The 143,600-nt window shown below is 43.0% G+C and overlaps 6 protein-coding genes across 12 annotated transcripts; all 6 read right to left on the minus strand.

The window, feature by feature from the left end:
* Positions 1-2,447: 2,447 nt before the first annotated feature.
* LOC106586061 (collagen alpha-3(VI) chain) lies at positions 2,448-50,620 on the minus strand. Of its 4 annotated transcripts, XM_045707911.1 has the most exons (54): positions 50,098-50,620; positions 49,365-49,961; positions 48,644-49,255; positions 47,737-48,336; positions 47,004-47,600; positions 46,283-46,894; positions 45,376-45,975; positions 44,643-45,239; positions 43,922-44,533; positions 43,015-43,614; positions 42,282-42,878; positions 41,561-42,172; positions 40,654-41,253; positions 39,921-40,517; positions 39,200-39,811; positions 38,281-38,892; positions 37,362-37,973; positions 36,443-37,054; positions 35,524-36,135; positions 34,607-35,218; positions 33,698-34,309; positions 33,123-33,457; positions 32,874-32,952; positions 32,620-32,765; positions 31,542-31,634; positions 31,316-31,369; positions 30,858-30,929; positions 30,703-30,729; positions 29,718-29,762; positions 29,366-29,419; positions 29,177-29,239; positions 28,845-28,910; positions 28,560-28,613; positions 23,348-23,383; positions 22,628-22,690; positions 22,238-22,300; positions 19,776-19,838; positions 19,323-19,385; positions 15,337-15,387; positions 15,042-15,077; positions 14,632-14,694; positions 14,261-14,323; positions 9,881-9,913; positions 9,725-9,761; positions 8,980-9,485; positions 8,584-8,692; positions 7,557-8,258; positions 7,198-7,306; positions 7,008-7,060; positions 6,544-6,810; positions 6,133-6,216; positions 4,173-4,358; positions 3,547-3,663; positions 2,448-3,234 (listed from the first exon to the last, which is right to left on the minus strand). In XM_045707911.1, the coding sequence occupies exons 1-54, from the start codon at positions 50,618-50,620 to the stop codon at positions 3,194-3,196; spliced, it is 16,473 nt and encodes a 5,490-aa protein (XP_045563867.1). In that variant the 3' UTR covers positions 2,448-3,193. The 4 variants fall into 4 exon arrangements, with proteins under 4 accessions (XP_045563867.1, XP_045563868.1, XP_045563869.1 ...); XM_045707912.1 differs by lacking the exon at positions 3,547-3,663; XM_045707913.1 differs by lacking the exons at positions 34,607-35,218; positions 35,524-36,135; positions 36,443-37,054.
* Positions 50,317-62,422, minus strand: LOC106599385 (collagen alpha-3(VI) chain). Of its 2 annotated transcripts, none has more exons than XM_045707919.1 (10): positions 57,179-57,778; positions 56,446-57,042; positions 55,726-56,336; positions 54,819-55,418; positions 54,086-54,682; positions 53,365-53,976; positions 52,458-53,057; positions 51,725-52,321; positions 51,005-51,615; positions 50,317-50,697 (listed from the first exon to the last, which is right to left on the minus strand). In XM_045707919.1, the coding sequence occupies exons 3-9, from the start codon at positions 55,784-55,786 to the stop codon at positions 51,062-51,064; spliced, it is 3,621 nt and encodes a 1,206-aa protein (XP_045563875.1). In that variant the 5' UTR covers positions 55,787-56,336; positions 56,446-57,042; positions 57,179-57,778; the 3' UTR covers positions 50,317-50,697; positions 51,005-51,061. The 2 variants fall into 2 exon arrangements, with proteins under 2 accessions (XP_045563875.1, XP_045563876.1); XM_045707920.1 differs by lacking the exons at positions 50,317-50,697; positions 51,005-51,615; positions 51,725-52,321; ... (1 more) ...; positions 53,365-53,976; positions 54,086-54,682 and adding exons at positions 58,086-58,696; positions 58,806-59,402; positions 59,539-60,138; ... (1 more) ...; positions 61,167-61,763; positions 61,900-62,422 and having other exon boundaries at positions 55,164-55,418.
* LOC123730559 (collagen alpha-3(VI) chain-like) lies at positions 62,119-69,504 on the minus strand. The gene is made up of 10 exons (XM_045707915.1): positions 68,982-69,504; positions 68,249-68,845; positions 67,528-68,139; positions 66,621-67,220; positions 65,888-66,484; positions 65,167-65,778; positions 64,260-64,859; positions 63,527-64,123; positions 62,807-63,417; positions 62,119-62,499 (listed from the first exon to the last, which is right to left on the minus strand). Exons 1-9 carry the CDS (start codon positions 69,502-69,504, stop codon positions 62,864-62,866), a joined length of 5,292 nt encoding a protein of 1,763 aa, XP_045563871.1. The 3' UTR covers positions 62,119-62,499; positions 62,807-62,863.
* Positions 69,201-75,305, minus strand: LOC123730560 (collagen alpha-3(VI) chain-like). Its single transcript, XM_045707917.1, has 8 exons — positions 74,602-75,305; positions 73,695-74,294; positions 72,962-73,558; positions 72,241-72,852; positions 71,334-71,933; positions 70,601-71,197; positions 69,889-70,499; positions 69,201-69,581 (listed from the first exon to the last, which is right to left on the minus strand). Exons 1-7 carry the CDS (start codon positions 75,134-75,136, stop codon positions 69,946-69,948), a joined length of 4,095 nt encoding a protein of 1,364 aa, XP_045563873.1. The 5' UTR covers positions 75,137-75,305; the 3' UTR covers positions 69,201-69,581; positions 69,889-69,945.
* Positions 75,300-79,975, minus strand: LOC123730553 (collagen alpha-3(VI) chain). Its single transcript, XM_045707887.1, has 6 exons — positions 79,324-79,975; positions 78,417-79,016; positions 77,684-78,280; positions 76,963-77,574; positions 76,056-76,655; positions 75,300-75,919 (listed from the first exon to the last, which is right to left on the minus strand). Exons 1-6 carry the CDS (start codon positions 79,856-79,858, stop codon positions 75,300-75,302), a joined length of 3,564 nt encoding a protein of 1,187 aa, XP_045563843.1. The 5' UTR covers positions 79,859-79,975.
* A 163-nt stretch (positions 79,976-80,138) lies between these two features.
* LOC106586070 (collagen alpha-3(VI) chain) lies at positions 80,139-120,720 on the minus strand. 3 transcript variants are annotated; one of them, XR_006762028.1, is made up of 14 exons: positions 120,448-120,720; positions 104,139-104,252; positions 99,350-99,946; positions 92,652-93,245; positions 91,705-92,340; positions 90,947-91,537; positions 90,211-90,852; positions 86,910-88,330; positions 86,171-86,773; positions 85,369-85,953; positions 82,774-84,137; positions 81,685-82,296; positions 80,778-81,377; positions 80,139-80,641 (listed from the first exon to the last, which is right to left on the minus strand). XR_006762028.1 is itself a non-coding variant. In XM_045707918.1 (7 exons), exons 2-7 carry the CDS (start codon positions 104,224-104,226, stop codon positions 90,134-90,136), a joined length of 3,225 nt encoding a protein of 1,074 aa, XP_045563874.1. In that variant the 5' UTR covers positions 104,227-104,252; positions 120,448-120,720; the 3' UTR covers positions 88,081-90,133. The 3 variants fall into 3 exon arrangements, 1 of the variants encoding a protein (XP_045563874.1); XR_006762029.1 differs by lacking the exon at positions 99,350-99,946; XM_045707918.1 differs by lacking the exons at positions 80,139-80,641; positions 80,778-81,377; positions 81,685-82,296; ... (1 more) ...; positions 85,369-85,953; positions 86,171-86,773 and having other exon boundaries at positions 88,081-90,852.
* Positions 120,721-143,600: the final 22,880 nt, after the last annotated feature.

Here is a 143,600-nt window from a genome sequence, read left to right on the forward strand (position 1 = left end):
GGCATAGTGACAAGGAGAGGGACGTTTTCTTTGGCCCACGCTGAATGCACAGCAGTACAACGCTTAGTCACTCATCATGCCCAACGGAAACTCTGACATGGTTGGTGCCAGTCTGGCGTGGCCCTCGTTTCTGTTCTACATGGACGGCTGACAACTCTCTGAGGACAAACCACAACTCTTGGAGAACCATGGAGGAGCTAGCTAGCTTGGGCTCAGCTGTGGCAGCACAGGAAAATATGTTGGGGAAAACAACACAAAACAATGCATCTGTCACTGTGAAATCCACACGCTGCTCATCAAGTTCACGTAACTGCACTGGGAGTCTGTGCATGTGTTTGTCAAGCTGTGTGAGCCTCTCTTGGATGAGCTATAAGAGGCAACACTTGGAACACATGCTGGTTATTTATCACAGCTTAAACTATTGATCAGTGGACATTAAATGTGTTATTCAGGATGGGGATGCTTTTACAAACAAAGAGAATGCAGAGCAAGCACAAAAAGCTTGCGTGAGCAAACCCAACTGGAAAACAGAAGGAGGCTTGTATCCAGTATGTCTGTATGTGCCAGAGTGCATAATGGTTTGTGTGTGTGTGTGTGTGTTTGATTCCATGCCATTAGACACACAGCTGTTGAGAACAGTTTAACAGTTTTTGATTTGCTTTACAAAACTAACCTGAACATTCTGAAGAATAAAATAACGGTACGCCACACTCCTCATATAAACAGCTCCATTCATTAGTGCACACTGTAGCAAAATGTTTTGCAAACAGACAAATTCACATTAGTCTCTCCCAGTTTCAGCCCATTTGATTCCTTTTGGTCCCTAGTGAGTACACCCCATGTCTCACTTCTAATTGAGAGCAGCTAATTTGAGTGGAGACTGTTCACTAGTGAATGCATGCTAAGCGAATGGTTACATAAAGTCACCAAGCACGTATTTTAATAAGTGCTTTGTGACAAGTAAGCCTCTGCACACTTCGCATGGGATATCTCAACACTCCCTCATCAGCAAATAGATCACAGCCATGAGGTCATTTTCCTTGAGGTACTGTACAATAGTCCCACACGGCCAACAGGGCTTACTCAGAAAGTGTACACTATTACATGTTTATAAGCTTATCCAGATTACATGTATAAGTATAACAATTACAGTACTATAATTCTACTGTTTGATAACGTACTTAGTCTAAACACAATTTTTTTTATATAAAACATGGGCAGTCCTGAAAGATCCAATCAAAAAACAACTTCTCCTTCCAGTAATCATTTGATCAATTCTTCTCACAGAAAGTTCAGTCAATATGTTGTGACACTGTTGCTTGTTGAGTTACCATAGTGATCAACATTAAAAAGAGGTTAGGGAGTTGGATGCCTTTCCCCTCATTCCCTGATCCAAATGTCTCATTTGCGACAGGGCTTAATTGTTTTGCGTTTTTAAGGAGGATTTTTGTGAAGGGAACAGTCATATCTTGGCCATCAAAACAACTGCAGAGGTAGAACATCTGGAGTTATTGTGCTGAGTTAGGGGGGTCACTGGACCCCTTCTCTAACACTACTGAGCCCAAACTCATAAATCACCTTTCCTCCTCCACAGTCCCCAGAACAGTTTGAGCTCCTTGGACTTGACCCGTTTCTACACAGGCAGCCAGCATGAAAGTGCAGTCTTAGTGTTACAAAGATTTTTATTTATTTTTATTTAACCCTTATTTTACCAAGTAAGTCGACTGAGAACACATTCTCATTTACAGAGGGTCCCTGCAAACTATTTGGCCAGCGTTATCTCTGCCTGTGACAGGCAAGGTTCAGTGTCTCTCATCCATTTAGCCTCAGAAGAATAAAGTATGGTCTACTGTACCAGTCATACTTAGCTAGACCAGTCAAGACAGGTTGATGTTGTGATAAAAATGTATAATAGACCACAGAGAAATACTTTCGCTTGTCACAATTAACAAGAATTTGATCACTTAGATGAGTGCAGCAACTTAATGAGCACAGTATAAAGCCAATCATACCATGGCAATTATATCTTCAACAGTGGAACATAATACTTAAATGGTGCCTAGTAGGTCTATTTCACCTAGAGTATATCATCTGGATTTCTATAGTGGTTAGGTGATCAAATCCTTGCCTCAAATGACTTCTGTTTGACAGTAAGTGCTTTGCTTTGGCCTTTTCCCACTCCTCTCATGAATTATATAAAAACTATCCTATGTTGCGTCAGTATCGCACACACACACGCACACACTCACACAGAAGCACGCACGCACACACACTCACACACACACACAGGATCTCTCACTCTGTTAGGTCTTTGTTTTTTTGCTTTTGTCCTCTCTCTTTTTTGGTCAGTCTAACATTTCACAGTCTCCAGGGACCAGTGAGTACTGTTAAAGAGCTTTGCTCTCAAACTGAGTCATGTAGCAAAAAGAAGAAATCCAATGCTCAAGTTTATTAGAAAGTCTAATAAATGTTTATTTCCCCCGTTCCCAGATGAAACACAAAGTTAAGTAAAACAAAACAAAAAAACACTAACAACTTGATAAGTACATTCCATATTCAAAAACTGGAACTTGTGTGTTTGAGGCAGTGGTTCCAGAAGTGCATTTACATTACATGATGAATTCCTTTCCATGCTGAGAAATTGGTTTAAATGTTATTATATACACACTGCTAGATTGGACTTGTGTAAACATCTGCATGGTGATGAAAGTCTGTATTGGGGGATATAGAGAAGTAATATAAAAGTATGATGACTCTTTCAAAGTCATTGTGGACCTGTGAGTGTATGTGCATGTGCGTATGTAAATAAGGATTTATTGATAATCTATGTCCCAAGATATTCATACACATTACTTAATAAAATTATGAGTTTAACTTTTTAATGAAAAACATATTCTGTAACTGTTCCGGAAATGTTACATTACAAACACTGGATGTACTCCGCAACTCAACCAGAGAGAAAAATAAAATAAAAACACTATATAGCACCAGTAGGAAAAATCATGCAGCAAATTGATTTGCTTTCTTTCTTTTTGTGATATAGACTACTTCAATACTTATTTTGATCAAATGCTGTTTGTGGAATCCAGTGCAGCCACCTCTCCTTTGGTATAGCTTCTCGTTGGCCATTTTTGTTGATTTTCCTCAGAATCTCCTCGGTAGAGGTATATGTTGAGAATGAATCAATGTCCTCCTACGTTTTTATTGCGGCAATGACTCCTTGGTTGACAGGTGCTGTCGGTGAAAAGCAGGAAAGAAGACAGACATGATTTTTAAACAAAAACAATTCTACCTGCATTTCATTTATCTTGTTCTGAGGGCAGGTCCGCCTCAACGGCAGAAACACGTGTTTGGTTATGGTTAGGCATGAAATGTGACAAGTAATCCCAATTGGCTAAGGTTAGGGTTAGGGGTTGGGTTAAGTTTAGAAAATAAATGTTATTGGTGAAGGTTAGGTGTTGTGGTAAGATTCCAAAGAGCAACTTTGAATATGAAAACTCATATACAAAGTAACTTTGATACGCCCCCGTTCTACCACCAACCTACCACCTAGGGAGCCTTTTCTTCTCTTTCCTTTTATTCTCACTCGTCGCTGTGAGCGCCGCCCGCTGTTTGCACGGCTTTCATCCAACCAATCCCATGCCTTCTGCCCTCGAGGCAGAGCTGCCCTCAGGACAAGATTGAAGGAAAACTCCACTGAGCATTTATTTACACATACACAATATTTGCAATAACATGTCTGTCCCCGAGAAATACATTTTAGACGATGGATTGACAGATGGAACATCTACCTCTGATAAGGTGTGTACTACTGTACATTATCCTCTGTTTACCCACCCATATGGAAGCAAAACCGTTTATGTTCCACTGTTGGCAACCTGTCATGCTTAGTTAAGTCCCAATAAACGTATCTGACTAAAAGCAGATGGGTAACAACGGAACAGCTAGATTGATATATAAATATACAGACCAATGATTAAATAGATGGACATATCGACAAATAGACGGACTGGCAAACAGGCAGACACCGGTGACTAGATATAATGCTTGTACAAATAGACAGACTAGATGGATGAATGGACAGATAGATGGTCAGGCACTGGCATAACAGATAGACATACAGACACAAACACACACACACAGAAACAGATATGATGACTAGTGAGACCCACCTGCTTTTCCACAGGCCTTCTCACACTCCTCGTGAGTTTCGAAGCGATTCTGGTTGCCGCCACAGCCTCCGTACCAGAAGCGTGTGCAGTTCTTGCTAAGGGGGTCGTAGTGCCACTTGAGAACAAACTTTGCGCAGGTGCCTTCCTCTTTGGGGAACTGACAAATTTCCACTCCTGTCAAGGCCGCTGTGAGGGAGGAGAGCATAGGCAGGTCAATGAATGTGTGACACACGGGAATCAACTGCATCAGTTGATCCAATAGGAAATAAATTGCAACATAATAGAGATGAATATGGTGAATATGATCGACAACTTGAGAGAAGGCACTCCCTACCACAAGCCATTCCTTCTTCAAACTCAAGATCTTGGATATAGTTTACAGTACTATAGATCATAATATGAACTCTTTGCCAGACACAAAGGGGCTCATTGTTTGTAGAGTGAACACAGAGGAAATTAACCTGCTACAGTGTAGATTTAGTATCAGAGTTTTCCACAGCACTGGGCAAGAGGACTGAATTGAAATCATGCTTGAATTGAGAGGGTTTCCTGCCTGAAACCTAGACATGTTGCTTGAGGAGGAAGTGACTTCAATGTCAGCTGTCTCACAAAGCATTTGGATGACGTATTGAACAGCATTATATGTGACGCAGGTTTTTTCCACCGTAGCCTGACAATAGGCAACACTTTCTATGAAGCGCATATGTATAATGCATTATACATGTACTCATAATGCACTAAGATAGAGTAATAATGCATTATAATCACAGTTATAGACACACAATGACTGATAATTATGTATATCAGTACTCCTAATATATTATAAGTATAACCATAATCACTTATAATGTACAGCAACATAGGGCTTCATATATGTAACACACTTTTCCCTCCAGGATCGTACAGCATTATGAGCAGCACATCAATATTTCTGCATTGTAAACGCATCAGCTAAATTCCATATATTATTTTATATATACTGTAGGATTTAAGCGAGATTTGGTCTCATACAAATTTTGTCATGGGGTAGTGAGTAACTTTTGTGTTTAAAAGCATGTTTTTTGCAATTCTACACATTTTGCCATGACTTATGCCATCTTCATATGATATCTCTATATGAGTGACACAAAATCAATGTGGGCCCCCTGGAGCAATCAAAGGTGACTTTATAGTGGCTTATAAGCAGAGCAGAGCCATTCACCAGCTTTTCAAGGTTAATCATGTCAAAATATGTTCGTAACTCAACAAATATGATGTGTCGATTAGTAACTATAGTCATTTACTGCCGTCACAGCTGGTACATACTTCCAAAAAAAGTCTAAATAAGAAGTTACATGCAACTGAAACATTCCTCAGGTAGATTTATTTTTCCTTGAGGCCCCCATTATTAACCAGATAAGGAGCATTTTGTGCTAAAAAGTTAGATGGGCCAACTGGGCTAAAAATTTACCAGCCCATTTAGCATGATGGCCAGTCGGCCCCTTCTGAATATAGATTAAAAAGGCACATTTTTTAAAGGCCCACTTTTTAAAGGCCCAAAACATGGTTTGAATCATGCCAACCCTCGCTCACACATGCCAACCCTCGCCACACGTTTGTTCTACTGTCCTTTTGGGGACCAAACAATTGATTTTCCCTAAACCCTAGCCCCAAACCCCTAATCCTAAACCTAATCCCTAAACCCTAACCCTAATTCTAACCCTAAACCTAAAATAGCCTTTTTTCCTTGTGGGGACCAGCGAAATGTCCCTACTTGTCCGAATTTTCCTTGTTTTACTATCCTTGTGAGGACTTCAGTCCCTACAAGGATAGTAAAACCAAACACACACACACACACACACACACACACACACACACACACACACACACACACACACACACACACACACACACACACACACACACACACACACACACACACACACACACACACACACACACACACACAGGTGTCACTCACCAATCTCTGGTTTGTCCAGTGGTGTAGTGGCCATGATACCTGTCACCTCCATGGGGGCAGTGACCTTATGCTCTGCTGCTGCTTCTGTCCAATCAGATATTACATAATAATGGTCAGTGGATTCAGTTATACAGATATTGATGGATGTTGTGTGGCTAGTCTGCCACCAGGTGGCATGTTTTGTTTTGCTTTGCACACAAAAAACATTCCAATAAAATATATGAAAGAAAGAAAGATGGTTTTCCGAAACAAACCGATATAGGCCTACTGTACAGTATACACATTTCTATCAATTGCTCAGGCAAAACTGTCATTAACGATGATTTTCAGGTTGACATCACCATTGCTGGGGGAAAACGGGTAAAACCTAAGCAGACCAGACAATCGTTGTGGTGTGTATCATGGACTTACTGGTAGTAATAGTGCCTTTGTGGGTGGCCGCAACGTGGCCTTGGGCGGTGTGTGTGGTCACCACGACGTGGTAGGTCTGGGCGCTCTCCAGGCCACCAACAGTGAGCTCCGTGCCCGTCACATTTCTCCTCAACACCAGTGTGTTGTCACGCAGGCGCGTCACCACCACCTTAAAGTAGGCCATGTGCTTGGGGTCCGGGCTGGCCCAGCGCAGGGTCAGGCTGCTGGAAGTAACATTGGCTACGTGCAACTCGTCTGAGTCTTGGTCTAGGGATAAAACATATTGACACACACACAGACATAAAACACATACACACATAACATACACACATACAGGCATAAAAAAAACACACAGATAAAAACATACACATTCACAAATGATTAGTCTTTGAACCACCACGGGAGACAAAACATGACTGGTATTGATTTATTGAACTGGTGGTAAACCCTGCTATTTCATGTACCGTTGTGCTTTCTTGGATGGACTGCCTGGTGTTTTTCGTGTTTTTGATGTTTCCTACGCAGAGTGGATTATTGACACATGTTATATAGGATTCTACCAATACATAAAGTTATCTATATAGCGATTTACATGACAAACATGATAAACAATTTAGTAACTATACACGTGATAAACATGATCTGAATACTCACGCTTGGCTGTGGTGTGACTTGGGGAAGGGGAACTTGGGGAATGGCTGGTCACTCTGGTACCAGTGACAGTTTTTGGAGACTTCAGGGGACATGTAGAAAACGTTCTCAACTGCAGACACAAGAGGAAAAGGACAATGTTCACATACAGTATCAACCTGACAAAAAGGCCATTAAAGGTGTTTGTAAGTGGTTTCCACAATTAAAACCAGAACGACAATCAATGTGTCCACAAGTATGTGCATTCAATCTAATTATTGAATTTGCTTTGTCTATGAAAAACCTGTTTTCAGTGAATACAAGATTAACATAAATCAAACAGATACTCAATAGACAGCAACAGTGTAAAATAATGCACTCACTGCTGAGATACTTGGGCAGCAGTCGGCCAAAGTTCTGAATGTGCTTGTCGTAGAAGTGCGTGGTGCTGGTCAGCCTCTTGAAGAAGACGTCGGACGGCTCGCTGGCCATGCGCGTCAGCACGCGGGTGTCCCCAGCACCCAGCTTCTCGCCCACACCCAAGATGACCAAGAAATAGCCCTTACACTTGGCCTCGGTGGCCACAGCAACCAGCCGCTCCTCATCCTGCTCCACGGGGCCTGTCACAAACAACATCAGAACCTTGAGGTCTCGCTGGTGGGGTGCTTTCTCAAACACCTGCTCCACTGTGTGCTCGATGGCCACTGCCAGCGCCCGCCCACCCTCCAGTTGGGGCGTCTTCTCAAGCAGGAAGTTGCGGATGTCCTGGGCCGAGCGGTGGTCAGTTAGGCCCACATCCACAAGGATGGGTGAGCCGCTGCTGTTGCGCAGGAACTCATAGGGTGCATGCTGGATTACGGCCACACGGGCGTGGTGGATGGATGCCATGGGGTCCGACGAGACTTCCAAATGCTCTACGATGTGTGCAACGTAGCGTTTCATCTCAGTGAAGACGGTGAGGTGGGTGGTCTCGGAGCTGTCCATGACAAAGGCCATGTCAATGTCCGCATCGGTGGTGGAGGCCCTCCTGTCTCTTGACTGCTGAGGGGGAACATAGTCACACATTTGGTCCGGGGCGCAGGAGTCTGGAGAACAAAGGAACACATAAATGGGCTCAGGCATTTTGGCTTGTTATGGTTTTCATTATGTCCCACTGGATTTGTTTAGAAAGCAATTTTCTGCAACTGTCAATGGCAGGCAATGTGCATCCAATTAGCTTACAATAGAATTACTATGATCAGAAGGAAAGTGTGGGAAAATCAGTAACACCATTAAAAATAAATAGTGTTCCATAAAAAATTTAGAAAACAAGAATGCACAATGTATTGGTTGTTGCATAGGAATTCAAATAACAGTTCATTGCAGAATTTGTTTGAAGTTAGTCTCTAAGGATATGAGAAAAGCTCTTACCCAGGCAGATGTGGCAGTTCATGACCTTTTGGATAGCTGAGTTGTACTGTGCACTTCCGGGATTGGGCAGCACAATCACCTGACCCAGTGCTGACCCAGTGCTGTTCATCTGACACAAAGAGAGGAGGTAACAACATGTCAAAAACATGTTCAGGTCAGCTGACAAGACATCTCTGTAAATTCATTTTTAAGTGTTGTATACTACTTTCAGGTACCAGAACAATAACTACATTTCAATATCTATACTACCACATTGCATGCAGAATACATTGCCTCATTCTACAGTATGCTGGTGCAGACATTAGAGCAGAGCCAAAATTATAAACCTGCTCTGTGTTCTGGTGACAGAGCCTATTTTTCTGCCTCTTGTCTGCTCCTTTACCTGCTTTACATTACCTTCAGAGCTCTGGTGAGCTGGCCATCCTCTTTGTTGGTCAGGAACACTGAGGCGATGCCGGAGTCATAGAGGCGTAGGGCGGCTGCGCTTACTGCCCGCTGATCCTTCACTGGCCCATTAACAAAGAAGATGGCCACCTTCCTCATGAGGAAGCCGCTGCGCACCCTCTTGAAGGTGTTCTGCGCCAAGACGTTCATGGCTGTCTCCAGGCTACGCTGTTTGCGTGTCTGTAATGCCTGGAGGCCCTCCACACGCTGCACGAGTGCGCGCCGCTTCAGCCCGTCTGCAAAGCGGATTTCGGTGGTAACTTCATTGTTGTAGAGGGTGAGGGCCACTCGGGCGCCGCGCGGGCAGTTGCTCTCGGCGATGGTGATGTTGCCAACCAGGCGGAGCACGGCGTCACGCATGTTGTTGAAGGCAGGCCTACCCACGCCATCGGAGGTGTCCAGGGCGAAGGCCAGCTCGGTAGGGTAGAGTGGGCACTCCTGCTGACCATAGCAGCAAGCTAAGAATAAAACGAAAAAGAAAACAGGTTTTGGGGCATTAATACTCCTATGTCAAGTGTATGAGTGCCAGAGCAGGAGAGGGAGGTGGGTTATGCAGTGTGCATCTAAGGTGGTTTTACACGACATAAAATTGGAGGGTGACATTAAAGTGGGGGGTCCTGGCCGCCCTTTTCGGCACCAATGAATCAGTTAAATAAGGTATATTACATGCTAATCAGTGTAAGCATTTTATACTTACGACAGTTGTCTCTGATTTTCTTTACCAAGTCACATTGCTGAGGAGAAAAGGAACAATTTAAAACTGATGTTAAGACATATACATATTCCACACATGTAAACTTTGGTCAAATTTTTCCTATACAAAATGTTTTCTGTCTGATAAATGGACTCCCACCACAACGCCAGGTCCTCTCGGTCCTTTCTGGCCCTGTGGGAAGAAAAACAGCAGAGTTGAACAACAGACGGACACAGCTGGAAGGAGACAAAGCAATAGGCTACACTCTCAGGCCTGGCACCTCTCTAGACAACAACACCATTATTTGTGTCAATTACATAAATAATGAACAGATTATATTGACGTTATAAACAATACATATTCTACTTGGCAAACCTCCAAAGACTGTAAATGTTACAGAAGTATATTTATGGTTATTTATAATGTGACATGCTGTACAGTGCATTCAGAAAGTATTCAGTTCGCTTCCCCTTTTCCACATTTGTTACGTTACAGCCTTATTCTAAAATGGATTAAATGAAAAAAAATCCTCATCAATCTAAGCAAAATACCCCATAATGACAAAGCAAAAACAGGTTTTCAGAAATTCTTGCAAATGTATTAAATACAGAAATACTTTATTTACATAAGTATTCAGACCCTATGCTATGAGAATTCAAATTGAGCTCAGGTGCATCCTGTTTCCATTGATCATCCTTGAGATGTTTCTACAACTTAATTGGAGTCCACCTGTGGTAAATTAAATTGATTGGACATGATTTGGAAATGCACACACCTGTCTATATAAGGTCCCACACCTCCGAGACAGGACTGTGTTGAGGCACAGATCTGGAGAAGTGTAACAAAACATTCTTGCAGCAATGAAGGCCCCCAAGAACATAGTGGCCTCCATCATTCTTAAATGGAAGAAGTTTATAACCACCAAGACTCTTCCTAGAGCTGGCCACCCGGCCAAACTGAGCAATCGAGCTTAGAAGGGTTTTGGTCAGAGAGGTGACTAAGAACCCGATGGTCTCTCTGACAAAGCTCCAGAGTTCCTCTGTGGAGATGGGAGAACCTTCCAGAAAGACAACCATCTCTGCAGCACTCCACCAATCAGGCCTTTATGGTAGAGTGGCCAGAAGGAAACCACTCTTCAGAAAAAGGCACATGACAGCCCACTTGGAGTTGCCAAAGGCACCTAAAGGATTCTCAGACCATGAAAAACTAGATTCTCTCGTCTGATGAAACCAAGATTGAATACTTTGGCCTGAATGCCAAGCGTAAATGTCACGTCTGGAGGAAACCTGGCACCACCCCTATGGTGAAGCATGGTGGTGGCAGCATCATGATGTGGGGATGTTTTTCAGAGGCAGGGACTGGGAGACTAGTCAGGATTGAGGGAAAGATGAATGTGGCAAAGTACAGAGAGATCCTTGATGAAAACCTGCTCCAGAGCGCTCAGGACCTCAGACTGGGGTGAAGGTTCACCTTCCAACAGGACAACAACCCTAAGTGCACAGCCAAGAGCACCAAACACAGCAGTGGCTTTGGGTAACCCGCCTCTACCATCAGTCCTTTTAGCCAACGTGCAATCATTGGATAATAAACTGTATGAGCTCCAATCAAGACTATCCAACCAACGGGAAATTAAAAACTATAATATCTCATGTTTCACCGAGTCGTGGCTGAACAACGACATGGACAGCATACAGATGGCTGGATTTTCCGTGCATCGGCAAGATAGAAGAGCTGTCTCCAGTAAGACAAGGGGTGGTGGTCTGTGTCTATTTGTCAATAACAGCTGGTGCACGAAATCTAATACAAATGAAGTCTTGAGGTTTTGCGTGAGTATCTCACAATAAGTTGAAGACCACACTATTTACCAAGAGAGTTTCATCTATATTTTTTGTAGCTTTCTATTTACCACCACAAACCGATGCTGGCACTAAGACTGCACTCAACAAGCTATATAAGGCCATAAGCAAACAAGAAAATGCTCATCCAGAGGCGGCGCTCCTAGTGGCCGGGGACTTTAATGCAGGGAAAAACTTAATCCATTTTACCTCATTTCCACCAGCATTTTAAATGTGCAACCAGAGGGGAAAACAACTCTAGAGCACCTTTACTCCACACACAGAGACGCATACAAAGCTCTCCCTCGCCCTCCATTTGGCAAATCTGACTGTAACTCTATCCTCCTGATTCCTGCTTAGAAGCGAAAACTAAAGCAGGAAGTACCAGCGACTCGTCAATACGGAAGATGTAAGATGACGCAGATGCTAAGCTACAGGACTGTTTTGCTAGCACAGACTGAATATGTTCCGGGACTCTTCAGATGGCATTGAGGAGTACACCACATCAGTCACTGGCTTCATAAATAAGTGCATCGATGACATCGTCCCTACAGTGACTGTACGTAAATACCCCAACCAGAAACCATTGATTAGAGTCATCATCCGTACTGAGCTAAAGGGTAGAGCTGCCGCTTTCAAGGAGCAGAATTCTAACCCGGATGCTTATAAGAAACCCCGCTATGCTCTCTGACTAACCATCAAACAAGCAAAGTGTCAATACAGGACTAAGATTGAATCCTAGTGCACCGGCTCCGATACTCGTCAGAGGTGGTAGGGATGCAAATGATTACGGACTACAAAGGGAAGAACAGCCATGAGCTGCCCAGTGACACGAGCCTACCAGACGAGCTAAATGACTTCTGTGCGCGCTTCAAGGCAAACAACACACAAGCATACATGAAAGCACCAGGTGTTTCAGACGACTGTGTGATCACGCCCTCCGTAGTTGATGTGAGTAAGACCTTTAAACAGGTCAACATTCACAAGGCCGGAGGGCCAGACGGATTACCAGGACGTGTACTCCGAGCACCAACTGGAAAGTGTCTTCATTGATATTTTCAACCTGTTCCTGAGTCTGTAATACCAACATGTTTCAAGCAGACCACCATTGTCCCTGTGCCCAAGAACACCAAGTTAACCTGCCTAAATGACTACCAACCCGTATCACTCACGTCTGTAGTCATGAAGTGCTTTGAAAGGCTGGTCATGGCTCACATCAACACCATTATCCCTGAAACCATAGACCCACTCCAATTTGCATACCGACCAAACAGATCCATAGATGACGCATTCTCTATTGCACTCAACACTGCCCTTTCCCTCCTGGACAAAAGGAACACCTACGTGAGAATGCTATTCATTGACTACAGCTCAGCGTTCAACACCATAGTGCCCTCAAAGCTCATCACTAAACTAAGGACCCTGGGACTAAAGTCCTCCCTCTGCAAATTAATCCTGAACTTCCTGACGGGCCGCCCCCAGGTGGTAAGGGTAGATAACAACACATCTCACGCTGATCCTCAACACGGGGGATCCCCAGGGATGCGTGCTCAGTCCCCTCATGTACTTCCTGTTCACCCATGACTGCATGGCCAAGCAGGACTCCAACACCATCATCAAGTTTGCAGACGACACAACAGTGGTAGGCTTGATCACCGACAACGATAAGACAGGCTATAGGGACAACCTCTCCCTCAAAGTGATCAAGACTAAGTAGATGATCGTGGACTACAAGAAAAGGTGGGCCATGCATGCCCCTCATTCTCATTGACAAGGCTGAGCCACAAGACTCCTGAACAGCTAACCAAATGGCTACCCAGACTATTTGCAATGACCCCCCCAACCCATTTTTACACTGTTGCTACTCTCTGTTTATTATATATGCATAGTCACTTTACATCTACCTACATGTACATATTACCTCAATTACCTCGACTAACCTGTGTCATCGCACATTACTTCAGTTTATTTATTAAATACTTTCTTAACACTTTTCTTAAAACTGCATTGTTGGTTAAGGGCTTGTAAGTAAGCATTTCACTTTAAGGTCTACATCTGTTGTATTCGGCGCATGTGACAAATACAATTTGATTTGATTCGATTTTGACAAGTCTCTGAATGTCCTTGAGTGGCCCAGCCAGAGCCTGGACTTGAACCCCCTCGAACATCTCTAGAGAGACCTGAAAATAGCTGCGCAGCGACACTCCCCATCCAACCTGACAGAGCTTGAAAGAATCTGCAGAGAATGGGAGAAACTCCCCAAACACAGGTTTGCCAAGCTTGTAGCATCATACCCAAAGAAGACTCAAGGCTGTAATCGCTGCCAAAGGGGATTCAACAAAGTACTGAGTAAAGGGTCGTAATACTTATGTTTTTTTTATTTTTTTTTAATTATTTTTTTAAATTATTTTTTAAATTATTTTACTAGACTACTAACTAGTCTTAGACTATTAGTCATGACTATGAATGAATCTTTATGCAGTTATGGACTATTGTACAGAGCAAAGGAGAGAATAAGTTTATAAAGGGTCTCTCCGGGTTGTGAACACATGGGGCTGGTTTCCTGGACCAAGATTAAGCCTAGTATTGGACTAAAAGGCATTCTAAATGGAGAATGTCGATTGAACATGCCTTTCAGTCCAGGACCAGGATTAATCTGGGTACGGGAAAGGGATCTATGATGTACAGTTAAGTCAGTGCTTACATAAGGCCCGGGGTATCCAACCTCTCCCTTCTGACCTGGAGTACCAATTTCTCCTGAAACACCCTATAAGAGCAATACAACAGCATAAAAAGTTAGATTTACAACATCATTGTGTATGATTACATTCCAAACATACACATAATTGACCCATACTGTACACATATGGTACACTCTACCCTGATATTTTTACATTCACATCTTGGTCATTTAACAGACTTTCTTATCCAGAGCAACTTACAGTCTGTGCAGTCAACTGAGGTAGGTAAAACAAACACTTATCAGTGGTTGTTTTAGTTATAATAGCAGTTAAGAAACTCCCAGAGCACACAGCACTCCTAATCCCAGTCTCCCACCCCAGCTAAAACATTCACCCTCTGGCCACGGTTTCCTATGGGTCCTGGTCCGCCATTGGTTCCGCCATCACCTGCCGCTCCCTGTATGGTGACAGAAACATCAGTGTGGGAACTGTCACAGGGAACAATAAGACAGACACCTTGGTCATGTTAATTTGGCAAGAAACTGAAGAAAATGGCTCGAAACAGGAAGGTACCATGTGAACTTGTCTAATAAGAAATTATCGTTATCATTTTCCAGTGCAACACATTTTGCTACGGTGTGCCCTAGTGAACACAACCCTTGTGTCAAAAGTGACTAATTCAAGAGAGCCCATATTACAGGACAACCTGAGATTATTTGAGTGAAAAGGAGCTCTATTCTTAATTTTAACAATTCTTCAGTTTAACTGAATAAAATCTGACAGTGATTATGTTCTTGACATTACCTTTGGTCCTGGGAATCCTGGGAAGCCCTCATCACCCTGTAAGGAAGACACTTGTCTGTTCATTTGAGCATATATTTAAAATATCATGCAAGCTCATTATAACATAGAACATTGATTGATTGATTGATTTTGTTGGATATTTAAAAGTAGTAGGCTGCTCCAGACAACATTATACAACATGATCACATGAATTCTTTAGGTGCAGATTGGACAGCTTGGACTGAACAGATGAATATGAGGGACATACAGTACAAACAGTTGCAAATTGTATTTTGTCAAATGTATGATTGTTTACCTTTCTTCCTTTGGGCCCTGCGATTCCAAATCCATCTCGACCATCTTCGCCCTGTAAGAAGAGGATACTGTGCTTACTGCAATTTGAAAGATGGCACAGTATTGTCTACTGACCCAATCTTATAGTTAAAAGTACCATGTGCGTTAAACTAACACTGAACAATGTCACTGTAAGTACAGCTGACCTGGGTTCAAATAGTATTCAAAATCATCAAATACTTTCACTGTGCCTGATTGAGCCTGCCTGGGGCAACATAAGTAATGAAATGGTCCCAAACGTTCCTACCCTGCCCATATGGCACTCCAGGCAGGCACAAGAAAATACTCAAAGTATTTGCAAGTTTCAAATAGTATTTAAACCCAGGTCTAATATACAGCCTGGGGTAATGGTTGAGAAATAGAACTGTCTTATCGAAACTGATCAATAGAGTACGAGGATAGTATGTACAAATACAGGGCTCTCCAACCCTAATCTTCCATACCTGATTCTAATAATTAGCTGGTTGATAAGCTGAATCAGGTTAGTTACAACTATGGTTGGATCGAAAACCTACAGGAGAGTAATGCTCCAGGAACAGGGTTGGAAAGCCCTGTACTTGTACCATGTACTAACTCACAGAATGGGGACAGATCATGTAAGAAGCTAATGAAACGAGATAGAATGTTTGGTATTAGGGAGACCTTCAGTTGAGAGATTAAAGACACACACTCCAGGTTCTGAGGAGCGAGAGGAGCTCAGAGACATAAATCCTGCTGCTCCTTGAACTGGCCGTGACTGTGAAATCCAGATTACCATCAGGAGGCCTAGGAGCCTGGAGCACGTCTAAGGTTGAGTCCAGATTCTCTACCTGTCTCCTGAAGTGTTGTCACGTCCTGACCCTAGTAAGATGTCATTTTCTATAGGGCATGACAGGGGGTGTTTTGGGTTGTTCTATGTTTTCTATTTCTATGTTTAAGTTCTAGTTTTTCTATTTCTATGTTGGGGTTGTTTGGGTTGATCTCCAATTGGAGGTAGCTGATCCTCGTTGCCTCTGATTGGAGATCATATTTAACCTGTCTGGGCTAGGGGGCAGTATTTTCACGGCCGGATAAAAAACGTACCCGATTTAAACTGGTTTAAACTGGTTACTACTCTTTCCCAGAGAATATGCCTATTATTAGTAGATTTGGATAGAAAACACTCTGAAGTTTCTAAAACTGTTTGAATGGTGTCTGTGAGTATAACAGAACTCATATGGCAGGCAAAAACCTGAGAAAATTCCAAGCAGGAAGTGGCCTGTCTGAGAAATTGTAGTTCTTCTTTCTAGTCCCTTTCGAAACTACAGTATCTCTGGGGTTACGTTGCACTTTCTAAGGCTTCCATTGGCTCTCTAAAGCCTTCAGAAAGCGGATTGAGGCGTCTCCTGTCTGTGGGCAGAGTATACTAGCACAGTTTGTCAGTGGTCTGCCTAGTGACAAAGAGATTGGAGATGCGCGGTCCTGCGACCATGCTGTTTTTTCTTTTTCTCTTTGAATAAATACACTATTGTCCGGTTGGAATATTATCGCTATTTTACGAGAAAAATACCATAAAATTGATTTTAAACAGCGTTTGACATGCTTCTAAGTATGGTAAAGGAACATTTAGTATTTTTTTGTCTCGAAATGCGCTCGTGCGTTACCCTTCGGATAGTGACCTGAACGCACGAACAAAACGGAGGTATTTGGACATAACTATGGATTATTTGGAACAAAAACAACATTTCTTGTGGAAGTAGCAGTCCTGGGAGTGCATTCTGACGAAGATCAGCAATGCTAATACAATTTTTCTAATAGTAATTCTGAGTTTAGTGAGCCTCGAAGTTGGCGGGTGTCAAAATAGCTAGCCGTGATGGCTGAGCTATGTACTCAGAATATTGCAAAATGAGCTTTCGCCGAAAAGCTATTTTAAAATCTGACATAGCGATTGCATAAATGAGTTCTGTATCTATAATTCTTAAAATAATTGTTATGTATTTTGTCAACGTTTATGGTGAGTAATTTAGTAAATTCACAGGAAGTTTTGGGTGGGAATGCATGTTCTGAACATCACATGCCAATGTAAAAAGCTGTTTTTGGATATAAATATGAACTTGATTTTACAAAACATGCATGGTTTGTATAACATAATGTCCTAGGAGTGTCATCTGATGAAGATCATCAAAGGTTAGTGCTTCATTTAGCTGTGTTTTGGGTTTATGTGACATATATGCTTGCTTGGAAAATGGCTGTGTGATTATTTGTGGCTATGTACTCTCCTAATATAATGTAATTTTTTGCTTTCGCTGTAAAGCCTTTTCGAAATCGGACAATGTGGTTAGATTATTGCATTTTTGAGGTTTTGTATTTCGCGCCACGCTCTTCCACTGGCTGTTGAATAGAGTGGGACGGTGACGTGCCACCTAGCCCATAGAAGTTAAGTAGGGGTTTTTCTTCCTGGGTTTTGTGGGTAGTTATTTTCTTGCCGGTCGTGTTGTTGTTTTTGTTTAAGTATATTCATTAAAAGTAAATATGAGCACTCTACACGCTGCGCCTTGGTCCCCTTTATACGACCCGCGTTACAAGTGTGTACTTACACACTTCCTCACATGGATTTAACATTGATCTGGCCCGGTAAAAGAAACCAAGGTATGGATTGCTGTCTTACCGGCGTATAGGGTAAGAAAACCATTATATACAGTGCATTCAGAAAGCATTCAGACCCCTTGACTTTTCCCACATTTTGTTACATCACAGCCTTATTCTAAAATGGTTTAAATACAAATATTTCCTCATCAATCTACACACAATACACCATAATGACAAAGCGAAAAAAGGTTTTTAGCACTTATAAAAAACAGAAATACCTTTTTTACATAAGTATTCAGACCCTTTGCTATGAGACTCGAAATTTAGCTCAGGTGCATCCTGTTTCCATTGATCATCCTTGAGATGTTTCTACAACTTGATTGGAGTCCACCTGTGGTAAATTCAATTGATTGGACATGATTTGGAAGGCCACACACCTGTCTATATAAGGTCCCATAGTTGACAGTGCATGTCAGAGCAAAAACCAAGCCATGAGGTGGCTTCGGCACCAGTCTCTGAATGTCCTTTAGTGGCCCAGCCAGAGCCCAGACTTGAACCCGATCTAACATCTCTGGAGAGACCTGAAAATAGCTGTGCAGTGGTTTTCCCCATCCAACCTGACAGAGCTTGAGAGGATCTGCAGGGAAGAATGAAAGTCGCCAAATACAGGTGTGCCAACCTTGTAGCATCATACCCAAGACTCGACGCTGTAATCACTGCCAAAGGTGCTTCAACAAAGTACTGAGTAAAGTGTCTGAATACTTATGTAAATAATAAATTTCAGTTTTTATTTTTAATACATTTGCAAAAATGTCTAAAGACCTGTTTTTGCTTTGTCATTATGGGGTATTGTGTGTAGATTGAAGAGGAAAAAATTGAATGTAATCCATTTCAGAATAAGGCTGTATCGTAACATATTTTGGAAAAAATCAAAGGGTCTGAATACTTTCCGAAAGTACTGTACATTTGGAATTTGGGTGAACTATCCCTTTAACATTGGTGGAAACTCCCTCCTGCCAATGCTTATTGCTTACACCAATCCAATGCTTAAAACTATGGTTAAGAGTGTGCAAGTACACACTTCAGGAGAAAGGTAGAGAATGTGGAGAAAATCAAAGTGTCACACTGCTCTAAGCCTAAATTCATAAGAACACCATTCCATAGGGCTACAAATGAAACAATACATCTCATAAATGTATCAATTTCATAGGATAAGAAGGGTAAGAAGATAATTCCAACTGCAATAACATCAATATGATTTATTACACTTGTGTATTTTTATTGTATCCATCTCAATGTATGTTGATCTCATGTAATCTACAATCTGATTAATAGTCAGTTGGTTAACCTTCCCTAGGTTCCAGTTGTGTTGAGCTGACAGGATGTGATGTAATGACTTACAGGCTCACCACGAGGTCCCAGAGGTCCCACGATGCCTTTGGGTCCGGGCTCTCCTGGCTCACCCTATAAAGAAAGATACAGAGATACAGCCAGAGAGAGAGAGATAGTAGAGATAGTTCACAGGGAGAGATATAAAAAGAAAGAGAGAGGAGAGATGGAAGAGAGAGGCAGAGCAAGAGAGAGAGAGCACATTCCTTCTGAGTCGTGCAGAGATTTCATCTAGATTTACATGCATTCACCCCTTTAATTTGAAGTAGACGTGACACACGGGCCTGGATGTTTTGTTAGGGAGCATTCTATGTTGACTCTAATAGGCTGCGTATGTGTGTCCAGTAACAGGAAAGTGGGAGGCTTAGGCCAATGTGATTCTACTGTAACCTAAACGAGGCCCGGGATGACTGAAGCATTAGCTCGACTAGAGCGATGCCAATGATGATCAGTTAAGTTCAGTACCTTGCGACCGAGAGGTCCTCTCCTGCCATTGTTTCCGGGGGGTCCCTGGGCTCCTCCTGGGCCCTGGAATAAAACATTTAAAAATCTGAGAAATCTTATCACCATTGACACCCATGACACTGTCATCTAAGAAGTTACATCGATGCTGAAGCAATGCCTGTTTTCGTACAGTGCCTTCGAAAATGTTTCAGACCCTTTGACTTTTCCCACAATTTGTTATGTTACAGCGTTATTCTAAAGTTGATTGGAAAAAACTTCTCATCAATCTACACACAAAATCCCATAATGACAAAGTGAAAAGAGGTTTTTAGACATTTTAGCAAATGTATTAAATGTAAAAAAAATGAAACATCACATTTATATAAGTAATCAGACCCTTCGCTATGAGACTCGAAATTGAGCTCAGGTGCATCCTGTTTCCATTGACCATCCTTGAGATGTTCATACAACTTGATTGGAGTCCACCTGTGGTGCATGCCAGAGCAAAAACCAAGCTATGAGGTTGAAGGAATTGTTCATATAGCTCAGAGACAAGTTTGTGTTGAGGCACATATCTGGGGAAGGGAACCAAAAAATGTATGCAGCATTGAAGGTCTCCAAGAACACAGTGGCCTTCCATCACTGTTAAATGGAAGAAGTTTGAAACCACCAAGACCAAGAACCCGATGGTCACTGACAGAGCTCTAGAGTTAATTTGTGGAGATGGGAGAAACTTACAGAAGGACAACCATCTCTGCAGCACTCCACCAATCAGGCCTTCATGATAGAGTGGCCAAATGTAAGCCACTCCTCAGTAAAAGGCACATGACAGAGTTGGAGTTGGCCAAAAGGCACCTAAAGACTCTCAGACCATGAGGAACAAGATTCTCTGTTCTGATTAAACCAAGATTGAACTCTTTGGCCTGAATGCCAAGCGTCACGTCTGGAGGAAACCTGGCACCGTCCCTACAGTGAAGCATGGTGGTGGCAGCATCCTGCTGTGGGGATGATTTTTAGTGGCATGAACTGGGAAACTAGTTAGGATTGAGGCAAAGATGAACGGAGCAAAGTACAGAAAGATCCTTGATGAAAACCTGCTCAGACTTGGACGAAGGTTGTCAACAGGACAATGACCCTAAGCACACAGCCAAGACAATGCAAGAGCGGCTTCGGGAAAAGTCTCAATGTCCTTTAGTGGCCCAGCCAGAGCCTGGACTTGAACCCATTCTAACATCTCTGGAGAGACTTGAAAATAGCTGTGCAGTAACGCTCCCCATCCAACCTGACAGAGCTTGAGAGGATCTGCAGAGAAGAATGAGAGAAACTCCACAAATACAGGTGGGCCAAGCTTGTAGTGTCATACTCAAGAAGACTTCAGGCTGTAATCGCTGCCAAAGGTGCTTCAACAAAGTACTGAGTAAAGGATCTGACTACATTTTTTTATACATGCGCAAAATTATAACAGCCTGTTTTTGCTTTGTCATTATGGGGTATTGTGTGTACATTTATGAGGGAAAAGATGTTTGAATCATTTTTAGAACAAGGCCGTAACGTAACAAAATGTGAAAAAAATCAAGGGGTCTGAATACTTTCCAAATGCACTGCACATGTGAAATGTGTGCCAGCTGGGAGGTATTCATTTTGTCTGTGTTTCCTAGACAACATGTGTTGCTTCTTTCCGACCGCAAGTTGTTTGTGTTTACAATTATTCACAATTAGATGCCTTTTCATCAAGTCATATGGTGATGTACAGTACAGCTCAAAGTCCAAACTTAAAATGTGTCAACATACAAACTTCTTATATCAAAGAGGACTAAAACCCTATGGTAATTCATCACTCTGTGGCACATTGACACATATATTTTTTTTTGACTCCTTTTTTTCTCCCCAATTTTGTTATATCCAATTGGTAGTTTCAGTCTTGTTCCATCGCTGCAACTCCCGTAGGGACTCGGGAGAGGCGAAGGTCGAGAGCCATGTGTCCTCCAAAACATGACCTTGCCAAGCTGCACTGCTTCTTGACACACTGCTCGCTTAACCCACACCAATGTGTCAGAGGAAACACTGTACACACATGAGTCGCTTGAGCACGATGGGACAAGGACATCCCAGCCGGCTAAACCCTCCCCTAACCCGGACGCCGCTGGTCCAATTGTGTGCCGCCTCATGGGTCTCCCGGTCGCAGCCGGCTGCGACCCAGCCCGGGATTGAACCTGGGTCTGTAGTGACGCCTCACTACGATGCAGTGCCTTAGAACGCTGCTCCACTTGGGAGGCCACTTTGAAACAATTAGGTCAAAGATGAATGGGTAGATAGATATACAATCTACATTAACTAGAACTAACGTTTTCGCCACCATTCCTTTTAGAAGCGTTATGTCTTGATACACAGTAGAGACTAAGGTCTTAACATACTGCAGAACCTGCCATTATGCCAATATCAGAAATGTGTCACATTTAAAAGGGCTCTGGTAGTTCCCTTACCCTTGGTCCAGGGTTCCCGTCCTCACCTCTGGTTCCAGGTGCACCAATTGGTCCAGCTGGGCCCTAAATAGGACAAAGCATCACAAACACACATCTAAATCAGAAACCGGTCTCCTGTTGAATCAAAGTGATCAATGGATTTGGTGGATAAAAAAATGTGTTTAGTTACAAAGTGAGTGTGATTTGAACCTGAAGTACAATTGCCTGTTGGCCACCTAGCTCCAGTATAGACATGGCTACTTGGAAAGCCCACATAATGACTCATACCAATAAAAGTGTGGTGAAAGTAATTAATAAAATCTAGCATGGGAGGATATACACGCACAGCTCAAGCTACACAATGTTCTGTCAACAAGTCTAGAAACACACAGAGTGGATGGATGCACTTACCCTGGATCCTCCGATACCAGGCTCTCCCTGCACACCGTTACCTCCGGGTTTGCCAGGGTTTCCCTATAACATAAGAGAAACCCATGTCTCGTCTCGATTAAGTTCAGTGTATGATTAGACCTCAGATAACCATCTTTTTAGCAGGCATAAAAAGCCGCCTAAGCGGAGTCCTCACTTCCGTTTTCTAGGGGAAATGGAAATTCCGTTGAAAATACTGTATCCCTGAAAACCAGAAACATCCGCTTTCTTATGACCCCACGGAGAGTGGACCTCAGTAAACATGATCAGGTTGTTGAATTTAGATGAATTGGGTTTACTGTAGATAATTGAGTTGCTAACACTAAGGAAAGTCAGCCCAATGTAAGTAAGGACAGCTGCTAGCTAGATATGCTACGTTTGATCATCGAAAGAAATGGATGTTTGTTGATGTTAAGTTTGCTAAGTGTGGGTAATGTTATTATGCTATGTGCTACATATATGCTACTGCAAATGCTACACACACATGCTAGTAGGTACAGTACGTATGCAGTGTGGGTGTATGTAGTGTGGCCATAAGTCTGACAAGTGCATGTGAAGTGTCGTAGATATGCAGATAGCAACGGGTGATGGGATGTGAAAGTGCTGGTTTCCCTGATGGCAGATACAGTAATGTAGCTTGGTTATGAAACATTAGGCTTTCTTAAGCAACGCATCAAGTGGTCAGGTTCAGGGTTCACTTACAGCTTGTCCGGGTGGGCCTCTTCTACCATCAGAACCCTAATATAATCCAAACAGGAAAGAAACAAATTAAACAGCCACTGTTATTACTGAGTTACCTCATAATGTGGTGGTGCATAGCTTAACTGGGTAGTTCCACAAAATGAGTACATTTTGACATTTTAAGTAGAACAATTTAATTTTAAAAGCCTGTTATACTTTCATTTAGATCACATGGATTATTCAATATATCCAATTTATTATATTGATAAAGGCTTGCTAAAGTGCCTAATTCAGCATTTTGACATTTCCCTCTGTCAACCCTGTGTCACTTCTAGGAAGATTTTAACCCACTTAATCACAAAATCTCTCCAAGTTTCACCATCATTGTAAATCCCTAGATATTTTGTTGCTTTGACAATGTCATTTCTGAAGATTATTATTTATATAATGTGATTAGTGATTCATTTACATCTGTAACTCGTTTTAAGGCCAACCCTGTTATGTGAACTGAACTGTAGTTTTAATATGGTGAAACAGTTTCTTTTTTTAAATTATTCGAAAGAAACACCGAACATCAAATCATACAGGCAGGTGAAGTGAGCCAGTTTTACTATTTTAGGCTATTTTCAGTTTTTTTGTGGTGTAAAACTGAGCTGGTCAAGCGTAACATGTTAATACCCTGTTACCCATATGTGACTTGTTTCAGGAAAGTAGGTGTATGTCACGTGTCACTACTTCACAGGAGAGGCATTTGAATGTAAACATAATTTTTTTTAATCAAAATGGCAGAAATGCCTTCTGGAACATTTGAACTTTCATGTGCCTTAATTACAAACTTGTATGCCATCTGTAAATACGAATACAATTGTTAAATTACGAGCCTAGTTGGTTTAGTCATGGAAAAGACAGGAACCTTCACGCTAGCCATGATTGGATGAGATAATGGCTGGGCTGGATATGCCAAGAGATGAGTTCGGATTGGTCTGCCATGTAGCACGCTTCTGTCTGTAATATGAGCTGCTTCATATGTGTAGGTAATCCTTTTTAAAGCAGCTTTTTTGAAAGATATCACAAAGAACTGCACAAATTTTGCTAATGCTCTCCACTTTCTGGACAACCGAGTTTTGAAATCAGTGGAATGCCAGGTGGAAACAGAGTATGATAGCTACGGAGATGGAGAAAACTCTGGCGATTGATTGAAAATATGCGGAGGGAGTCAAAAACAGAACACATAGAAGGCTGTTGTATAAAACACCTGTCTCCGGATTACAGCTTTAAAGTAAGGGCAACCATGGCATCCATGACAGAGAGGGAGAAGCGTTCATCCATGTATACAGGTAACAGAGTCTAGCTAGCTACATTTTCAGATATGATACATTTCTAATTTTGTCAGAAAGTCATTTTTATTGCAAGTTAAAGCATACTGTTAGCTAATGTTATCTGACTGGCTTGCTAGCTAATGTTACGTGTATGATCTGTGTAGTAATATTATTTGTATCGCAGAGCCATTTGCATTGCTAGTTATAGCCTAATGTTAATTAGCTAGCTAACATTGAACCTAGTTTGTTTAGCTACCTGCAGATTCTTGCAGTGTAGTAATGTTAGGAGTTGGGATTATGGTTCATTGTTTAGCTAGCTACATGTTAGCTATATGTCTAAACAAAAGACTCCACTGTAATAATTTCACTATATACCATTTACACAATGTCACGTCCTGACCAGTAAAGGGGCATTTTGTTATTGTAGTTGGTCAGGACGTGACAGGGGTGTGTTTGTTTTGTGTGTTTCGGGGTTTTTGGTTTATGTTCTATGTTTTCTATTTCTATGTGGGTTTTCTAGTTTCTCTATTTCTATGTTCGTTTTGGGAACGACCTCCAATTAGAAGCAGCTGGTTGTTGTTGCTTCTAATTGGAGGCCATATTTAAGTGGGTTTATTTTCTCTTGTGTTTGTGGGTGGATGTTTCTTTGTATAGCTGTGTAGCCTTACAGGACTGTCGTTCGTTTTTCTTGTTTTGTTTAGTGTTCACGTTTCAAAAATAAAAGTTAAGTATGGACACTTACCACACTGCGTATTGGTCCGATATTTATTACTCCTCAGACGACGAAACTTATGACACACATTCTGTATCCTGCGCATGTGACAAATACACTTAGATTTTATTTTATATAGTGTGTGTTTACCAGAGACGGTAATGTGAAGAACAATATGACCTGTTCCAAAGTCAAATTAAGATATAACGTTAGGCCAACGAGACAGTGTCCAAGTTTAAAAATTCTCCGGTAGAATGCCCAGCTTTTATTTCATTACACTCACAACCGTAAGCTATTTTCTGTAATTAGCTCGCCATTAACTTGTAAACAATGATCTTGTTGTGTTTATTTTCCTGTAATAATTACTACAAATTAGCTGAAGTTAAGACGTTGTCAGCTATATGATATGGCCATTATTTGAACTGGCTAGCCAGCTAACTTCACATTAGCTAGCTAGCTAACAAGCTAGAAACTAACCAGAATATTGTTCAGAAAGTTGCTTTTAGTTGCCTGGTTTGCTAGATTGACCTATACAAAATACATTTTTATCCTGTTATGGCTAGGGGGCAGTATTTTCACGGCCGGATAAAAAACGTACCCGATTGAATCTGATTTTTACTCCTGCCCAGAAACTAGAATATGCATATAATTATTAGCTTTGGATAGAAAACACTCCAAAGTTTCAAAAATTGTTTGAATGGTGTCTGTGAGTATAACAGAACTCATTTGGCAGGCCAAAACCTGAGAACCATTTCTTGGCCTTCTTGATTATCTCTATCCAAAACAGGGGATCTCTGCTGTTACATGACACTTCCTACGGCTCCCATGGGCTCTCAGAAGGCGGCAAAAAGCTGAATCGTGGCTTTGCAGGCCCTGGTTGAAAAACATTAGCGCGTTTGGATAGTGGCCGGTCACAGTACTATGAGACTCAGGCTCGTGCACGAGGGGATCCCATGCTTTTTTGTCACGAAATGCGTCGTGCGCGTGACCCTTATTTACACTTCGGATAGTGTCTTGAACGCATGAACAAAACGCCGCTATTTCGATATAACTATGGATTATTTTGAACCAAACCAACATTTGTTATTGAAGTAGCAGTCCTGGGAGTGCATTCTGACGAAGAACACCAAAGGTAATCAAACTTTTGTAATAGTAAATCGGAGTTTGGTCAGGGCTAAACTTGGTGGGTGTCAAAATAGCTAGCCGTGATGGCTGGGCTATCTACTCAGAATACTGCAAAATGTGCTTTCACCGAAAAGCTATTTTAAAATCGGACACCTCGATTGCACAAAGGAGTTCTGTATCTATAATTCTTAAAATAATTGTTATGTTTTTTGTGAACGTTTATTGTGAGTAATTTAGTAAATTCACCGGAAGTGTTCGGTGGGAATGCTAGTTCTGAACGTCACATGCTGATGTAAAAAGCTGGTTTTTGATATAAATATGTACTTGATTGAACAAAACATGCATGTATTGTATAACATAATGTCCTAGGAGTGTCATCTGATGAAGATCATCAAAGGTTAGTGCTGCATTTAGCTGTGGTTTGGGTTTATGTGACATTATATGCTAGCTTGAAAAATGGGTGTCTGATTATTTCTGGCTGGGTACTCTGCTGACATAATCTAATGTTTTGCTTTCGCTGTAAAGCCTTTTTGAAATCGGACAGTGTGGTTAGATAAAGGAGAGTCTTGTCTTTAAAATGCTGTAAAATAGTCATATGTTAGAAAAATTGAAGTTTTTGTATTTTTGAGGAATATGTCATTCGCGCCACGCCTATCATTGGATATTGGAGCAGGTGTTCCGCTAGCGGAACGTCTAGATGTAAGAGGTTAAACAAATGGGTTTATTGGTTTTAAAATACACACGTTATGTCATTTTGGACTACCAGGCTGCTGATGTCATGCAGCCTGTAGTTTTTATGTTTATACTTTTTCATGACGACAATGACGAGTTTGATGTTGGATGTCACTGTGACAAATATCTACAAACATGTTAATAGACGTATTTTAGTCTTAAAATCTCTAGGTTGTTTAGTACACTACCGTATTCATTCTTTTTAGCACATGGCCTCACATGGGAATCCTTAAAGAGATGGGTGGGGCTAAGGCTTAATAGGGTCTGAATGATGCCGAATGGGTGTAGACAAAGAAAAGCTCTCCAGTAGGTATACCAAAATATTCAAGGGCTCTGAGTCTCTACTTTTATCCAACTTGAAAAAACACAATTTCAAATGTTGCGACAGAAGACCGAAACGAGCCGGTCGGTCACATATATTGACAGGCTAGAAATGTTTGAATAATGTTATTATTTTGTGAAGCTTGCGATTGCCACTCCCTGTTGCACACAACAAGCATCCATTCCCAATGTCACAAGGGGATTCATGGCTGATTTAAGAATAAATTGTCAACCACGTTACGGTTAACCCTGTTACAGTCAACCCTGTTACTTTATTTGTCACTTAATAGGCACTTACTATAGCCATTTATTTATTTTACCTCTTGACATGGGAAAACTTCAGTTTTATTAAAATGTGTTCTTTATGACAAAATGTTAAAATGTTAAAATTGTCAACCCTGTTACGATTAACCCTGTAACAGTCAACCCTGTTACTTTATTTGTCACTTAACAGGAACTTTCTATAGTCATTTATTTATTTTAACTCTTGAGATGGGAAAACTTCAATTTGATTAAAATGTGTTCTTTATGACAAAATATTAAATGTTAAAATTGTCAACCCTGTTACGGTTAACCCTGTAATAGTCAACCCTGTTACTTTATTTGTCACTTAACAGGAACTTACTATAGTCATTTATTTATTTTAACTCTTGAGATGGGAAAACTTCAATTTGATTAAAATGTGTTCTTTATGACAAAATATTAAAATGTTAAAATTGTCAACATTGTTAAGGTTAACCCTGTTACAGTCAACCCTGTTACTTTATTTGTCACTTAACAGGCACTTACTATAGTCATTTATTTCTTTTGTCTCTTGAGATGGGAAAACTTCAATTTGATTAAAATGTGTTCTTTATGACAAAATATTAAAATGAGGTGAAATCAAATGTTGTTTTATTACCAAGTTACACTCAAAAGGTACCAAATTGGTGGAACGACCCAGCTATTGTGTTTAACGAAACATTAAGCCAAATATCAGACAATAGTTTTTAGTAATAGAGAAGAAGAGAGAGAGTGGTCCTACCGTCCTGCCTGGTTCACCGGGGCCTCCCATCTTACCATCGTCCCCTGGCTCTCCCTAGGATTCAAGACAAAGTACATCAGTGAGAGAAACTATTTAAGTGACTATTTAAACAGGAAATGAGTGATGAACATGCTCACTCATACTCACTGTGCAATGGCAAAAAAGCACTCAAAACATCAAGAATACCTGGATACTGGATAGTTAATTTCCTATACAAAACACTGTAATCTCCAAAGTAGTTCACATTATACTTTGGCGAGAGGAAGAGAGTCAGGAAGACATTACCACTGGGCCGACATCGCCTGGGTCTCCTTTAGGTCCAGCCACGTTGTTATCTTGCCCTGTGGTTCCCTAGGAAACATAAAGCAAATGGAATCAGATTCAGAATCAGTTTGGCTCTTAATGATGTGGTAGAAATACTTGGTTGACTAGTTTAGTTTGTTTCTCTGTTATATTTACCACAAGAATCCCAATCATTACTTGTCCTGATATCATTATAAGGTAATACCAAATGACGATCGAACCAGGATCAATGTACCCATCCCTGGCCCTGAATAAAATCATTATGTAAAGAAAGCAAGCTCTGATCTGGAATAAAGCGGTCAGAGGATACTCACAGGATCTCCTCGGATTCCGGTATCCCCGATGTCTCCTGCAAGTCCTTTAGTTCCTTTGGGTCCCTGAACACAGAAACACAGAAGTATATGTGAGTGATAGCCATATCAGAATCATGAAAATTAATGAATGCATGGAAAAGTATCAAAACATTATATTTGTGAAGTTGCAATGACCATAAGAGGACTCACCCTTCTCCCAGGGTTTCCTCTGTCTCCTGGGGGTCCAGCGACTCCACTCTTGCCCTAGTGGAAGGCAATAAATCAGTCAGCCACACATTACAGTGTGGTCTAAAAGTTCATCATAAGTCATCATATTTGTCTCTACTACTGTGGGTCTGTTTTGTGGGAACATTTTCAAGCAAAACCACTCAAAGTTGGATTTACGGTACATTTTGCTATGTAAGATGGTGGATTATAGAGTGGATTTCAAAAGCCCTTCTGGCATGAGACCAAGATTTTAAAAGCTGTAACTGTTCCCTTGAAGTTCGGTAGGACAGTCCATGCCATAGTTTAAAATATCTTAAAGTTAAGTTTTTCTTACCTCTTCTCCATTGATGCCATCCAGGCCAATCTCTCCAAATTCACCCTGATAGAAGACAAGGGTTGTTGGGGGTTGATACTCATCATTAACATTCAAACAATCATCAATATTATGTGATCATTATACTGTATCTATTATCATTTCAACATACAGTGCCTTCAGATAGTATTCACACCCCTTGACTTTTTCAACATTTTGTTATTTTACAGTCTGAATTTAAAATAGATTACATTAACATTTTGTGTCACTGGCCTACACACAATACCCCATGATGTCAAAGTGGAATTATGTTCTTAGACATTTTAAAACATTTATAAAAAAATGAAAAGTTGAATGTCTTCAGTCAACAAGTATTCAACCCATGTGTTATGGCAAGCCTAAATACGTTCAGGAGTAAAAATGTGCTTAACAAGTCACATAATAAGTTACATGTACTAACTCTGTGTGCAATAACTGACTACCTCATCTCTGTACCCAACATATACAATTATCTGTAAGGTCCCTCAGTAGAGGAAAACCTGGTTCAGTTTGCTTTCCAACAGACACTGGGAGACAAATTCACCTTTCAGCAGGACAATGACCAAAAACACAAGGCCAAATATACACTGGAGTTGCTTTCACATACGACATTGAATGTTCCTGAGTGGCCTAGTTACAATTTTGACTTAAATCGGCTTGCAAATCTATGGCAAGACATGAAAATGTTTGTATAGCAATGATCAACAACGAACTTGACAGAGCTTGAAGAATAAAAAATAATAATAATGTGCAAGTATTGTACAATCCAGGTGGCAAAACTCTTAGAGACTTACCCAGAAAGACTCACATCTGTAATCACTGCCAAAAATGATTCTAACATGTAATTGAATACTTATCTAATCAAGATATATTCGTGTTTTATTTGCTATATATATTTTTAAGTCAAGGGGTGTGAATACTTTCTGAAGGCACTGTAAGTAATGATTCCTCAATTTCAAAAACTCACCTTTTCTCCAGAGTACCCACGACCACCCTGATCAAGATAGAGAAAAAGAGATATCTATTGGTAAATATTTTATACCAAAAAAGGCACTACATTCCATTATGATTTCACATCAACTAACCTGTTGATTGATACAGTGGTGCTAAGTGGGTACTTACCTTGATGCCCCTCTGTCCAGGACATCCCTGGAAACCTTGCGTTCCGTTGACACCAGGAGGACCTCTGTCTCCCTGTCAGAGGATGAGAAGTAAGAGATTTCATGTAACAAAACATAGCGTACACTGTATTGAATAACATTGAGATGGACGATGGTTGCCGTGCATCAACCTAGGGTCCTACACATTTGTGACCTAGTATTCACTGCATTGTTGCGGAAGAGCTTGTAAGGAAGCATTTCACTGTACTGTTTTACGCCTGCTATATCCTGTGCACGCAACAAAAACAATTTGATTTGATTGCACTTTGAGCATCTGGAATTATTACTATTAAACTTCAGAGCAGGTGTATAGTGTGGACTGAGGGCACAGTCTTACTAAAGAAGACAGAAAGAAAGCTGCACATATATTTGTGGGGTTAAAAAGGTTTTAGATGCAGTATGAACATAAATCGGACTTACGGATCCACCCTCATCTCCGGGATGCCCTGCTCCACCTGCTCCGCCTGGACCACCCTGCAAGATAAGTAGCATATTATGCATAAATGTACACTGTATAACTAACTCACAATAGTAAAGCACAAGGCCTTTCATCGTCTACAGAAAAATGTTCCTAGAATTTTTTTCACACTTACATGTATATTAGCATACTTAAGGTCAAGTAATAATAATAAAGAACATTAGTAACCTTCAGTCCTCCAAGTCCAACTGCTCCTCTGTCTCCCCTTGTGCCGGTGCATTTGCATGGCACCGCGCAACACTCCCTCTCAGCAATGTTGTCCTGTAAATTGGAAAGTTTACAAAGTTGGAATTGAAGACGGAACAAAAACAATTGTGTACAGCCAAAATAATTGGTTGATTATCCACTCAATCAAAATGTGCATCTCTGTGACTTGACTGGGACTTAAATTATCTTCCTTTAGATGTTCAATGTGGTCATACTATAGCTTAGTCCTTAGTATTTCTCCAGGTTATTTCCTCAAAGCATTTGTGTGGCAAAGTTGGGTTACATGGCAGTTGGGCTGTATGGTACAGTATAGGTACAAGTACAAGAACAGGTAACATTTCAGTAGTGAGTGACTGTAACACCACTGGGGTTGACATTTTACCAGTAAACTACCAGAATTTTGGTCACTTTCAAGGATATAGAATTTTATCAGATTACATCTAGTGGCATTTTTGGTTACTTAATTTTATCACAAGTGTCTGTCATTATCTCTGGCCCTCTGTGTGGCCTTATCACATGTAAAATATATTTAAAAAATCAACTAAAAAATGATTATAATTATTTAAAAATAAGAAGAGAATGACAATGCTGTAAAACATTATCTTAAATATAAACCATCAACTTAATGAATACCATTGGAGTTTAATATGAGGGAATCAGCATGAAATATTCAATATATTTTTCTTTAATCGCTTTAATTTATTATACCATGTCAATAGGTCTTTGTTGGGGCCAAACTGATGGCAGTTGTGAAAAAGACAATAGTTGGAAGAGTTTTTGATTAGATTTTGGATTAGGTGCTTTTTTCATTAATAAGGATATTTTCTCTTGAACCATATGGTCTATCCACTAGAAACAAATGTATTATATGGACACAGATAAAAAACAGTGAATATTATATATGAATACATTTTTAAAAGTTATTCAAGTATAAATTACAAAATGTATCATAGATTGCCATAGCTTACCTGTTAATTACAGAAGATTCTGGTAACTTTTGTAAATTACATGTAGCTTTGCAACCCAAGACACCACTCACCAGTTCCTCCAGAAGCTCGTAGTCCAAGTCCATGACATTAACTCTGAGGGGTCTGGTGTACCTGAAGCCACGGCCAAACTCCAGGAGCACAGCCTCCTCAAACCTGGGTACCCGCTCCAGACCCACCAGGATAAAGCTGTTCACACCTAGCATGGCACAACACACATAAGACTCAGATTCTATTCCCTTTGTCCAGGATGTTTCTCAGTTAATGCAGTTTCAACTGCTTATTATCCAGACATAATAATTCTCACCTGAAATCTTAAGTTCTTCAACCTGTCTCTTCATTTCATTATACTGGCCATCCAGACCATCAGTCAGATGGATCACAACCTGTGCAGGGGGTGGACAATCATTTAATTTCATTAATCATGAATTGTTTAAATTTGTTTGCTTTACTCTCAAGTCGAACTTAAAATGACAGAATTCAAATCTGCTCTCACACAGTTCCATGTTTATGAAGATAATTACATGAAGTTAAAAAAAGAGAAAAACAGACACACCTTGACTGTATCTGCTGCTCGGCTTTTGAACCTGGAACCATATGCGGCAATGGTCTTGGCGTTGAGGAAGTAGGGTCCGCGGGCGCGCAGTGCCCGGAAGGCCTCAAACAGCATGTCGGCGTTGTCCGTGAACTCCAGATGGACGGGTTCTGAGGCGGCATCCATGGCCAGGATGCCCACCTGGATCAATGGGATCTGGCCCGACGAGCAACTGATGCCCGTCATCTTGGTGATCCTTTGGAGGATGGCACCCATCTTGGACTCCAGGATCCTCTGGGCCTGGAAGATGTTTGGTGAGGACACATCAAAGCCTACCAACACCTCCAGACTGCAGGCTGAAAGAGAGAGAGAGAGAGAGAGAGAGAGAGGAGATACGGTGAGGTTGGTTTGTTGTTGGTGTTTGGAGCTTCTCTGTACCACAACTTTTAATGTAGATGTTGTTTTGTATTTTTTTTAATCAATGTTCTATATGAAAGTGAACGTAAGTAAAACAAGCATTAGGAAGTGAAGTAGACATGCCATGTTATGTCCCCCTGATACCAACACTAAGGAAGAAAAAGTAAAATGGTCCTCACTTTTTGATGGCTCCTGGCTCACGCCATTGCACAGCTTGATTCCTTTCACCTCGTCGTCCAATGTCTCAAGGATTTGCTCGTTGAGCTCAGAGAGCTCCACAAACGTGCTAGCCCTGGCCACTGTGGAGGCCTCACTCGCCAGGTTGTTCAACTCGTCCTCAATGTCACCCACGCCGACAGCGTAGATGCGCACGCCGGTGGCCTTCAACGCCAGAGCTGCGGTCTTGCTGTCGTCGGCTGACCTTCCGCCAGTGATGATCATCAGGATCTGGGGGATGCCCTCATCCTTCCTGCTGCCTTTATCTTTGATGAAGTGGTTCTCCTGCACGTGGTGGATGGCGGTGCCCGTGTTGATCCTGCGGCCGCCCTTGTACTCGGTACGGCTGATGGCGTCGATTATGTCATCCTTGTTCTTGTAGGTGTTGAGGTAGAACACGTCGGTGACGTCGGTGGTGTAGCTCGCCAGGCCAATCTGTAGGTTGTCACGCTCAGTGAAGAAGAGGTCGATGAGGTTCTGGATGAACCCCATCACCTCCTTGAAGTTGTCCTTGCCCAGGTTGATGGAGCCATCCACCAAGAATACAATATCAGCAACCTTGGCTTTAGGGAGGCCTGATGCAGAGAGATAGACCAGAGAGAGTGAGTGAGAGAGCCTTGGTCCTGCTTTCTTTTTGATGGACAATTTACCCCTTTACCAAAGAGCACCTTCTGTCAACCAAACCTACTTTTATGTACCTTAGCAGCGCTTCCCTTCCTTCTTTTTATTGAAAGAAGGAAATAAATGAAACATGAAATAAATCCAACATGAAAGGCCTCGGGAGGCATCTACCTAAAATGTGTAAGTTATCAACTACTCAAATCCTGATGTAAGAGAGAAAATGGAACTGATCAAAACCATATTTTTCTTACCTAGTATTGTTGGTATTACTGTTGGTGTCATGGTTGTGACCTGTACAATGACAGTGCTCATAGCAGAAAGAAGCTGCTGTCGGACGTTGGGGAGGTCAGTAAATTCAGACACGGAAAGAGCATAACTGGGGTCATAGGATATTTTTTGTAATTCTCTGCTATCAGAGCTCCTTGTTCCAATTCCAAAGATCAAGACCCCAAGCTCCTTCAGAGCAGAAGCTGGAGTGTCAACATTGTCAAAGGACCTTCCACCACTCAGCAGAATCAGTAACTGTGGAACACCTTCAATGCGTCGACTTCCGGAGGAGACAGTAAAGACATTGTCTCTCACGTACTGGAGAGCTGCTCCAGTGTTGAGAGGTCTCCCACCTTTGTGTCTCAGACCTCTTACAGTGTTGAGAATCTCTCCTTTTGTTGTGTATGTGTTCAGATAGAATTGGGCGGCTGGATCTCTACTGTACTGGACCACAGCCACGCGATCTCTGTTCTCATCCACACCGAGTGTCTCCACTACTCTTTGAACAAAGTCCCGCATTGCTGGGAATCCACTCCTAGTGCCATCAGATCCATCCAGCAAGAACACGACATCCCTCCTGGGAGCCTGACTCTCAACTAGAGAATGTGAATGTTCAGAAAAAGAGTTTTATTAAATGATGCATAGGTAAGGGAAAAACAGGACAAAGCTGCTTCTATCACATGGAAGTCATCCCTTTCCCTAATCTCAAACAGCCATTCAAAGAAAGTGCCAATGTGTGCATTGGACTGAGTGCTATCATAGAAAACATTCCTACAGAGGTATGAAATAAATCCAACATGAAAGGCCACGGGAGGCATCTACCTAAAATGTGTAAGCTATCTAATACTAAAATCCTGATATAAGAGACTCATGGAACTGATCAAAACCATATTTTTCTTACCTAGTATTGTTGGTATTACTGTTGGTGTCATGGTTGTGACCTGTACAATGACAGTGCTCATAGCAGAAAGAAGCTGCTGTTGGACGTTGGGGAGGTCAGTAAATTCAGACACGGAAAGAGCATAACTGGGGTCATAGGATATTTTTTGTAATTCTCTGCTATCAGAGCTCCTTGTTCCAATTCCAAAGATCAAGACCCCAAGCTCCTTCAGAGCAGAAGCTGGAGTGTCAACATTGTCAAAGGACCTTCCACCACTCAGCAGAATCAGTAACTGTGGAACACCTTCAATGCGTCGACTTCCGGAGGAGACAGTAAAGACATTGTCTCTCACGTACTGGAGAGCTGCTCCAGTGTTGAGAGGTCTCCCACCTTTGTGTCTCAGACCTCTTACAGTGTTGAGAATCTCTCCTTTTGTTGTGTATGTGTTCAGATAGAATTGGGCGGCTGGATCTCTACTGTACTGGACCACAGCCACGCGATCTCTCTTCTCATCCACACCGAGTGTCTCCACTACTCTATGAACAAAGTCCCGCATTGCTGGGAATCCACTCCTAGTGCCATCAGATCCATCCAGCAAGAACACGACATCCCTCCTGGGAGCCTGACTCTCAACTAGAGAATGTGAATGTTCAGAAAAAGAGTTTTATTAAATGATGCATAGGTAAGGGAAAAACAGGACAAAGCTGCTTCTATCACATGGAAGTCATCCCTTTCCCTAATCTCAAACAGCCACTCAAAGAAAGTGCCAATGTGTGCATTGGACTGAGTGCTATCATAGAAAACATTCCTACAGAGGTATGAAATAAATCCAACATGAAAGGCCACGGGAGGCATCTACCTAAAATGTGTAAGCTATCTAATACTCAAATCCTGATATAAGAGACTCAAATGGAACTGATCAAAACCATATTTTTCTTACCTAGTATTGTTGGTATTACTGTTGGTGTCATGGTTGTGACCTGTACAATGACAGTGCTCATAGCAGAAAGAAGCTGCTGTTGGACGTTGGGGAGGTCAGTAAATTCAGACACGGAAAGAGCATAACTGGGGTCATAGGATATTTTTTGTAATTCTCTGCTATCAGAGCTCCTTGTTCCAATTCCAAAGATCAAGACCCCAAGCTCTTTCAGATCAGAAGCTGGAGTGTCAACATTGTCAAAGGACCTTCCACCACTCAGCAGAATCAGTAACTGTGGAACACCTTCAATGCGTCGACTTCCGGAGGAGACAGTAAAGACATTGTCTCTCACGTACTGGAGAGCTGCTCCAGTGTTGAGAGGTCTCCCACCTTTGTGTCTCAGACCTCTTACAGTGTTGAGTATCTCTCCTTTTGTTGTGTATGTGTTCAGATAGAATTGGGCGGCTGGATCTCTACTGTACTGGACCACAGCCACGCGATCTCTCTTCTCATCCACACCGAGTGTCTCCACTACTCTTTGAACAAAGTCCCGCATTGCTGGGAATCCACTCCTAGTGCCATCAGATCCATCCAGCAAGAACACGACATCCCTCCTGGGAGCCTGACTCTCAACTAGAGAATGTGAATGTTCAGAAAAAGAGTTTTATTAAATGATGCATAGGTAAGGGAAAAACAGGACAAAGCTGCTTCTATCACATGGAAGTCATCCCTTTCCCTAATCTCAAACAGCCATTCAAAGAAAGTGCCAATGTGTGCATTGGACTGAGTGCTATCATAGAGAACATTCCTACAGAGGTATGAAATAAATCCAACATGAAAGGCCACGGGAGGCATCTACCTAAAATGTGTAAGCTATCTAATACTCAAATCCTGATATAATAGACTCAAATGGAACTGATCAAAACCATATTTTTCTTACCTAGTATTGTTGGTATTACTGTTGGTGTCATGGTTGTGACCTGTACAATGACAGTGCTCATAGCAGAAAGAAGCTGCTGTTGGACGTTGGGGAGGTCAGTAAATTCAGACACGGAAAGAGCATAACTGGGGTCATAGGATATTTTTTGTAATTCTCTGCTATCAGAGCTCCTTGTTCCAATTCCAAAGATCAAGACCCCAAGCTCTTTCAGATCAGAAGCTGGAGTGTCAACATTGTCAAAGGACCTTCCACCACTCAGCAGAATCAGTAACTGTGGAACACCTTCAATGCGTCGACTTCCGGAGGAGACAGTAAAGACATTGTCTCTCACGTACTGGAGAGCTGCTCCAGTGTTGAGAGGTCTCCCACCTTTGTGTCTCAGACCTCTTACAGTGTTGAGTATCTCTCCTTTTGTTGTGTATGTGTTCAGATAGAATTGGGCGGCTGGATCTCTACTGTACTGGACCACAGCCACGCGATCTCTCTTCTCATCCACACCGAGTGTCTCCACTACTCTATGAACAAAGTCCCGCATTGCTGGGAATCCACTCCTAGTGCCATCAGATCCATCCAGCAAGAACACGACATCCCTCCTGGGAGCCTGACTCTCAACTAGAGAATGTGAATGTTCAGAAAAAGAGTTTTATTAAATGATGCATAGGTAAGGGAAAAACAGGACAAAGCTGCTTCTATCACATTGAAGTCATCCCTTTCCCTAATCTCAAACAGCCATTCAAAGAAAGTGGCAATGTGTGCATTGGACTGAGTGCTATCATAGAGAACATTCCTACAGAGGTATGAAATAAATCCAACATGAAAGGCCACGGGAGGCATCTACCTAAAATGTGTAAGCTATCTAATACTCAAATCCTGATATAAGAGACTCAAATGGAACTGATCAAAACCATATTTTTCTTACCTAGTATTGTTGGTATTACTGTTGGTGTCATGGTTGTGACCTGTACAATGACAGTGCTCATAGCAGAAAGAAGCTGCTGTTGGACGTTGGGGAGGTCAGTAAATTCAGACACGGAAAGAGCATAACTGGGGTCATAGGATATTTTTTGTAATTCTCTGCTATCCGAGCTCCTTGTTCCAATTCCAAAGATCAAGACCCCAAGCTCCTTCAGAGCAGAGGCTGGAGTGTCAACATTGTCAAAGGACCTTCCACCACTCAGCAGAATCAGTAACTGTGGAACACCTTCAATGCGTCGACTTCCGGAGGAGACAGTAAAGACATTGTCTCTCACGTACTGGAGAGCTGCTCCAGTGTTGAGAGGTCTCCCACCTTTGTGTCTCAGACCTCTTACAGTGTTGAGTATCTCTCCTTTTGTTGTGTATGTGTTCAGATAGAATTGGGCGGCTGGATCTCTACTGTACTGGACCACAGCCACGCGATCTCTCTTCTCATCCACACCGAGTGTCTCCACTACTCTTTGAACAAAGTCCCGCATTGCTGGGAATCCACTCCTTGTGCCATCAGATCCATCCAGCAAGAACACGACATCCCTCCTGGGAGCCTGACTCTCAACTAGAGAATGTGAATGTTCAGAAAAATAGTTTTATTAAATGTTGCATAGGTAAGGGAAAAACAGGACAAAGCTTCTTCTATCACATGAAAGTCATCCCTTTCCCTAATCTCAAACAGCCACTCAAAGAAAGTGGCAATGTGTGCATTGGACTGAGTGCTATCATAGAGAACATTCCTACAGAGGTATGAAATAAATCCAACATGAAAGGCCACGGGAGGCATCTACCTAAAATGTGTAAGCTATCAAATACTCAAATCCTGATATAAGATACTCAAATGGAACTAATCAAACCAATATTTTTCTTACCTAGTATTGTTGGTATTACTGTTTGTGTCATGGTTGTGACCTGTACAATGACAGTGCTCATAGCAGAAAGAAGCTGCTGTTGGACGTTGGGGAGGTCAGTAAATTCAGACACGGAAAGAGCATAAATTGGGTCATAGGATATTTTTTGCAATTCTCTGCTATCAGAGCTCCTTGTTCCAATTCCAAACACCAAGACACCAAGCTCCTTGAGAGCAGACGCTGGTGTATCTACATTGTCAAAGGACCTTCCACCATTCAGCAGTATCAGAATCTGTGGAACACCTTCAAGGCGCCTACTTCCGGAGGAGGCAATAAAGACATTGTCCCTGACATACTGGAGAGCTGCCCCAGTATTGAGGGGTCTCCCTCCTTTGTGCCTCAGGCCTCTTACGGTGTCCACAACGTCTTCCTTTGTTGTGTAAGTGTTCAGATAGAAGTGGGCCTCTGATTCTCTGCTATACTGGACCACAGAGACTCGATCTCTGTTCTCCTCCACAGTGAGTTTCTCTACCACTCTTTGAACAAAGTCACGCATTGCTGGAAAGCCATTCCTAGTGCCATCAGAACCATCCAGCAGGAATACTACATCCTTTCTGGCAATGCTTTGGTCCACTAAGAGTTTAAGAAACAAAACAGAAAATATGTTAACATTGCTTCAATGAACCTGAGACTGAAATATGTGTGTTGCTTTAGTTGTTCTAGATAACGCATCCGTTCTTACCTATGACTCTTGGGGTTATGGGTGTGGCCTCAAGCTTTACAGTTATGAGTGAGGAGAAAAACTGCTCCTGGACGCTGGGGAGGTCAGTAAATTCAGAAACAGACTGTGAAAAACTAGGATCAGTGGCAATCCTTTGAACCTCTCTGCTGGAATTTCTGGTTCCAATGCCAAAGATCAAGACCCCACTCTCTTTCAGGGCAGAAGCTGGTATGTCAACATTATCACTGGACCTTCCCCCACTCAGCAGTATCAGCATCTGAGGGACGCCCTCTTGGCTTCTGCTTCCAGAGGAGGCAGTAAAGACATTGTCCCGTACGTATTGGAGGGCTGCCCCAGTGTTAAGGGGTCTACCTCCTCTGTGCCTCAGACTTCTGACAGTGTCAAGAATGTCCTCCTTTGTGGTGTATGTGTTCAGATAGAAATGAACTTCTTGATCTCTACCGTACTGGACCACAGAAACGCGGTCTTTGTCTCCTCCCACATTGAGTTTCCCCACTATTCTCTGAACAAAATCACGCATTGCTGGGAATCCATTCCTTGTGCCATCAGAACCATCCACAAGGAATACCACATCCTTTCTGGAGGTTTCATGATCAACTGAGAAAATAAATAGATTATGTCAATCAGACTGTTGAAATGTGGGGCTTGTGGTCAAATTATACCGTCCTTTCTAAGACTCAGCTGACATTTTACTAACACTTCCTGACTCTCAATTAACAGTGATGACACATACCTAAATCTGTTGTCGATTCTGGCGTAACCTCAATAACAACTGCCTCCACCGAGGACAGAAGTTGCTGCTGGATGTTTGGAAGGTCAGTGAAGTCAGAGACAGACAGAGCGTAACTGGGATCATGTGATATCCTCTGCAATTCTCTGCTATCGGAGCTCCTTGTTCCAATTCCAAAGATCAAGACCCCAAGCTCCTTCAGAGCAGAAGCTGGAGTGTCAACATTGTCAACGGACCTTCCACCACTCAGCAGAATCAGTAACTGTGGAACACCTTCAATGTGTCGACTTCCGGAGGAGACAGTAAAGACATTGTCTCTCACATACTGGAGAGCAGCTCCAGTGTTGAGAGGTCTCCCACCTTTGTGTCTCAGACCTCTTACAGTGTTGAGAATCTCTCCTTTTGTTGTGTATGTGTTCAGATAGAATTGGGCTGCTGGATCTTTACTGTACTGGACCACAGCCACGCGATCTCTGTTCTCATCCACACCGAGTGTCTCCACTACTCTTTGAACAAAGTCCCGCATTGCTGGGAATCCACTCCTAGTGCCATCAGATCCATCCAGCAAGAACACGACATCCCTCCTGGGAGCCTGACTCTCAACTAGAGAATGTGAATGTTCAGAAAAATAGTTTTATTAAACGATGCATAGGTAAGGGAAAAACAGGACAGAGCTGCTTCTATCACATGGAAGTCATCCCTTTCCCTAATCTCAAACAGCCATTCAAAGAAAGTGGCAATGTGTGCATTGGACTGAGTGCTATCATAGAGAACATTCCTACAGACGTATGAAATAAATCCAACATGAAAGGCCACGGGAGGCATCTACCTAAAATGTGTAAGCTATCTAATACTCAAATCCTGATATAAGAGACTCAAATGGAACTGATCAAAACCATATTTTTCTTACCTAGTATTGTTGGTATTACTGTTGGTGTCATGGTTGTGACCTGTACAATGACAGTGCTCATAGCAGAAAGAAGCTGCTGTTGGACGTTGGGGAGGTCAGTAAATTCAGACACGGAAAGAGCATAACTGGGGTCATAGGATATTTTTTGTAATTCTCTGCTATCAGAGCTCCTTGTTCCAATTCCAAACACCAAGACACCAAGCTCCTTGAGAGCAGACGCTGGTGTATCTACATTGTCAAAGGACCTTCCACCATTCAGCAGTATCAGAATCTGTGGAACACCTTCAAGGCGCCTACTTCCGGAGGAGGCAATAAAGACATTGTCCCTGACATACTGGAGAGCTGCCCCAGTGTTGAGGGGTCTCCCTCCTTTGTGCCTCAGGCCTCTTACGGTGTCCACAATGTCTTCCTTTGTTGTGTAAGTGTTCAGATAGAAGTGGGCCTCTGATTCTCTGCTATACTGGACCACAGAGACTCGATCTCTGTTCTCCTCCACAGTGAGTTTCTCTACCACTCTTTGAACAAAGTCACGCATTGCTGGAAAGCCATTCCTAGTGCCATCAGAACCATCCAGCAGGAATACTACATCCTTTCTGGCAATGCTTTGGTCCACTAAGAGTTTCAGAAACAAAACAGAAAATATGTTATCATTGCTTCAATGAACCTGAGACTGAAATATGTGTGTTGCTTTAGTTGTCCTAGATAACGCATCCGTTCTTACCTATGACTCTTGGGGTTATGGGTGTGGCCTCAACTTGTACAGTTATGAGTGAGGAGAAAAACTGCTCCTGGACGCTGGGGAGGTCAGAGAATTCAGAAACAGACTGGGAAAAACTAGGATCAGTGGCAATCCTTTGAACCTCTCTGCTGGAATTTCTGGTTCCAATGCCAAAGATCAAGACCCCACTCTCTTTCAGGGCAGAAGCTGGTATGTCAACATTATCACTGGACCTTCCCCCACTCAGCAGTATCAGCATCTGAGGGACGCCCTCTTGGCTTCTGCTTCCAGAGGAGGCAGTAAAGACATTGTCCCGTACGTATTGGAGGGCTGCCCCAGTGTTAAGGGGTCTACCTCCTCTGTGCCTCAGACTTCTGACAGTGTCAAGAATGTCCTCCTTTGTGGTGTATGTGTTCAGATAGAAATGAACTTCTTGATCTCTACCGTACTGGACAACAGAAACGCGGTCTTTGTCTCCTCCCACATTGAGTTTCCCCACTACTCTCTGAACAAAATCACGCATTGCTGGGAATCCATTCCTTGTGCCATCAGAACCATCCACAAGGAATACCACATCCTTTCTGGAGGTGTCATGATCAACTGAGAAAATAAATAGATTATGTCAATCAGACTGTTGAAATGTGGGGCTTGTGGTCAAATTATACTGTCCTTTCTAAGACTCAGCTGACATTTTACTAACACTTCCTGACTCTCAATTAACAGTGATGACACATACCTAAATCTGTTGTCGATTCTGGCGTAACCTCAATAACAACTGCCTCCACCGAGGACAGAAGTTGCTGCTGGATGTTTGGAAGGTCAGTGAAGTCAGAGACAGACAGAGCGTAACTGGGATCATGTGATATCCTCTGCAATTCTCTGCTATCAGAGCTCCTTGTTCCAATTCCAAAGATCAAGACCCCAAGCTCCTTCAGAGCAGAAGCTGGAGTGTCAACATTGTCAACGGACCTTCCACCACTCAGCAGAATCAGTAACTGTGGAACACCTTCAATGTGTCGACTTCCAGAGGAGACAGTAAAGACATTGTCTCTCACGTACTGGAGAGCAGCTCCAGTGTTGAGAGGTCTCCCACCTTTGTGTCTCAGACCTCTTACAGTGTTGAGAATCTCTCCTTTTGTTGTGTATGTGTTCAGATAGAATTGGGCTGCTGGATCTTTACTGTACTGGACCACAGCCACGCGATCTCTGTTCTCATCCACACCGAGTGTCTCCACTACTCTTTGAACAAAGTCCCGCATTGCTGGGAATCCACTCCTAGTGCCATCAGATCCATCCAGCAAGAACACGACATCCCTCCTGGGAGCCTGACTCTCAACTAGAGAATGTGAATGTTCAGAAAAATAGTTTTATTAAACGATGCATAGGTAAGGGAAAAACAGGACAAAGCTGCTTCTATCACATGGAAGTCATCCCTTTCCCTAATCTCAAACAGCCATTCAAAGAAAGTGGCAATGTGTGCATTGGACTGAGTGCTATCATAGAGAACATTCCTACAGACGTATGAAATAAATCCAACATGAAAGGCCACGGGAGGCATCTACCTAAAATGTGTAAGCTATCTAATACTCAAATCCTGATATAAGAGACTCAAATGGAACTGATCAAAACCATATTTTTCTTACCTAGTATTGTTGGTATTACTGTTGGTGTCATGGTTGTGACCTGTACAATGACAGTGCTCATAGCAGAAAGAAGCTGCTGTTGGACGTTGGGGAGGTCAGTAAATTCAGACACGGAAAGAGCATAACTGGGGTCATAGGATATTTTTTGTAATTCTCTGCTATCAGAGCTCCTTGTTCCAATTCCAAACACCAAGACACCAAGCTCCTTGAGAGCAGACGCTGGTGTATCTACATTGTCAAAGGACCTTCCACCATTCAGCAGTATCAGAATCTGTGGAACACCTTCAAGGCGCCTACTTCCGGAGGAGGCAATAAAGACATTGTCCCTGACATACTGGAGAGCTGCCCCAGTGTTGAGGGGTCTCCCTCCTTTGTGCCTCAGGCCTCTTACGGTGTCCACAACGTCTTCCTTTGTTGTGTAAGTGTTCAGATAGAAGTGGGCCTCTGATTCTCTGCTATACTGGACCACAGAGACTCGATCTCTGTTCTCCTCCACAGTGAGTTTCTCTACCACTCTTTGAACAAAGTCACGCATTGCTGGAAAGCCATTCCTAGTGCCATCAGAACCATCCAGCAGGAATACTACATCCTTTCTGGCAATGCTTTGGTCCACTAAGAGTTTCAGAAACAAAACAGAAAATATGTTAACATTGCTTCAATGAACCTGAGACTGAAATATGTGTGTTGCTTTAGTTGTCCTAGATAACGCATCCGTTCTTACCTATGACTCTTGGGGTTATGGGTGTGGCCTCAACTTGTACAGTTATGAGTGAGGAGAAAAACTGCTCCTGGACGCTGGGGAGGTCAGAGAATTCAGAAACAGACTGGGAAAAACTAGGATCAGTGGCAATCCTTTGAACCTCTCTGCTGGAATTTCTGGTTCCAATGCCAAAGATCAAGACCCCACTCTCTTTCAGGGCAGAAGCTGGTATGTCAACATTATCACTGGACCTTCCCCCACTCAGCAGTATCAGCATCTGAGGGACGCCCTCTTGGCTTCTGCTTCCAGAGGAGTCAGTAAAGACATTGTCCCGTACGTATTGGAGGGCTGCGCCAGTGTTAAGGGGTCTACCTCCTCTGTGCCTCAGACTTCTGACAGTGTCAAGAATGTCCTCCTTTGTGGTGTATGTGTTCAGATAGAAATGAACTTCTTGATCTCTACCGTACTGGACAACAGAAACGCGGTCTTTGTCTCCTCCCACATTGAGTTTCCCCACTACTCTCTGAACAAAATCACGCATTGCTGGGAATCCATTCCTTGTGCCATCAGAACCATCCACAAGGAATACCACATCCTTTCTGGAGGTTTCATGATCAACTGAGAAAATAAATAGATTATGTCAATCAGACTGTTGAAATGTGGGGCTTGTGGTCAAATTAAACCGTCCTTTCTAAGACTCAGCTGACATTTTACTAACACTTCCTGACTCTCAATTAACAGTGATGACACATACCTAAATCTGTTGTCGATTCTGGCGTAACCTCAATAACAACTGCCTCCACCGAGGACAGAAGTTGCTGCTGGATGTTTGGAAGGTCAGTGAAGTCAGAGACAGACAGAGCGTAACTGGGATCATGTGATATCCTCTGCAATTCTCTGCTATCGGAGCTCCTTGTTCCAATTCCAAAGATCAAGACCCCAAGCTCCTTCAGAGCAGAAGCTGGAGTGTCAACATTGTCAAAGGACCTTCCACCACTCAGCAGAATCAGTAACTGTGGAACACCTTCAATGCGTCGACTTCCGGAGGAGACAGTAAAGACATTGTCTCTCACATACTGGAGAGCAGCTCCAGTGTTAAGAGGTCTCCCACCTTTGTGTCTCAGACCTCTTACAGTGTTGAGAATCTCTCCTTTTGTTGTGTATGTGTTCAGATAGAATTGGGCTGCTGGATCTTTACTGTACTGGACCACAGCCACGCGATCTCTGTTCTCATCCACACCGAGTGTCTCCACTACTCTTTGAACAAAGTCCCGCATTGCTGGGAATCCACTCCTAGTGCCATCAGATCCATCCAGCAAGAACACGACATCCCTCCTGGGAGCCTGACTCTCAACTAGAGAATGTGAATGTTCAGAAAAATAGTTTTATTAAACGTTGCATAGGTAAGGGAAAAACAGGACAAAGCTTCTTCTATCACATGAAAGTCATCCCTTTCCCTAATCTCAAACAGCCATTCAAAGAAAGTGGCAATGTGTGCATTGGACTGAGTGCTATCATAGAGAACATTCCTACAGAGGTATGAAATAAATCCAACATGAAAGGCCACAGGAGGCATCTACCTAAAATGTGTAAGCTATCTAATACTCAAATCCTGATATAAGAGACTCAAATGGAACTGATCAAAACCATATTTTTCTTACCTAGTATTGTTGGTATTACTGTTGGTGTCATGGTTGTGACCTGTACAATGACAGTGCTCATAGCAGAAATAAGCTGCTGTTGGACGTTGGGGAGGTCAGTAAATTCAGACACGGAAAGAGCATAACTGGGGTCATAGGATATTTTTTGTAATTCTCTGCTATCAGAGCTCCTTGTTCCAATTCCAAACACCAAGACACCAAGCTCCTTGAGAGCAGACGCTGGTGTATCTACATTGTCAAAGGACCTTCCACCATTCAGCAGTATCAGAATCTGTGGAACACCTTCAAGGCGCCTACTTCCGGAGGAGGCAATAAAGACATTGTCCCTGACATACTGGAGAGCTGCCCCAGTGTTGAGGGGTTTCCCTCCTTTGTGCCTCAGGCCTCTTACGGTGTCCACAATGTCTTCCTTTGTTGTGTAAGTGTTCAGATAGAAGTGGGCCTCTGATTCTCTGCTATACTGGACCACAGAGACTCGATCTCTGTTCTCCTCCACAGTGAGTTTCTCTACCACTCTTTGAACAAAGTCACGCATTGCTGGAAAGCCATTCCTAGTGCCATCAGAACCATCCAGCAGGAATACTACATCCTTTCTGGCAATGCTTTGGTCCACTAAGAGTTTCAGAAACAAAACAGAAAATATGTTAACATTGCTTCAATGAACCTGAGACTGAAATATGTGTGTTGCTTTAGTTGTCCTAGATAACGCATCCGTTCTTACCTATGACTCTTGGGGTTATGGGTGTGGCCTCAACTTGTACAGTTATGAGTGAGGAGAAAAACTGCTCCTGGACGCTGGGGAGGTCAGAGAATTCAGAAACAGACTGGGAAAAACTAGGATCAGTGGCAATCCTTTGAACCTCTCTGCTGGAATTTCTGGTTCCAATGCCAAAGATCAAGACCCCACTCTCTTTCAGGGCAGAAGCTGGTATGTCAACATTATCACTGGACCTTCCCCCACTCAGCAGTATCAGCATCTGAGGGACGCCCTCTTGGCTTCTGCTTCCAGAGGAGGCAGTAAAGACATTGTCCCGTACGTATTGGAGGGCTGCCCCAGTGTTAAGGGGTCTACCTCCTCTGTGCCTCAGACTTCTGACAGTGTCAAGAATGTCCTCCTTTGTGGTGTATGTGTTCAGATAGAAATGAACTTCTTGATCTCTACCGTACTGGACAACAGAAACGCGGTCTTTGTCTCCTCCCACATTGAGTTTCCCCACTACTCTCTGAACAAAATCACGCATTGCTGGGAATCCATTCCTTGTGCCATCAGAACCATCCACAAGGAATACCACATCCTTTCTGGAGGTTTCATGATCAACTGAGAAAATAAATAGATTATGTCAATCAGACTGTTGAAATGTGGGGCTTGTGGTCAAATTAAACCGTCCTTTCTAAGACTCAGCTGACATTTTACTAACACTTCCTGACTCTCAATTAACAGTGATGACACATACCTAAATCTGTTGTCGATTCTGGCGTAACCTCAATAACAACTGCCTCCACCGAGGACAGAAGTTGCTGCTGGATGTTTGGAAGGTCAGTGAAGTCAGAGACAGACAGAGCGTAACTGGGATCATGTGATATCCTCTGCAATTCTCTGCTATCGGAGCTCCTTGTTCCAATTCCAAAGATCAAGACCCCAAGCTCCTTCAGAGCAGAAGCTGGAGTGTCAACATTGTCAAAGGACCTTCCACCACTCAGCAGAATCAGTAACTGTGGAACACCTTCAATGCGTCGACTTCCGGAGGAGACAGTAAAGACATTGTCTCTCACATACTGGAGAGCAGCTCCAGTGTTAAGAGGTCTCCCACCTTTGTGTCTCAGACCTCTTACAGTGTTGACAATCTCTCCTTTTGTTGTGTATGTGTTCAGATAGAATTGGGCTGCTGGATCTTTACTGTACTGGACCACAGCCACGCGATCTCTGTTCTCATCCACACCGAGTGTCTCCACTACTCTTTGAACAAAGTCCCGCATTGCTGGGAATCCACTCCTAGTGCCATCAGATCCATCCAGCAAGAACACGACATCCCTCCTGGGAGCCTGACTCTCAACTAGAGAATGTGAATGTTCAGAAAAATAGTTTTATTAAATGTTGCATAGGTAAGGGAAAAACAGGACAAAGCTTCTTCTATCACATGAAAGTCATCCCTTTCCCTAATCTCAAACAGCCATTCAAAGAAAGTGGCAATGTGTGCATTGGACTGAGTGCTATCATAGAGAACATTCCTACAGAGGTATGAAATAAATCCAACATGAAAGGCCACAGGAGGCATCTACCTAAAATGTGTAAGCTATCTAATACTCAAATCCTGATATAAGAGACTCAAATGGAACTGATCAAAACCATATTTTTCTTACCTAGTATTGTTGGTATTACTGTTGGTGTCATGGTTGTGACCTGTACAATGACAGTGCTCATAGCAGAAAGAAGCTGCTGTTGGACGTTGGGGAGGTCAGTAAATTCAGACACGGAAAGAGCATAACTGGGGTCATAGGATATTTTTTGTAATTCTCTGCTATCAGAGCTCCTTGTTCCAATTCCAAACACCAAGACACCAAGCTCCTTGAGAGCAGACGCTGGTGTATCTACATTGTCAAAGGACCTTCCACCATTCAGCAGTATCAGAATCTGTGGAACACCTTCAAGGCGCCTACTTCCGGAGGAGGCAATAAAGACATTGTCCCTGACATACTGGAGAGCTGCCCCAGTGTTGAGGGGTCTCCCTCCTTTGTGCCTCAGGCCTCTTACGGTGTCCACAACGTCTTCCTTTGTTGTGTAAGTGTTCAGATAGAAGTGGGCCTCTGATTCTCTGCTATACTGGACCACAGAGACTCGATCTCTGTTCTCCTCCACAGTGAGTTTCTCTACCACTCTTTGAACAAAGTCACGCATTGCTGGAAAGCCATTCCTAGTGCCATCAGAACCATCCAGCAGGAATACTACATCCTTTCTGGCAATGCTTTGGTCCACTAAGAGTTTCAGAAACAAAACAGAAAATATGTTAACATTGCTTCAATGAACCTGAGACTGAAATATGTGTGTTGCTTTAGTTGTCCTAGATAACGCATCCGTTCTTACCTATGACTCTTGGGGTTATGGGTGTGGCCTCAACTTGTACAGTTATGAGTGAGGAGAAAAACTGCTCCTGGACGCTGGGGAGGTCAGAGAATTCAGAAACAGACTGGGAAAAACTAGGATCAGTGGCAATCCTTTGAACCTCTCTGCTGGAATTTCTGGTTCCAATGCCAAAGATCAAGACCCCACTCTCTTTCAGGGCAGAAGCTGGTATGTCAACATTATCACTGGACCTTCCCCCACTCAGCAGTATCAGCATCTGAGGGACGCCCTCTTGGCTTCTGCTTCCAGAGGAGGCAGTAAAGACATTGTCCCGTACGTATTGGAGGGCTGCCCCAGTGTTAAGGGGTCTACCTCCTCTGTGCCTCAGACTTCTGACAGTGTCAAGAATGTCCTCCTTTGTGGTGTATGTGTTCAGATAGAAATGAACTTCTTGATCTCTACCGTACTGGACAACAGAAACGCGGTCTTTGTCTCCTCCCACATTGAGTTTCCCCACTACTCTCTGAACAAAATCACGCATTGCTGGGAATCCATTCCTTGTGCCATCAGAACCATCCACAAGGAATACCACATCCTTTCTGGAGGTGTCATGATCAACTGAGAAAATAAATAGATTATGTCAATCAGACTGTTGAAATGTGGGGCTTGTGGTCAAATTAAACCGTCCTTTCTAAGACTCAGCTGACATTTTACTAACACTTCCTGACTCTCAATTAACAGTGATGACACATACCTAAATCTGTTGTCGATTCTGGCGTAACCTCAATAACAACTGCCTCCACCGAGGACAGAAGTTGCTGCTGGATGTTTGGAAGGTCAGTGAAGTCAGAGACAGACAGAGCGTAACTGGGATCATGTGATATCCTCTGCAATTCTCTGCTATCGGAGCTCCTTGTTCCAATTCCAAAGATCAAGACCCCAAGCTCCTTCAGAGCAGAAGCTGGAGTGTCAACATTGTCAAAGGACCTTCCACCACTCAGCAGAATCAGTAACTGTGGAACACCTTCAATGCGTCGACTTCCGGAGGAGACAGTAAAGACATTGTCTCTCACATACTGGAGAGCAGCTCCAGTGTTAAGAGGTCTCCCACCTTTGTGTCTCAGACCTCTTACAGTGTTGAGAATCTCTCCTTTTGTTGTGTATGTGTTCAGATAGAATTGGGCTGCTGGATCTTTACTGTACTGGACCACAGCCACGCGATCTCTGTTCTCATCCACACCGAGTGTCTCCACTACTCTTTGAACAAAGTCCCGCATTGCTGGGAATCCACTCCTAGTGCCATCAGATCCATCCAGCAAGAACACGACATCCCTCCTGGGAGCCTGACTCTCAACTAGAGAATGTGAATGTTCAGAAAAATAGTTTTATTAAACGATGCATAGGTAAGGGAAAAACAGGACAAAGCTGCTTCTATCACATGGAAGTCATCCCTTTCCCTAATCTCAAACAGCCACTCAAAGAAAGTGGCAATGTGTGCATTGGACTGAGTGCTATCATAGAGAACATTCCTACAGACGTATGAAATAAATCCAACATGAAAGGCCACGGGAGGCATCTACCTAAAATGTGTAAGCTATCTAATACTCAAATCCTGATATAAGAGACTCAAATGGAACTGATCAAAACCATATTTTTCTTACCTAGTATTGTTGGTATTACTGTTGGTGTCATGGTTGTGACCTGTACAATGACAGTGCTCATAGCAGAAAGAAGCTGCTGTTGGACGTTGGGGAGGTCAGTAAATTCAGACACGGAAAGAGCATAACTGGGGTCATAGGATATTTTTGTAATTCTCTGCTATCAGAGCTCCTTGTTCCAATTCCAAACACCAAGACACCAAGCTCCTTGAGAGCAGACGCTGGTGTATCTACATTGTCAAAGGACCTTCCACCATTCAGCAGTATCAGAATCTGTGGAACACCTTCAAGGCGCCTACTTCCGGAGGAGGCAATAAAGACATTGTCCCTGACATACTGGAGAGCTGCCCCAGTGTTGAGGGGTCTCCCTCCTTTGTGCCTCAGGCCTCTTACGGTGTCCACAACGTCTTCCTTTGTTGTGTAAGTGTTCAGATAGAAGTGGGCCTCTGATTCTCTGCTATACTGGACCACAGAGACTCGATCTCTGTTCTCCTCCACAGTGAGTTTCTCTACCACTCTTTGAACAAAGTCACGCATTGCTGGAAAGCCATTCCTAGTGCCATCAGAACCATCCAGCAGGAATACTACATCCTTTCTGGCAATGCTTTGGTCCACTAAGAGTTTCAGAAACAAAACAGAAAATATGTTAACATTGCTTCAATGAACCTGAGACTGAAATATGTGTGTTGCTTTAGTTGTCCTAGATAACGCGTCCGTTCTTACCTATGACTGGTGGGGTTATGGGTGTGGCCTCAACCTGTACAGTTATGAGTGAGGAGAAAAACTGCTCCTGGATGCTGGGGAGGTCAGTGAATTCAGAAACAGACTGTGAAAAACTAGGATCAGTGGCAATCCTTTGAACCTCTCTGCTGGAATTTCTGGTTCCAATGCCAAAGATCAAGACCCCACTCTCTTTCAGGGCAGAAGCTGGTATGTCAACATTATCACTGGACCTTCCCCCACTCAGCAGTATCAGCATCTGAGGGACGCCCTCTTGGCTTCTGCTTCCAGAGGAGGCAGTAAAGACATTGTCCCGTACGTATTGGAGGGCTGCCCCAGTGTTAAGGGGTCTACCTCCTCTGTGCCTCAGACTTCTGACAGTGTCAAGAATGTCCTCCTTTGTGGTGTATGTGTTCAGATAGAAATGAACTTCTTGATCTCTACCGTACGAGACAACAGAAACGCGGTCTTTGTCTCCTCCCACATTGAGTTTCCCCACTACTCTCTGAACAAAATCACGCATTGCTGGGAATCCATTCCTTGTGCCATCAGAACCATCCACAAGGAATACCACATCCTTTCTGGAGGTGTCATGATCAACTGAGAAAATAAATAGATTATGTCAATCAGACTGTTGAAATGTGGGGCTTGTGGTCAAATTAAACCATCCTTTCTAAGACTCAGCTGACATTTTACTAACACTTCCTGACTCTCAATTAACAGTGATGACACATACCTAAATCTGTTGTCGATTCTGGCGTAACCTCAATAACAACTGCCTCCACCGAGGACAGAAGTTGCTGCTGGATGTTTGGAAGGTCAGTGAAGTCAGAGACAGACAGAGCGTAACTGGGATCATGTGATATCCTCTGCAATTCTCTGCTATCGGAGCTCCTTGTTCCAATTCCAAAGATCAAGACCCCAAGCTCCTTCAGAGCAGAAGCTGGAGTGTCAACATTGTCAAAGGACCTTCCACCACTCAGCAGAATCAGTAACTGTGGAACACCTTCAATGCGTCGACTTCCGGAGGAGACAGTAAAGACATTGTCTCTCACATACTGGAGAGCAGCTCCAGTGTTAAGAGGTCTCCCACCTTTGTGTCTCAGACCTCTTACAGTGTTGAGAATCTCTCCTTTTGTTGTGTATGTGTTCAGATAGAATTGGGCTGCTGGATCTTTACTGTACTGGACCACAGCCACGCGATCTCTGTTCTCATCCACACCGAGTGTCTCCACTACTCTTTGAACAAAGTCCCGCATTGCTGGGAATCCACTCCTAGTGCCATCAGATCCATCCAGCAAGAACACGACATCCCTCCTGGGAGCCTGACTCTCAACTAGAGAATGTGAATGTTCAGAAAAATAGTTTTATTAAATGTTGCATAGGTAAGGGAAAAACAGGACAAAGCTTCTTCTATCACATGAAAGTCATCCCTTTCCCTAATCTCAAACAGCCACTCAAAGAAAGTGGCAATGTGTGCATTGGACTGAGTGCTATCATAGAGAACATTCCTACAGAGGTATGAAATAAATCCAACATGAAAGGCCACGGGAGGCATCTACCTAAAATGTGTAAGCTATCTAATACTCAAATCCTGATATAAGAGACTCAAATGGAACTGATCAAAACCATATTTTTCTTACCTAGTATTGTTGGTATTACTGTTGGTGTCATGGTTGTGACCTGTACAATGACAGTGCTCATAGCAGAAAGAAGCTGCTGTTGGACGTTGGGGAGGTCAGTAAATTCAGACACGGAAAGAGCATAACTGGGGTCATAGGATATTTTTTGTAATTCTCTGCTATCAGAGCTCCTTGTTCCAATTCCAAACACCAAGACACCAAGCTCCTTGAGAGCAGACGCTGGTGTATCTACATTGTCAAAGGACCTTCCACCATTCAGCAGTATCAGAATCTGTGGAACACCTTCAAGGCGCCTACTTCCGGAGGAGGCAATAAAGACATTGTCCCTGACATACTGGAGAGCTGCCCCAGTGTTGAGGGGTCTCCCTCCTTTGTGCCTCAGGCCTCTTACGGTGTCCACAACGTCTTCCTTTGTTGTGTAAGTGTTCAGATAGAAGTGGGCCTCTGATTCTCTGCTATACTGGACCACAGAGACTCGATCTCTGTTCTCCTCCACAGTGAGTTTCTCTACCACTCTTTGAACAAAGTCACGCATTGCTGGAAAGCCATTCCTAGTGCCATCAGAACCATCCAGCAGGAATACTACATCCTTTCTGGCAATGCTTTGGTCCACTAAGAGTTTCAGAAACAAAACAGAAAATATGTTAACATTGCTTCAATGAACCTGAGACTGAAATATGTGTGTTGCTTTAGTTGTCCTAGATAACGCATCCGTTCTTACCTATGACTCTTGGGGTTATGGGTGTGGCCTCAACTTGTACAGTTATGAGTGAGGAGAAAAACTGCTCCTGGACGCTGGGGAGGTCAGAGAATTCAGAAACAGACTGGGAAAAACTAGGATCAGTGGCAATCCTTTGAACCTCTCTGCTGGAATTTCTGGTTCCAATGCCAAAGATCAAGACCCCACTCTCTTTCAGGGCAGAAGCTGGTATGTCAACATTATCACTGGACCTTCCCCCACTCAGCAGTATCAGCATCTGAGGGACGCCCTCTTGGCTTCTGCTTCCAGAGGAGGCAGTAAAGACATTGTCCCGTACGTATTGGAGGGCTGCCCCAGTGTTAAGGGGTCTACCTCCTCTGTGCCTCAGACTTCTGACAGTGTCAAGAATGTCCTCCTTTGTGGTGTATGTGTTCAGATAGAAATGAACTTCTTGATCTCTACCGTACTGGACAACAGAAACGCGGTCTTTGTCTCCTCCCACATTGAGTTTCCCCACTACTCTCTGAACAAAATCACGCATTGCTGGGAATCCATTCCTTGTGCCATCAGAACCATCCACAAGGAATACCACATCCTTTCTGGAGGTGTCATGATCAACTGAGAAAATAAATAGATTATGTCAATCAGACTGTTGAAATGTGGGGCTTGTGGTCAAATTAAACCGTCCTTTCTAAGACTCAGCTGACATTTTACTAACACTTCCTGACTCTCAATTAACAGTGATGACACATACCTAAATCTGTTGTCGATTCTGGCGTAACCTCAATAACAACTGCCTCCACCGAGGACAGAAGTTGCTGCTGGATGTTTGGAAGGTCAGTGAAGTCAGAGACAGACAGAGCGTAACTGGGATCATGTGATATCCTCTGCAATTCTCTGCTATCGGAGCTCCTTGTTCCAATTCCAAAGATCAAGACCCCAAGCTCCTTCAGAGCAGAAGCTGGAGTGTCAACATTGTCAAAGGACCTTCCACCACTCAGCAGAATCAGTAACTGTGGAACACCTTCAATGCGTCGACTTCCGGAGGAGACAGTAAAGACATTGTCTCTCACATACTGGAGAGCAGCTCCAGTGTTAAGAGGTCTCCCACCTTTGTGTCTCAGACCTCTTACAGTGTTGTGAATCTCTCCTTTTGTTGTGTATGTGTTCAGATAGAATTGGGCTGCTGGATCTTTACTGTACTGGACCACAGCCACGCGATCTCTGTTCTCATCCACACCGAGTGTCTCCACTACTCTTTGAACAAAGTCCCGCATTGCTGGGAATCCACTCCTAGTGCCATCAGATCCATCCAGCAAGAACACGACATCCCTCCTGGGAGCCTGACTCTCAACTAGAGAATGTGAATGTTCAGAAAAAGAGTTTTATTAAATGTTGCATAGGTAAGGGAAAAACAGGACAAAGCTTCTTCTATCACATGAAAGTCATCCCTTTCCCTAATCTCAAACAGCCACTCAAAGAAAGTGGCAATGTGTGCATTGGACTGAGTGCTATCATAGAGAACATTCCTACAGAGGTATGAAATAAATCCAACATGAAAGGCCACGGGAGGCATCTACCTAAAATGTGTAAGCTATCTAATACTCAAATCCTGATATAAGAGACTCAAATGGAACTGATCAAAACCATATTTTTCTTACCTAGTATTGTTGGTATTACTGTTGGTGTCATGGTTGTGACCTGTACAATGACAGTGCTCATAGCAGAAAGAAGCTGCTGTTGGACGTTGGGGAGGTCAGTAAATTCAGACACGGAAAGAGCATAACTGGGGTCATAGGATATTTTTGTAATTCTCTGCTATCAGAGCTCCTTGTTCCAATTCCAAACACCAAGACACCAAGCTCCTTGAGAGCAGACGCTGGTGTATCTACATTGTCAAAGGACCTTCCACCATTCAGCAGTATCAGAATCTGTGGAACACCTTCAAGGCGCCTACTTCCGGAGGAGGCAATAAAGACATTGTCCCTGACATACTGGAGAGCTGCCCCAGTGTTGAGGGGTCTCCCTCCTTTGTGCCTCAGGCCTCTTACGGTGTCCACGACGTCTTCCTTTGTTGTGTAAGTGTTCAGATAGAAGTGGGCCTCTGATTCTCTGCTATACTGGACCACAGAGACTCGATCTCTGTTCTCCTCCACAGTGAGTTTCTCTACCACTCTTTGAACAAAGTCACGCATTGCTGGAAAGCCATTCCTAGTGCCATCAGAACCATCCAGCAGGAATACTACATCCTTTCTGGCAATGCTTTGGTCCACTAAGAGTTTCAGAAACAAAACAGAAAATATGTTAACATTGCTTCAATGAACCTGAGACTGAAATATGTGTGTTGCTTTAGTTGTCCTAGATAACGCATCCGTTCTTACCTATGACTCTTGGGGTTATGGGTGTGGCCTCAACTTGTACAGTTATGAGTGAGGAGAAAAACTGCTCCTGGACGCTGGGGAGGTCAGAGAATTCAGAAACAGACTGGGAAAAACTAGGATCAGTGGCAATCCTTTGAACCTCTCTGCTGGAATTTCTGGTTCCAATGCCAAAGATCAAGACCCCACTCTCTTTCAGGGCAGAAGCTGGTATGTCAACATTATCACTGGACCTTCCCCCACTCAGCAGTATCAGCATCTGAGGGACGCCCTCTTGGCTTCTGCTTCCAGAGGAGGCAGTAAAGACATTGTCCCGTACGTATTGGAGGGCTGCCCCAGTGTTAAGGGGTCTACCTCCTCTGTGCCTCAGACTTCTGACAGTGTCAAGAATGTCCTCCTTTGTGGTGTATGTGTTCAGATAGAAATGAACTTCTTGATCTCTACCGTACTGGACAACAGAAACGCGGTCTTTGTCTCCTCCCACATTGAGTTTCCCCACTACTCTCTGAACAAAATCACGCATTGCTGGGAATCCATTCCTTGTGCCATCAGAACCATCCACAAGGAATACCACATCCTTTCTGGAGGTGTCATGATCAACTGAGAAAATAAATAGATTATGTCAATCAGACTGTTGAAATGTGGGGCTTGTGGTCAAATTAAACCGTCCTTTCTAAGACTCAGCTGACATTTTACTAACACTTCCTGACTCTCAATTAACAGTGATGACACATACCTAAATCTGTTGTCGATTCTGGCGTAACCTCAATAACAACTGCCTCCACCGAGGACAGAAGTTGCTGCTGGATGTTTGGAAGGTCAGTGAAGTCAGAGACAGACAGAGCGTAACTGGGATCATGTGATATCCTCTGCAATTCTCTGCTATCGGAGCTCCTTGTTCCAATTCCAAAGATCAAGACCCCAAGCTCCTTCAGAGCAGAAGCTGGAGTGTCAACATTGTCAAAGGACCTTCCACCACTCAGCAGAATCAGTAACTGTGGAACACCTTCAATGCGTCGACTTCCGGAGGAGACAGTAAAGACATTGTCTCTCACATACTGGAGAGCAGCTCCAGTGTTAAGAGGTCTCCCACCTTTGTGTCTCAGACCTCTTACAGTGTTGAGAATCTCTCCTTTTGTTGTGTATGTGTTCAGATAGAATTGGGCTGCTGGATCTTTACTGTACTGGACCACAGCCACGCGATCTCTGTTCTCATCCACACCGAGTGTCTCCACTACTCTTTGAACAAAGTCCCGCATTGCTGGGAATCCACTCCTAGTGCCATCAGATCCATCCAGCAAGAACACGACATCCCTCCTGGGAGCCTGACTCTCAACTAGAGAATGTGAATGTTCAGAAAAAGAGTTTTATTAAATGTTGCATAGGTAAGGGAAAAACAGGACAAAGCTTCTTCTATCACATGAAAGTCATCCCTTTCCCTAATCTCAAACAGCCACTCAAAGAAAGTGGCAATGTGTGCATTGGACTGAGTGCTATCATAGAGAACATTCCTACAGAGGTATGAAATAAATACAACATGAAAGGCCACGGGAGGCATCTACCTAAAATGTGTAAGCTATCTAATACTCAAATCCTGATATAAGAGACTCAAATGGAACTGATCAAAACCATATTTTTCTTACCTAGTATTGTTGGTATTACTGTTGGTGTCATGGTTGTGACCTGTACAATGACAGTGCTCATAGCAGAAAGAAGCTGCTGTTGGACGTTGGGGAGGTCAGTAAATTCAGACACGGAAAGAGCATAACTGGGGTCATAGGATATTTTTGTAATTCTCTGCTATCAGAGCTCCTTGTTCCAATTCCAAACACCAAGACACCAAGCTCCTTGAGAGCAGACGCTGGTGTATCTACATTGTCAAAGGACCTTCCACCATTCAGCAGTATCAGAATCTGTGGAACACCTTCAAGGCGCCTACTTCCGGAGGAGGCAATAAAGACATTGTCCCTGACATACTGGAGAGCTGCCCCAGTGTTGAGGGGTCTCCCTCCTTTGTGCCTCAGGCCTCTTACGGTGTCCACAACGTCTTCCTTTGTTGTGTAAGTGTTCAGATAGAAGTGGGCCTCTGATTCTCTGCTATACTGGACCACAGAGACTCGATCTCTGTTCTCCTCCACAGTGAGTTTCTCTACCACTCTTTGAACAAAGTCACGCATTGCTGGAAAGCCATTCCTAGTGCCATCAGAACCATCCAGCAGGAATACTACATCCTTTCTGGCAATGCTTTGGTCCACTAAGAGTTTCAGAAACAAAACAGAAAATATGTTAACATTGCTTCAATGAACCTGAGACTGAAATATGTGTGTTGCTTTAGTTGTCCTAGATAACGCATCCGTTCTTACCTATGACTCTTGGGGTTATGGGTGTGGCCTCAACTTGTACAGTTATGAGTGAGGAGAAAAACTGCTCCTGGACGCTGGGGAGGTCAGAGAATTCAGAAACAGACTGGGAAAAACTAGGATCAGTGGCAATCCTTTGAACCTCTCTGCTGGAATTTCTGGTTCCAATGCCAAAGATCAAGACCCCACTCTCTTTCAGGGCAGAAGCTGGTATGTCAACATTATCACTGGACCTTCCCCCACTCAGCAGTATCAGCATCTGAGGGACGCCCTCTTGGCTTCTGCTTCCAGAGGAGGCAGTAAAGACATTGTCCCGTACGTATTGGAGGGCTGCCCCAGTGTTAAGGGGTCTACCTCCTCTGTGCCTCAGACTTCTGACAGTGTCAAGAATGTCCTCCTTTGTGGTGTATGTGTTCAGATAGAAATGAACTTCTTGATCTCTACCGTACTGGACAACAGAAACGCGGTCTTTGTCTCCTCCCACATTGAGTTTCCCCACTACTCTCTGAACAAAATCACGCATTGCTGGGAATCCATTCCTTGTGCCATCAGAACCATCCACAAGGAATACCACATCCTTTCTGGAGGTGTCATGATCAACTGAGAAAATAAATAGATTATGTCAATCAGACTGTTGAAATGTGGGGCTTGTGGTCAAATTAAACCGTCCTTTCTAAGACTCAGCTGACATTTTACTAACACTTCCTGACTCTCAATTAACAGTGATGACACATACCTAAATCTGTTGTCGATTCTGGCGTAACCTCAATAACAACTGCCTCCACCGAGGACAGAAGTTGCTGCTGGATGTTTGGAAGGTCAGTGAAGTCAGAGACAGACAGAGCGTAACTGGGATCATGTGATATCCTCTGCAATTCTCTGCTATCGGAGCTCCTTGTTCCAATTCCAAAGATCAAGACCCCAAGCTCCTTCAGAGCAGAAGCTGGAGTGTCAACATTGTCAAAGGACCTTCCACCACTCAGCAGAATCAGTAACTGTGGAACACCTTCAATGCGTCGACTTCCGGAGGAGACAGTAAAGACATTGTCTCTCACATACTGGAGAGCAGCTCCAGTGTTAAGAGGTCTCCCACCTTTGTGTCTCAGACCTCTTACAGTGTTGAGAATCTCTCCTTTTGTTGTGTATGTGTTCAGATAGAATTGGGCTGCTGGATCTTTACTGTACTGGACCACAGCCACGCGATCTCTGTTCTCATCCACACCGAGTGTCTCCACTACTCTTTGAACAAAGTCCCGCATTGCTGGGAATCCACTCCTAGTGCCATCAGATCCATCCAGCAAGAACACGACATCCCTCCTGGGAGCCTGACTCTCAACTAGAGAATGTGAATGTTCAGAAAAAGAGTTTTATTAAATGTTGCATAGGTAAGGGAAAAACAGGACAAAGCTTCTTCTATCACATGAAAGTCATCCCTTTCCCTAATCTCAAACAGCCACTCAAAGAAAGTGGCAATGTGTGCATTGGACTGAGTGCTATCATAGAGAACATTCCTACAGAGGTATGAAATAAATCCAACATGAAAGGCCACGGGAGGCATCTACCTAAAATGTGTAAGCTATCTAATACTCAAATCCTGATATAAGAGACTCAAATGGAACTGATCAAAACCATATTTTTCTTACCTAGTATTGTTGGTATTACTGTTGGTGTCATGGTTGTGACCTGTACAATGACAGTGCTCATAGCAGAAAGAAGCTGCTGTTGGACGTTGGGGAGGTCAGTAAATTCAGACACGGAAAGAGCATAACTGGGGTCATAGGATATTTTTTGTAATTCTCTGCTATCAGAGCTCCTTGTTCCAATTCCAAACACCAAGACACCAAGCTCCTTGAGAGCAGACGCTGGTGTATCTACATTGTCAAAGGACCTTCCACCATTCAGCAGTATCAGAATCTGTGGAACACCTTCAAGGCGCCTACTTCCGGAGGAGGCAATAAAGACATTGTCCCTGACATACTGGAGAGCTGCCCCAGTGTTGAGGGGTCTCCCTCCTTTGTGCCTCAGGCCTCTTACGGTGTCCACGACGTCTTCCTTTGTTGTGTAAGTGTTCAGATAGAAGTGGGCCTCTGATTCTCTGCTATACTGGACCACAGAGACTCGATCTCTGTTCTCCTCCACAGTGAGTTTCTCTACCACTCTTTGAACAAAGTCACGCATTGCTGGAAAGCCATTCCTAGTGCCATCAGAACCATCCAGCAGGAATACTACATCCTTTCTGGCAATGCTTTGGTCCACTAAGAGTTTCAGAAACAAAACAGAAAATATGTTAACATTGCTTCAATGAACCTGAGACTGAAATATGTGTGTTGCTTTAGTTGTCCTAGATAACGCATCCGTTCTTACCTATGACTCTTGGGGTTATGGGTGTGGCCTCAACTTGTACAGTTATGAGTGAGGAGAAAAACTGCTCCTGGACGCTGGGGAGGTCAGAGAATTCAGAAACAGACTGGGAAAAACTAGGATCAGTGGCAATCCTTTGAACCTCTCTGCTGGAATTTCTGGTTCCAATGCCAAAGATCAAGACCCCACTCTCTTTCAGGGCAGAAGCTGGTATGTCAACATTATCACTGGACCTTCCCCCACTCAGCAGTATCAGCATCTGAGGGACGCCCTCTTGGCTTCTGCTTCCAGAGGAGGCAGTAAAGACATTGTCCCGTACGTATTGGAGGGCTGCCCCAGTGTTAAGGGGTCTACCTCCTCTGTGCCTCAGACTTCTGACAGTGTCAAGAATGTCCTCCTTTGTGGTGTATGTGTTCAGATAGAAATGAACTTCTTGATCTCTACCGTACTGGACAACAGAAACGCGGTCTTTGTCTCCTCCCACATTGAGTTTCCCCACTACTCTCTGAACAAAATCACGCATTGCTGGGAATCCATTCCTTGTGCCATCAGAACCATCCACAAGGAATACCACATCCTTTCTGGAGGTGTCATGATCAACTGAGAAAATAAATAGATTATGTCAATCAGACTGTTGAAATGTGGGGCTTGTGGTCAAATTAAACCGTCCTTTCTAAGACTCAGCTGACATTTTACTAACACTTCCTGACTCTCAATTAACAGTGATGACACATACCTAAATCTGTTGTCGATTCTGGCGTAACCTCAATAACAACTGCCTCCACCGAGGACAGAAGTTGCTGCTGGATGTTTGGAAGGTCAGTGAAGTCAGAGACAGACAGAGCGTAACTGGGATCATGTGATATCCTCTGCAATTCTCTGCTATCGGAGCTCCTTGTTCCAATTCCAAAGATCAAGACCCCAAGCTCCTTCAGAGCAGAAGCTGGAGTGTCAACATTGTCAAAGGACCTTCCACCACTCAGCAGAATCAGTAACTGTGGAACACCTTCAATGCGTCGACTTCCGGAGGAGACAGTAAAGACATTGTCTCTCACATACTGGAGAGCAGCTCCAGTGTTAAGAGGTCTCCCACCTTTGTGTCTCAGACCTCTTACAGTGTTGAGAATCTCTCCTTTTGTTGTGTATGTGTTCAGATAGAATTGGGCTGCTGGATCTTTACTGTACTGGACCACAGCCACGCGATCTCTGTTCTCATCCACACCGAGTGTCTCCACTACTCTTTGAACAAAGTCCCGCATTGCTGGGAATCCACTCCTAGTGCCATCAGATCCATCCAGCAAGAACACGACATCCCTCCTGGGAGCCTGACTCTCAACTAGAGAATGTGAATGTTCAGAAAAAGAGTTTTATTAAATGTTGCATAGGTAAGGGAAAAACAGGACAAAGCTTCTTCTATCACATGAAAGTCATCCCTTTCCCTAATCTCAAACAGCCACTCAAAGAAAGTGGCAATGTGTGCATTGGACTGAGTGCTATCATAGAGAACATTCCTACAGAGGTATGAAATAAATCCAACATGAAAGGCCACGGGAGGCATCTACCTAAAATGTGTAAGCTATCTAATACTCAAATCCTGATATAAGAGACTCAAATGGAACTGATCAAAACCATATTTTTCTTACCTAGTATTGTTGGTATTACTGTTGGTGTCATGGTTGTGACCTGTACAATGACAGTGCTCATAGCAGAAAGAAGCTGCTGTTGGACGTTGGGGAGGTCAGTAAATTCAGACACGGAAAGAGCATAACTGGGGTCATAGGATATTTTTGTAATTCTCTGCTATCAGAGCTCCTTGTTCCAATTCCAAACACCAAGACACCAAGCTCCTTGAGAGCAGACGCTGGTGTATCTACATTGTCAAAGGACCTTCCACCATTCAGCAGTATCAGAATCTGTGGAACACCTTCAAGGCGCCTACTTCCGGAGGAGGCAATAAAGACATTGTCCCTGACATACTGGAGAGCTGCCCCAGTGTTGAGGGGTCTCCCTCCTTTGTGCCTCAGGCCTCTTACGGTGTCCACAACGTCTTCCTTTGTTGTGTAAGTGTTCAGATAGAAGTGGGCCTCTGATTCTCTGCTATACTGGACCACAGAGACTCGATCTCTGTTCTCCTCCACAGTGAGTTTCTCTACCACTCTTTGAACAAAGTCACGCATTGCTGGAAAGCCATTCCTAGTGCCATCAGAACCATCCAGCAGGAATACTACATCCTTTCTGGCAATGCTTTGGTCCACTAAGAGTTTCAGAAACAAAACAGAAAATATGTTAACATTGCTTCAATGAACCTGAGACTGAAATATGTGTGTTGCTTTAGTTGTCCTAGATAACGCATCCGTTCTTACCTATGACTCTTGGGGTTATGGGTGTGGCCTCAACTTGTACAGTTATGAGTGAGGAGAAAAACTGCTCCTGGACGCTGGGGAGGTCAGAGAATTCAGAAACAGACTGGGAAAAACTAGGATCAGTGGCAATCCTTTGAACCTCTCTGCTGGAATTTCTGGTTCCAATGCCAAAGATCAAGACCCCACTCTCTTTCAGGGCAGAAGCTGGTATGTCAACATTATCACTGGACCTTCCCCCACTCAGCAGTATCAGCATCTGAGGGACGCCCTCTTGGCTTCTGCTTCCAGAGGAGGCAGTAAAGACATTGTCCCGTACGTATTGGAGGGCTGCCCCAGTGTTAAGGGGTCTACCTCCTCTGTGCCTCAGACTTCTGACAGTGTCAAGAATGTCCTCCTTTGTGGTGTATGTGTTCAGATAGAAATGAACTTCTTGATCTCTACCGTACTGGACAACAGAAACGCGGTCTTTGTCTCCTCCCACATTGAGTTTCCCCACTACTCTCTGAACAAAATCACGCATTGCTGGGAATCCATTCCTTGTGCCATCAGAACCATCCACAAGGAATACCACATCCTTTCTGGAGGTGTCATGATCAACTGAGAAAATAAATAGATTATGTCAATCAGACTGTTGAAATGTGGGGCTTGTGGTCAAATTAAACCGTCCTTTCTAAGACTCAGCTGACATTTTACTAACACTTCCTGACTCTCAATTAACAGTGATGACACATACCTAAATCTGTTGTCGATTCTGGCGTAACCTCAATAACAACTGCCTCCACCGAGGACAGAAGTTGCTGCTGGATGTTTGGAAGGTCAGTGAAGTCAGAGACAGACAGAGCGTAACTGGGATCATGTGATATCCTCTGCAATTCTCTGCTATCGGAGCTCCTTGTTCCAATTCCAAAGATCAAGACCCCAAGCTCCTTCAGAGCAGAAGCTGGAGTGTCAACATTGTCAAAGGACCTTCCACCACTCAGCAGAATCAGTAACTGTGGAACACCTTCAATGCGTCGACTTCCGGAGGAGACAGTAAAGACATTGTCTCTCACATACTGGAGAGCAGCTCCAGTGTTAAGAGGTCTCCCACCTTTGTGTCTCAGACCTCTTACAGTGTTGAGAATCTCTCCTTTTGTTGTGTATGTGTTCAGATAGAATTGGGCTGCTGGATCTTTACTGTACTGGACCACAGCCACGCGATCTCTGTTCTCATCCACACCGAGTGTCTCCACTACTCTTTGAACAAAGTCCCGCATTGCTGGGAATCCACTCCTAGTGCCATCAGATCCATCCAGCAAGAACACGACATCCCTCCTGGGAGCCTGACTCTCAACTAGAGAATGTGAATGTTCAGAAAAAGAGTTTTATTAAATGTTGCATAGGTAAGGGAAAAACAGGACAAAGCTTCTTCTATCACATGAAAGTCATCCCTTTCCCTAATCTCAAACAGCCACTCAAAGAAAGTGGCAATGTGTGCATTGGACTGAGTGCTATCATAGAGAACATTCCTACAGAGGTATGAAATAAATCCAACATGAAAGGCCACGGGAGGCATCTACCTAAAATGTGTAAGCTATCTAATACTCAAATCCTGATATAAGAGACTCAAATGGAACTGATCAAAACCATATTTTTCTTACCTAGTATTGTTGGTATTACTGTTGGTGTCATGGTTGTGACCTGTACAATGACAGTGCTCATAGCAGAAAGAAGCTGCTGTTGGACGTTGGGGAGGTCAGTAAATTCAGACACGGAAAGAGCATAACTGGGGTCATAGGATATTTTTTGTAATTCTCTGCTATCAGAGCTCCTTGTTCCAATTCCAAACACCAAGACACCAAGCTCCTTGAGAGCAGACGCTGGTGTATCTACATTGTCAAAGGACCTTCCACCATTCAGCAGTATCAGAATCTGTGGAACACCTTCAAGGCGCCTACTTCCGGAGGAGGCAATAAAGACATTGTCCCTGACATACTGGAGAGCTGCCCCAGTGTTGAGGGGTCTCCCTCCTTTGTGCCTCAGGCCTCTTACGGTGTCCACGACGTCTTCCTTTGTTGTGTAAGTGTTCAGATAGAAGTGGGCCTCTGATTCTCTGCTATACTGGACCACAGAGACTCGATCTCTGTTCTCCTCCACAGTGAGTTTCTCTACCACTCTTTGAACAAAGTCACGCATTGCTGGAAAGCCATTCCTAGTGCCATCAGAACCATCCAGCAGGAATACTACATCCTTTCTGGCAATGCTTTGGTCCACTAAGAGTTTCAGAAACAAAACAGAAAATATGTTAACATTGCTTCAATGAACCTGAGACTGAAATATGTGTGTTGCTTTAGTTGTCCTAGATAACGCATCCGTTCTTACCTATGACTCTTGGGGTTATGGGTGTGGCCTCAACTTGTACAGTTATGAGTGAGGAGAAAAACTGCTCCTGGACGCTGGGGAGGTCAGAGAATTCAGAAACAGACTGGGAAAAACTAGGATCAGTGGCAATCCTTTGAACCTCTCTGCTGGAATTTCTGGTTCCAATGCCAAAGATCAAGACCCCACTCTCTTTCAGGGCAGAAGCTGGTATGTCAACATTATCACTGGACCTTCCCCCACTCAGCAGTATCAGCATCTGAGGGACGCCCTCTTGGCTTCTGCTTCCAGAGGAGGCAGTAAAGACATTGTCCCGTACGTATTGGAGGGCTGCCCCAGTGTTAAGGGGTCTACCTCCTCTGTGCCTCAGACTTCTGACAGTGTCAAGAATGTCCTCCTTTGTGGTGTATGTGTTCAGATAGAAATGAACTTCTTGATCTCTACCGTACTGGACAACAGAAACGCGGTCTTTGTCTCCTCCCACATTGAGTTTCCCCACTACTCTCTGAACAAAATCACGCATTGCTGGGAATCCATTCCTTGTGCCATCAGAACCATCCACAAGGAATACCACATCCTTTCTGGAGGTGTCATGATCAACTGAGAAAATAAATAGATTATGTCAATCAGACTGTTGAAATGTGGGGCTTGTGGTCAAATTAAACCGTCCTTTCTAAGACTCAGCTGACATTTTACTAACACTTCCTGACTCTCAATTAACAGTGATGACACATACCTAAATCTGTTGTCGATTCTGGCGTAACCTCAATAACAACTGCCTCCACCGAGGACAGAAGTTGCTGCTGGATGTTTGGAAGGTCAGTGAAGTCAGAGACAGACAGAGCGTAACTGGGATCATGTGATATCCTCTGCAATTCTCTGCTATCGGAGCTCCTTGTTCCAATTCCAAAGATCAAGACCCCAAGCTCCTTCAGAGCAGAAGCTGGAGTGTCAACATTGTCAAAGGACCTTCCACCACTCAGCAGAATCAGTAACTGTGGAACACCTTCAATGCGTCGACTTCCGGAGGAGACAGTAAAGACATTGTCTCTCACATACTGGAGAGCAGCTCCAGTGTTAAGAGGTCTCCCACCTTTGTGTCTCAGACCTCTTACAGTGTTGAGAATCTCTCCTTTTGTTGTGTATGTGTTCAGATAGAATTGGGCTGCTGGATCTTTACTGTACTGGACCACAGCCACGCGATCTCTGTTCTCATCCACACCGAGTGTCTCCACTACTCTTTGAACAAAGTCCCGCATTGCTGGGAATCCACTCCTAGTGCCATCAGATCCATCCAGCAAGAACACGACATCCCTCCTGGGAGCCTGACTCTCAACTAGAGAATGTGAATGTTCAGAAAAAGAGTTTTATTAAATGTTGCATAGGTAAGGGAAAAACAGGACAAAGCTTCTTCTATCACATGAAAGTCATCCCTTTCCCTAATCTCAAACAGCCACTCAAAGAAAGTGGCAATGTGTGCATTGGACTGAGTGCTATCATAGAGAACATTCCTACAGAGGTATGAAATAAATCCAACATGAAAGGCCACGGGAGGCATCTACCTAAAATGTGTAAGCTATCTAATACTCAAATCCTGATATAAGAGACTCAAATGGAACTGATCAAAACCATATTTTTCTTACCTAGTATTGTTGGTATTACTGTTGGTGTCATGGTTGTGACCTGTACAATGACAGTGCTCATAGCAGAAAGAAGCTGCTGTTGGACGTTGGGGAGGTCAGTAAATTCAGACACGGAAAGAGCATAACTGGGGTCATAGGATATTTTTTGTAATTCTCTGCTATCAGAGCTCCTTGTTCCAATTCCAAACACCAAGACACCAAGCTCCTTGAGAGCAGACGCTGGTGTATCTACATTGTCAAAGGACCTTCCACCATTCAGCAGTATCAGAATCTGTGGAACACCTTCAAGGCGCCTACTTCCGGAGGAGGCAATAAAGACATTGTCCCTGACATACTGGAGAGCTGCCCCAGTGTTGAGGGGTCTCCCTCCTTTGTGCCTCAGGCCTCTTACGGTGTCCACGACGTCTTCCTTTGTTGTGTAAGTGTTCAGATAGAAGTGGGCCTCTGATTCTCTGCTATACTGGACCACAGAGACTCGATCTCTGTTCTCCTCCACAGTGAGTTTCTCTACCACTCTTTGAACAAAGTCACGCATTGCTGGAAAGCCATTCCTAGTGCCATCAGAACCATCCAGCAGGAATACTACATCCTTTCTGGCAATGCTTTGGTCCACTAAGAGTTTCAGAAACAAAACAGAAAATATGTTAACATTGCTTCAATGAACCTGAGACTGAAATATGTGTGTTGCTTTAGTTGTCCTAGATAACGCATCCGTTCTTACCTATGACTCTTGGGGTTATGGGTGTGGCCTCAACTTGTACAGTTATGAGTGAGGAGAAAAACTGCTCCTGGACGCTGGGGAGGTCAGAGAATTCAGAAACAGACTGGGAAAAACTAGGATCAGTGGCAATCCTTTGAACCTCTCTGCTGGAATTTCTGGTTCCAATGCCAAAGATCAAGACCCCACTCTCTTTCAGGGCAGAAGCTGGTATGTCAACATTATCACTGGACCTTCCCCCACTCAGCAGTATCAGCATCTGAGGGACGCCCTCTTGGCTTCTGCTTCCAGAGGAGGCAGTAAAGACATTGTCCCGTACGTATTGGAGGGCTGCCCCAGTGTTAAGGGGTCTACCTCCTCTGTGCCTCAGACTTCTGACAGTGTCAAGAATGTCCTCCTTTGTGGTGTATGTGTTCAGATAGAAATGAACTTCTTGATCTCTACCGTACTGGACAACAGAAACGCGGTCTTTGTCTCCTCCCACATTGAGTTTCCCCACTACTCTCTGAACAAAATCACGCATTGCTGGGAATCCATTCCTTGTGCCATCAGAACCATCCACAAGGAATACCACATCCTTTCTGGAGGTTTCATGATCAACTGAGAAAATAAATAGATTATGTCAATCAGACTGTTGAAATGTGGGGCTTGTGGTCAAATTAAACCGTCCTTTCTAAGACTCAGCTGACATTTTACTAACACTTCCTGACTCTCAATTAACAGTGATGACACATACCTAAATCTGTTGTCGATTCTGGCGTAACCTCAATAACAACTGCCTCCACCGAGGACAGAAGTTGCTGCTGGATGTTTGGAAGGTCAGTGAAGTCAGAGACAGACAGAGCGTAACTGGGATCATGTGATATCCTCTGCAATTCTCTGCTATCGGAGCTCCTTGTTCCAATTCCAAAGATCAAGACCCCAAGCTCCTTCAGAGCAGAAGCTGGAGTGTCAACATTGTCAAAGGACCTTCCACCACTCAGCAGAATCAGTAACTGTGGAACACCTTCAATGCGTCGACTTCCGGAGGAGACAGTAAAGACATTGTCTCTCACATACTGGAGAGCAGCTCCAGTGTTAAGAGGTCTCCCACCTTTGTGTCTCAGACCTCTTACAGTGTTGAGAATCTCTCCTTTTGTTGTGTATGTGTTCAGATAGAATTGGGCTGCTGGATCTTTACTGTACTGGACCACAGCCACGCGATCTCTGTTCTCATCCACACCGAGTGTCTCCACTACTCTTTGAACAAAGTCCCGCATTGCTGGGAATCCACTCCTAGTGCCATCAGATCCATCCAGCAAGAACACGACATCCCTCCTGGGAGCCTGACTCTCAACTAGAGAATGTGAATGTTCAGAAAAAGAGTTTTATTAAATGTTGCATAGGTAAGGGAAAAACAGGACAAAGCTTCTTCTATCACATGAAAGTCATCCCTTTCCCTAATCTCAAACAGCCACTCAAAGAAAGTGGCAATGTGTGCATTGGACTGAGTGCTATCATAGAGAACATTCCTACAGAGGTATGAAATAAATCCAACATGAAAGGCCACGGGAGGCATCTACCTAAAATGTGTAAGCTATCTAATACTCAAATCCTGATATAAGAGACTCAAATGGAACTGATCAAAACCATATTTTTCTTACCTAGTATTGTTGGTATTACTGTTGGTGTCATGGTTGTGACCTGTACAATGACAGTGCTCATAGCAGAAAGAAGCTGCTGTTGGACGTTGGGGAGGTCAGTAAATTCAGACACGGAAAGAGCATAACTGGGGTCATAGGATATTTTTGTAATTCTCTGCTATCAGAGCTCCTTGTTCCAATTCCAAACACCAAGACACCAAGCTCCTTGAGAGCAGACGCTGGTGTATCTACATTGTCAAAGGACCTTCCACCATTCAGCAGTATCAGAATCTGTGGAACACCTTCAAGGCGCCTACTTCCGGAGGAGGCAATAAAGACATTGTCCCTGACATACTGGAGAGCTGCCCCAGTGTTGAGGGGTCTCCCTCCTTTGTGCCTCAGGCCTCTTACGGTGTCCACAACGTCTTCCTTTGTTGTGTAAGTGTTCAGATAGAAGTGGGCCTCTGATTCTCTGCTATACTGGACCACAGAGACTCGATCTCTGTTCTCCTCCACAGTGAGTTTCTCTACCACTCTTTGAACAAAGTCACGCATTGCTGGAAAGCCATTCCTAGTGCCATCAGAACCATCCAGCAGGAATACTACATCCTTTCTGGCAATGCTTTGGTCCACTAAGAGTTTCAGAAACAAAACAGAAAATATGTTAACATTGAACCTGAGACTGAAATATGTGTGTTGCTTTAGTTGTCCTAGATAACGCATCCGTTCTTACCTATGACTCTTGGGGTTATGGGTGTGGCCTCAACTTGTACAGTTATGAGTGAGGAGAAAAACTGCTCCTGGACGCTGGGGAGGTCAGAGAATTCAGAAACAGACTGGGAAAAACTAGGATCAGTGGCAATCCTTTGAACCTCTCTGCTGGAATTTCTGGTTCCAATGCCAAAGATCAAGACCCCACTCTCTTTCAGGGCAGAAGCTGGTATGTCAACATTATCACTGGACCTTCCCCCACTCAGCAGTATCAGCATCTGAGGGACGCCCTCTTGGCTTCTGCTTCCAGAGGAGGCAGTAAAGACATTGTCCCGTACGTATTGGAGGGCTGCCCCAGTGTTAAGGGGTCTACCTCCTCTGTGCCTCAGACTTCTGACAGTGTCAAGAATGTCCTCCTTTGTGGTGTATGTGTTCAGATAGAAATGAACTTCTTGATCTCTACCGTACTGGACAACAGAAACGCGGTCTTTGTCTCCTCCCACATTGAGTTTCCCCACTACTCTCTGAACAAAATCACGCATTGCTGGGAATCCATTCCTTGTGCCATCAGAACCATCCACAAGGAATACCACATCCTTTCTGGAGGTGTCATGATCAACTGAGAAAATAAATAGATTATGTCAATCAGACTGTTGAAATGTGGGGCTTGTGGTCAAATTAAACCGTCCTTTCTAAGACTCAGCTGACATTTTACTAACACTTCCTGACTCTCAATTAACAGTGATGACACATACCTAAATCTGTTGTCGATTCTGGCGTAACCTCAATAACAACTGCCTCCACCGAGGACAGAAGTTGCTGCTGGATGTTTGGAAGGTCAGTGAAGTCAGAGACAGACAGAGCGTAACTGGGATCATGTGATATCCTCTGCAATTCTCTGCTATCGGAGCTCCTTGTTCCAATTCCAAAGATCAAGACCCCAAGCTCCTTCAGAGCAGAAGCTGGAGTGTCAACATTGTCAAAGGACCTTCCACCACTCAGCAGAATCAGTAACTGTGGAACACCTTCAATGCGTCGACTTCCGGAGGAGACAGTAAAGACATTGTCTCTCACATACTGGAGAGCAGCTCCAGTGTTAAGAGGTCTCCCACCTTTGTGTCTCAGACCTCTTACAGTGTTGAGAATCTCTCCTTTTGTTGTGTATGTGTTCAGATAGAATTGGGCTGCTGGATCTTTACTGTACTGGACCACAGCCACGCGATCTCTGTTCTCATCCACACCGAGTGTCTCCACTACTCTTTGAACAAAGTCCCGCATTGCTGGGAATCCACTCCTAGTGCCATCAGATCCATCCAGCAAGAACACGACATCCCTCCTGGGAGCCTGACTCTCAACTAGAGAATGTGAATGTTCAGAAAAAGAGTTTTATTAAATGTTGCATAGGTAAGGGAAAAACAGGACAAAGCTTCTTCTATCACATGAAAGTCATCCCTTTCCCTAATCTCAAACAGCCACTCAAAGAAAGTGGCAATGTGTGCATTGGACTGAGTGCTATCATAGAGAACATTCCTACAGAGGTATGAAATAAATCCAACATGAAAGGCCACGGGAGGCATCTACCTAAAATGTGTAAGCTATCTAATACTCAAATCCTGATATAAGAGACTCAAATGGAACTGATCAAAACCATATTTTTCTTACCTAGTATTGTTGGTATTACTGTTGGTGTCATGGTTGTGACCTGTACAATGACAGTGCTCATAGCAGAAAGAAGCTGCTGTTGGACGTTGGGGAGGTCAGTAAATTCAGACACGGAAAGAGCATAACTGGGGTCATAGGATATTTTTTGTAATTCTCTGCTATCAGAGCTCCTTGTTCCAATTCCAAACACCAAGACACCAAGCTCCTTGAGAGCAGACGCTGGTGTATCTACATTGTCAAAGGACCTTCCACCATTCAGCAGTATCAGAATCTGTGGAACACCTTCAAGGCGCCTACTTCCGGAGGAGGCAATAAAGACATTGTCCCTGACATACTGGAGAGCTGCCCCAGTGTTGAGGGGTCTCCCTCCTTTGTGCCTCAGGCCTCTTACGGTGTCCACAACGTCTTCCTTTGTTGTGTAAGTGTTCAGATAGAAGTGGGCCTCTGATTCTCTGCTATACTGGACCACAGAGACTCGATCTCTGTTCTCCTCCACAGTGAGTTTCTCTACCACTCTTTGAACAAAGTCACGCATTGCTGGAAAGCCATTGCTAGTGCCATCAGAACCATCCAGCAGGAATACTACATCCTTTCTGGCAATGCTTTGGTCCACTACGAGTTTCAGAAACAAAACAGAAAATATGTTAACATTGCTTCAATGAACCTGAGACTGAAATATGTGTGTTGCTTTAGTTGTCCTAGATAACGCATCCGTTCTTACCTATGACTCTTGGGGTTATGGGTGTGGCCTCAACTTGTACAGTTATGAGTGAGGAGAAAAACTGCTCCTGGACGCTGGGGAGGTCAGAGAATTCAGAAACAGACTGGGAAAAACTAGGATCAGTGGCAATCCTTTGAACCTCTCTGCTGGAATTTCTGGTTCCAATGCCAAAGATCAAGACCCCACTCTCTTTCAGGGCAGAAGCTGGTATGTCAACATTATCACTGGACCTTCCCCCACTCAGCAGTATCAGCATCTGAGGGACGCCCTCTTGGCTTCTGCTTCCAGAGGAGGCAGTAAAGACATTGTCCCGTACGTATTGGAGGGCTGCCCCAGTGTTAAGGGGTCTACCTCCTCTGTGCCTCAGACTTCTGACAGTGTCAAGAATGTCCTCCTTTGTGGTGTATGTGTTCAGATAGAAATGAACTTCTTGATCTCTACCGTACTGGACAACAGAAACGCGGTCTTTGTCTCCTCCCACATTGAGTTTCCCCACTACTCTCTGAACAAAATCACGCATTGCTGGGAATCCATTCCTTGTGCCATCAGAACCATCCACAAGGAATACCACATCCTTTCTGGAGGTGTCATGATCAACTGAGAAAATAAATAGATTATGTCAATCAGACTGTTGAAATGTGTGGCTTGTGGTCAAATTAAACCATCCTTTCTAAGACTCAGCTGACATTTTACTAACACTTCCTGACTCTCAATTAACAGTGATGACACATACCTAAATCTGTTGTCGATTCTGGCGTAACCTCAATAACAACTGCCTCCACCGAGGACAGAAGTTGCTGCTGGATGTTTGGAAGGTCAGTGAAGTCAGAGACAGACAGAGCGTAACTGGGATCACGTGATATCCTCTGCAATTCTCTGCTATCGGAGCTCCTTGTTCCAATTCCAAAGATCAAGACCCCAAGCTCCTTCAGAGCAGAAGCTGGAGTGTCAACATTGTCAAAGGACCTTCCACCACTCAGCAGAATCAGTAACTGTGGAACACCTTCAATGCGTCGACTTCCGGAGGAGACAGTAAAGACATTGTCTCTCACATACTGGAGAGCAGCTCCAGTGTTAAGAGGTCTCCCACCTTTGTGTCTCAGACCTCTTACAGTGTTGAGAATCTCTCCTTTTGTTGTGTATGTGTTCAGATAGAATTGGGCTGCTGGATCTTTACTGTACTGGACCACAGCCACGCGATCTCTGTTCTCATCCACACCGAGTGTCTCCACTACTCTTTGAACAAAGTCCCGCATTGCTGGGAATCCACTCCTAGTGCCATCAGATCCATCCAGCAAGAACACGACATCCCTCCTGGGAGCCTGACTCTCAACTAGAGAATGTGAATGTTCAGAAAAATAGTTTTATTAAATGTTGCATAGGTAAGGGAAAAACAGGACAAAGCTTCTTCTATCACATGAAAGTCATCCCTTTCCCTAATCTCAAACAGCCATTCAAAAGAAGTGGCAATGTGTGCATTGGACTGAGTGCTATCATAGAGAACATTCCTACAGAGGTATGAAATAAATCCAACATGAAAGGCCACGGGAGGCATCTACCTAAAATGTGTAAGCTATCTAATACTCAAATCGTGATATAAGAGACTAAAATGGAACTGATCAAAACCATATTTTTCTTACCTAGTATTGTTGGTATTACTGTTGGTGTCATGGTTGTGACCTGTACAATGACAGTGCTCATAGCAGAAAGAAGCTGCTGTTGGACGTTGGGGAGGTCAGTAAATTCAGACACGGAAAGAGCATAACTGGGGTCATAGGATATTTTTTGTAATTCTCTGCTATCAGAGCTCCTTGTTCCAATTCCAAACACCAAGACACCAAGCTCCTTGAGAGCAGACGCTGGTGTATCTACATTGTCAAAGGACCTTCCACCATTCAGCAGTATCAGAATCTGTGGAACACCTTCAAGGCGCCTACTTCCGGAGGAGGCAATAAAGACATTGTCCCTGACATACTGGAGAGCTGCCCCAGTGTTGAGGGGTCTCCCTCCTTTGTGCCTCAGGCCTCTTACGGTGTCCACAACGTCTTCCTTTGTTGTGTAAGTGTTCAGATAGAAGTGGGCCTCTGATTCTCTGCTATACTGGACCACAGAGACTCGATCTCTGTTCTCCTCCACAGTGAGTTTCTCTACCACTCTTTGAACAAAGTCACGCATTGCTGGAAAGCCATTCCTAGTGCCATCAGAACCATCCAGCAGGAATACTACATCCTTTCTGGCAATGCTTTGGTCCACTAAGAGTTTCAGAAACAAAACAGAAAATATGTTAACATTGCTTCAATGAACCTGAGACTGAAATATGTGTGTTGCTTTAGTTGTCCTAGATAACGCGTCCGTTCTTACCTATGACTGTTGGGGTTATGGGTGTGGCCTCAACCTGTACAGTTATGAGTGAGGAGAAAAACTGCTCCTGGACGCTGGGGAGGTCAGAGAATTCAGAAACAGACTGTGAAAAACTAGGATCAGTGGCAATCCTTTGAACCTCTCTGCTGGAATTTCTGGTTCCAATGCCAAAGATCAAGACCCCACTCTCTTTCAGGGCAGAAGCTGGTATGTCAACATTATCACTGGACCTTCCCCCACTCAGCAGTATCAGCATCTGAGGGACGCCCTCTTGGCTTCTGCTTCCAGAGGAGGCAGTAAAGACATTGTCCCGTACGTATTGGAGGGCTGCCCCAGTGTTAAGGGGTCTACCTCCTCTGTGCCTCAGACTTCTGACAGTGTCAAGAATGTCCTCCTTTGTGGTGTATGTGTTCAGATAGAAATGAACTTCTTGATCTCTACCGTACTGGACAACAGAAACGCGGTCTTTGTCTCCTCCCACATTGAGTTTCCCCACTACTCTCTGAACAAAATCACGCATTGCTGGGAATCCATTCCTTGTGCCATCAGAACCATCCACAAGGAATACCACATCCTTTCTGGAGGTGTCATGATCAACTGAGAAAATAAATAGATAATGTCAATCAGACTGTTGAAATGTGGGGCTTGTGGTCAAATTAAACCGTCCTTTCTAAGACTCAGCTGACATTTTACTAACACTTCCTGACTCTCAATTAACAGTGATGACACATACCTAAATCTGTTGTCGATTCTGGCGTAACCTCAATAACAACTGCCTCCACCGAGGACAGAAGTTGCTGCTGGATGTTTGGAAGGTCAGTGAAGTCAGAGACAGACAGAGCGTAACTGGGATCATGTGATATCCTCTGCAATTCTCTGCTATCAGAGCTCCTTGTTCCAATTCCAAAGATCAAGACTCCAAGCTCCTTCAGAGCAGAAGCTGGAGTGTCAACATTGTCAAAGGACCTTCCACCACTCAGCAGAATCAGTAACTGTGGAACACCTTCAATGCGTCGACTTCCGGAGGAGACAGTAAAGACATTGTCTCTCACATACTGGAGAGCAGCTCCAGTGTTAAGAGGTCTCCCACCTTTGTGTCTCAGACCTCTTACAGTGTTGAGAATCTCTCCTTTTGTTGTGTATGTGTTCAGATAGAATTGGGCGGCTGGATCTCTACTGTACTGGACCACAGCCACGCGATCTCTGTTCTCATCCACACCGAGTGTCTCCACTACTCTTTGAACAAAGTCCCGCATTGCTGGGAATCCACTCCTAGTGCCATCAGATCCATCCAGCAAGAACACGACATCCCTCCTGGGAGCCTGACTCTCAACTAGAGAATGTGAATGTTCAGAAAAAGAGTTTTATTAAATGATGCATAGGTAAGGGACAAACAGGACAAAGCTTCTTCTATCACATGAAAGTCATCCCTTTCCCTAATCTCAAACAGCCACTCAAAGAAAGTGGCAATGTGTGCATTGGACTGAGTGCTATCATAGAGAACATTCCTACAGAGGTATGAAATAAATCCAACATGAAAGGCCACGGGAGGCATCTACCTAAAATGTGTAAGCTATCTAATACTCAAATCCTGATATAAGAGACTCAAATGGAACTGATCAAAACCATATTTTTCTTACCTAGTATTGTTGGTATTACTGTTGGTGTCATGGTTGTGACCTGTACAATGACAGTGCTCATAGCAGAAAAAAGCTGCTGTTGGACGTTGGGGAGGTCAGTAAATTCAGACACGGAAAGAGCATAACTTGGGTCATAGGATATTTTTTGCAATTCTCTGCTATCAGAGCTCCTTGTTCCAATTCCAAACACCAAGACACCAAGCTCCCTGAGAGCAGACGCTGGTGTATCTACATTGTCAAAGGACCTTCCACCATTCAGCAGTATCAGAATCTGTGGAACACCTTCAAGGCGCCTACTTCCGGAGGAGGCAATAAAGACATTGTCCCTGACATACTGGAGAGCTGCCCCAGTGTTGAGGGGTCTCCCTCCTTTGTGCCTCAGGCCTCGTACGGTGTCCACAACGTCTTCCTTTGTTGTGTAAGTGTTCAGATAGAAGTGGGCCTCTGATTCTCTGCTATACTGGACCACAGAGACTCGATCTCTGTTCTCCTCCACAGTGAGTTTCTCTACCACTCTTTGAACAAAGTCACGCATTGCTGGAAAGCCATTCCTAGTGCCATCAGAACCATCCAGCAGGAATACTACATCCTTTCTGGCAATGCTTTGGTCCACTAAGAGTTTCAGAAACAAAACAGAAAATATGTTAACACTGCTTCAATGAACCTGAGACTGAAATATGTGTGTTGCTTTAGTTGTCCTAGATAACGCATCCGTTCTTACCTATGACTCTTGGGGTTATGGGTGTGGCCTCAACTTGTACAGTTATGAGTGAGGAGAAAAACTGCTCCTGGACGCTTGGGAGGTCAGAGAATTCAGAAACAGACTGGGAAAAACTAGGATCAGTGGCAATCCTTTGAACCTCTCTGCTGGAATTTCTGGTTCCAATGCCAAAGATCAAGACCCCACTCTCTTTCAGGGCAGAAGCTGGTATGTCAACATTATCACTGGACCTTCCCCCACTCAGCAGTATCAGCATCTGAGGGACGCCCTCTTGGCTTCTGCTTCCAGAGGAGGCAGTAAAGACATTGTCCCGTACGTATTGGAGGGCTGCCCCAGTGTTAAGGGGTCTACCTCCTCTGTGCCTCAGACTTCTGACAGTGTCAAGAATGTCCTCCTTTGTGGTGTATGTGTTCAGATAGAAATGAACTTCTTGATCTCTACCGTACTGGACAACAGAAACGCGGTCTTTGTCTCCTCCCACATTGAGTTTCCCCACTACTCTCTGAACAAAATCACGCATTGCTGGGAATCCATTCCTTGTGCCATCAGAACCATCCACAAGGAATACCACATCCTTTCTGGAGGTGTCATGATCAACTGAGAAAATAAATAGATTATGTCAATCAGACTGTTGAAATGTGGGGCTTGTGGTCAAATTAAACCGTCCTTTCTAAGACTCAGCTGACATTTTACTAACACTTCCTGACTCTCAATTAACAGTGATGACACATACCTAAATCTGTTGTCGATTCTGGCGTAACCTCAATAACAACTGCCTCCACCGAGGACAGAAGTTGCTGCTGGATGTTTGGAAGGTCAGTGAAGTCAGAGACAGACAGAGCGTAACTGGGATCATGTGATATCCTCTGCAATTCTCTGCTATCGGAGCTCCTTGTTCCAATTCCAAAGATCAAGACCCCAAGCTCCTTCAGAGCAGAAGCTGGAGTGTCAACATTGTCAAAGGACCTTCCACCACTCAGCAGAATCAGTAACTGTGGAACACCTTCAATGCGTCGACTTCCGGAGGAGACAGTAAAGACATTGTCTCTCACGTACTGGAGAGCAGCTCCAGTGTTGAGAGGTCTCCCACCTTTGTGTCTCAGACCTCTTACAGTGTTTAGAATCTCTCCTTTTGTTGTGTATGTGTTCAGATAGAATTGGGCGGCTGGATCTCTACTGTACTGGACCACAGCCACGCGATCTCTGTTCTCATCCACACCGAGTGTCTCCACTACTCTTTGAACAAAGTCCCGCATTGCTGGGAATCCACTCCTAGTGCCATCAGATCCATCCAGCAAGAACACGACATCCCTCCTGGGAGCCTGACTCTCAACTAGAGAATGTGAATGTTCAGAAAAAGAGTTTTATTAAATGATGCATAGGTAAGGGACAAACAGGACAAAGCTTCTTCTATCACATGAAAGTCATCCCTTTCCCTAATCTCAAACAGCCATTCAAAGAAAGTGGCAATGTGTGCATTGGACTGAGTGCTATCATAGAGAACATTCCTACAGAGGTATGAAATAAATCCAACATGAAAGGCCACGGGAGGCATCTACCTAAAATGTGTAAGCTATCTAATACTCAAATCCTGATATAAGAGACTCAAATGGAACTGATCAAAACCATATTTTTCTTACCTAGTATTGTTGGTATTACTGTTGGTGTCATGGTTGTGACCTGTACAATGACAGTGCTCATAGCAGAAAAAAGCTGCTGTTGGACGTTGGGGAGGTCAGTAAATTCAGACACGGAAAGAGCATAACTTGGGTCATAGGATATTTTTTGCAATTCTCTGCTATCAGAGCTCCTTGTTCCAATTCCAAACACCAAGACACCAAGCTCCTTGAGAGCAGACGCTGGTGTATCTACATTGTCAAAGGACCTTCCACCATTCAGCAGTATCAGAATCTGTGGAACACCGTCAAGGCGCCTACTTCCGGAGGAGGCAATAAAGACATTGTCCCTGACATACTGGAGAGCTGCCCCAGTGTTGAGGGGTCTCCCTCCTTTGTGCCTCAGGCCTCGTACGGTGTCCACAACGTCTTCCTTTGTTGTGTAAGTGTTCAGATAGAAGTGGGCCTCTGATTCTCTGCTATACTGGACCACAGAGACTCGATCTCTGTTCTCCTCCACAGTGAGTTTCTCTACCACTCTTTGAACAAAGTCACGCATTGCTGGAAAGCCATTCCTAGTGCCATCAGAACCATCCAGCAGGAATACTACATCCTTTCTGGCAATGCTTTGGTCCACTAAGAGTTTCAGAAACAAAACAGAAAATATGTTAACACTGCTTCAATGAACCTGAGACTGAAATATGTGTGTTGCTTTAGTTGTCCTAGATAACGCATCCGTTCTTACCTATGACTGTTGGGGTTATGGGTGTGGCCTCAACCTGTACAGTTATGAGTGAGGAGAAAAACTGCTCCTGGACGCTTGGGAGGTCAGAGAATTCAGAAACAGACTGTGAAAAACTAGGATCAGTGGCAATCCTTTGAACCTCTCTGCTGGAATTTCTGGTTCCAATGCCAAAGATCAAGACCCCACTCTCTTTCAGGGCAGAAGCTGGTATGTCAACATTATCACTGGACCTTCCCCCACTCAGCAGTATCAGCATCTGAGGGACGCCCTCTTGGCTTCTGCTTCCAGAGGAGGCAGTAAAGACATTGTCCCGTACGTATTGGAGGGCTGCCCCAGTGTTAAGGGGTCTACCTCCTCTGTGCCTCAGACTTCTGACAGTGTCAAGAATGTCCTCCTTTGTGGTGTATGTGTTCAGATAGAAATGAACTTCTTGATCTCTACCGTACTGGACAACAGAAACGCGGTCTTTGTCTCCTCCCACATTGAGTTTCCCCACTACTCTCTGAACAAAATCACGCATTGCTGGGAATCCATTCCTTGTGCCATCAGAACCATCCACAAGGAATACCACATCCTTTCTGGAGGTGTCATGATCAACTGAGAAAATAAATAGATTATGTCAATCAGACTGTTGAAATGTGGGGCTTGTGGTCAAATTAAACCGTCCTTTCTAAGACTCAGCTGACATTTTACTAACACTTCCTGACTCTCAATTAACAGTGATGACACATACCTAAATCTGTTGTCGATTCTGGCGTAACCTCAATAACAACTGCCTCCACCGAGGACAGAAGTTGCTGCTGGATGTTTGGAAGGTCAGTGAAGTCAGAGACAGACAGAGCGTAACTGGGATCATGTGATATCCTCTGCAATTCTCTGCTATCGGAGCTCCTTGTTCCAATTCCAAAGATCAAGACCCCAAGCTCCTTCAGAGCAGAAGCTGGAGTGTCAACATTGTCAAAGGACCTTCCACCACTCAGCAGAATCAGTAACTGTGGAACACCTTCAATGCGTCGACTTCCGGAGGAGACAGTAAAGACATTGTCTCTCACATACTGGAGAGCAGCTCCAGTGTTAAGAGGTCTCCCACCTTTGTGTCTCAGACCTCTTACAGTGTTGAGAATCTCTCCTTTTGTTGTGTATGTGTTCAGATAGAATTGGGCTGCTGGATCTTTACTGTACTGGACCACAGCCACGCGATCTCTGTTCTCATCCACACCGAGTGTCTCCACTACTCTTTGAACAAAGTCCCGCATTGCTGGGAATCCACTCCTAGTGCCATCAGATCCATCCAGCAAGAACACGACATCCCTCATGGGAGCCTGACTCTCAACTAGAGAATGTGAATGTTCAGAAAAAGAGTTTTATTAAATGATGCATAGGTAAGGGACAAACAGGACAAAGCTTCTTCTATCACATGAAAGTCATCCCTTTCCCTAATCTCAAACAGCCATTCAAAGAAAGTGGCAATGTGTGCATTGGACTGAGTGCTATCATAGAGAACATTCCTACAGAGGTATGAAATAAATCCAACATGAAAGGCCACGGGAGGCATCTACCTAAAATGTGTAAGCTATCAAATACTCAAATCCTGATATAAGAGACTCAAATGGAACTGATCAAAACCATATTTTTCTTACCTAGTATTGTTGGTATTACTGTTGGTGTCATGGTTGTGACCTGTACAATGACAGTGCTCATAGCAGAAAAAAGCTGCTGTTGGACGTTGGGGAGGTCAGTAAATTCAGACACGGAAAGAGCATAACTTGGGTCATAGGATATTTTTTGCAATTCTCTGCTATCAGAGCTCCTTGTTCCAATTCCAAACACCAAGACACCAAGCTCCTTGAGAGCAGACGCTGGTGTATCTACATTGTCAAAGGACCTTCCACCATTCAGCAGTATCAGAATCTGTGGAACACCGTCAAGACGCCTACTTCCGGAGGAGGCAATAAAGACATTGTCCCTGACATACTGGAGAGCTGCCCCAGTGTTGAGGGGTCTCCCTCCTTTGTGCCTCAGGCCTCTTACAGTGTTGAGAATCTCTCCTTTTGTTGTGTATGTGTTCAGATAGAATTGGGCGGCTGGATCTTTACTGTACTGGACCACAGCCACGCGATCTCTGTTCTCATCCACACCGAGTGTCTCCACTACTCTTTGAACAAAGTCCCGCATTGCTGGGAATCCACTCCTAGTGCCATCAGATCCATCCAGCAAGAACACGACATCCCTCCTGGGAGCCTGACTCTCAACTAGAGAATGTGAATGTTCAGAAAAATAGTTTTATTAAATGATGCACAGGTAAGGGAAAAACAGGACAAAGCTGCTTCTATCACATGAAAGTCATCCCTTTCCCTAATCTCAAACAACCATTCAAAGAAAGTGGCAATGTGTGCATTGGACTGAGTGCTATCATTGAGAACATTCCTACAGACGTATGAAATAAATCCAACATGAAAGGCCTCGGGAGGCATCTATAGCTGAAATCACGAATAGCTGGGAATTATTTTCTGGTGTTATCTGATCCATCCAGAAGAAACACAATATCTCTCCTATTTCCGTCATTTCCCACTGTTTCCACTGTCCAATAAACAATAAATTAATGCAATACATAAAAAAATTATATAAAAAACATGTGACCTGTTTAAAACTTAAATTATTGATGTTGTTCTTTTCAAAAGACAATCAAGGTTTACAGTAAGTCGCCAGTACAGTTTAATATTTCTTACCAACTCTAGTTTCCTCTTGTGGTCTCACTTGAGCAAGATGTGTCTCCAAGTTTTTCTGGATGTTTTGAAGGTTTGCAAAATCAGGGACTGAATAAGAATAATTTGGAAGAGATGATATTGATTGCATTTCAACCAAATCAGTCATCCTTGATCCAATTACAAATGTTACAACCCCCAAAGTCTTGAGTGCCCTGGAAGGACCTCGAGGAGAATCTCTAGATCTGCCACCAGTCACTAGCACTAGGATCTGTTGAGCACCCTCATGACGTCGACTTCCAGCATTATTAGTAAAGACATTGTCCTTCACAAACTGGAGGGCTGTGCCAGTATATTGAGGCCTCCCACCTTTTGGTCTTAGATTTCTGACTGCTGTAAGCACATCATCTCCTGTCTTGTAAGAATTCAGGTTGAAGTTCACTGCTGCACTGTTGCTGTACTGCACAACAGCAACTTGATCTTTTCCCTGGTCCACATCAAACTTTTCCACCACTTTCGCAACAAATTCTCGTATTTCTGTGAATCTACTCCTAACATCATCAGATCCATCAAGGAGGAAAACGATGTCTCTTTTCACACTGGGGCTTTGAACTAGAATGAAAATTCAACTAAATCAGCAAATTGTGCACGGTACATAATATACATTTCATGCTACAGTATAATCTACATACTATATTTTGAAAATGATTGAAAAACAACTTATTATATAATTATTTTCAAAGAAATCGTTTGATATTGTACTCTGTTTCACTCACCTAAGCCTGGTCTTGCTTCATCTTTGTGAGAGACAATTGCTGAGAGTAACTGTTGTCTAACAAGAGAGAGGTCAGAAAACTCTCTGAGAAGATAGGCCTGATTAGGACTGTATGCAATATTCTGCATCTCCGCTCCATCTGCGTCTTTGACCCCAACAGTCAAAAGCACAATTCCAGCTGCCTTCAGACTCTCAGATGGAACCAGAACATCATCCTGGGATTTCTCCCCACTTAGCAGTATCAGGATCTGAGGAATACCCTCTTGGAGTCTGCTTCCAGAGGAGGCAGTAAATATATTGTTTTCAACAAAATCAAGAGCTTCCCCAGTGTTGAGGGACCTTCCTCCTTCAATATTGATGTTGCGTACTTTTGCCATGATATCACTCTTCGATGAGTATGTGTTCAATAGGAAACTAGTGGTGGGTTTGTCACCGTACTGGATCACAGCAACACGTGTTTTGTCAGGCCCAATTTCTAGATGTTCAACAAATTGGCCAAGAAAATCACGTATTGATTGGACACTTTCTCGCATCTTATCAGATCCATCAAGTAAAAATACAACATCAACCCCATCCACCATCTGGATATCTGATGTCAACAAAGTGGAATTGTCTGAAACGAGCAAAAATAATAATTAGGTCCATATATACTGTACATCTGTTCTGAAATCAAATCGTTTTGTATTCAATAGTATGTCAATGCTGCTCTCTAATACTGTGATTTGGAAAACATTCTCAGTAAACTACTGTAAATGTATTACAATATTAAAAAATCCTTAAGTGACAGTGAAATATACACTACCGTTCAAGAGTTTGGGGTGATTTATAAATATCCTTATTTTTGATCGAAAAGCACATTTGTTCAATTAAAATAACATCAAATTGATCAGAAATCCAGTGTAGACATTGTTAATGTTGTAAATTACTATTGTAGCTGGAAACGGCAGATTTTCTTATGGAATATCTACATAGGCGTACAGCGGCCCATTATAAGCAACCATTACTCCTGTGTTCCAATGGCACGTTGTGTTAGCTAATCCAAGTTTATCATATTAAAAGGCTAATTGATCATTAGAAAACCCTTTTGAAATTATGTTAGCACAGCTGAAAACTGTTCTGCTGATTAAAGAAGCAATAAAACTGGCTTTCTTTAGACTAGTTGAGTATCTGGAGCATCAGCATTTGTGGGTTTGAGTACAGGCTCAAAATGGCTAGAAACAAAGTACTTTCTTCTGAAACTCATCAGTCTATTGTTGTTCTGAGAAATGAAGGTTATTCCATGCGAGAAATTGCCAAGAAACTGAAGATCTGGTACAACGCTGTGTACTACTCCCTTCACAGTACAGCGCAAACTGGCTCTAACCAGAATAGAAAGAGGAGTGGGAGGCCCTGGGGCACAACTGAGCAAGAGGACAAGTACATTAGAGTGTCTAGAAGGCTAGCATCCCGGAGTCGCCTCGTCACTGTTGACGTTGAGGCGTCTGTTTCTCAAACTAGACACTCTAATGTACTTGTCCTCTTGCTCAGTTGTGCTCCGGGGCCTCCCACTCCTCTTTCTATTCTGGTTAAAGCCAGTTTTTGCTTGGATTAGCGAACACAATGTTCCATTGGAAAACAGGAGTGATAGTTGCTGATAATGGGCTGCTGTACACCTATGTAGATATTCCATAAAAAATCTGCCGTTTCCAGCTACAATAGTCATTTACAACATTTACAATGTCTACACTGTATTTCTGATCAATTATATGTTATTTTAATGGACAAAAAATGTGCTTTTCTTTCAAAAACAAGGACATTTCTAATTAACCCCAAACTTGAACAGTAGCGTATCTTAATAATCTTACCAATGACAGTTGAAATATCAGGTGTTTCCTTAACACCACTCATTACAGCAGCCACGGAAGAGTGTATCCCGTCAAGCTTGTTAAAATTGGCAACAGAAAAAGAGTGTGCTGGTGTAAAAGATATGCTTTGTAACTCCAATGTATCAGCATTCCTTGTTCCAAAGCTAAATGTTCTTACTCCATCACCCCTCAATGACTGCGCAGGTCCTCTTAAGTCATTGCTAGATCTCCCACCACTGAAAACAAATAGATATTGAGGCACACCCTCTGCACGTCTGCCTCCAGCTGAAGCAGTAAAGACAGTGTCTCTCACAAACTGCAGTGCTGTGCCAGTGTTGAGGAGTCTTCCAACTTTGTGCCTCATGGATCTTATTGAATTAAGCACATCATTTTTAGAAGAGTATGAATTCAGATAGAAATTGGGTGTGGCATCCCGACTGTACTGAACAAGGGCCACCCGGTCGCCATTTTCCTCCACATTAAGACTCTCCACTACTTTCTCTGCAAAGCGGCGAATCCCAGCAAAGCCAGTTCTAGAGTCGTCAGATCCGTCAATGAGAAATACAACATCCTTTTTGTCAGATTCTGAAATGAAGGTAAAGAATGGTTGCAGAGAGAAAGGAAAGACACTTTTCTGAGAGGGAACAGAAGCAAGGTCATTGCTAGCATAACCTTCTCTTTTAAGGAGAAACACCTTAGACACACATCTATATTTTTGGCAAAGGACATGTAATAACATAGATAAGATCGTTTACCAGAGAACACATGCCACTACAGAAAAATAGAAATGGCTACAGCTTACCAAAATGCATGGTAGGGGCAGTTGGCACTGGTTGATGGGATGCTTCTGTTAACAATGACAACAATTCTTCCTGAATTGTGGGAAGGTCTTCGAAATCAGTAATAGAAAGGGCGTAATTGGGTTCATGAGATATCGTTTGTAGTTCAAGTGTGTCGGCATCTCCTGTGCCAATACCAATTGAAATTACTCCCATTTCCTTGAGCTTTGTGATGGGGGTTCTGATATCATCTCTAGATCTTCCACCACTCAGCAGTATCAGTATCTGTGGAACACCTTGCAGGCTTCTACTTCCATTGGAGGCAGTAAAGACATTGCCCCTCACGTACTGGAGAGCTGCTCCAGTATTGAGAGGACTTCCTCCTTTGTGCCTCAGACCTCTTACGGCATCAAGAACATCATCTTTTTTTGAATGCATACCCAACTTGAAATTGACCTCTGCTGTGTCACTGTATTGAACCACAGACACATGATCTTTGTTCCCATCTACATTGAGTTTTTCCACGACTCTCTGAATAAAGTCTTGAATATCTGGAAATCTTCTTCGGGAATCATCAGAACCATCAAGTAAAAACACAATGTCCCTCCTGGTATCATTTGATGTATCTATAAGCATTTATAAAATGGTTAATAACATTTTACATATACATTTAGGGAATTCAATAAACAGTGAAATGAAATACATCAATATTATACTAACTGAATTGACCAACTACAGCATAACTGATGATTGCAGTCTTACCTATTAATGTTGTTGGCAAGTTAGTAGTGGTCATTTCAACTCTCTCAATAGCAGATACTACTTGCTGTTGAATGTTTGGGAGATCGTTGTAATGTGTAGCAGAGAAAGCATAGCTAGGTTCATATGAAATTGATTGAAGCTCAAGTATATCGGCATTCCTCATTCCAACCACTATTGCCATGACACCAATTTCTTTCAAGTTTGTAACTGCATTTCTAACATCATCATTGGACCTTCCCCCACTCAATAGAACCAGAATCTGAGGGATGCCCTCTTGGCGTCTGCTTCCGGAGGAGGCAATAAAGGCATTGTCCCTGACATACTGGAGAGCTGCCCCAGTGTTGAGGGGTCTCCCTCCTTTGTGCCTCAGGCCTCTTACAGTGTCAACAACATCTTCCTTTGTTGTGTAAGTGTTCAGATTGAATTGGGCCTTTGGTTCTCTGCTGTACTGGACAACAGAGACTCGATCTCTGTTCTCCTCCACAGTGAGTTTCTCCACTACTCTTTGCACAAAGTCACGCATAGCCTCAAATCCATTTAGAGTTTCATCAGAGCCATCCAGTAAAAAAACAACATCCCGTTGTTTATATTCAGTTTTATCTAGAGATTCATATGAATAAAATGTAATTTGCAGTAAAATGATAAAGAAAGATCATGTAAATGTATATTTGTGACTAGAATGTGATAGCTACATTTTTCACCAGGCATGCTTAAAATAGAATCATGAATGTACTGAGTAAGACATCCAGCTATTTTCAGCAAGAAGGTAGCAACCTGAAATGTGAGAGATTAAATGGCTAATGAAGAGAGGTAGAGAAATAACTCCTTACCTACTACAGTTGGTTGATAAACTCTTGGCTGACGAGGGACCCTTTTTACAAGTGACAAAAGCTGCTGTTCAATGCTTTCAAGGTCATCGAACCAAGGGACAGAAAGAGCATAGGAGGGGAAACGAGCTATTATTTGGAGCTCTAATATGTCTGCATTCCTTGTACCAATACAGAATGGTACAATTCTGTTCTGTTTCAAAGCAACAGCAGCACCTCCAACATCATCTTGAGATCTGCCACCACTCAGCAGTATCAGTATCTGAGGGACGCCCTCTTGGCCTCTGCTTCCAGAGGAGGAAGTGAAGACGTTGTCCTTTACATACTGCAGGGCTGCCCCAGTGTTGAGTGGTCTACCCCCTTTGTGCTTTAGGCTTCGAATAGAACTTAGAACACTTTGTTTTTCTGGATATGTGTTCAGTAAGAAATGGGCCTCTGGATTTCTGCTGTACTGGACCACAGAAACTCGATCTTTGTTCTCTCCAACATTGATGTTTTCCACTACTCTTTGAACAAAGCCAAGCATTGCTGGAAATCCACTCATAGTATCATCAGACCCATCCAATAGGAACACTATGTCTCTCTGTGCAGCATCTAATTCAACAAAAGAAAACACTGAATGACCTATTTAATAATAAAACCATGACAGATACCAGGCCAGGCAGATATGCATTAATACATGCACAAGGACGGCATATCAATAGAATGTAGTAAACACATGGTCAGAAATATTAACTAACTAATTTTAACTATGATGACTTTCAGGTCATTAGATAGCTCTATAAATATAGCCATGCCTTGTAACCATGTTCATCAATGCAACAATACAAAGAAATAGGAAGTGGAATTAAAGGGATTTAAAAAGGTCTCAAATGACAAAATATTTAAGAAAGTTGTAGAGCGAGATTTTCAGTTTTAGGAAAAATATGTCAAGATGTGAAATCAAACACTCCTTCCATGAAGGAAGAGGAAGATTGTATGCTTAAGACAGCGGAGAATCTAAGCTAGTGTAAATCAACTAGACAATGATATACTGTATAATTGGTTCAAGAAAGAGCTTAAACTGAAAGGACCAGAAAAGCACAGTTTCCTGATTTTAAACAATCAAGAAAAGCATGACGTTTCTGGAATGTGGAACAAAAAAGCGGGGATTTGGAATTTGTATGCCAATAGAAATGTCTTTGCAAAACAGTAACCCTCCCAGCACCATCTCTGATGTTGTGTTTGTATAATTATGAGTAGGTGTAGAAGTGTAGGTTGAAAATAAATCTGGAAGAGTAGGCAATGCTTCGAAGCTCCTCTTGCCTTACATTTTTCATCCCAATGGCAAAAGAAAGACCCCAAGATGTTTCAGATCAGATGCAGCAGCTGTGACGTCATCATTAGACTCTCCAGCAGTTAACAAAAACAAAATCTGGGGAACCCCTTCCAGATGCCGACTCCCGGACGAGGCAGTGAAAACACTGTCCCTAACAAACTGAAGAGCTGCTCCAGTGTTGATGGGTCTTCCTCTTTTATGCCTTAGGCTTCTAACAGCGTAGATGACAGCCCTTTTGGTTTTGTGAGCTTTAAGGTGGAAGTATTCCAGAGCATCGTCCCTGTATTGCACAACAGCAACTCGAACATTGTCCCCATCAATATCAAGTTCATTGGCCATTCTTCGTATATACTCTCTAATGGCAGGCAATCCATTTCTGGAATCGTCTGAACTGTCAAGGAGAAACACTATATCCCTTTTGCTGCTGTCTGTATCAACTAGGTGGTGAAGATAGATAAAAATGGAATACATTGACGGACAAATATATTATAAAAAAGGCATGTAGGCCGTCATTGTAAGTAAGAATTTGTTCTTAACTGACTTGCCTAGTTAAATAAAGGTAAAAAATAAATAAAAAGGCATGTAAATGTATTTTTTTTAACATTGTTAGGAATGTTTGAAGCTGAATCTGAACACCAAACATATCAGTGGAAAAATACCACTGACAGAAGAAATGACTGCAAAATTACAGTTGTGGTTAGTTGTCTGTCATAATACACATTCACATGCATATCTGCAAGGGTGTATGAGAATCTGGAATGGTGTATGCAGGTTTTGGGAGCACTAAACTACTGTTCTGAAAGGTATCATCACAAGCAGAACAACAAGGAACAATCTTTTCCAAAAAAGTTGGCATAGTTTCTTCATACATGGTTGAGGTAAGAGATAAAGAGAGAACAGAGTGAAATGGGGGGAAATTGTTTTGGTTTAAGAGAATAAAAATCCAATAAATACTCATGCAACTAAATACTAGCACCGTTCACCAAAATGCATAACATGCATCGACATAGCAGGAAATACTCTACTGAGACTATGTTTACCAAAGGCTTAGGTATCCATGTATTTACAATGCTTCAACTTCAGCATTGTTCCAAAGATAAAGAATATGGTATATATCTTGGATTTAGCATACTCAGATCCAAGCTGAAGTTCTTACCTACTAAATCAGGAATCCCAGGTGTCACAGGAGCTACTGATTCTTCGGTGTCTTTCGACAGTCTTTTAAGCGTAGCAACAAGCTGTGGCTGGATTGTGGGCAGCTCAGAGAACTCGGTGACCTGGTATGTGAAACCAGGTTGGAAGGAAATAATTTCCAATTCACGGACATTGGCGTCCCCAACTCCGACCCCCAATGACACAATTTCCAGATCTTTCAGAGCTACAGCAGGGCCCTTAACATCATCTCTGGATTTCTTGCTAGTCAAAAGAATCAGGATCTGGGGCACACCTTCCAGTCGTCTACTGCCAGAGGAGGCAGTAAAGACACGGTGTCTTACAAACTGGAGAGCAGCCCCAGTGTTTAGGCTCCTTCCACCCTTGTGTCTCATTTTACTTACAGCATTAATAATGGCATCCTTTGTTTTGTGAGAGTTCAGATAGAAATGGGCCTCTGGTTTGTCAGCGTACTGAACCACAGAAACTCTGTCTCTGTTCTCCTCCACAGATAGTTTACCCACTATACTTTGAATAAAATCTCGCACTGCTGGGAATCCACTCCTTGTGCCATCAGAACCATCCAGCAGGAATACAATATCTCTTTTCACAGCATCAGTATGAACTGAGATCGCATGAACCGAGGCTAAGACACAACAAACAAGGCATGTTTAGAAGAAAAATACATCACAGCACAAAGAGCATCATCAACACAGAACATGAAAAAAACTTTTACTTACCTTGGTCCAGAATGACCTTCAGCTCTTCCTTGGGAAGGCTCACATAGCTATTGAGCCTTTGTTGTACCATATTGAGCTGGCTGAATTCCTTCACATTGAAAGCAAAGGATGGGTTGTGAGAAATGGCCTCGATTTGCTTAGGGTCTGCATCCTTGACACCAACGGCAAACGGTACCACTCCATTGGTCTTTAAAGCGCCAGCAGATTCCTTCACGCTATCCTTTGACTTGCCTGCGGTCAAAACTATCAAAAACTGGGGGACATTTTGGGCCGCACGGCTACCATGAACCGGGGACAGAATAGTGTCCTTCATGAATTTCAAGGCCATTCCGGTGTTTAGATTCCTTCCACCGGCCAGTCTTAGATCATTAACGGCCCTTAACACTTCAGCCTTATTCTTATATGTATTCAGGTAGAAGTTGGGAGCTGGCCTCTCACTATGTTGGACAACTGAAATCCGTACTCTATCTTGTCCAATATCAAGAGGCTCAATGACTTTGATGATAAAGTCCCGGATGTAGGGGAAATCTGCTCGGACATTATCCGAGCCATCAATCAGGAATGCAACATCCCTCTCGCCTCGAACAACTGCTGTAAGAAAAGAGGAAAGGGAACAAGACCTTCAGTTTTGTCAGTCAATGGCATTATTATGCAGTTTGATCTATATCATTCATACCATTTTAAATGTTTAAATATTTAATATCCACTGTTAAATCCAAAATGTACTGATAAAAGCTAAAATACAACATAAAGCTCACCAGGTTCCTTGGTTATTTCAATGTCTGTTACTGAGATGTCTGTGTCGCCGACCACAGTAATCAAAGGAGTCATGATCTGTTCAACAACACTTGGTAGGCTAGAAAATCTGCTTTCATGGTAAGCCAAGTTTGGGACGAAAGCGACCGTCTTCAAGTAGGCCTCATCTGCCTGGCCAGCACTGACTGTGAAGGTCAGTACACCCGCCACAGCCACTTTGTCTGCAATCTTTTTAACCTCATCCTGAGATGGGCCTCCAGTGATCAGGAGAAGCACCTGTTGGACACCCTGCCTCTGACGTGACCCAGTTGAGGCCTGGAACATGTTGGTAAGGGCATAATCCATAGCCGCTCCAGTGTTCAAAGCAGACCCTCCCATTAGCCTGAGCTGACCAACTTTAGCCAGCACATCTTGCTTTGTGTTGTGTGTGTTCAGGTAGAATTCGATCTTTGGGTTCTCTGCAAACTGCATAAGGCCAATGCGCACCCTGTCGGGCCGCACGTCCAGCAGGTTTACCACGCCGACAATGAAATCCCGCACATATGGAAGATTGGCACCCCCAATGTAGCTAGATCCATCCACCATAAAGACAATGTCTCTGACTACTCTCTGGGTCTGCACTGTTGTAATTTCAACCACTGGGGAAAAAACAGGGGAGAAAAAAACTATCATTACATATATTCTAATATTCAAGTTACAAATATTAGATGTCAATGATTTTGAATAAAGCCCTAGGTGAGGGGAGTTCCTAACTAATCAGTGACCTTAATTGATCAATCAAATACAATGGAGGAGTGAAAAACTGCAGAATCTCGGCCCTCCACGGAATGAGTTTAACACCTGTGTCTTTTGGAGTCTTGGGGCAAGAAAATGTCACTTTACATGTGAGGTATACATTTTATGTAAGTAGCTAGTATGAATCATAGTAACAATAGGAGAGGAGCATTACCTGGCTCTGTGGGTCCCTCAGTCACCACAACCCCAGATAGAGTGGAGAGGAGAGAGACAATCATCCCTGGGTTGCGAAGCAATATGCGGAAGTCATTCAGCATGAACACCAAACTCTCATCAAAGGCAATCTGCTTCAGCTCCTGCTCATCGGCAGTCTTAGAGCCAGCGGCCAGGGTCAGAACCCCCATGCGCTGCAGTGCCTCAGCAGCCTGCCCCACACTGTCACTGGACTTTTTACTGGTCATCAACAGCACCAGCTGGGGCACACCCTGCTGAATACGACTCCCCTTGTCAGCCCTCAGCATGTTGGTCCTCACAAAGTCCAGGGCCACCCCGATGTTCACCACTTGTCCCGGTCTTGGCTTGAGTCTTCCCAGAGCCGCATTCAGGTCCTCCTTGGATCCATATGCGTTCAGGTCTATCTCAAGCCTGGCGGCATTGCTGAACTGGGCCACACCTACTTGCACTTGGTCCGGTCCGATTGGCATGGTGTCAACAAACCTTTTGATAAACTCACGAAGAGAGTTGATCGTTGTGGCACCCATAGTGCTGTCAATGAGAAAAATGATGTCCCTTTTTCCCACTTCCAAGGCTGAAAGAGAAAATACAATTACACATGTTAGAGAAAGCTTTGATAAAGCTAACTATTATCAGCTAAATAAAGCTAATAGAGCTGTGATACTCCCTTAATGGTAGCCTAAGTACAGATGCAATTAATTAATTAATGCCATAGTTAACATGAATGAACGCATTCATAAAGCATGCCATGTTTAAGAAAGGCACAAAAAAATGATTTGTTAGAATTCATGTTAGTAAAGGTGTAACATCTGGCGAAGTATGAATTCCTGCAAATTGTGCAAACATAGCTGCACAGCATTCTGGGAATTACAGAATGGTACCATTTTGGAGGTGTTCTAGATTCATTTTATGTTGTGCTACCAGTGGTGTAAAGTACTTAAGTAAAACTTATTTGAAGTCATTCTTTGGGATATCTGTACTTTACTATTCATATTTTTGACAAATTTTACTTCAATACAGTCCTAAAGAAAATAATGTACTTTTTATGCAATAACATGTTTCTTGACACCGAAAAGTACTCTTTAAATTTTAAATGGTTAGTACGACAGGAAAATTGTCCAATTCACTCACTTACCAAAATAAAATCCCTGGTCATCCCTACTGCCTCTGATCTGGTGGACTCACTAAAGACAAATACTCGTTTGTAAATTATGTCTGAGTATTGGAGCTTGCTCCAGACTATCCGTAAATGTAAAAAAAACAATAAAATTGGGCTTTCTAGCTTGCTTACTACAAAATAATTAGAAATTATATATACTTTTACTTTTTAAACTTAAGTATATTTTAGCAATTACATTTACTTTTAAAACTTAAGTATATTTAAAACCAAATGTTTTTAGACTTTTAGTCAAATAGTATTTTACTGGGTGACTTTCACTTTTACTTGAGTCATTTTCTATTAAGGTATCTTAACTTTTACTATGACAATTGGGTACTTTTTCCACCAGTGTATGAAACTAGTTTAGGAGAAGAGTGTAATTGTGTAATACTAATAAAATGTTATTTCTTCACAGGAAGAGATGAAAAGATTTGCAGTAGATCTGTACTTTCGCAAAACTTTTTTAATGTTGACTGTACTATACTGACTCTGTTTTACAAATCTTTCACTGAGAGCATTTACCATTTTTGTGTAATGTTTGTTGGTTTGGCAATGCCACCATCAGACAGAAAAATATGCTGAGATTCAAACAGACAGGCTTGGATGAGATCTTTAAGGTCAGGCTCCCCATCAAGGCTCACAAAATAATTTTAGACCCAACTCACCCCCTGTACCTGGACTGAACTACTCCACTCTGGGTGTAGGTATAGGGCACCCCGCAGCACGAAAAACAGAATTAGACAATACTTTTTGTCAGGTGTCATATCCCTCCTAAAGAGCTCGGGCTAATGTTCCTATCCACCCAGTAAGGCCATCAGGGAAGTCTCTTTCATTGGTATACAATATACTGTATGTAACTGTTATGAATTTTGTATTGTCAATTTGTTGTCTACAGTATGTTAACACCACGTTTAACATGTACATGATACTGCAACAAAATTTCCCCATGGGGACAATAAAGTCAGTAAAGTAAAGATCTAGTTAACCGTATACATGGACATCTACTGTATATCCAAGTGGGACAGCAAGCTTATCTAACCAGCTACATTAACTATACCAAACCTACTTTATCATGTTGCTTTTTTGTAGGTCAGCTAGTTTGATTACACATGATCTAAATAGCCAAATTGGCTAAACTGTGGTATTTCAGTATTCAGTTAAAACTATGTTTTGTAATGCTTGTTCATTTGTTAGGTTTGTTTTTTATTGTCATTCTGGCTTAAGTTAGAAATCAAGTCAAGATCCTAACCTATCTGTCTTTTGTCGTAACTTTCATTACAATGCATTGTCCTATTTGTGAAATGTTATCTACCACTATTTCAATATAAAGTTAGATTCATATTTTCAATTGAGATAAATAAGGAGTGTACCCTCAAACCCCGAATTTCAAGCACCTGCTGTCTCACAATTACATATGTAGGGCAGCCCCCAAAATTACTCTTCTTATCAATAGTCTATGCAAAAAGTTTGATTGTCTTCTCAGGAATTCAGCCTTCCCTTTTTCTCACCTCAGTTACATTCTGTAGGTCTGATATCTGATTGGAGGTTAACTTTACAGTAATGCTATTGGTCAACAACTCAGATGATTATAAAAGGCTCTTAAATGAATTGTTATTTCGCTTATGTTCCTGACCTGCTGTGGTGAGATTCTTTTTGTTTTTCTTTCTTTCCTCCAATGAACTATTGGCCATGGCACAAGCCATGGTTTATTTGTCTCTCTTTCTCTCTTTCTCTGATAATGCTTGGAATAATGCCTTGTACAGTGGCTTGCAAAAGTATTCAGCACCCTTGGTATTTTTCCTATTTTGTTGCCTTACAACCTGGAATTAAAATAGATTTTTTTGGGGTTTGTATCATTTGATTTACACAACATGCCTACCACTTTGAAGAAGCAAAATATTTGTAATTGTGAAACAAACAAGAAATACTGAAAACTTTAGCGTGCATAACTATTCACCCCCCAAAGTCAATACTTTGTAGAGCCACCTTTTGCAGCAATTACAGCTGCAAGTCTCTTGGGGTATGTCTCTATAAGCTTGGCACATCTAGCCACTGGGATTTTTGCAAATTTTTCAAGGCAAAACTGCTCCAGCTCCTTCAAGTTGGATGGGTTCCGCTGGTGTACAGCAATCTTTAAGTCATACCACAGATTCTCAATTGGATTGAGGTCTGGGCTTTGACTAGGACATTTAAATGTTTCCCCTTAAACCACTGGAGTGTTGCTTTAGCAGTATGCTTAGGGTCATTGTCCTGCTGGAAGGTGACCCTCCGTCCCAGTCTCAAATCTCTGGAAGACTGAAACAGATTCCCCTCATGAATTTCTCTGTATTTAGCACCATCCATCATTCCTTCAATTCTGACTAGTTTGCCGATGAAAAACATCCCCACAGCATGATGCTGGCACCACCATCCTTCACTGTGGGGATGGTTTTCTCGTGGGTGATGAGAGGTGTTGGATTTGCACCAGACATAGCATTTTCCTTGATGGCGAAAAAGCTACATTTAGGTTTCATCTGACCAGAGTACATTCTTCCGTATGTGAATCCACTCATTTTGCCAAGTAATTAAATACATTTGTATTTAGAATTCCATTCTCAGACATTTCTTTATTGCCTATTACTGTAACTTAACTATAGTGTTCTTGCAAATTGCTATTTATCTTATGGAGTCAGATAATTAATTTAATTGGTTAATTGCATAGTTTTATTACAATTCATATGTGAGGTATTTATAACATCATATGTATCAAATATTTCTGCCCACTACAGATAAGAGCAATGATTTATTGACACTTTACTTGAAGGTGGTACACATAAAGACCTTTATGAAACCTTTCATAATATATGTTTTAGTGTTGCGGTATCATTCATAACAACCATAACATTCATAACTCATGTATGCAAGATACATTTAAAAAAAGCTTGCACTTGTCTTTTCCTACTAGCTCTAACTTTACTGATAACTTCTTTATTGAGAAAGAATTTATTTACCATGACTGTGATATGTGGTTGTCCAACCTAGCTATCTTAAGATGAATGCACTAACTGTAAGTCACTCTGGATAAGAGCATCTGCTAAATGACTGAAATGTAAATGTAAAACAAGTGGATTTTCATTACAGTAATAAATCTTTTTCCAGCAAAATAGATGGTAGCACCTTATAACAACACCATGTAATAAAGCATTTATAATGAATTTGCAAATAGGTTTATTCATAATTTATTGATCATTACTCCCCAAAAAATTATCATGTTAGCAACCTAGTTATTCACACACTTAGACAACTTTTAAAGTATTCAATAATGATTCATGAGATCATTCATAAGATGTTTAATATAGTATGGTACAAACCATTTACTAATCATTAGTTAAGTGTTTTTGTGTGGACTCATCTTACGTGTAGGTTATTTATACTTTATAAATGCTTTGAGTGACCAGTGTAATTTCTCACAAAAAATATGGACATGCCATTGGTAGCTATACCAGCAGTACCTGATGCTCCTTAAGGTCTCAAAATGGTCCCTAGAACATATAAATGGTTAAACAATAAGCACACAATAAGGAATAGAGGGAAACCTAGTCAGTTGTACAACTGAATGCATTCAACTGAAATGTGTCTTCTGCATTTAATCGACATCCACGTCATCGGCGCCCGGGGAACAGTGGGTTAACCGCCTTGCTCAGGGGCAGAACCACCGATTTTTACCTTGTCAGCTCGGGCATTCAATCCAGCAACCTTTCGGTTACTGGCCCAATGCTCCTAAATGCCAGGCTACACATACACATACAGAGGATGTTTAAGAAAATGTAGTCACACTGTTGCAATAGTGTGATGTGTAACTTTACACACTCTATACTGAGTAATATAATATTTTACTCCGAAAATATTAACATAAGTGTTTCCTGGAAGTATCTTTTCTACCAAAACTAAAGTGTAGAAAGTCTCCACCCTCGCAAAAGGAAATTCTCAGCCAAATCCTACCTGCAAATCATACATGTAACATTTTAAAGAAAGAAGGAATTAAAATCCACTAGGGAAAAACTGGCCAGTCCGGCCAGCTATTGTGTGTAAGCTACATTTCCCCATCTCACATTTGTGAGGTTGACAACATTAGCAAAATATTCACATTAAAATAATTTTTTCACAACAGGTTTTGTGAATAAAATGTTTAATACATTTCCTTTAACATCCTTGTAAGTCGCTCTGGATAAGAGCGTCTGCTAAATGACTTAAATGTAAATGTAAATGTAATCCTGTGTTGTGTGTTTATTCTGTTACCATTTTATATGTTCTGGACTATTTTGATTAAGGAAAAAAAGCCGTAGTCTGAAAAACAATAGATCCTTTCTGTTCTGTATTTCTATGTTATTCCAATGCTTATCCTTAAATTTCATTTTTTGCGTCTTTTTACTTTTGGTTTTATAAACCAGCTATAAACAGCTGAAAATTTGATATTTTTACATGTTACAATGATTCCCTACACTGTATATTGATTGTTTTGTCAGAAACTGAAATCAGGCGAACATTTTATAATTTTAGTAACCAGGAAATGGTGGAGCTATGTCTACATATTGGGTCATTAAATTACTATTTGTTGTGTTGCCATTTGTGGCCTTGAGCAAAGCATAAGCAACGGTTAGCTAATGCTCTGAGGCTGACCCTGTGGTGTGTCAGGGGGTTGGGTACTGCGTATACACGTTTCCAATTTACGAATGAACAAACTTAAAAGCTATTCTAAGGGACTTTAATTTTTATTGAATAATGTTGAATTAAGTGTTATTGCAATGCTCATACAGGTAAAGTGTCATGACAGCATTACGTATACCCCCTTCAAGAAGATCAATGCCAAGAAAATCATCAAGGACCTCAGCCACCCGAGCCACGGTCTGTTCACCCTGCTACCATCTAGAAGGCGGAGATTGTACATATGCATCAAAGCTGGGCCCGAGAGACTGATAAACAGTCATCACTAGCTGGCCTCCGCCGAGTACCCTGCCCTGAACCTTAGACACTGTCACTAGCCAGCTATCACCTGGTACTATACCCTGCACCTTGGAGACTGCTGCCCTATGTACATTGGCATTGAACACTGGTCACTTTAATAATGTTTAAATACTATTTTACCCACTTTATATGGTATATCTTTAATTCTAGTCATGGCTATCCATATACTGTACATATTTATATTCCGGACTCTGACATTGCTCGTTCTGATATTCCTCGTTCTGATATGTTAATTTGTTGTAATTTGTTTTAGTTTTGGATTATGTGTGTATTGCTATTGTGTTGCTAGATATTGCTACACTGTTGGAGCTATAAACATAAGCATTTTGCTGCACCTGCGATAACATCTGCAAAACTGAGTATGCAACCAATACACTTTGATTTGATTTCATGAAAAGTGTTAGCAATTTATTATTCTTAAAGTACCTAAAGTATGGAATCAGCTACAAGACACACAAAATAAAAATGTTACATGAACCCTCAACCCACTCCCACCTTGCATGGAAGTTACCTACCTTCTGTGAATTCATTCTGAACGACAATGGTGCCCTGGGTCACCCCGTTAACGTATGGTAGAAGCTGGTCACCCATGCTTGCCACTGCCCTGAAATCGGGGGCCGACAGAACAAAACTCTTGTCTGTGGCGATAGTCTCCAGCTCGGCAGTGGCCATGCCGCCGACCACTACGCCAAACGTGATAACGTTTGCTGCCTTAAGGGCCCTGTCACCCGCACTGAAATCGTCATTGGACGGTCCAGCACTGATAACCACCAGAGCTTGGGGCACCCCCTCCTCTGCCCTGCCCCCTGAAGGCGGACTCAACAGGCTCTCAGCGACTTTCTCCAAGGCGGCTCCAAGGTTAGCCTCTTTGCTGCCTGTGAACTGAATGGTCTTCACTGCATCCAGGACAGCGGCTTTGTTCTCATAGGTATTTAGAAAGAACTGAACCTCGGGGTCCGCGCTGTACAGAGCCACGGCCACCCGAATTGTGTCCCTGCCCACATCAAGGCCCTCAATGACTTTCATAGCCAAATCGCGCACACGGGGGAAGTTGGCCGCTCCAACATTCTCAGATCCGTCAATTAAGAATACAAGGTCAGCTGACTCTTGTGCTTAAAAGGGAGAGAGAGATCAAACAGAAAAAATGCAACGTGAAAGCATTAAAACAGAGAAAGAGGGAGAAAGATAACGTGCTGGTACATCATTGAATGAAACATTCATGGTGAACACAATCAATCATTAAAAAACATCACAAAAGCACATTATACTGCATGTAGGCTGAACCAAGGAGTGAATACATGTTGACCTTAAGTGATAATGGATGCAAATTAATCTGAGGATGACCCTGTAGCTTGCTATATAATACTCCATTAACGTATTTCTTTGCAAAATATGTTATTTATGATAATTTCCCAAAATGTTTAGAGCAGTGCGACATCAACAGAACATTACAAAATAGCTTTGAAGAACTGTACTCATTATATACTCATAATACTCATATACTCATAATTTCATAATACTGTCAAAAGGGTCAGTTTCTCCTTTTTATCTGTCTTATATCAGCTTGGGTTCAATGATAATGCACCAAAAATAACCTCCTTCAACTCCATTGAGTTCAGCTACCCCATGCAGACTCATGTTACAGACCTCAGAGATATTGGGTTCAAGTCATGACCCTGTGGCCCATCCTTGATGCTTAAGAGCCTCTACTGCTCTTACATCTAGACGTTCCGCTAGCGGAACACCTGCTCCAATATCCAATGATAGGCGTGGCGCGAATTACAAATTCCTCAAAAATACAAAAACTTCAATTTTTCAAACATATGACTATTTCACAGCATTTTAAAGACAAGACTCTCCTTTATCTAACCACACTGTCCGATTTCAAAAAGGCTTTACAGCGAAAGCAAAACATTAGATTATGTCAGCAGAGTACCCAGCCAGAAATAATCAGACACCCATTTTTCAAGCTAGCATATAATGTCACAAAAACCCAGAAGACAGCTAAATGCAGCACTAACCTTTGATGATCTTCATCAGATGACACACCTAGGACATTATGTTATACAATACATGCATGTTTTGTTCAATCAAGTTCATATTTATATCAAAAAACAGCTTTTTACATTAGCATGTGACGTTCAGAACTAGCATACCCCCCGCAAACTTCCGGGGAATTTACTAACAATTTACTAAATTACTCACGATAAACGTTCACAAAAAGCATAACAATTATTTTAAGAATTATAGATACAGAACTCCTCTATGCACTCGATATGTCCGATTTTAAAATAGCTTTTTGGTGAAAGCACATTTTGCAATATTCTAAGTACATAGCCCAGCCATCACGGGCTAGCTATTTAGACACCCGGCAAGTTTAGCCTTCACCAAAATCAGATTTACTATAACAAAAATGATAATTACCTTTGTTGTCTTCTTCAGAATGCACTACCAGGACTGCTACTTCAATAACAAATGTTGGTTTGGTCCCAAATAATTCATCGTTATATCCGAATAGCGGCGTTTTGTTCGTGCGTTCCAGAAACTATCCGAAATGGTAAATCAGGGTCGCGCGCATGGCGCAATTCGTGACCGGGAATCTCCTTTTCGGCAAACAGAGGAAAAATCACAAAGACGGGGGCGGCCAGTGCACGCGCCTAAGCCCACAGTCCCTTGATCGGCCACTTGAGAAAGGCGATAATGTGTTTCAGCCTGGGGCTGGAATGACGACATTCAGGTTTTTCCCGGGCTCTGAGCGCCCATGGAAGACGTAGGAAGTGTCACGTTAGAGCAGAGATCCTTTGTAATAGATAGAGATGGCAAAGAAGTTCAAGAAATGGTCAGACAGGCCACTTCCTGTAAAGGAATCTCTCAGGTTTTGACCTGCCATTTGAGTTCTGTTATACTCACAGACACCATTCAAACAGTTTTAGAAACTTTGGAGTGTTTTCTATCCAAAGCCAATAATTATATGCATATTCTAGTTACTGGGCAGGGGAACATTTTATTGTGCATTGTGCCAAGCTGTTATATTTTACTTGCTCTGTTGATATTACACTACATTTGCCCTGTCAATATTATACCGGATAAAACTAGGCTCTGCTGCAAGTCAAGGATGAGTCCAGGCAGGTTCATTACTGTTTCAGTTGTAGAATATTATGCACATATTTTACACAGTTATGAAGACAGTAACTGATAAAACATAGCCTAAACACAAAAAACAAACAAGACACACAAGCAGTGGGTGGATGGTCAGCCATCGTTAAAAGCTGCTCTCTGTGATTTGGGAGGCGGTATTGGAGAGACCATTTGTCACTGCTATTCATTCGCTTTTTCAAAGATCTAAGTCATAAGGGGCTAATATATGGAGGTTTGTTCTCAATGAGACAAAAGCAGCTATGTGATTTTTGTAGAGCAAAGATCATGGACTGAAGGTGTTCTAAATATCTATGTGTATTGGATGATAGAGAGAAAAAGAGAGAGCGACAAAAAAAGAGATTATTGAAGTTAATACCCTGTTACTTGTTACTGTATAATGTGAATAGATTATTATCCACCTGTAACAGTCTGCCATGAATGTTGAATTGTTTGAAGATCCTGCTTATAACTTTTACATAGTCAATGTTGTTGTAGCAAACTAAAATGGCAAACTAATGGTGATTTGGGTATTCCAAATGACTGAGATGGCCTGTTCTCAGTTCATGCACAAGCTTTATAAATTGGTTGATCTGGCTTGTAAGAGGTATAGCAGTCACCAGTGCCATCAAAAGCCCTCTTCTGAAAAGTATTAGCAGTGTCAATCACATGCAAACCTGGGTGGTGATCTTAAAGTATCACAGGCAAATTAAATGTGATGAGAAACAGTGATGTTAATGAGTGCCGGACGGTGGAATGAGGGTTATTGTGTTAAATACCCCTTAATCGTGTTAATACAGGACTCCATCTAGACATGGCCTCACATTCGCAGCTGCTTTCTTTTTTAATGATAATGTAGGCATTAGTATGGTAGTGACACAAGCCACCTGTTGGTACGTGTCACATCTCGAGGCACTCATTTGGCTTCGACAACCACGGGGGCAACCCCGGCCTGGGTCACTGCGCCGCACAAGCCCACCACCACTAAGTCCTGGATTACCCCCCGCAGGGCCAGGAAAGAGTCTACGCTGAACACTAGTGTGTCCTGCAGCGCACTAGCCATCTCCCTGAGTTCCCAGTCCACCGTGTCCTGCACCCCAACCGCAAACACCTTCACACTGGCCAGCCACAGTACCTGCATCTTGGGAGCGACCGGCTGTCAAGACCACCACCACCTAGGTCACACCCTCGCCTGCACGGCTACCCGCCACCACATTCAGGTGTTCCTGGGTGAGGATGTCCAGGCCCGTGCGGGTGCCACCTCCCCAGTATGCCATGGCCCGGATGTGGGCCAGGGCCCCCAGCGGAGATTGGTACATGATCAGCTGGAACTCGGTTTTGGGCGAGCCACTATGCTGGACGAGGGAAAACCGCCACCCTCATGCAGAGCTTTAACCACACTTTCCAGAAACTGTTGGACGTGCTGAAAGTTCTTTTGTCCCATGGTCCAGGACGAATCCACTAGAAAGTGTATATCGGCGGCCAGCCCTTGTGCGCAATCTTCAAAAGAAGAAACCCGGTTTTGAGGACTCTCACCGAGCTGTGAAAGAGGCCAAGTCCAGTGGTATGACTGCAATCACGACCCTGTTAATGTACCATGTAAAATAAGCTATAAACTGGTGCTAAAATATTAAGGCAGTACACCTTAGCTCACCTCACCTGCCAGAAGGCTATCATAAATGAGGCGGAACTGCGAGGCCAGGGATCCATAACATGACACTGGACTCTAAGGCTACAGTAATTCCTGAGTAGACCTCATGTTAAGCTTTTCTCATTCACACCATGAAAATACCTTTGACTTCCTGCAGGGAACTAGACAGCTTTGACTTTGTACCCAAACGTTTCTTGTTTCAAGAAAGGGGGAACCTCAACACATACATATCAATCCAACTCCAGTTTAACGGCAGTGCTCAGAAATATCAGCATTGTCATTCCTAATTTTTTCTTAAATGTCTAACATTTTGGCCAATTGACTCATTTGTGCTGAAAATAACAAGGATCATCCTCAACAGCACTTGCACAGATCCACCGATTTATCCATAACCTGGATAGTCACAGTTACAAATGAGGATTCCAGGTGCTACTAAGATCAATGGGTATGTGAAGTAATAGGGGCCTAAGACAGGGCAACACAAGTTGAACTGAGAAAAGAAACCTAGCCAAGCTTACCTTCCTCTTGAGCGTCAAGTTTGGGCAGCAGTCCTGCAAACAGTACGCCCAGAAGAGCGCACAGCGGTAACATCCGGTGTTTCCGCATCTTCTACCCAGCACCAAAAATAACACCTACAAATGAAATAGAACAGGAAGTGTCATGGAAGGTTGGTGTTCTTTTCAGCATCACAGCATGTAACAGTCTCTATGGCAAGTATAATTGAAAAAAATAATGACATCATAGTAGGTAAAGCAATAGAAGACTTGAATGTTGCATTTTTGTGAAGTAGTCCTAAATGTGTCAGTTTCCCTTTAACATTGCCATCATCAATGCTTTATAATCTGAGTATTAATTATTCAAGTACAATACAATATAATCATCCATCAACATCGTAAAATGAGCATATATTTCAAAATGGAAGAACTTACAAGACTGAGTTTTTATCATTCTGACAGGGACATTATGAAGCCCTGTGAATACCTAGCGGAACCCTAAATTAAGTTGTTGCTTTTGGTTGCCTCCCTGTTCCACGGTCATCACACGGTGAAAGCAAATTCCTAATGTCAACAACATATTTAGAGTTATGTTTTACTCTTCAACACACCATTGGAGAAAAAATACCTCATACTACCATCACATGGAACTATGTGTAGAAATATGGGATCCACTACTACCACGATGTCAGCTAGGACTAGCCAAGACTGCAAAGCTGTCTAACAAAGGGGTTTTCAATGTATTTCTCCTGTTGGGGCTAGGGGGCAGTATTGAGAATTTAAAAAAAAATATGTGCCTATTTTTAACTGCCTCCTACACCAACTCAGAAGATAGGATATACATATTAACAGATTTGGATAGAAAACACTCTGAATTTTCTAAAACTGTTTGAATGGTGTCTGTAAGTATAACAAAACTCATATGGCAGGCAAAAACCTGAGAAAAATACAAGCAGGAAATGAGAATTTTGTGGCTGTACTATTTTCGAGTCATTGCTAATAGATCACACAGTGACAAAGGATTCATTTCGCACTTCCTACGGCTTCCACTAGATGTCAACGATCTTTATAAAGTTGTTTGAAGCATCTATGATGAACAGAGAACGAATGACAAGGAAGAGAAGTTGACGTCCCTGGGATGTCGTCACTTCATTATTGCGCGCACCTGTGCGTTCATGTGAGGCGAGACATTTTCCAAAACATTTTTCAAGACACAGGAGAGGTCGGGTTGAAATATTACTGATGTTTCACGTTAAAAATGTCCCTAAAGATTGATGCTAAACAACGTTTGACATGTTTGAACGAACGTAAATAGATTTTTTTATTTTACTTTTCGTCGTGACTTCCCCCCCTACATTTTGAGGAGCCTACTGAACGCTAACAACATGGAACAACTTGGAGTTATTTGGACATAAATTATGAACTTTGTCGAAAGAAACCACATTTGTTGTGGACCTGGGATTCCTGGAAGTGCCTTCTGATGAAGATAATCAAAGGTAAGGGATTATTTACAATAGTATTATTGATATTAGATGGTTCCAAGATGGTGCTAACCTGTATATCCTAGCCTATTGTTCTTAGCATAGCACCCCGTTTATTGCAAAGTGTGATTTCCCAGTAAAGTTATTTATAAATCTGGCAATGCGGTAGCATTTATGAGATGTTAATCTATAATTCTTTGAATGACAATATTATAATTTACCAATGTTTTCGAATAGTAATTTTGTAAATTGTAACGCTGATTCACTGGAAGCATTTGAGGGAAAAAAAATCTGAATTTCACCGCCACTGTAAAATGCTGTTTTTGGATATAAATATGAACTTGATGGAACAAAAAATGCATGTATTGTATCACATAATGTCCTAGGAGTGTCATCTGATGAAGATTGTCAAAGGTTAGTGCATAATTTTAGCTGGTTTTCTGCTTTTGGTGACGCCTGTCTTTGAATTGACAAAACATTACACACAGCTATTTTCAATGTACTCTCCTAACATAACCTAACTTTATGCTTTCGCCGTAAAGCCTCTGAAATCGGACAATGTGGTTGGATTTAGGAGATGTTTATCTTTCAAATGGTGAAAAATAGTTGATTGTTTGAGAAATTGAAATTATTAGATTCTTGCAGTTTTGAATTTCCCTCCATGGTATCTTGTCAATAAATCCCGTTACCGGGATCAGAGCGGGAAGGGGTCCTCTAGAGGTTAACCACATCAACAACAGGCACTTGCCAGCAAATGCCTCCAGTTAAGGGTTCAAAACAACAGCCACACTCCGGTTAGTTTATGTCTCTTTTAGAGTGCTATCATTGGTGGCTCATTTCTGTCTGTCCAAATAAGTAGCAGCATAGGTGATATTGAGCTCGAACTGGAGCTAGAACTTGGACTTGTAGAGCCTAATGGCATGATCAAAACCACCTGTTCAGTCTACATTGCTAATTATCTACTGTTGGCGAGGGGCATATTTTCCATCTATTAAAGTTGTGTTCTTAGGAAGGTTGTTGGACTGGAAAGTCTAGTTTCACGGTGGGGTTTGTGTTCTATATTTAGTCCAGCTTCCCCTTATTGTGATGTTAAGTATCGTCGAGGGAAATTAAAAAATCCTGAGAAAGATCAAACAGACAAACGTTGTTCCAATCAAATGTTCATAGGAAAGAGTGTGTGCAACAGTTGTGGATTTCTTGCCAAAGTAAGATTAAGGCCAAACCCAGAGAGAGTTTCAGATAGACTACACAATAAAGCCTTGTTCCCATTGGCAGTTTGAAGGGACTCATCCCATTTTTTTGCATTCTCTATTAGAATTTCTCATTTTTCCTGCAGTCTGCACAGACAGAAAGCACATGGAATCGGATATTCCAAGACACAATTTAAACCATCAACATTGGTTCCTACCCTGTCATAACTCCTACCTGGCGTTTTAATTTGTTGTCATGCCAAACAACACCCACCATAGAATTTGAATAATCATTCTATACTATGATTCCTATATCGCAAATCAAATCACAATAAGATTTGTTGTCCATATCATGCAGCCGACTAACACCAGTATATGCAAACATTTGGTGGCACAGAAATAAAGGAAAAGTGGTATCTTCTTCTGGAGAATAAGTATGATTCATATAGGCCAAATGTAGGCTATACATAAAAAAAATATACACACATTTTATGTGGTGCTCCTAACTTTTCTAAGTTAGGCGCACCAGTGCTACCAATTAAAATGTTTCATTTAGAGCCCTGAAAACAGATATAGTATCTGAAATGATTTCAAATAGAATTTAAACCCAGGTCTGCATTTTTGTAGACCTTCATAGAAATGCCATGACTGAAGGACATACACCAAATTGGCTGAGCTTAGGAATTCATTGGATCTCTGAAAATGTTTACAAAAACAGTAATCAAATTCCTTGTACGCTGCTGACCAAGCTGAGATTCACAGTCTCAAACAAGTCGCGCGCACACACACACACACACACACACACACACACTCACCAGTGCAGCATCACTAGATCACTAGATCCCCACAAAATGTAATAGTAAGCCTGCATAGATACTGTATGGTGGAAACCTTAGCACACCCAATAGGTATTCTAAACCATGGAATTTCTGTTGATAATGTCACGCTGCGGACATTTCTGTGCAGAAAGAGCTAAATACAGCACCATGTGCTGACTTTGCTGTTTTCTGCGTGATACAATGCCCAACCTCAGCTCTCTTTCACTTTATAATCCCACCATAAACCCATATTTACAATTCCAACTGGCAACTAAGCTGTTCGGCAATGAGGAATTTTCTTGCATAGACAAATAAACGCTGTCACCAAGCGAAAGGGGACAAAAAATGTAATATCTTTGGCTGGCATAAATGGCCCATGACTGGGAAGGTATCCACTATTAACATAATGATGAAGGTGAGCGCAGCCATATGCCCATAGTTGAGCCACAGGGGTGTTAATTTTACGGTCTAAGTGCCCTCACACAGTGCTCTGGCAGCTACTCCAGCCAACTCACAGCGGAGGGCAGCTCAATGACGCACAGATTATGGTGAGGAAAGTGTGTGTGATGATATTAAGAACAATTGAAAGTTAATGGAGAAGAAGGGGAAATAGGGAAGTTACACGCTAATGGGTAAAATTCAGGTGAAAATGAAAATGTGTACAGTATCATCGGATGACATGTTTTTCTCACCCTCAGATCTATTCACATAGATAAGTAATTTAAAGAGTAACTTTCATTTTTTAGGCTTAGTTATAGTGAAACACTTCAATTCTGGCCTTTATTTTGCCAGTTCGTTGCAACAGCCTGGTCTTATAGAATACACGTAATATAGTAAATGTTTATTATTATTATTATTATTATTATTTTTAACCTTTATTTAACTCGGCAATGTTAATCTGGGACACTCAAATGAGTATGATATGTTATGTTTGGTATGGTTACATAAGACAGAAGGCTATTAACATATTGGTCTCAGTGTATGGCTGAACAAAAATATGAATGCAATATGTAAAGTGTTGGTCTCATGTTTCATGAACTGAAATAAAAGATCCCAGAATTTTTCCATACGAACAAAAAGCTTATTTCTAAAAAATGTGCTACACAAATTTGTTTACATCCCTGTTAGTGAGCCTTTTTCCTTTGCCAAGATAATCCATCTACCTGACAGGTGTGACATATCAAGAAGCTGATTAAACAGCATGATCATTACACAGGTGCACCTTGTGCTGAGGGCAATAAAAGGCCATTCTAAAATGTACAGTTTTGTCAAATAACACAATGCCACAGATGTCTCAAGTTTTAAAGGAGCGTGCTGACTGCAGTAATATCCACCAGAACTGTTGGCAGAGAATTGAATGTTTATTTCTCTACCATAAGCTGCCTCCAAAAATGTTGATAGTATGTCAAACCGGCCTCACAACTGCAGACCACGTATAACCACACCAGCCCAGGACCTCTACATCCGGCTTCTTCACCTGCGGGATCATCTGAGACCAGCCACCTGGTATGCTGATGAAACTGAGGAGTATTTCTGTCTGTAACAAAGGTCTTTTGCGGGGGAAAAAACGAATTATGATTGGCTGGGCCTGGCTCCCCAGTGGGTGGGTCTGACTCCCAAGTGGGTGGACCTATGCCCTCCCAGGCCTACCCATGACTGCACCCCTGCCCAGCCAAGTGAAATCCATAGAATAGGGCCTAATGAATTAATTTCAATTGACTGATTTCCTTATATGAACTGCAGAATGCTGTGGTAGCCATGCTGGTTAAGTGTGCCTTGAATTTAAAAAAAATAAGGCTCGCTGTCAACTGCGTTTATTGTAAGCCTCAGTAAAATCGTTTAATTGTTGCATGTTGCATTTATATTTTTGTTCAGTATAGTAAATCTAGCTCTTTTTGCCCCTAGCGTTTGAACTCCACCAATTGAAATTGTGATGAAGCCTCTATGACATCTCAAGGGATGGGTTCGGTATGAAATACACTCCCTTCTAGATGTGCTGGATGGTACCGTCTCAAGGCTTACAATAAAAGCAGTTGACAGCCAGCCTTATTTTTTTTTTAATTCAAGGCACACTTAACCAGCATGGCTACAACAGCATTCTGCAGCGATTGCGACATTCAATCTGGTTGCGCTCATTGGGACTATAATTTGTTTTTCAACAGGACAATGACCCAACACACCTCCAGGCTGTGTAAGTGCTATTTGACCAAGAAGAAGAGTGATGGAGTGCTGCATCAGATGAGCTGGCCTCCACAATCACAATCACCAATTGAGATGGTTTGGGATGAGTTGGACCACAGAGTGAAGGAAAAGCAGCCAACAAGTGCTCAGCATATGTGGGAACTCCTTCAAGACTGTTGGAAAAGCCTTCCTCGTGAAGCTGGATGAGAGAATGCCAAGAGTGTGCAAAGATGTCATCCAGGCAAAGGGTGGCACCTTTGAAGGATGTCAAAACTAAAATATATTTTGATTTGTTTAGCACTTTTTGGTTACTACATGATTCCATATGTATTATTTCATAGTTTTTATGTCTTCACTATTATTCTACAATGTAGAAAATAGTCAAAATAAAGAAAAACCCTGGAATGAGTAGGTGTGTCCAAACATTTGAGATATACTATATATACAGTGGCTTGCGAAAGTATTCACCCCACATTTTTCTTATTTTGTTGCCTTACAACCTGGAATTAAAATGGATTTTTGTGGGGTTTGTATCATTTTATTTACACAACATGCCACTTTGAAGATGCAAAATATTTTTTTATTGTGAAACAAACAAGAAATAAGACAAAAAACCTTCAAACTTGAGTGTGCTTAACTATTCACCCCCCCAAAGTCAATACTTTGTAGAGACACCTTTTGCAGCAATTACAGTGTCACGTCCTGACCATGGTAAGCTGTTATTTTCTATGGTAGAGTAGGTCAGGGCGTGACAGGGGGGTTTATTCTATGTGTTCTATTTCTATGTTCTTAGGTTCTAGTTTTTGTATTTCTATGTTGGTTTGTTTGGGATGATCTCCAATTAGAGGCAGCTGGTCCTCATTGTCTGTAATTGGAGATCATACTTAAGTAGGGGATTTTCTTCCTGGGTTTTGTGGATGATTATTTTTGAGTAGTGTTTGTTTCTCTGCGTCACGGTTTGTTGTTGCGTCTATGCAGTTATTTGATTATTTGATGTATTGCATAGTTTCACAGAGTAAATAAAATGTGGAACTACACACACGCTGCACCTTGGTCCTCTCCTTTTGACAGCCGTGACATACAGCTGCAAGTCTCTTGGGATATGTCTCTATAAGTTTGGCACATCTAGCCACTGGAATTTTTGTCATTTCCTCAAGGCAAAACTGCTCCAGCTCCTTCAAGTCGGATGGGTTCCGCTAGTGTACAACAATCTTTAAGTTGTGGTCAGTGGTTGTGGTCAGTAGTTGTGTGGTTGTGGTCAGTAGTATTGTGGTTGTATTCAGTAGTTGTGTGGTTGTGGTCAGTAGTTCAGGTCAGCAGTTTTGTGGTTGTGGACAGTAGCTGTGGTCAGTACTTGTGTGGTTGTGGCCAGTCGTTGTCAGTAGCTGTGTGGTTGTTGTCAGTAGCTGTGTGGTTGTGGTCAGTATTTGTGTGGTTGTGGTCAGTATTTGTGGTCAGTAGTTGTGGTCTGTAGTTGTGGTCAGTGGTTGTGGTCAGTAGTTTTGGTAAGCAGTTGTGTGGTTCAGTAGTTGTGATCAGTAGTTGTGTGGTTGTGGTCAGTAGTTGTGGTCAGTGTCTAAACTACAGTTGTTGCGTTTGAAAACGGAAAGAATTGTGACGAGAAGTGATCGGGGGAAATATGAAGCGAGTGAACAGACAGCTCCGCCCTATCCAATTGGAGCAGCAGAATCAACATACCTTCTCTTTACATACAGGCAAACTAGTTAGTTGAGTTATTTAGAGCAGGGGGTACAATCCTGAGAAGGAAGACGAAGCTATGGAGAATTATAACACTTCTCTGTATTGTTCCAGGTTGTCCAGACCAGGGAATCATTAGAAATCTTCTCTATAGTTGTGTGGTCAGTAGTTGTGGTCAGTATTTGTGTGGTTGTGGTCAGTAGTTGTGGTTAATAGGGGTCAGTAGTTTTAGTCAGTAGTTGTGTGGTTCAGCAGTTGTGTGGTTGTGATGAGTAGTTGTGGTGCGTAGTTGTGGCCAGTGGTCAAGAGTTGTGGTCAGTAGTTTTTAGATTGTGGTCTGTAGTTGTGGTCATTAGTTATGTTTCAAATGTTTATGCTCAACATAGCCACTTCTTTTGCGCACTCCCTCCGGAATGGGAAAAATATATATTTTATTCAGCTAAATTTAATTATATTCTTCTTACTATAATATAAAATAATGGCACAGGATTATAAGCATACACTGTATTGTCTGCTAAATGAATAAGCCTACAGCCTATGGCATGGCGCATAGCCACATAACATACAGTAGGCCAATTTATATTATGTTCTATTGAAATACATTTTCTTCATATCATAATGGTTTTTTAAACCTGCCTAATATAAATAATGGATTTATTGTGATGGTTTACAGTTGAAGCCTTCCCTGTAGCTCAGTTGGTAGAGCATGGTGTTTGCAACACCAGGGTTGTGGGTTCGATTCCCACGGGGGGCCAGCACAGAAAAAAAAAGTATGAAATGTATGCATTCACTACTGTAAGTCGCTCTGGATAAGAGCGTCTGCTAAATGACTAAAAATGTAAATGTAAAATGTAAGTCGGAAGTTTACATACACCTTAACCAAATACATTTAAACTCAGTTTTTCACAATTCCTGACATTTAATCCAAGTAAAAATCTCCTGTTTTAGGTCAGTTAGGATCACCACTTTATTTTAAGAATGTGAAATGTCAGAATAATAGCAGAGAGAATGATTTATTTCACCTTTTATTTCTTTCATCACATTTCCAGTGGGTCAGAAGTGTACATGCTAATTGAGTGTATTTGGTAGCATTGCCTTTAAATTGTTTAAATTGGGTCAAATGTTTCGGGTAGCCTTCCACACGGTTCCCACAATAAGTTGGGTGAATTTTGGCCCATTCTGTCACAGTTGTCGTCTGGAATGGAGGACCAAAACGCAGCAGGAATGTGGATGCTCATCTTGATGTTTATTTTAACTCAAAGAGAACACCAAAATAACAAACAAAGAATGAACGATCAACTAAAGAGTCTTGTAAGGCTCACACACGCAAAACAAGAAACAATCTCCCACAAACACCAAACCAAACACATACCCATATATAGGACTCTCAATCAGAGGCAACGAGAAAGCACCTGCCTCCAATTGAGAGTCCAACCCCCCATTAACCTAAACATAGAACTACAACTAACTAGACTAAACATAGAAATACGTTAACAAGGAACAGTGCTCAAAAACCCCGGAATACATAAATCAAATACTCTTCTACAAAAACACCACCCCAAACCACATAAAACAAATACCCTCTACCATGTCCTGACCAAACTACAATAACAAATAACCCTTATACTGGTCAGGACGTGACACATTACTTCTGACAGAGCTGGTGTAACTGAGTCAGGTTTGTAGGCCTCCTTACTTTCACACACTTTTTCAGTTCTGCCCACAAATTTTCTATAGGATTGAGGTCAGGGCTTTGTGATGGCCACTCCAATGTCTTGAGATGTTAATTAAATATATCCACATAATTTTCCTTCCTCATGATGCAATCTATTTTGTGAAGTGCACCAGTCCCTCCTGCAGCAAAGCACCCCCACAAAATGATGCTGTTTCCTCCAGCATCTTCACAAGGTCCTTTGCTGTTGTTCTGGGATTGATTTGCACTTTTCACACCAAAGTACGTTCATCTCTAGGAGACAGAACACGTCTCCTTCCTGAGTGAAATGAAGGCTGCGTGGTCCCATGGTGTTATTACTTGCGTACTATTGTTTGTACTGATGAACGTGGTACCTTCAGGCATTTGGAAATTGCTCCCAAGGATGAACCAGACTTGTGGAGGTCTACAATTCTTTTCTGAGGTCTTGGCTGATTTCTTTTGATTTTCCAATGATGTCAAGCAAAGAGGCACTGAGTTTGAAGGTAGACCTTGAAATACATCCACAGGTACACCTCCAATTGACTCAAATTATGTCAATTAGCCTATCAGAAGCTTCTAAAGCCATGACATCATTTTCTGGAATTTTCCAAGCTCTTTAAAGGCATTGTCAACTTAGTGTATGTAAACTTCTGACCCTCTAGAATTGTGATACAGTGAAATAATCTGTCTGTAAACAATTATTGGAAAAATTACTTGTCTCATGCACGAAGTAGATGTCGTAACCGACTTGCCAAAACTATAGTTTGTTAACAAGAAATATGTGGAGTGGTTGAAAAACGAGTTTTAATGATTCCAACCTAAGTGTATGTAAACTTCCGACTTCAACTGTATATTAAATAGATGTATCTGACTTTTTAAAAGGTGAGCATCAGCGGCTGGTATGCAGCTTGTATGTGTGGAGAACTGGAGATGCTAAACATGTTTATGTCAATTAATGGTAAATTACCATGAGACTGGCATCATTTGCATGACAGTAAAGTGAATGACTCAAGACTCACATCATACTGAAGCTATTGGGTCCCACCACCACGCTCCATTCTAGCAACATAAATTGTCATCAGCAGACCCACATTCTATCATCAGCAATTGCGCTACAAACATCTAATTGTCGGTTAAATCCATTTGAATTCAATCACTTTTTGACAGAGCGCCTTTTGACTTCAACAAACCTTCCATACATATTTTCCCAATGTAGAAGCGCTCAGAAAGTTACTTTTTGGACCCGAATGACAAAACATTGAAGAGATAAAGGTGCTCAAAGTTGACTTATTTTGCATACCCCACCATACCATGAGAAATCCATGTCTTCATCACTGGAAAAGATAAACAGTTGAGATTATACTGAACAAATATACAACCGCAACATGCAACAATTTCACCAATTTTACTGAGTTACAGTTCATATAAGGAAATCAGTCATTGAAATAAATAAATTAGGCCCTAATCTATGGATATCACATGACTGGGCAGGGGCGCAGCCATGGGTGGGCCTATACCCTATACCCAGGCCAATGGGGAGCCAATCAGAATGAGTATTTCCCCACAAGGGCTTTATTACAGACATAAATAATTCTCAGTTTCATCAGCTGTCCGGGTGGCTGGTCTCAGACGATCTTACAGGTGAAGAAGCCAGATGTGGAGGTCCTGGGCTAGTGTGATTACACGTGGTCTGCGGTTTTGAGGCCGTTTGGACGTACTGCAAATTTTCAAAAATGACGTTGGAGGTGGCTTATGGTAGATAAATTAACATTAAATGATTTGGCAGCAGCTCTGGTACATTCCTGTAGTCAGCATGCCAATTGCACACTCTCTGAAAACTTGAGACATCTATGGCATTGTGTTGTGTGACCAAACTGCACTTTTTAGTGTGGCCTTTTATGGTCCCCAGCACAAAGTGCACCTGTGTAAGGCTGTTTAATTAGCTTCTTGATATACCACACCTGTCAGGTGGATGGATTATCTTGGCAAAGAAGCAATGTTCACTAACAGGGATTCAAACAAACTTGTGGCAAAATTGAGAGAAATAAGCTTTTGTACGTATGGGAAAATTATGGGATCTTTTATTTTAGCTCATGAAACACTTTACATGTTGCATTTATATTTTTGTATTAGTATTTTTCCAAGTTTACAAACAGGCTTATCAAACTATTGTAATTTCTTGAAAAAAATGTACATTTTTTAACCTTATATGTCACTTATCAAAAAATATTTGCATATTTGCATACGTTGTAGCTTAGACCATATTTTACATTATCTGATATTTTGGTTTTATGCCCGCCATTAGTTGAGACACAACATGCTCTTCAATAAAGCCTGCTAGCCCTTCTGCAGCTTGCCTGCCAAGGAGTACTTGTCCCTCCCCACGTTGTGACAACTGAATGGGAACTTGCCTACCTGCATGCCCATTTGATCAATGCCAAGTACATTTGATTTACTGTACCACTAAGAGATATGCTAACTGTAACAGTCATTCAAGTCCAGCAAAACTAGTAAGCGAAGTGATTCACGTTTCTTGCTAGCTAACCAAATGACACCTGCATCTCTAGCTGTAGCCACAGAAAAACGATATGGGGGGAAAAAGTCAGACACTTGTCCAATGACAAAATCCTCCCAGAAGCTAGCTAGCTAACATTAGGCTCTGTGTTTTTAGCTTGCTAAATAAATAACTACACGTATAGATAAGCTAGCCTATTACTTAGCGACATTATGACTGACTTGTGATAATTGCCATTGCTAGTTTGATTGTTTGACATTCCCAGCCTTGGTTACATTTGTCCAGTTTGGCCAAAATATTGCGTAATTGAAACTGAAACACTGCATCCCAAATGGCTGTAAGAAGCAAACAATGTACCATTGTACATTGTACACAGCTGGCCTGTACACAGCAGGCCAGCTGTGAGTTACAACCTGATAGCAATATTTGTTGGACTACAAAGAAATGTATTGGTGATTTACAGTGCATTCATAAAGTATTCAGACCCCTTGATTTTTTCCACATTTTGTTACGTTACAGCCTTATTCTAAAACAGAATTTTTTTTATCTCATTAATCTACACACAATACCCCATAATGACAAATCAAAAACAGGATTTTAGATTTTTTTGCAAACGTAGATATTTTTAAACTGAAATATCACATTTACATAACTATTCACACCCTTTATACAGTACTTTGTTGAAGCACCTTTGGCAACGATATTAGCCTTAAGTCTTGGCACACCTGTATTTGGGGAGTTACTCCCATTCTTCTCTGCAGATCTTCTCAAGCTCTGTCAGGCTGGATAGGAAGCGTCGCTGCACAGCTATTTTCAGGTCTCTCCATAGATGTTCAATTGGGTTCAAGTCTGGGCTCTGGCTGGGCCACTCAAGGACATTCAGTGACTTGTCCCGAAGCCACTTCTGCATAGTTTTTGATGTATGCTTAGGGTTGTTGTCCTATTGGAAGGTGAATCTTCACCCCAGTCTGAGGTCCTGAGTGCTCTGGAGCAGGTCTTCATCAAGGATCTTCCTGTACTTTGCTACGTTCATCTTTCCTCGATCCTGACTAGTCTCCCAGTCCCCACAGCATGATGCAGCCACCACCATGCTTCACCATAGGGAAGGTGCCAGGTTTTCTCAAGATGTGGTGCTTGGCATTCAGGCCAAAGTGTTCAATCTTGTTTTCATCAGACCAGAGAATATTGTTTCTCATGGTCTGAGAGTACTTCAGGTTCCTTTTGGCAAACTCCAAGTGGGCTGTCATGTGCCTTTTACTGAGGAGTGGCTTCCGTCTGACCACTTTATCATAAGGCCTGATTGGTGGAGTGCTGCGTAGCTGGTTGTCCTTCTGAAAGGTTCTCCCATCTCCATAAAGGAACTCTGGAGCTCTGTCAGAGTGACCATCATCAGAGACATGATGCCTAAGTGAATACATTGCATTCAATGAGATTGACGCATAGATAAGTAGTTGACAAGTCAATTGCATTCATGTCTGTTTGTTATCTCTAATCCCCCTCTCATTGCTCCACTCCTTGCTCTCTCTCTCTCGCTCCCCTCCTTGCTCTCTCTCTCGCTCTCCCTCTCTCCCTTCCTTTCTCTCTCTCGCTCCCCTCCTTTTTCTCTCTCTCGCTCCCCTCCCTTCTCTCGTGCTCTCTCTCTCCTAGATATTGAGAGAGAGAAGAGAGAGGGGATTAGAGAACAGAGAGAAGTAGAAAAACGACAGACATGAATGCAATTGACTTCAGGGTTTCCCAAACTCAGTCCTGGACCCCCCCCCCGGGTGGACGTTTTGGTTGTTGCCCTTGCACTACACAGCTGATTTAAAATAACCAACTCATCATCAAGCTTTGATTATTTGAATTAGATGTGTAGTGCTAAGGCAAAAATCTAAATGTGTACCCAGGGGGTGCCCAAGGACCGAGCTTGAGAAACCCTGAACTACTTGATGCATATATATTCAAATAATGCATTAAATCTCATTGAATGCGATGTATTCACTTAGGGATCATGTCTCTGACAGTTATCTCTAGGCGTTTATATTGTGACACGTATCTTCCCCCCCGTTTGAATACTGTGATGCCTATCTGTAGGTTTCAAGATTGTGACACTGATCTTCCCCATTAAATGCAATGTATTCACATGAACTTCATGTTTCTTGAATAATATATTTTTGTGCAAGCAGAGTACACTTCATGACAAATCAATTTATAACATTTTTGACATGCGTTTTTCTGGATATTTTTGTTGTTATTCTGTCTCTCACTGCTCAAATAAACCTACCATTAAAATTATAGACTGATCCTTTCTTTGTCAGTGGGCAAACGTACAAAATCAGCAGGGGATCAAATACTTTTTCCCCCCACAGTACATAGCCCATCTATAATTTAGCCTAAACAACTGCCTCTTCCCCTACTGTATTTATTTATTTATTTTGCTCTTTTGCACCCCATTATTTCTATTTCTACTTTGCACTTTCTTCCACTACAAATCTACCATTCCAGTATTTTTCTTGCTATATTGTATTTACTTTGCCACCATGGGCCTTTTTTGCCTTTACCTCCCTTATCTCACCTCATTTGCTCACATTGTATATAGACTTATTTTTCTACTGTATTATTGACTGTATATTTGTTTTACTCCATGTGTAACTCTGTGTTGTTGTATGTGTCGAACTGCTTTGCTTTATCTTGGCCAGGTCGCAATTGTAAATGAGAACTTGTTCTCAACTTGCCTACCTGGTTAAATAAAGGTGAAATAAAAAATTAATTAGACATTATTTGACTCCCGAGTGGCGCAGCGGTCTAAGGCACTGCATCTCAGCGCTTGAGGCGCCACTACAGACACCCTGGTTTGATTCTAGGTTGTATCACAACCGGCTGTGATTGGGAGTCCCATAGTGCGGCGCACAATTGGCCCAGCGTCGTCCGGGTTTGGCTGGTGTTGGCCTTCATTGTAAATAAGAATTTGTTATTAACTGACTTGCCTAGATAAATAAAGGTTACATATAAATTAGACTAGAACAGCTCAAGTACAGAACTGCATCAATTTTAAAATGGCACACGTAGCCTGGAACAACAATCTATTGTGCAACTAGAAATTAATCTAGACATTCATCATTCAAAAGAGTAATGGCATCAGTTGAAGTGAATCATGAAGTCGTGAAACTTGGCGCAAATGTTCATTCTGAAATAAATCACCTTGGGGACAACTCTTTCAGGTGTGCCTTATAAAATGACTGCAACCCCCCCCCCAAATGTCTATGTGCTGCAGTGTGTAAAAAACAGAGACTTTGCTGGAGAGCATAGAGAAGCAATAATGCTTAGCTAGGCTGATTCACAAAACAACTCCTTCACTAAGAATTTTCATAATGCTGCTCTGCTAGTGTCTTATGATAAGAGCTTCCCAAAAAGCCTGGCTGTGGGAGTACAACTGTGTTGGGAGTACATTTTTGGGAGTGAAATGGGAAAGATTGAGCACTTACAAAAATACTCATGTATAATTTCACTCTTAAGGGTGAGGGTAAAGGTTAATGATGCACACCTGGTTTTCCATGACTCTGGATTTCATATGGAAGGACCAAACTCCCACAGTCCATCTGGCTGGGGGTATGGAAAACGCTCTCTCGTCACACTTTCCACTCTCCCATTCGCTCCGGAGGGTGTGGTTTATAGCTGGGACCGAGCTGAAAACATCTCTATACTCAGCCACCACCGATTGGTGGTGCTCAAACGCCAATGTGGGGACACACTTAGCACGCTGGAATCATAAGTCTATGTCGAGCCATTTCTATCACTCAGGAACATATTTATTTCAACAAACAGCTATTGGGGGCCACTTATGTTACGCTAAATGCCCAAATGCTAAAAAGACAATATGCGCATTAACATCAACAATTAAGGAACAAGTGACTCTGGGACACTTTGACATGAGCTTCTTGAAGAACACACATTTCAGTCAGTGCTGCTGTTTTAATGTGCCTGTAGAAAAGGTTAAGCCTTAAATCACAGGTGTCAAACGCATTCCACGGCGGGGCGAGTGGCTGCAGGTTTTTGCTTCTCCCTTGAACTTGATTTATTACTTAAGGTCACTAATTAGTAAGGAACTCCCCATACCTGTTTCTCTAGGGATTCATTGAAAAGAAAAACCTGCAGGCACTAGGGCCTCCATAGAATGAGTTTGACTCCCCTGCCTTAAATTAATGCTACATCGGAATTAATACAAAAACCTGTGCACCACACGTCTGTGGAGGAGAGCGCGACTGCACCACTTTGTGGAATTCAGTACTTTATATGTTCACAACTCTGGTCAGATAAATGATCTCCACTTGGATCTCACTTTGATGCTGGCATTTAATAAGGGAGTTTCCACAGTGAGCAAACTACCCCCACACCCCAACTAATTTAAAACAAGCACTCAATTCAGAGTTGCAGAGATCGTGTATTTTAGATGCAGAAGTGCAGCTTTTTCTGATCCAGTAAAGATAGAGAGCAGACACACGCCTTGTCATCTCGTTGTACTGCTCTCCACATGTCCTGTGGCATTGCATCGCTAAAGCACTCCTACTTCCCCCTACTGTAACTATGTCTCACCTCTAACTCTTCCACGCCTCTCTCCCTCTAAGTACAGGTATCACTCTGCCTTCAAACAATTAGTGTCTGATATTTATGAGCTTAAAGTTAACATGTCAGAAGAAAACTATGATTATGGGCTTGCATGCTCACATTTACTTTCGAAAAGTACCTTTTAAAACAATCCGAGAGAGTTTAACACTTACCCTGAGCTGAACTAGCTTTATTCCACAGTCTTTGGTTAAACAAATTCTGCAAAATGACAAAGGCCTTTAGGTCATTATCCTCCTGGTATTTCCCCTCTGTGCAGCTGGCTTGTCCAGCTCCTCCCGAAGGAAGGCAGATGAGTGAGCTGGAGATGCGGATGATGGCAGAGGAGCAGGTTATTGGGAACAATGGCACACAATGAAATGAAGCACTCAGACACAGACTGACACCCTCTCAAATCGCTCTGCAGAGGATCTGTGGCTCTGACTAAGGCTGAGACGGGACAAACTCCCAAGCCCCTGGAGCACTGCCACTCCCCTTTTCCTCCTCCCACGTTCTCCAAAGAGGGGAAAAAAGGGAAAGATTGGGGGGGGGGGGTCTTAAATGAAAACCAGACGCACAGCCCTGTTTGGTCTGGATGGAAGCAGTGGGGAATATGATGTCACAAACCTGGAGTGAGATTCTCTTCTCACCTCCCTCCTTCCGTTTCTTCCTCCATCTCTAAAGGACCCTTTTTGGATAATCTGGCTATTCAGAGATCTGGATATTTGTTTCAAAAGGTAAAAACAGCAACACATAAACAGCGTGAGAGTTATCACTCTTTACTCTGTTTTTGTTCGCGATGTCACAGTTGAGTAAAGTCTGCAAGCAGTTTCAGATAAGTAACTGGCATGTGGTGGTCAGTGGTAGAAAAAAGTATACATCATTTAAAATTCCTTATATTAAGCAAACAAGATGGAACAATTTTCTAGGTTTTTATTTGTTTATGATAGTACACTCCAACACTCAGACATTATTTGCAAACAAAGCATTTGTTGTTTAGTGAGTCTGTCAGATCAGATCAGAGGCAGTAGGGATGACCAGGGATATTCTCTTGATAAGTGTGTGAATTGGACCAATTTCCTGTCCTGCTAAGAATTCAAAATGTAACGAGTACTTCTTCTTGTCAGGGAAAATGTATGGAGTAAAAAGTAAGTTATTTTCGTTATGAATGTAGTGAAGTAAAAGTTTTCAAAAATGTGATCGACCGGCTTGATTCGGTCTCATGTAGTAAAATTTGAAATTGTGTTGTTTTTTTATATTGCATGAAAGTAGAGACCCAGAGATAGAAAATGGTATACCATACACTACAGTTGAGGAACAATGTGAAAGTAATTATCATTGAAGGTTGATAAACTTGTAACCACACTTTTGAGAAAATGGTCCTTGAATATTTTGGTAAACCTACTGGCGAGCTCTTCTTTGTCTACACCCATTCAGCATCGTTCACACCCTCTGAATCCTTAGCCCCACCCATCTCTTTAAGGATTCACATGTGAGCCATGTGCTAAACAGTGGGTACAGTAGTATACAACCAAAGATTAAGACTAAAGGCTAGTTTATACTATGTCTATCGACATGTCTGTATACAGTTGTGGCAGTGACATCATGAATATTCTATTGTCGTCCAATATAAAACTTGCCGTTGTCGTTATGAAAAAGTATAAAGACAAAAACGACAGGCTGCATGACATCAGCAGCCTGGTAGTCCAAACTAGTATTACTGACATATTTTAACACCAATAAACCCATCACTTCATAAATGTATTCAGTATATGTCAGTCTAGCAAACCAGGCAACTAAAAACAACTTTCTAAACAATGTTTTCATTAGTTTATAGCTTGTTAGCTAGCTAGCTAACGTTACGTTAGCTAAGGATCGGCCCCTTTTTTTCAATTTTCACCTAAAATTACATACTCAAATCTAAATGCCTGTAGCTCAGGACCTGAAGTAAGGATATGCATATTCTTGATAACATTTCAAAGGAAACACTTTGACATTTGTGGAAATGTGAAATTAATGTAGGAGAATATAACACATTAGATCTGATACAAGCTGTATCACATCCGGCTGTGATTGGGAGTTCCATAGGGCGACGCACAATTGGCCCAGTGTCGTCCGTGTTTGGCCGGGGTAGGCCGTCATTGTAAATAAGAATTTGTTCTTAACTGACTTGTTTGTGGAAATGTGAAATGAATGTAGGAGAATGTAACAAATTCGATCTTTGAACTCCTGACACGGCAGGGGTTCAAACTGTAGAACCCAGTTCCTACATTTGAATATAAAAATAGATTTTATCAAACAAAACTATGCCACATTTTATCTCTGGGGCATTCATTCTGACAAATCAGAGCAAGATTACTGACTGTAAGTACATTATTTACCTTCAGAGGTGAATGTATCAAACCATTTGCCGTGATTAAACAATAGCATGGTATTGTTTCACTGTAACAGCTACTGTAAATTGGACAGTGTTGTTAGATTAACAAGAATTTTATCTTTCTGCCAATATAAGACTTGTCTATGTCCTGGGAAATGTTCTTGTTACTTTCAACTTCATGCTAATCACATTAGCTCACGTTAGCTCACGTTAGCTCAATCGTCCTGAACTGGAGAATGGATTAAACTAACCTCAGCAAAAAAAGAAATGTCCCTTTTTAAGGACCCTGTCCTTAATAAAAATCCAAATAACTTCACAGATCTTTATTGTAAAGGGTTTAAACACTGTTTCCCATGCTTTTCAATGAACCATCAACAATTAATGAACATGCACCTATGGAACGGTTGTTAAGGCACTAACAGCTTACAGACGGTAGGCAATTAAGGTCACAGTTATGAAAACTTAGGACACTAAAAAGGCCTTTCTACTGACTCTGAAAAACACCAAAAGAAAGATGCCCAGGGTCCCTACTCATCTGTGTGAACATGCCTTAGGCATGCTGGAAGGAGGCATGAGGACTGCGGATGTGGCCAGGGCAATAAATTGCAATGTCCGCACTGTGAGACGCCTAAGATAGGGAGACAGGACGGACAGCTGATCGTCCTCGCAGTGGCAGACCACGTGTAACAACACCTGCACAGGATCAGTACATCCGAACATCACACCTGTGGGACAGGTACAGGATGGCAACAACAACTACCCGAGTTACACCAGGAACGCACAATCCCTCCATCAGTGCTCAGACTGTTCGCAATAGGCTGAGAGAGTCAGGACTGAGGGCTTGTAGGCCTGTTGTAAGGCATGTCCTCACCAGACGTCACCGGCAAAAACGTCGCCTATGGGCACAAACCCACCGTCGCTGAACCAGACAGGACTGGCAAAAAGTGCTCTTTTTGGATTTGCGTTTATCGTCGAAGGAATAAGCCTTACACCGAGGCCTGTACTCTGGAGCGGGATCGATTTGGACAAGAGGAATACCTATGTAAGAATGCTGTTCATCGACTACAGCTCAGCATTTAACACCATAGTACCCTCCAAACTCGTCATTAAGCTCGAGACCCTGAGTCTCGACCCCGCCCTGTGGAACTGGGTCCTGGACTTCCTGACGGGCCGCCCCCAGGTGGTGAGGGTAGGTAACAACATCTCCACCCCGCTGATCCTCAACACTGGGGCCCCACAAGGGTGCGTTCTCAGCCCTCTCCTGTACTCCCTGTTCACCCACGACTGCATGGCCATGCATGCCTCCAACTCAATCATCAAGTTTGCAGACGACACTACAGTGGTAGGCTTGATTACCAACAACGATGAGATGGAGGGCCCTCACCTGCAGGGAGGAGGTGAGGGCCCTCAGAGTGTGGTGTCAGGAAAATAACCTCACACTCAATGTCAACAAAACAAAGGAGATGATCGTGGACTTCATGAAACAGCAGAGGGAGCAGCCCCCTATCCACATCGACGGGACAGTAGTGGAGAAGGTGGAAAGTCTTAAGTTCCTCGGCGTACACATCACGGAAAAACTGAAATGGTCCACCCACACAGACAGCGTGGTGAAGAAGGCGCAGCAGCGCCTCTTCAACCTCAGGAGGCTGAAGAAATTTGGCTTGTCACCAAAAACACTCACAAACTTTTACAGATGCACAATCGAGAGCATCCTGTCAGGCTGTATCACCGCCTGGTACGGCAACTGCTCCGCCCATAACCGTAAGTCTCTCCAGAGGGTAGTGAGGTCTGCACAACGCATCGCCGGGGGGCAAACTACCTGCCCTCCAGGACACCTACACCACCCGATGTCACAGGAAGGCCAAAAAGATCATCAAGGACAACAACCACCCGAGCCACTGCCTGTTCACCCCGCTATCATCCAGAAGGGGAGGTCAGTACAGGTGCATCAAAGCAGGGACCGAGAGACAGAAAAATAGCTTCTATCTCAAGGCCATCAAGATGTTAAACAGCCATCACTAACATTGAGTGTCTGCTGCCAACATACTGACTCAACTCTAGCCACTTTAATAATGGAAAAATGTATGTAATAAATGTATCACTGGCCACTTTAAACAATGCCACTTTATATAATGTTTACATACCCTACATTACTCATCTCATATGTATATACTGTACTCTATACCATCTACTGCATCTTGCCTATGCTATTCGGCCATCACTCATCCATATATTTTTATGTACATATTCTTATTCATTCCTTTACACTTGTGTGTATAATGTAGTTGTTGTGAAATTGTTAGGTTAGATTAGATATTACTGCATGGTCGGAACTAGAAGCACAAGCATTTCGCTACACTCGCATTAACATCTGCTAACCAGGTGTATGTGACAAATAAAATTTGATTTGATTTGGAGGTAGAGGGTTCGTCATGGTCTGGGGCGGTGTGTCACAGCATCATCGGACTGAGCTTGTTGTCATTGCAGGCAATCTCATCATTGTGCGTTACAGAGAAGACATCCTCCTCCCTCATATTGTACCCTTCCTGCAGGCTCATCCTGACATGACCCTCCAGAATGACAATGCCACCAGCCATACTGCTCCTTCTGTGCATGATTTCCTGTAAGGCAGGAATGTCAGTGTTCTGCCATGTCCAGCAAAGAGCCCAGATCTCAATCCCATTGAGCACGTCTGGGACCTGTTGGATCGGAGGGTGAGGGCTAGGGCCATTTCCCCCAGAAATGTCCGGGAACTTGCAGGTGCCTTGGTGGAAGAGTGGAGTAACATCTCACAGCAGGAACTGGCAAATCTGGTGCAGTCCATGAGGAGGAGATGCACTGCAGTATTTAATGCAGCTGGTGGCCACACCAGATACTGATTGTTACTTTTGATTTTGACCCCCCCCCTTTGTTCAGGGAACACGTTATTCAATTTCTGTTAGTCACATGTCTGTGGAACTTCAGTTTATGTCTCAGTTGTTGAATCTTGTTATGTTCATACAAATATGTACACATGTTAAGTTTGCTGAAAATGAACACAGTTCACAGTGAGAGGACATTTCTATTTTTACTGAGTATATGTACATGTGCTGTAGGTAGGGGTAAAAATGACTATGCATAGATAATAAACACCTAGTAGCAGCAGCATAAAAATGGGAGGGGGGGTCAATGCAAATAGTTTTGGTAGTCTTTTGATTAACTGTTTAGCAGTCTAATGGCCTGGGAGTAGACGCTGTTAAGGAGACTTTTGGAACTAGCCTTGGCTCTCTGGTACCGCTTGCCGTGTTGTAGCAGAGAGAACAGTCTATGACTAGAGTGGCTGAAATCATTGACATTTTTTAGGGCCTTCCTATGACACTGGCTGGTATAGAGGTCCTGGATGGCAGGAAGCGTGGCCCCAGTGATGTACTGAGCCATACGCATTACCCTTTGTAGCGCCTTGCGGTCGGATACCAAGCAGATGCAACCAGTCAGGATTATTTCGATGGTGCAGCTGTAGAACTTTTGGAGGATCTGAGGATCCATGCAAAATCTTTTCAGTTTCCTGAGGGGGAATAGGCATTGTGTTGCCATCTTCACGACTGTCTGGACCATGATAGTTTGCTGGTGATGTGGACACCAAGAAACTTGAATCTCTCGACATGCTCCAATACAGCCCGTCAATGTGAATGGGGGCATGCTCTGCCCTCCTTTTCCTGTAGTCCACGATCATCTCCTTTGTCTTGCTCACGTTGAGGGAGAGGTTGTTGTCCTGGTACCACACTGCCAGGTCTGTGACCTCCTCCTTTTAGGCTGTCTCATCGTTGTCGGTGATCAGGCCTACCACCATTTGTCATCGATAAACTTAAAGATGGTGTTGGAGTCGTGCTTGGCCACGCAGTCGTGGGTGAACAGGGAGTAAAGAAGGGAACTAAGCATGCAACCCTGAGGGGCCCCTGTGTTGAGGATCAGCGTGGCAGATGTGTTTTTGCCTACCCTTACCACCACAGGGCGGCCAGTCAGGAAGTCCAGGATCCAGTTACAGAGGGAGGTGTTTAGTGCCACGGTCCTTAGCTTAGTGATGAGCTTTGAGGGCACTATGGTGTTGAACGCTGAGCTGTAGTCAATTAACAGCATTATCATGTAGGTGTTCCTTTTGTTGATGTGAGCCATGACCAGCCTTTCAAAGCACCCCACTAGTTTGATAGGCAGCTAGCTAGCAGCTAGGCTAGCTGCTACGCCAAATAACTCCTCATACCTGGCCTTGGTTGTCAGGATCATTGGACAGAGAGTAACAGTCACTGCAACTGATGCAAAATGAATTGTGGGATCCAAACTAAAAAGTTAGCTAGATACTAAGAAACGTTCCAATATACTGTAGCAGGCTCAAGGGGGTGGGGTTTCCACGTCACCAAGTTCAATAACCAAACACTCATACGAAGCACAACTACAATACAAATGGGTAATTTATTAGGGAGATTTACACACTGTGGGAAAGGGGGGAATTCAGCAACCAGTTCACAGTCCACAATCCATTCTCATTGTCTGTTCCATTCTCCAGGGGTAATCCTAAAACTCAGGTCCTTAGCCAAACCGGTTCGGTACACAGTGGGGGTAATCACACAGCTAATTCTCTCTCTTCTCACACTCTCCATAACATATGTTTCTCTCTCAGTCCTCTCCCTGTTTGTACAGCCCTCTTCCTCTTTTATCCCCAAGCACTCCATGGCTTAATGACCCACAGGCTTGCCTCGTTGGGGCAGGAAGTCCATATAAGGCTCGGGAGTGGAGCCAGCAGGCTGCAAGATATCTCCCTTCAATCACCACTCCCCTCACCTCTCTCTGCCATCTGCCACAATCCTTTCAAAACAACACATTTTTTCAAAACAACTAACCGAGCTCTCCCTCATTCCACATTTAACAGGACGTGTTCAACAGGGTTAGAGTCCTGCTCCTTGAAAGCGGCAACTCTACCCTTTAGCTCAGTGTGGATGTTGCCTGTAATCCATGGCTTCTGGTTAGGGTATGTACGCACAGCCACTGTGGGGAAGACGTCATTGATACACTTATTGATGAAGCCGGTGACTGATGTGGTATATTCCTCAATGCCATTGGATGAATCCTGGAACCTATTCCAGTCTGTGCTAGTAAAGCAGTCCTTTATGTTAGTATCTACGACATCTGACCACTTCCGTATTGAGCGAGTCACTGGTACTTCCTGCTTTATTTTTTGCTTGTAAGCAGGAATCAAGAGGATAGAATTATGGTCAGATAGGCCAAAAGGAGGGTGAGGGAGAGCTTTGTACACATCTCTGTTAGTGCAGTAAAGGTGGTCTAGAGTTTTTTTCCCTGTAGTTGCACATGTTACATGCTGGTATAAATGAAGTAAAACGGAGTTAAGTTTCCCTGCATTAAAGTCCCCGGCCACTAGGAGTGCCACATCTGGATGAGCATTTTCTTGTTTGCTTATGGCCTTATCCTGTTAGGGCTAGGGGGCAGTATTTAAACCGCCGGATAAAAAACGTACCCGATTTAATCTGGTTACCACTCCTACCCAGTAACTAGAATATGCATATACTTATTACATATGGATAGAAAACACCCTAAAGTTTCTAAAACTGTTTGAATGGTGTCTGTGAGTATAACAGAACTCATTTGGCAGGCAAAAATCTGAGAAGGTTTCATGCAGGAAGTGGCCTGTCTGACAAGGTGTCGTTCTTCTTGTCTCTGTTTATTGAAGAGTGAGGATCTTAGCTGTCCCGTGACACTTCCTACGGCTGCCATAGGCTCTCAGAAGGCGGCAAAACGCAGAATCGTGGCTTTGCAGGCTCTGGCTGAAAAAAAGTAGCGCGTTTGGGTAGTGGCTGGTTACAGTACAGTGAGACTCAGGCTCGTGCCCGCGTCGACCGAAAGCTGTGTTTAGCTAAATGGACATTCCCGGTCGGAATATTATCGCTTTTTTACGAGAAAAATGGCATAAAAATGGATTTTAAACAGCGGTTGACATGCTTCGAAGTACGGTAATGGAATATTTCGATTTTTTTTGTCACGAATTGCGCCATTATATGCTAGCTTGAAAAATGGGTGTCTGATTATTTCTGGCTTGGTACTCTGCTGACATAATCTAATGTTTTGCTTTCGTTGTAAAGCCTTTTTGAAATCCGACAGTGTGGTTAGATTAACGAGAGTCTTGTCTTTAAATAGCTGTAAAATAGTCATATGTTTGAGAAATTGAAGTAATAGCATTTCAAAGGTTTTGAAAATCGCGCCACAGGATTCAACTGGCTGTTACGTAGGTGGGACGAATTCGTCCCGCCTAGCCCAGAGAGGTTATACAACTCGTTAGGTGCGGTCTTAGTGCCAGCATCGGTTTGGGGTGGTAAATAGGCAGCTACGAAAAATATAGATGAAAACTCTCTTTGTAAATATTGTGGTCTGCAGCTTATCATGAGGTACTCATGATATGCGGTATTACTTTAGGTACTAGATTTCGATTTCGGTACTTCTTTAATTTTAGATTTTACGCACCAGCTGTTATTGACAAATAGACACAGACCACCACCCCTCATCTTACCGGAGGTGCTGTTCTGTCCTGTCTTAATTAGAGCGGAGATCCCGCTAGCGGGATCAAATTCGACAACATCCGGTGAAAACGGAGTGCGCCAAATTCAAAATACAAAATCGTAATATTAAACATTCATGAAAATACAAGTGTCATACATGATTCTTTAGCTTAGAATCTTGGTAATCGAACTGCGTTGTGAGATTTCAAAAAGGCTTTACGGCGAATGCATAGCATTCGATTGTCTGAGGACAGTGCCTTCTCATTAGCATATTTTCTAAACCAGCACAGGCGTCACGAAATAACAAATAGCGATAAAATAAATCATTACTTTTGAATATCTTCCTCTGTTTGCAATCCCAAGGGTCCCAGCTACACAATGTATGGTCTTTTTGTTCAATAAAGCCCTTCTTTATATCCCCAAAACGCCGTTTAGTTGGCGCCATTGAATTCAATAATACAGTACTTCGACATGCATACAAAGTATTCCAAAAAGTTACCAGCAAAGTTAGGCCAAATGAGTCAAACAATGTTTTTTATTAATCCTTAGGTTGTCTAATATCTAAATAAACAATAATATTTCAGACAGAGATTACTAAGTTCAATAGCAAATTAAAAGAACGAAGACGAACGAAGAACTACTTTTGCCCTGGCACACAATTGGAACGACTACAAATACTTCTTCATTTAAAAAAAAAAAAACCTTGTGTAAAGACTGTTGGCATCTACTGGAAGCCATAGGAACTGCAATCTGGGAGGCGGAAATGAGATCTTTCAATAGCATTGTCACGCTCGTCGTTAGAAATGGCGGACCAAAACGCAGCAGGTATGTGTATACTCATCCTCTTTATTTACGGGAAAAGAAGGAAAAACCAAACAAACACGTATACAAAAATAACAAAACGATGAACGACAAAATAACAGTCTTGAAGGCAACACAGCAATCCAAGAACAATCTCCCACAACAGACAAACACAAACACACCCTCATATATGGGACTCTCAATCAAAGGCAAATAGACAACACCTGCCTTCAATTGAGAGTCCCAACCCCAATGAACCCAAACATAGAAACAGACACACTAGACTCAACATAGATCATAAACCAAAAACCCGGATATACTAAATCTAACGCCCTCTTACCAACACACCACCCTGAACCACATAAAACAAATACCCTCTGCCACGTCCTGACCAAACTACAATAACAATTAACCCTTATACTGGCCAGGACGTGACAGTACCCCCCCCTTAAAGGTGCTAACCCCGGAAGCACCTTAAAAAACACAAAAAAAACACAACCCCAAACAACAAAACAAAATTTCCCCTCTACTAAAAGGGAGGGAAGGGAGGGTGGCTGCCGTCAACGACGGCACTGTGCTACACCCCCCCTCCCCAACCCACCTATATCAGGAGGTGGCTCCGGTTCTGGCCGTTCCAGGCAGTCGGGCCACTCTGGCAGCTCGGGGCAGTCTGGCAGCTCGGGACAGTCTGGGCAGTCTGGCGGCTCGGGACAGTCTGGGCAGTCTGGCGGCTCGAGACAGTCTGGGCAGTCTGGCGGCTCGAGACAGTCTGGGCAGTCCGGCGGCTCGGGACAGTCTGGGCAGTCCGGCGGCTCGGGACAGTCTGGGCAGTCCGGCGGCTCGGGGCAGTCTGGGCAGTCCGGCGGCTCGGGGCAGTCTGGCCACTCCGGCGGTTCGGGGCAGTCCGGCCACTCCGGCGGTTCGGGGCAGTCTGGCCACTCCGGCGGTTCGGGGCAGTCTGGCCACTCCGGACTGGCGGGCAGCTCTGGTGACTGTTGACTGGCGGGCAGCTCTGGTGACTGTTGACTGGCGAGGCTGGGTTTACGCACTTGAAGCCTGGTGCGTGGTGCTGGTACTGGGCGTACCAGATTGGGAACACGCACCTCCAGGCTAGTGCGGGGAGCGGGAACAGGATGAGTCGGACTGGGTTGACGCACTTCCGGGTCCGCACGAGAGACAGGAGCTGGAAACCCAGGGCTATGGAGGCGCACAGGCGCTCTTGATCTTACCTCCTGCACAACCCGTCCTGGATGGATGGAACTAGTAGCCCTGCACGAGCGGGGTGCTTGTACAGGGCGGACTGGGTTGTGCAGGGGCCTGATGGTAGCCGTGCGTAGAGCGGGAGTTGGGTAGCCTGGTCCTCGGAGGCGTACCGGCGCCCAGATGCGCTGCGCAGGCATCCTCCTACCAGGCTGGATGCCCGCTCTAGCACGGCACCTGCGAGGGGCTGAAATAACGCGCACCGGACTGTGCGTGCGTATGGGTGAGATAGTGCGCTCCTCAGCGAAACATGGCGCTCTCCACCTCATACGCTCCTCCATATAACCACGGGTAGCTGGCTTCCGACTCTTCCTAGGCCTAGCCAAACTACCCGTGTGCCCCCACCAAAAAAATTATTGGGGGTGCCTCTCGTGCTTCTCCCTCAGCGCGTCCAAGGCCTCGTACCTCCGCCTCTCTGCCTTGGCTGCCTCAATTTCCCACTGCGGGCGGCGATAATCCCCAGCCTGGTGCCAAGGTCCAGCCCCGTCCAGAACTTCCTCCCAGGTCCATCTCTCCCGCCAGTCCAACTCGAAGTCCCTTTTCTTCTGCTGCTTGGTCCTTAGTTGGTGGGAGATTCTGTCACGCTCGTCGTTAGAAATGGCGGACCAAAATGCAGCAGGTATGTGTATACTCATCCTCTTTATTTACGGTAAAAGAAGGAAAAACCAAACAAACACGTATACAAAAATAACAAAACGATGAACGACAAAATAACAGTCTTGAAGGCAACACAGCAATCCAAGAACAATCTCCCACAACAGACAAACACAAACACACCCTCATATATGGGACTCTCAATCAAAGGCAAATAGACAACACCTGCCTTCAATTGAGAGTCCCAACCCCAATGAACCCAAACATAGAAACAGACACACTAGACTCAACATAGAATTACATAAACATAGATCATAAACCAAAAACCCGGAAATACTAAATCAAACGCCCTCTTACCAACACACCACCCTGAACCACATAAAACAAATACCCTCTGCCACGTCCTGACCAAACTACAATAACAATTAACCCTTATACTGGCCAGGACGTGACAAGCGTTGCATTGAAAGTTATTCTGAGCTCCAAAAAAACAATTCTGGATCGATTTTCCTCGGGTTTTCACCTGTTATATCAGTTCTGTTATACTCACAGACATTATTTTAACAGTTTTAGAGTTTTAGTTTTAAACTTCAGAGTCTTTTCTATCTATTTCTACCAATTATATGCATATCCTAGTTTCTGGGCCTGAGTAACAGGCCGTTTACTTTGGGCACGTCAGACAGGCGGAAATTCAGGAAACTAGTCTTACTCTTAGAGAAGATTTATGATGCTGTGCTTATCATAATGTGTTACAACTTGTGATCGCTATAAGCCAGAAGAAAAAGTGAATGTACTCTCTCTCCAGCAATGTATTAGGCCATCCAATACAACACTCAGCTATTTACACTGAACAAAAATATGAGCGCAAAATGCAACAATAAAATATTTTACAGTTCATATAAGGAAATCAGTCAATTGAAATAAAGTCGTTAGGCCCTACTCTATGGATTTCACATGACTGCGAATACAGATACAATGCATATGGAAAGTATGCAGACCCCTTGACTTTTTCCAAATTTTATTACGTTACGGCTTTATTCTAAAATGGATTAAATAAAAATTTTCCTCAGCAATCTACACACAATACCCCATAAAGACAAAGCGAAAAACAGGTTTTTAGACATTTTTGCAAGTTCATTAAAAATAGAAAAAAGAAATACCCCATTTACATAAGTATTCAGACCCTTTCCTATGAGACTCAAAATTGAGCTCAGATGCATCTTGTTTCCATTGATCATCCTTGAGATGTTTCTCCAACTTAATTGGAGTCCACCTGTGATAAATTCAATTGATTGGACATGATTTGGAAAGGCACACACCTATCTACATACGTTCCCACAGTTGACAGTGCATGTCAGAGCAAAAACCAAGCCATGAAGTCGAAGGAATTGTCCGTAGATCTCCAAGACAGGATTGTGTTGAGGCACAGATCTGGGGAAGTGTACCAAAAATGTCTGCAGCATTGAAGGTCCCCAAGAACACAGTGGCCTCCATCATTCTTAACATTCTTAAATGGAAGAAGTTTGGAACCACCAAGACTCTTCCTAGAGCCGGCCGCCCAGCCAAACTGAGCAATCAGGGGAGAAGGGCCTTGGTCAGGGAGGTGACCAAGAACTCGATGGTCACTCTGACAGAGTTCCTCTGTGGAGATAGGAAAACCTTCCAGAAGGACAACCATCTCTGCAACACTCCACCAATCAGGCCTCCATGGTAGAGTGGCCAGACAGAAGCCACACCTCAGCAAAAGGGACATGACAGCCCGCTTGGAGTTGCCAAAAGTCACCTAAAGGACTCTCAGACCATGAGAAACAAGATTCTCTGGTCTGATGAAACCAAGATTGAACTCTTTGGCCTGAATGCAAAGCGTCACGTCCGAAGGAAACCTGCCACCATCCCTAAGGTGAAGCAAGGTGGTGGCAGCATCATGCTGTGGGTATGTTTTTCAGCAGAAGGGACTGGGAGACTAGTCAGGATTGAGAGAAAGATGAACGGAGCAAAGTACATTGATATCCTTGATGAAAACCTGCTCCAGAGCACTCAGAACCTCAGACTGGGGTAAAGGTTCACCTCCTAACAGGACAGCGACCCTAAGCACACAGCTAAGACAACGTAGGAGTTGCTTCAGGGCAGGTCTCTGAATGTCCTTGAGTGGCCCAGCCAGAGCTCAGACTTGAACCAGATTTTAATATCTCTGGAGAGACCTGAAAATAGCTGTGCAGTGTCACTCCCCATTCAACCTGACAGAACTTGAGAAGATCTATAGAGAAGAATGGGAGAAACTGAGTAAGCGGTCTGAATAATTATGTTAATGTGGTATTTTAGTTGTTTGTTTTTTACAAATGTGCAACATTTTCTAAAAACCAGTTTTTCCTTTGTCATTATGGGGTATTGTGTGTAGATTGATGAGTAATGTGGAAAAGGGGGTCTAAAAACTTTCCGAATGCACTGCTTGCATCTGTTGGTCTCATATATCTTAAAAATAAAAGGTAGGGACGTGGGTTCAAAAACCAGTCAATATCTGGTGTTACCACCATTTGCCTCATGCAGCGGGACACATCTCCTTCGAATATAGTTGATCAGTGTCGCATGTGCACCATCTCCTGCCTCTAGGTCACCAGGCTGCTCATTTTGGCGCACACCTGTCACCATTGTTAAGCGCACCTGCGCATCATCAGACTCACCTGGACTCCATCACTTACCTGATTACCTTCCCTATATATGTCACTCCCTTTGGTTCCTTCTCCAGGCGTTATTGTTTCTGTTTCTGTGTCATGTCTGTGTGTTGTTCGTGTTTTCTTGTTTTGTATAATGTATTTTTTTTTATTAAAACACTCAGTCCCTGAACTTGCTTCCCGACTCTCAGCGAACTCGTTACAATCAGGCTGTTGATTGTGGCCTGCGTAATGTTTTCCCACTCCTCTTCAATGTCTGTGCGACATTGCTCGATATTGGCGGAAACCAGAAAACACACCGGTACACGTCGATATGGAGCATCCCAGACATGCTCAATGGATGACATGTCTGGTGAGTGACAGGCCATGGAAGAACTGGGACATTTTCAGCTTCCAGGAATTGTGTACAAATCCTTGCGACATGGGGCCCTGCATTATCATGCTGAACCATGAGGTGATGGCGGGGGATGAAGGGCACTACAATGGGCCTCAGGATCTCTTCACGGTATCTCTGCGCATTCAAATTGCCATCGATGAAATACAATTGTGTTCATTGTCCTTAGTTTATGCCTGCCCAGACCATAACCCCACCGCCAGCATGGGGCACTCTGTTCACAATGTTGACATCAGCAAACCACTCACCCACACGACACCATACATGCTGTCTGCCATCTGCTCGGTACAGTTGAAACTGGGATTGATCCATGAATTTCACACTTCTCCAGCGTGCCAGTGGCCATCGAAGGTTAGCCTTTGCCCAATGAAGTCGGTAAGGACGCCGAACTGTAGTCAGGTTAAGATCCTGGTGAGGGCGACGAGCACGCAGATGAGCTTCCCTGAGACGGTTTCTGACAGTTTGTGCAGAAATTCTTTGGTTGTGCAAATCCATAGATTCATCAGCTGTGGAGGTGGTTGGTCTCAGACGATCCAGCAGGTGAAGAAGACGGATGTGGCGGTCCTGGGCTGGTGGTGTTACACGTGGGCTGCGGTTGTGCGGCCGGTTGGATCTAATGCCAACTTCTCTAAAACTATGTTGGAGGTGGCTTATGGTAGAGAAATGAACATTCAATTCTCTGGCAACAGCTCTTGTGACATTCCTGCAGTCAGCATGCAAATTGCACGCTCCCTCAAAAATGTAGACATCTGTGGCTTTGTGTTGTGTGACAAAACTGCACATTTTAGAGTGGCCTTTTATTGTCCCCAGCACAAGGTGCACCTGTGTAATGATTATGCTGTTTAATCAGATTCTTGATAATCCACACCTGTCAGGTGGATGGATTATTTTATCAAAGGATAAATACTCACTAACAGGGATGTAAACAACATTTTGCATAACATTTGAGAGAAATAAGCATTTTGTGCATATGGTGTAACGGTCTTCGTCGTCCTCGGATGAAGGGGAAGAGAAATCACACCAAAATGCAGCGTGGTAAGTGTTCGTCATTTTAATGTTAAAACTGAACACTAATGCGACAAGCAAACAAAAGAACAACTGAACAGTTCCGTCAGGTGCAAAACACTAAACAGAAAATAACCACCCACAAAACCCAAAGGAAAACAGGCTGCCTAAGTATGGCAACAACGATATACAGCTGTCCCTGATTGAGAGCCATACCCAGCCGAAACAAAGAAATACCAAACATAGAAAAAAGGACATAGAATGCCCACCCCAACTCACGCCCTGACCAACCAAAATAGAGACATAAAAGGATCTCTAAGGTCAGGGCGTGACAGTACCCCCCCAAAGGTGCGGACTCCAGCCGCAAAACCTAAAGCTATAGGCGAGGGTCTGGGTGGGCATTTACCCGTGGTGGCGGCTCAGGAGCAGGACGCAGACCCCGCTCCACCGCTGGCTCACCCCACTTTAATGGCCTCCCCAGAGCGTGGTCTCTTGCCGCCGACCACGGACTGGGGACCCTCGCAGCGGGCCCCAGACTGGAGGGCGACACTAGGAGCTCTGGACTGGAGGGCGACTCTGGGAGCTCCGGACTGGAGGCCGACTCTGGCTGCGCCGGTTCCGGACTGTAGGGCGACTCTGGCTGCGCCGGTTCCGGACTGTAGGGTGACTCTGGCTGCGCCGGTTCCGGACTGTAGGGTGACTCTGGCTGCGCCGGTTCCGGACTGTAGGGCGACTCTGGCTGCGCCGGTTCCGGACTACAGGGCGACTCTGGTTGCGCCGGTTCAGGACTACAGGGCGACTCTGGCTGTGCCGGTTCCGGACTGTGGGCCATCTCTGTCGGTTCCGGACTGTGGGCCTTCTCTGTCGTCTCCGGACTGTGGGCCATCTCTAGACGGGGCACTATCGCCGGAAGCTCTGGACGGGGCACTGTTGCCGGACACTCCTGACGGGGCACTGTTGCTGGACACTCTGGACGGGGCACTGTTGCCGGACACTCTGGACGGGGCACTGTTGCCGGACACTCTGGACGGGGCACTGTTGCTGGACACTCTGGACGGGGCACTGTTGCCGGACACTCTGGACAGGGCACCATTGCCGGACACTCTGGACGGGGACTGCGCACTGAAGGCCTGATGTGTGGGGCTGGCTTTGGAGGCGCCAGACTATTTACACACACCACAGGGCTAGTGCGAGGAGCAGGAGCAGGGCGTACTGGACTGTGGGGTCGCACTGGAGATCTGGTGCGTAGCCTTGTTTCCCATCTTCCAGGCTGAATACCCAACCTAGCTCGGCGCGGGCGGAGCGCAGGCACAGAACGGACGGATTCATCCCAGCGCTCCGGAGACAGAGTACGCAGCGCCGGCGCAGGATAACCTGGACCAAGACAGCGCACCGGAGACCAGATGCGCTGAGCTGGAACACTCCGCCCCGGCTCAATGCCCACTCACGCCCGGCAGATGTTAGGAGCTGAGATGTAGCGCACCGGGCTCTCAACGCGTACTGGGGACACCGTGCGCTCTACCGCATAACACGGTGCCAGACCAGTACTACGATGCCTCCTGTAAGCACGGAAATTTGGCTCAGTATTCCATCCTGACTCAGGCCAACTTCTCGTGTGCCCCCCCCCAAAAAAATTGGGGGCTGCCTCTCGGGCTCCCGTAGCTCCCGTAACTTGTCCTCCCAGAATCTTCGCTCCTTCTGCCAAGTCCATCCGTCAACCCGATGCTCCAATCCACGCTGCTTGGTCTTCTTATGGTGGGTGGTTCTGTAACGGTCTTCGTCGTCCTCGGATGAAGGGGAAGAGAAATCACACCAAAATGCAGCATGGTAAGTGTTAGTCATTTTAATGTTAAAACTGAACACTAATGCAACAAGCAAACAAAAGAACAACCGAACAGATCCGTCAGGTGCAAAACACTAAATAGAAAATAACCACCCACAAAACCCAAAGGAAAACAGGCTGCCTAAGTATGGCTCCCAATCAGCAACAACGATATACAGCTGTCCCTGATTGAGAGCCATACCCGGCCAAAACAAAGAAATACCAATCATAGAAAAAAGGACATAGAATGCCCACCCCAACTCACGCCCTGACCAACCAAAATAGAGACATAAAAGGATCTCTAAGGTCAGGGCGTGACATATGGACAATATCTCGGATCGTTTATTGAAATCAAATCAAATGTTATTGGTCACATACACATATTTAGCAGATGGTGTTGTGGGTGTAGCGAAATGCTTGTGTTTCTAGCTCCAACATTGCAGTAATATCTAACAATTCATGACAATATACACAAATCTAAAAGTAAAATGATGCAATTAAGAAATATATAAATATTAGGATTAGAGGTCGACCAATTATGATTTTTCAACGCCGATACCGATTATTGGAGGACCAAAAAAAAGCCGATACAGATTAATCGCCCGATTTATATATATATATATATATATATATATATATATATATATACTATGGTTGTGTCGTCTGCAAACTTGATGATTGAGTTGGAGGCATGTGTGGCCACGCAGTCATGGGTGAACAGGGAGTACAGGAGGGGGCACCCTTGTGGAGGATCAGTGAAGTGGAGGTGTTGTGTACTACCTTCACCACCTGGGGGCGGCCCTTCAGGAAGTCCAGCACACAGTTGCACAGGGCGGGGTTCAGACCCAGGGTTAAATGTGGTGGTTCGCGCTTTCAGTTTAGCGCAAATGCTGCCATCTATCCACGGTTTCTGGTTTGGGTAGGTTTTAATAGTCACAGTGGGAACAACATCCCTATACACTTCCTGATGAACTCAGTCACCGTGTCCGTGTATACAGCTCATGAAACATGGGACAAACACTTTACATGTTGGGTTTATATTTTTGATCTGTGTAGATACAGTGGCCCTACATTTCAAACAGCTGTAGGCTAACTACGTTTTCACTCAGCAGTTGTGCAAGCTTTTCACTTCAGATGTAATAGTTGTAGTTATTAATAAACATGCATCCTCTCGCATTGTGGTCCCTCTAAAACCACAGTTCCTTCACAACAAGCAACATTGCCATACTCAGAAAAGGCCTTCAAAATATGACTGGGCTAGTACATTATGGGTCGTTCTGGCACCACATCAAAACAATGTATGCAATGTCAACATCAAGGGCAATTCTGGCCTTTTAATTGATTGATGTGTGTTGACTTTGTGCCTTCATGCTGTGTCAAATTGAGACATTACTGTTTTTTCACAGTCTACCTGAGCCAAGCTGCAGCCTCTCATGAATCAACAAAAATGACTCTTAAATAGCTTGGACTGTTTATTAACTCTGCTGTGGATCTCAGGGGGAAATGTACAACTGTCCCATGATCTTCCTCAAGTTTGGCCTTACCTGAGACTTTGTGTTCATGCTGTCTAGGGCTAAGTCAGCATGTGTTAAAGGGCCCATTCTGCAAGTACTGTATCTCGTCGTTGAGCCTCTCATGAATCAACAAAATGTACCCTTAATTAGTTTGAACTAATCTGACCTCTTCTTAGGACAAATGTACGACCTTTCCATGGTCTTCTTTAGCTTTGGCCTCAACGGTGGCCATTTCATCAAGCCGCCGAGGACAAAAAGTAATTGTGCTTTAAAGTAGGGGCCATCTCTATAGGCCAACTCCAGCAGGGACATATAAATACAGGTAGAGAAGGTCAGATGTCACATTACATTTTAGCCTGCACTGTGGTTCTAAAGACATAGACCCTTTAAAACATTTTGATGTGGCATGAACACATTTGTCAAACAAATCACTTCAAAAAGTAGGCTACCTGTGTATGTTCGTCCACTCCCAAATACTTGGATGTACATATACACTCGGACCATTTGATGAATGGAAATAGACTGTTCTGTTCACAAAACACCAAAAACTGTACTTTGTCATTTTGCGATTGCCATTGATTAGGCCTGCATTAATCGATGCACCTTGCTGACAAACATTTTTTGTAGCCTGAAAAGTCAGGACACCTGAAATGGGGCTGAACGTGTTCCTGGAAAAATGGGATGGTCACCCTAACACACATGGTCAATTTACTCGACCAGGCTAAATAAATGGTCTACTTCTTCTGGCCACGGACGGCATGGAGAACACCAATACCCGCATGCACCTGAAAAACAAAACTATGAGCACTCTAAACAGCTGACTGACAAAAGCAAACAATGATAAATCAACTGATAAATCTATAATGCATTGGAATAAAGGCAATTTTTATCAAGAATTCATGGCAAACACATTGTGAAAAATTTGGAAGTATAAAGGAAAATCTATGCATTTAAAAGGAGCTCAGCTGAGGACAAAATGAAGCACAGGGAAACAGTTTGTGCAGCCACATAGAAAGAAATGGTTTAAACAATGCCAGAGAGGTGGTGGTGCTTTTATTTTAATATTTACCCCTGTAAACCATTTACCACTGCATTTTAAACAAATAGGAGATTGGTTAAATTAGTATTATTTAGAGACCCCCCCAAGTTTGACTTTTGTTGCATGTAGGGGAGCTAATGTCTCATTGAGGGGAGCTGAGCCCCTTGGCTCCTCCATAATTCACATCCTGCCTTTAGGGTTCTTCTGAGCCTTGAGGCCCCAACTGGAGCAGAGTGACGAGGCTCAGTATGGCCTCTACAGATGGATTCTCCCGGGATACATAAACAGCTCTCAACACTCTGCTCAAAAACCAAGTTCAATGCCACATTCTGAAAACCTGGCTTCCCCCGTCTCCCTCTTAAAAACAAAAACAGATGAACTCAGAAATAATTTGATATCTTTCTCCCTCTCAACCTCTCCAGAGCAGTTCTGAGGAGAGAAGGATAAGCTCTCAGGAGAAAGAAAGACCCAGAAAGACATTTTGTTTTGGATTCATGGAGTGAGATAGAGAGAGAAATGCAGAGACACGGATCGTGAGAGAAACAAATAGAGAGAGAGCATTTTTGTAAGAAAAAGTGATAGACTAGCTCCGGTCAAATGATGAGTTGTTTATGGTGGTAAAACTCTAATGGGTTAATTAGCACAGTTTTCCTTGCTGTGGAGAGACCACCAATGTGAATGTGAAGCGCTCCCATGCACAGCAGTAACATGATCATCAATTCATTTCTGTGGATTGTGGTTTGTTCCTTGTCAGTCTCTATAATTTAGAAAGACATGTCTCGTCGTTTCCATAATCACTAACTGATGAAATGCCCATGAGTCAGAGAAGCCTTGGGGGGACCAACCCAAGTTTAATAAAATGTATTATTTAAAATTTTTTTTTTTACCTTTATTTAACTAGGCAAGTCCGTTACAAACAAATTCATATTTACAATTACGGCGTACCCTAGCCAAACCCGGACGACACTGGGCCAATTGTGCGCCGCCCTATGGGACTCCCAATAGGAGTACGTTGTGATACAGCCTGGAAAATATGCCACTCCAATATCAAATTAGAATTTTAATGTTTATTGAACAAAAAATTGTTATTGTATGAACACAAATCACAGATACTGAATAGTTATTGTATACTGTAATTGGATAGCCAAAGACAAACATATTAGTCTACATAAAACCCCACTAGTCAACTGACCGAAGACGGCATTGAGCTGGAAAATCCCACTAATATGTTTGCATCATATAAGAGAGTATAACATGATAGACAGCTCTAATGTGTCACATAAGGAGGGGCAGCACGTTATGTCACCCAATTCTTTGGACACTATTTTGAAACCCAGGTGGGAATATCACAAACCATCCCTTGCTACTGTTCATTTCCTGAAATCCACCAAATCTCATAACCAAATGGCGAAAATGCATCTGGACAGGCTTGTGATATCTGAACAGCTGCGCTTCTGCATGCATATTGTTCACTGCGGTAGGATTCAGTTCCATTTGTACCTTTGCCTCTATAAACCAGTAGATTAGGAGTTTCATTTATTGGGAATTGGAGTGTGCCAAAAAGTGCTTAAGAAGCTCACCTCTCATCTTGATGGCTGGATAAGGGTGGTGTGAGCTGGGATGGGAATTGTTCTAGAGAGCCAAAGGGGCCTTTCAGCCATTGGGTTCTCATTTGAACCATTGACCACAGCGCGGACAATGTGTACAACAGTCCCGATGCTTTGTCTAACCATTAATAATCATTGCGTGCAATACGGTTTTGGAAACCTCAGAAACTCTATTTTTATATCTCCCCAAAATAATTGAACAAATACAGAAGATACACATACTGTGCGCCGTTTTAACACAGATTCCCACAGGGGTGTTTTGTGTTGCATATTTTACCTACTAAACAACAACACTTCATGAGCTAATGGAAACTCAGGAGGGAAACCCCCCAAAAAATATTGGTTCACAATAATGGCTGGAACGGCGCAAATGGAATGGCATCAAACACATGGAAACCAGTGTTGGATCTGGTGGATTTGGCTTCTCCACCAACCTCACTTCTTTAAGCTCCTGATTCTTATCACAAGACAGAGCTGTGTCACCCCACAAAACCCAGACCAGGTTTTGCAGTGGATCCTCACTAACCTCACAACATGACTGGGGAAAATCTCCTCCCTGCTATAGCTCAATGAGAAATATGTCAGCTAAATCAAAACCTGACACCCGAACAATTTCACGGTCAACCTGCTGAGTAACCGCAACCTCCTCTACTGTGGCAAATAACGTGTAGCTAAAGGAACCAAAGAATTACTGATCACCTCTGAATCTAACGTATCACTTGGGGGAACCAAATCCGTTATCAAAACATCAACAGAACCGAGTTGCTCAGTGTCACATTACCCAACAAAGAATGTCACCCCTAAATTGACACCTGAATCAACTTCATCCTCAACATACATCATATATCGCTGCCCAGAAGGTCTCGGCTAGAAACACACAAGAATCACCTCGCTCACTATGGGGAACCTTTTCCTGGGAACAAGGTTATTACAGTAAACAAAAACTGAAATAAAAATAAAATTGAAAAAACAATTTATTCAAATTAAATAAAAATACAAATGAAAAATATAAATGAAAAACACTGTGTGAGCACTTCACATGCATACTGAATCCTCTGGCAGCCAACTTTGATCCAACCCCTGTAGCAGCTGGCCTGATGGAGCCACTGATGAGGGGAGCAGAGTCTTTTGTACTTCAGCAAATCAGAGAGTATAGCCATGGAGCAGTAGGGCCCCAGGAAGATGCCAGCACAATGTATGCAGCAAGCATCTGGACCACAGTGCTTCAGAAATATAGCTTACTCACATCAAATATTGTCTGAGGTCATTGTCCACCCAGAGGGTCAATCTGGCAAGTCATTAGGTGCTCCGTGTGAGCTGCGTAAATACCTGGAAGAGGTAAACGAGGGCATGTTTACAGAGTCACCACTCCAGTTCTGGCAGGCAAGGATGGTTGTTTATCCAAAGCTGTGCTCTGTGGGAATAGATCTGGTTTCTGCCACTGCATCCCAAGCGTTCGCGGAGAGAATATTCTCTGTCTGTGGATAACTGTCATCAGGCTTGAGAAACCGAAAGACCACCTCTCTGGAACGCAGAGTCTTCTTGAAGATGAACCCCAAAATCTTGTTTGGTTGAACAGAAACACACATGCCCACGCACAGCAATAAACACACAAGCTGGCTGGCTGGCTGTGAACCGATAGATTTGTGAAGAAGTGTTGTATTGCTTATGTTTTGGTTGTTGTTGCAGCTGTATTTATTTG

This window comes from Salmo salar, chromosome ssa25 (genome assembly GCF_905237065.1).
Source record: "Salmo salar chromosome ssa25, Ssal_v3.1, whole genome shotgun sequence".
Taxonomy (NCBI): domain Eukaryota; kingdom Metazoa; phylum Chordata; class Actinopteri; order Salmoniformes; family Salmonidae; genus Salmo; species Salmo salar.

What these genes read in the sequence shown, in the direction of transcription:
- LOC123730553 (XM_045707887.1), bottom strand. Translation starts at nt 79,858, where the DNA reads ATGCGTGACTTTGTTCAAAGAGTGGTAGAGAAACTCACTGTGGAGGAG. An exon ending in CATAACCCCAAGAGTCATAG is followed by an intron (nt 77,575 to 77,683) that starts GTAAGAACGGAT and finishes TGAAACTCTTAG; the next exon opens with TGGACCAAAGCATTGCCAGA. An exon ending in AGAATCGACAACAGATTTAG is followed by an intron (nt 75,920 to 76,055) that starts GTATGTGTCATC and finishes TTATTTTCTCAG; the next exon opens with TTGATCATGACACCTCCAGA.
- LOC106586070 (XM_045707918.1), bottom strand. Translation starts at nt 104,226, where the DNA reads ATGCGGAAACACCGGATGTTACCGCTGTGCGCTCTTCTGGGCGTACTG. An exon ending in ACTTGACGCTCAAGAGGAAG is followed by an intron (nt 99,947 to 104,138) that starts GTAAGCTTGGCT and finishes CTCCCTTTTAAG; the next exon opens with CACAAGAGTCAGCTGACCTT. An exon ending in TGAGGGACCCACAGAGCCAG is followed by an intron (nt 92,341 to 92,651) that starts GTAATGCTCCTC and finishes TTTTTTCCCCAG; the next exon opens with TGGTTGAAATTACAACAGTG.
- LOC123730559 (XM_045707915.1), bottom strand. Translation starts at nt 69,504, where the DNA reads ATGCGGGACTTTGTTCAAAGAGTAGTGGAGACACTCGGTGTGGATGAG. An exon ending in CATAACCCCAAGAGTCATAG is followed by an intron (nt 68,140 to 68,248) that starts GTAAGAACGGAT and finishes TGAAACTCTTAG; the next exon opens with TGGACCAAAGCATTGCCAGA. An exon ending in AGTAATACCAACAATACTAG is followed by an intron (nt 67,221 to 67,527) that starts GTAAGAAAAATA and finishes CACATTCTCTAG; the next exon opens with TTGAGAGTCAGGCTCCCAGG.
- LOC123730560 (XM_045707917.1), bottom strand. Translation starts at nt 75,136, where the DNA reads ATGCGTGACTTTGTTCAAAGAGTGGTAGAGAAACTCACTGTGGAGGAG. An exon ending in AGAATCGACAACAGATTTAG is followed by an intron (nt 73,559 to 73,694) that starts GTATGTGTCATC and finishes TTATTTTCTCAG; the next exon opens with TTGATCATGACACCTCCAGA. An exon ending in CATAACCCCAAGAGTCATAG is followed by an intron (nt 70,500 to 70,600) that starts GTAAGAACGGAT and finishes TGAAACTCTTAG; the next exon opens with TGGACCAAAGCATTGCCAGA.
- LOC106599385 (XM_045707919.1), bottom strand. Translation starts at nt 55,786, where the DNA reads ATGAGCACTGTCATTGTACAGGTCACAACCATGACACCAACAGTAATA. An exon ending in AGTAATACCAACAATACTAG is followed by an intron (nt 55,419 to 55,725) that starts GTAAGAAAAATA and finishes CACATTCTCTAG; the next exon opens with TTGAGAGTCAGGCTCCCAGG. An exon ending in AGAATCGACAACAGATTTAG is followed by an intron (nt 52,322 to 52,457) that starts GTATGTGTCATC and finishes TTATTTTCTCAG; the next exon opens with TTGATCATGACACCTCCAGA.
- LOC106586061 (XM_045707911.1), bottom strand. Translation starts at nt 50,620, where the DNA reads ATGCGGGACTTTGTTCAAAGAGTAGTGGAGACACTCGGTGTGGATGAG. An exon ending in AGTAATACCAACAATACTAG is followed by an intron (nt 35,219 to 35,523) that starts GTAAGAAAAATA and finishes CACATTCTCTAG; the next exon opens with TTGAGAGTCAGGCTCCCAGG. An exon ending in GTGGGTACTCTGGAGAAAAG is followed by an intron (nt 29,763 to 30,702) that starts GTGAGTTTTTGA and finishes GTCTTCTATCAG; the next exon opens with GGTGAATTTGGAGAGATTGG.